At 33.3% G+C, this 130,594-nt stretch overlaps 9 protein-coding genes and 1 long non-coding RNA gene across 24 annotated transcripts; 4 read left to right on the forward strand and 6 right to left on the reverse strand.

Annotated features, from left to right (window-relative positions):
- The first annotated feature begins 18,326 nt into the window (after positions 1-18,326).
- Positions 18,327-25,277, forward strand: LOC7460580 (RNA polymerase II C-terminal domain phosphatase-like 3). The gene is made up of 12 exons (XM_024582909.2): positions 18,327-19,348; positions 19,478-19,616; positions 19,766-19,821; positions 19,914-19,974; positions 20,097-21,581; positions 21,995-22,582; positions 22,689-22,835; positions 22,918-23,186; positions 23,294-23,405; positions 23,483-23,740; positions 24,001-24,047; positions 24,151-25,277. The coding sequence occupies exons 1-12, from the start codon at positions 18,786-18,788 to the stop codon at positions 24,212-24,214; spliced, it is 3,789 nt and encodes a 1,262-aa protein (XP_024438677.1). The 5' UTR covers positions 18,327-18,785; the 3' UTR covers positions 24,215-25,277.
- A 4,432-nt stretch (positions 25,278-29,709) lies between these two features.
- Positions 29,710-38,220, forward strand: LOC7482816 (coiled-coil domain-containing protein SCD2). Its single transcript, XM_024598423.2, has 17 exons — positions 29,710-30,259; positions 30,647-30,828; positions 31,405-31,480; positions 31,630-31,671; positions 31,756-31,818; positions 32,445-32,494; positions 32,574-32,601; positions 32,883-32,954; positions 33,051-33,161; positions 33,236-33,296; positions 33,569-33,685; positions 33,843-33,964; positions 34,168-34,237; positions 34,359-34,400; positions 36,916-36,956; positions 37,467-37,593; positions 37,819-38,220. Exons 1-17 carry the CDS (start codon positions 29,870-29,872, stop codon positions 37,905-37,907), a joined length of 1,683 nt encoding a protein of 560 aa, XP_024454191.2. The 5' UTR covers positions 29,710-29,869; the 3' UTR covers positions 37,908-38,220.
- A 9,835-nt stretch (positions 38,221-48,055) lies between these two features.
- On the forward strand, positions 48,056-51,198 carry LOC7482817 (serine carboxypeptidase-like 45). Its single transcript, XM_002297836.4, has 10 exons — positions 48,056-48,366; positions 48,459-48,560; positions 48,672-48,767; positions 49,279-49,371; positions 49,474-49,553; positions 49,751-50,032; positions 50,136-50,260; positions 50,436-50,528; positions 50,642-50,759; positions 50,837-51,198. The coding sequence occupies exons 1-10, from the start codon at positions 48,117-48,119 to the stop codon at positions 50,984-50,986; spliced, it is 1,389 nt and encodes a 462-aa protein (XP_002297872.4). The 5' UTR covers positions 48,056-48,116; the 3' UTR covers positions 50,987-51,198.
- A 5,891-nt stretch (positions 51,199-57,089) lies between these two features.
- Positions 57,090-62,018, reverse strand: LOC7482818 (protein NEOXANTHIN-DEFICIENT 1). Of its 11 annotated transcripts, none has more exons than XM_024593088.2 (11): positions 61,700-62,000; positions 61,067-61,187; positions 60,865-60,948; positions 60,701-60,764; positions 60,530-60,576; positions 59,945-59,999; positions 59,504-59,542; positions 58,887-59,055; positions 58,095-58,158; positions 57,950-57,961; positions 57,090-57,606 (listed from the first exon to the last, which is right to left on the reverse strand). In XM_024593088.2, exons 2-11 carry the CDS (start codon positions 61,129-61,131, stop codon positions 57,354-57,356), a joined length of 852 nt encoding a protein of 283 aa, XP_024448856.1. In that variant the 5' UTR covers positions 61,132-61,187; positions 61,700-62,000; the 3' UTR covers positions 57,090-57,353. The 11 variants fall into 11 exon arrangements, with proteins under 11 accessions (XP_024448856.1, XP_024448847.1, XP_024448844.1 ...); XM_024593079.2 differs by having other exon boundaries at positions 57,950-58,006; positions 61,100-61,187; positions 61,700-61,990; XM_024593076.2 differs by having other exon boundaries at positions 57,950-58,006; positions 61,067-61,204; positions 61,700-61,990.
- A 4,790-nt stretch (positions 62,019-66,808) lies between these two features.
- On the reverse strand, positions 66,809-69,673 carry LOC18094493 (pentatricopeptide repeat-containing protein At5g13270, chloroplastic). Its single transcript, XM_024593053.2, has one exon. The coding sequence runs from the start codon at positions 69,557-69,559 to the stop codon at positions 67,154-67,156; it is 2,406 nt and encodes an 801-aa protein (XP_024448821.1). The 5' UTR covers positions 69,560-69,673; the 3' UTR covers positions 66,809-67,153.
- A 5,994-nt stretch (positions 69,674-75,667) lies between these two features.
- Positions 75,668-81,208, reverse strand: LOC7491424 (auxin response factor 2). Of its 3 annotated transcripts, XM_024589402.2 has the most exons (16): positions 80,465-81,208; positions 80,245-80,357; positions 80,046-80,144; positions 79,892-79,948; positions 79,615-79,770; positions 79,445-79,529; positions 78,874-78,964; positions 78,520-78,684; positions 78,239-78,358; positions 78,023-78,098; positions 77,769-77,937; positions 77,570-77,683; positions 76,881-77,473; positions 76,576-76,766; positions 76,170-76,437; positions 75,668-75,987 (listed from the first exon to the last, which is right to left on the reverse strand). In XM_024589402.2, exons 1-15 carry the CDS (start codon positions 80,544-80,546, stop codon positions 76,266-76,268), a joined length of 2,283 nt encoding a protein of 760 aa, XP_024445170.2. In that variant the 5' UTR covers positions 80,547-81,208; the 3' UTR covers positions 75,668-75,987; positions 76,170-76,265. The 3 variants fall into 3 exon arrangements, with proteins under 3 accessions (XP_024445170.2, XP_024445165.2, XP_002299344.3); XM_024589397.2 differs by having other exon boundaries at positions 76,230-76,437; positions 76,881-77,683; positions 80,465-81,207; XM_002299308.4 differs by having other exon boundaries at positions 76,881-77,683; positions 80,465-81,206.
- An 8,255-nt stretch (positions 81,209-89,463) lies between these two features.
- On the forward strand, positions 89,464-91,549 carry LOC127905004 (uncharacterized). The gene is made up of 2 exons (XR_008058567.1): positions 89,464-89,740; positions 89,853-91,549. It is a non-coding gene; the product is annotated as an uncharacterized LOC127905004 (long non-coding RNA).
- A 3,808-nt stretch (positions 91,550-95,357) lies between these two features.
- Positions 95,358-99,926, reverse strand: LOC18094492 (disease resistance protein RUN1). The gene is given in 7 exon segments (XM_052446815.1): positions 95,358-95,812; positions 95,900-96,033; positions 96,160-97,066; positions 97,176-97,451; positions 97,561-98,659; positions 98,801-99,293; positions 99,806-99,926. Coding segments are annotated over 7 exon segments (3,351 nt in total). The 5' UTR covers positions 99,912-99,926; the 3' UTR covers positions 95,358-95,476.
- A 632-nt stretch (positions 99,927-100,558) lies between these two features.
- Positions 100,559-105,273, reverse strand: LOC7491429 (inactive leucine-rich repeat receptor-like protein kinase CORYNE). Of its 2 annotated transcripts, none has more exons than XM_024585776.2 (2): positions 103,653-105,273; positions 100,559-100,964 (listed from the first exon to the last, which is right to left on the reverse strand). In XM_024585776.2, the coding sequence occupies exons 1-2, from the start codon at positions 104,525-104,527 to the stop codon at positions 100,940-100,942; spliced, it is 900 nt and encodes a 299-aa protein (XP_024441544.2). In that variant the 5' UTR covers positions 104,528-105,273; the 3' UTR covers positions 100,559-100,939. The 2 variants fall into 2 exon arrangements, with proteins under 2 accessions (XP_024441544.2, XP_002299349.2); XM_002299313.4 differs by lacking the exon at positions 100,559-100,964 and adding an exon at positions 102,200-103,074 and having other exon boundaries at positions 103,653-105,263.
- A 6,677-nt stretch (positions 105,274-111,950) lies between these two features.
- Positions 111,951-122,437, reverse strand: LOC7491430 (ADP-ribosylation factor GTPase-activating protein AGD3). 2 transcript variants are annotated; one of them, XM_052452693.1, is made up of 19 exons: positions 121,836-122,437; positions 121,222-121,298; positions 120,218-120,318; positions 118,963-119,033; positions 118,349-118,405; positions 117,901-117,945; positions 117,066-117,131; positions 116,919-116,966; positions 116,689-116,784; positions 116,554-116,595; positions 115,409-115,624; positions 115,186-115,317; positions 114,864-115,088; positions 114,608-114,694; positions 114,207-114,536; positions 113,507-113,652; positions 113,306-113,399; positions 112,641-113,134; positions 111,951-112,451 (listed from the first exon to the last, which is right to left on the reverse strand). In XM_052452693.1, exons 1-19 carry the CDS (start codon positions 121,878-121,880, stop codon positions 112,337-112,339), a joined length of 2,487 nt encoding a protein of 828 aa, XP_052308653.1. In that variant the 5' UTR covers positions 121,881-122,437; the 3' UTR covers positions 111,951-112,336. The 2 variants fall into 2 exon arrangements, with proteins under 2 accessions (XP_052308653.1, XP_002299350.3); XM_002299314.4 differs by having other exon boundaries at positions 118,343-118,405.
- Positions 122,438-130,594: the final 8,157 nt, after the last annotated feature.

Genomic DNA, 130,594 nt, shown 5'->3' on the forward strand with positions numbered 1-130,594 from the left:
TTTTTACCTACAGAATTAGCGACAGATGATGGAATTACCGACGAATATTATTCCAATGGACGTATTCCGTCGGTGAATTAGTCGGTAAAATTTTCACCGACGGAATGGTAATCTCACCACGACGGAAAAATTTCGTCAATAAAACTGTTAAATGTTATAGTGTTTTTTAGGTTCTTTTTTTAACTATTTTTTTTTTAAATTTCATCCTTCAACATTGGGTTGAAAAATTTCGTCAATAAAACTGTTAAATGTTATAGTGTTTTTTAGGTTCTTTTTTTAACTATTTTTTTTTTAAATTTCATCCTTCAACATTGGGTTGATTGAAAATTAGACTTTATAATTTGTTTTGATTTGTTTTTTATGGGGCTATCATGGTCTCATAACCCGGGTCACGGATTTAACATGTTAACCTGAGTTGACTCAAGTCAATCTAATATGTTGTTATCTTAATATTATTAAAAAAAATATCACCTTAAAAAAGTTTTTTAAGTCAAACTATGTTTTTACATGTTATCTGAGATGCTTTTGGACCCGCAAAGTCAACCGGGTTATATCGAGTTAACTCCAACGCTATTTAAATTTTTTTTCACTAAAAAAACATTAGCAATATCTAAACTTTCTTTTTATATTCAAGAAATGTTTGACCCAACCCGAAGCATAGGGCGGGTCAATAATATAGTTATGTGCCGAATCTCATGGGATCAAATCTATAATTTGATTGAAGACTACGAAGTATATTAAGGAAGCTAATCACCAAGGCAGAGATGACCATTAAAAAAATTGATGGGTTATTGGATTGGTCGGCTAGATTTTCTTTGACCAATTTAGTCCCTTCATTTTGTTTCATAGAGTGGTGCTATGATTTTTGGAGTTGTTGGATCAACAAGGGTTTGTGTGCTGGTTCATTATGAGTTTCTTTGACCAATTTAGTCCCTTCATTTTTGGAGTTGTTGGATGATATGAGTTTTTAGGAATTTTTCGGGGATGAAGAGTGATGGGAGAAATTCTATACATAAAATAATAACTTGGTATATTTAGGGGGTGTTTGTGAGGGTGGTAATCATGGGTATATAAGGATGGACAAATATCTCCATTGGTATGAGGCCTTTTGGGTATAGCCCAAGAGCAAATCCATGAGGGCTTAGGCCCAAAGTGGACAATATCATACCAATGTGAAGATAGGTGGTGTCCATAATCCTTACAAGTGGTATCAGAGCCGTTATATTGGCCTGTGGAAAATACAAACAAAAGAGAAACATATTTTGTCTTGAATGATATCAGAGAGTGAAATGAGTTCAAACACAGAGTGAAACACAGAGTGAAACACAGAGTGAAAAGTGCGTATTTGAGTGACTTTAAATATTAAGTGATAAGTGAGTGTGTGAGAATAAACACTGAGTGATAAGTGAGTTTGTGAGAATCAGAAATGGCAGAATCCAGCAACTTTGCAGCTCCAAGCATTCCGAAATTTGATGGTGATTATGAGCATTGGAACATGCTCATGGAAAATCTCTTACGCTCCAAAGAGTATTGGAGTGTTATTGAGACCGGGTTCGTTGAACCTGCATTTGGCGAAGTTTTAAATAACGCACAGAAGAAAGCACTAGAGGAAACAAAGCTGAAAGACTTAAAGGTAAAGAATTACCTCTTTCAGTCCATTGATAAGTCCATTCTGAAGACAATTACTCAGAAGAACACAGCAAAGCAGCTATGGGACTCCATGAAGATCAAATATCAAGGCAACGCAAGGGTCAAGCGAGCTCAACTTCAAATTTTTCGCAGAAATTTTGAAGTACTGGAAATGAAATCAGGGGAATCTGTCACACATTATTTTGGAAGAGTAATGCTAGTAGCAAATGACATGCGCAATTTGGGAGAAAACATACCAGATGAAAAGATTGTGGAGAAGATTCTGCGCACACTTACTGAGAAATACAACTACATCGTTTGTTCAATTGAGGAGTCAAAAGATATCAGCCATCTTTCAGTTGATGAATTGCAGAGTTCACTACTTGTTCATGAACAAAAGTTCAAACGAAATGACACTGATGATCATGCACTGAGAATCTATGATGATAGATTCAGTGGCAGAGGCCGTGGCAGAAACAATTATAGAGGAAGGGGCCGAGGTGGAAGAGGATCATCATTCAACAGAGACATGGTGGAATGTTTCAAGTGTCACAAACTTGGACACTTTCAGTATGAGTGTCCAACCATGAACAAAGCAGCACATTATGCAGAGCTAAACGAAGAGGATGAGATGTTACTAATGGCCTATGTCGAGTTACATAAAACAACTCGCAATGATGCATGGTTCCTGGATTCAGGATGTTCTAATCATATGTGCGGCTACAGAGGTATGTTCTCCTATTTGGATGACAATTTTACACATTCAGTCAAACTTGGAAATAATAGCAGAATGGATGTTATAGGCAAGGGTACAGTGAAGCTATTGCTAAATGGTATTAGACATATTGTCAATGATGTATACTATGTTCCTGAGCTTAAAAATAATCTTTTAAGCTTAGGTCAACTTCAAGAGAGGGGTTTAGCAATATTAATTAAAGATGGGGTTTGTAAAATTTACCATCCTGAGAAGGGCCTGATCATTCAAACTCAGATGAGTGCAAACAGGATGTTCATCCTTCTGGCACAACCACAAGATCCATTACCTGCACAGATTAAGAATCATCAGAATCAAGATCACTGTCTCAACACTACTGCCCAGAATCCATCATACCTTTGGCACAGACGATTTGGGCACTTAAGCTATAAAGGTTTACGAACTTTGCAGTGGAAAAAAATGGTGCATGGACTGCCCAAATTTTCTGCCCCAACCGTGACCTGCACCGATTGCCTCAATGGCAAGCAACACAGAGAGATTATGTCGAAAATCAGCAATTGGAGAGCAACTGTGCAATTACAACTCGTTCATGCTGATATCTGCGGTCCTATCAATCCTATGTCTAACAGTGGTAAAAGATATATTCTGTGTTTTATTGATGATTTCAGTCGCAAATCATGGGTGTTTCTTTTGACAGCAAAATCAGAGGCATTTAATTATTTCAAGCAGTTCAAAATTATGGTTGAAAAAGAAATTTCGAAATGTATTAAATGCCTAAGAACTGACAGGGGAGGGGAGTCGAGTGTATCGAGAAACGTACCAGTCATCTCAACATTCCAAATTCCTATGTTTCTAGCCAGCAGCCTATTCCGGTCAGCTTTAATCCAACGGCTGATTTTTGGGCAAGAAGAAACCGAGAGGGAGATCTGCTGACATGTGGCAGAAGAGAGAGGGTCCCCCCAAATTGGATGCAAGATTATGTTACTGGAGAAGAATTATCTGATCCTGAGTCGAATATGGCATTTATTATGTCATCTGATCCATTTTATTTTGAAGATGCTGTGAAGATTACTCACTGGAGACTTGCTATGGATAGTGAAATAAATGCTATTGAGAAAAATAATACATGGACGCTCACCGAGTTGCCGGAGGGAGCTAAAAAAATTGGGGTTAAGTGGGTCTACAAAACAAAATATAACGAGCATGGAGATGTTGACAAATACAAGGCGAGGCTAGTTGCGAAGGGGTACTCACAACAACACGGCATTGACTACACAGAAGTTTTTGCACCAGTAGCAAGAATGGACACAGTACGGATGATTATTGCTTTAGCGGCTCAGAAAAACTGGACTATTTACCAGTTGGATGTCAAATCAGCGTTCTTGCATGGAGAGTTGCAGGAAGATGTTTATGTTTCCCAACCAAAAGGGTATGAAAAGAAGGGAAGAGAACATCAGGTTTACAAGCTACACAAAGCGTTATACGGGCTAAAACAAGCTCCACGAGCCTGGTTCAGCCGTATCGAAACTCATTTCATCAATGAAGGATTTTTCAGGTGTGAAAGTGAGCAGACGTTATTTACCAAGAGAAGTAGGGAAGGAAAGATCATCATTGTAAGTGTGTACGTTGATGATTTAATTTTTACTGGAGATGATGCAAATATGCTATTTGATTTTAAAAAATCCATGATGAGAGAATTTGACATGTCCGACTTGGGGAAGATGAGGTATTTTCTTGGAATTGAAGTATTACAGAATTCAGGCGGCATCTACATATGTCAAAAGAAATATGCACTAGAAGTGTTGAAGAGGTTTGGTATGATGGAGTGCAACGCAGTGAAAAATCCAATAGTTCCCGGATGCAAAGTCAACAAAGATGAAGATGGAGTTAAAGTAGATGAAACATATTATAAGCAGTTAGTGGGCAGCCTAATGTATCTCACAGCAACAAGACCAGACATGATGTTTGTGACTTGTCTCATCAGCAGATATATGGCTAAACCTACGGAACTTCATCTACAAATAGCAAAAAGGGCACTTAGATATCTGAGAGGGACGGTAAATTTTGGAATTCAGTACAAGAAAGGGGGAAGTAATGAGCTACTCGCATTTACGGATAGTGATTATGCCGGAGATATGGAGGACAGAAAAAGTACAAGTGGATATGTTTTTGTGCTAAGCTCAGGAGCAGTCTCATGGAGTTCGAAGAAACAACCAATAGTGACCCTTTCAACAACTGAAGCAGAATTTATAGCAGCTGCGATGTGTGTATGTCAAGCTCTTTGGATAAAAAGAGTCTTGAAGGAATTAGGATATTCCAATGAATATTGCATACAAGTGAAATGTGACAACAACTCAACTATTAAATTGTCTAAAAATCCGGTGATGCACGGACGCAGTCAGCATATTGATGTGAGATATCATTTTCTGAGAAATCTCACTAAAGAAGGTACAATTGCATTAGTTCATTGTGGGAGTCAGGATCAGGTGGCAGATTTAATGACCAAGCCTTTAAAGCTTGATGCATTTCTGAAACTAAGAACACTGTTGGGAGTTCAAGAAATCATTGATGTAAACTAACTGCATACTGCAGTAAGTTTAAGGGAAGGAATGAAGGGGTTTATTTTAGCATTTGAATAAGTCCATTGAAGTCCCTGGTCTTCAGGAAGACATTCATGGTCAAGCACTAGTTAAGGATTTCAGTTATTTATTTTTAGCTAATGTACATGCCACGTTACTATAAACGTGTGCTATTTCCAGTTGATTTGTTATCCATGTAAGGCTATTTATTAGCCACTTTCATTCAATAATAATTCATTCATTCGATTCAAAAAATTCATGGGTATATAAGGATGGACAAATATCTCCATTGGTGAAGAGGAGTTGACCTAGAAAGAGCAAAAACTCTCAAGTCAGGTAGTGCTCTCCGGATGCTTCATGGACGTGTTCTGACCCCAACACGGTGAAGTAGAGAATGAAGAATCCTGGTTGGTAGAGAGTGGACGGATGAATGATCGGTTTGAGGGGAGGCTCGGTGGTCCTTTGTTCGAGGGGAGGATTGTTGGGTATACGACCAAAGTCCCACATTGGCTAGAAATGGGGAGGATCATGGGTATATAAGGATGGACAAATATCTCCATTGGTATGAGGCCTTTTGGGTATAGCCCAAGAGCAAATCCATGAGGGCTTAGGCCCAAAGTGGACAATATCATACCAATGTGAAGATAGGTGGTGTCCATAATCCTTACAGGTAATTGTTGTTTTTTAAAGTATTTTTTTATTAGAAATATGTTAAAATAATATTTTTTATTTTTAAAAAAATATTTTTAATATTAACACATCAAAATTATTTAAAAACATTAAAAAATTAAAAAAATTTATAAAGTACTTTTAAAATACAAAAATATCAAACCTAAGCTGTAACTACAGTTTCCGCAATATAAAACTTATTTTATTTATTACAGTCAAAAGCCATTGGCCCCACGCATTTTCATAGGATCCTAGAAGGGCCCATTAGAAACGTAAATAACGCCTTCAAGAACGTAGGAAGGACGCCTGGAGCTAGCAGGACGTCAGCATCCTGGGCAAAAATAACGCTGGACGCCAAAAGACTAGTGTATGAAATCGCTTTTTGTCTGTCTCTCCAGCAATTGATAATCCCAATTCTAATCGCTTTTTGTCTGTCTCTCCAGCAAGCTTCCTACATGCTTCGTATGAAATCTAGCTGGAATATTTGTACTGTATGCTTACGTGTCCAACGTGATTTGCCTGTGATAGAAGCTGGCTCCTATGATTAACTGCTTTGGAAAATTGGAGCGTGCAACAGAATTATCAAGCTACGGTAGTAAGCTTTTGACAAGAATGATACAGCTACCCTGGCATCATCTGGATTATTCCAAAAGATGGGAAAAAGCGCCATTTTAGTGTCTTTGAATATTTGCGTGATTCCAAAATGAATCCAGCCCAGGAGAGTCTTTGAATAAAAAGGACGAATTCTATGGCTCTTGTAAAGATTTCTTCTGCTTAAATCATAAAAATTTCTAATATAGCTCAATGCTAGAGAAAAAAAATATATACATATATATCGTGTGTATGCAGGCAGCTCAATGTGAGGGGGGGAAAAGAATGCTAGATATATAGTTGGTGGTTTTTCATTCTTCTATTTGAAAAAATAAGAAAAAATTGAAATTTTCATTTTTAACGTTAGTTGTTATCAAACGCAATTTATTATATACATTTCGATAGGAGGTTAATCATGTTTTTCGTGAAGGTAATGTTTTGAGTAGGTTAATCGTTTTTTTTTATTTTGAAAGTAATACATGTATGAATTTGTTGACTAAAAAGGGAAGCTTCTTCGATTCTTTTTTTTTCTTTTTAAGAGTTAGTTACGATCTAGAACCCGTTTGGTATTGTGATAATAGTTGTTTTTTAGAGTATTTTTTATTTAGAAATACATCAAAAAAATATTTTATTATTATTTTTTAAAATTTATTTTTTATATCAGCGTATCAAAACGATATGAAAAAACAAAACAAAAATAATTTTAAGCAAAGAAAAAATAAATAAATAATTTTAAATTTTTCAAAAACACAAAAACAAAAAAGATACAAAATTTATCTTACCTTAAGTAATTACTCTTAAAATAGGCTGCCCAATCTATTTTCTTTTTCCCCCCCTACTCCATGTAATTTGATGTAATTTGTACATATATAAATACCCATAAATCACCATGTAAAAGATTGAATTCATTCTCATACCAAAAAAAACATTTTCTTTTCTTTTATTTCATGTATTTATCATCTTCATTTATTATCTCTGTAATATACAACAAACAATCTTTTAAAGATATATATATCAAATGATCATTTTATACTGCAAGGGCTACCAACCAAAATCTTCTTCCAAACAATTAGCTATTACTAGATTGGTTCCACACTATGTCATGGGCTAATCAAAGTTCTCTTAACATACAAAAAGGATGTTAATACAATATCAATATTTTAAAAAAAATAAAAAAGATCTGAAATTCAGGTTACTCACTTGATTGGATTACATAAACTCAATTAAATTAATAATATAATTAAAAAAAAGCATTGAAAAAAATAAAGTAGAAAAAATGGCAATTATTAAATATAAAAATAAATTGGCAACATCATACCCACAATAAAAGAAAGAATTCTTTTTTTTCTTATGATTTGACTCTAGTCTATTTTTAGATTTTTATTTTTTAAAAAAATATTTCTTTTCAATTTAATTCTTTGACATGAGGTTATTAGGCCTTCAACTTCGTGGCTTTTGTCGCTTTTCTTTATGTGGAATTAACCCAGGTTAAGTCTGGTTTTTTTTAATCGATTTTTGTTTAGTTGCACATTTTATTATTTAGTTTACGTGAGAATTGACCTTTATTTTTTTTATTCAATTTTTTTTGTAAAGGGCTATTTTGATCTCATAATCGAGTCCTGGATTTAGCATGTTAACTCAAGTCAAGTCATTTTATCTTTTTTAAAAATTAATTTTTTTTTAATTTTTTCTTGGGCATTTGATTTATTGATAATTGAACTTTATGTTTTTTTTTCTTTTTATGAGATTATCTCATTCTCATTAATTTTTATTTTTTTATCAAATAAGATTATGTATTGAGACCTTTTAAGAACTTTTATTTTTTTCAATTAATTATTTTTGTTTTTCTTATTATTATTAGATTTTTTAATAATTATATTATTAAATCAACTGACCTTATTAAAACCATTTGAATTATTGATCCATGTCCCAAAAATTATTAAAAATATTATCATTGCACGAGCTTTTTTTATGTAAAAAAAAATAACCTAATCCGCGGCATAATACGAGTAACCTATATACTATATTGCTATACATGGGTGTAGGGTTTCACCAGAATGGCATTTCATTCCCTAATTAAAACATCAAAATACGAGTAACCCAACAACAGTAGTCACCAGCTCATCTAAGAAGCTTTCTTTTTAACATTTCATTCCCTAATTAAAACATCAAGAATTCATCTAACTCTGTAGCTCAAGGATGGTTTTTCTGGGCTTTGCTGAAATACTACTTTCGGCTTCAAACTTCCATTTCTTAGGATACATTCGATCCAATGCATAATTCTTATTCAACCTTGTCCAACCCATTTAACTTGTGATATTTTCCCATCAATCCATAAATTTATATTGATTTGATAAGTATAAAAATTATTAAATAATTCTTTGACGAGTGCCGGTTCTGCTTAATTTTGTAATACCTTGTCTTTAAGGGGAAAATAAAAAAAGCCTATCTTCTCATGTCATCTACTTCATTTTAAAAAAAAATCTTCTTATTTCTCATGATAAAAATATTTTGAATAAGAACATGAAATAGACAAACATAATTAAGTTATGGATGAATTTAAAAATATAAAGATTAAATATATACTTTTCAAAACTACAAGGATTGATTAGTTAGTTTTATTAAACTATAACTAGTTTATTATTAACTATAATTGTTAATAATACTTTATTCTTGAGATAATCTTATTATTTTCATAGAGAAATTGATCATTTTTTATAAAAAAAATTCTGAGTGAAAATTTCTTCCAATATAATATAAAAATCTTTGAGTTATTAGGATTGATTCTTGGACTCTCAAGTCTCTTTCTCGAGATCTAAGTGCTTTGATCAGGTCTCGTCCCTAGCATTCCATATGCCTTCAAATCAATTCATGGCCAATTATCAGACGTTTCATATTCAGTCCTGGACGACATAAAAAGCGCTCTCGAACCAGTTCTTGTGCAGCTTAAAACTGGTCATGGATAAAATTCTGAGCACTCGGACAAGGTCTTATCTTGAAGCCCAGGCATCTCGAACCACGTCCTAGCCTGGATCTCAAATGTCTTGAACCAAGTCTTGACCCATACCCTTAGCATGATTCACACCTATTTTTAACCTATTTTTTTATTCTTGAACTCAACCTCGCTCTCAAAATATAGTGATATTGTAAAAAACGAGTTTCAAAAACATTTTTTGAAAGCTTTATTTTTTTTCAAAAAAAGAAAAGAAATAAACAGGTTTTATATCTTGTTTTCAAAATTTTGAAAAAAAATACACCAAATTATCCCTTAATAAATCATTATATAGTATAAAACTTATCACCCTTGCTTTTAGTTTTGTGGGATTGGTTTTTTGTAACAGTCTTTCTCGTAAAAAAGATAGAAATTTTTTTTTGAAAAAACTTAAAAAACAAAACAAGAAAAATTAATTGAGATCTTACCGTGGCCATATTAAAGAAAACCACAGCATTCGATTTCAATATGTCTATTTCGGGTCCTATAAAAAAAAAAATAACAAGAAGAAGAAGAAGAAGAAAAGAGAAGGGTTTTATCTCGAGAGAGAAGGAGAAACCAAATTATAATATTGAATGTGACAAAACTTAAATAACAAAGATTGAAAGCTGATTATTTAAAGCATACGGTTTCTTTCAATCATTTTATTAAGAAATCATTTGGACCGTGTTTTTAAAAAAATTAATTTTTTTTTATTGAAATTTAATATAGTTTGTATGTTTTGCATTGTTTTGATGTGCTAATGTCAAAAATAATTTTTTAAAAATAAAAAAAAATCATTTGCAAGCATTTCAGCATAAAAAATTATTTAAAAATCAAGCATTACAACACTCCAAACATACTTTAAGAGAGACGATAATGTTCAATTCGAAGAGAATATTCATTTCATTTTTCAAAATTCAGAGTAGTTTGGGACTTTGTGTCCGTTTGTCTTTGTCTTTGTTTTTGTCTTTGAAGAATGTGTTCTATCCCAACCATACCTTTAAACCTAGATATTAGGGTTATCTTCAAAAAATCTTAAACAAGAGACTGGTTCGGATTGAGTTTATAATTTAACTTAATAAAGCATTGATTTTGTTAAATCTACTTGAACCGGTTAATTAAGATTTTAATATTCTGATTGATTTGTCCAAACTTAAATCATGTCAAAACAATTAAACAAAAATACAGCAATCATATTTTAATAAAAATTATTAAACTAAATTGATCTAATAACTCATAAATTCACCACGTAATTCAATATCTATATGAGAAGTTCCATGTTAATTCTAAGGATACCGGGGATTTTTCCAAGAAGAGGTCCCAAAATATATATAAACAAGAGAGGTCGGACAGATCGAAAATAAGAGGGATCAAAAATTAGAAAATCGAAAGGAGGGATTTAGTTTTCTATTGTTCTTGTTCTTTGAAGAATGTGTGATTTTACCAATTAACCTTAAATGCACCCAAGAAAAATTTAATCCATGTACTTATTTTTGCCTTCATGATCTGTTGTCAAAACCTAATCACCACATTCAATATTCCTTGATTCACATTAACTTATTATTATCGAATACCTCTTGAAAATTCTCTGCAATGACAGTTGCAGTGGCATGGAGGACCCCTTTATGTTTTCTCCCTCCTCTCCTATTGAAATGTTTTCCCGACTTGGCATTGCAGCAACTCTACTGTAGCAGTTGCATCAATTATTGAACAAGCGTAGTTACATAAAGAAGAGGGTCATCTTCCAGTAGTTAATTCTACTTCAGAAAAAGAAAAAAAAATGAGTTTTGAACTAAATAGTCTTTTTTTTTCTGTTTAAATGTTGGGTTATCTTTAATTTTCTGAATTTAAAGTAGGGAAATGGTGAAAGAAAAGTATTAAATGAATAATATAAATCATATCTTAGAATTTCATCTAAAGTTTAAGTTATTGGGTTAATTTTATTCTTTGATATGATATCAGAACTTTAATGATCAAGTAATCATAAGTTTGAATCTTACTATCCTTATTTATTTAGATAAAAATCAAATACAAAGTAGTGAATTTATACAAGTTTCAAGTTTAAAGAGTTTTAAAAAATAATATAAATTATATCTTAAAATTTTATCTAAAATATTAAACTGACTTGGTTGTTTTACCTTAAGGAAAGAACTTGGAATCAGTAATTCAATGCTATCGAAACCTACAAGAGTGGTCCTGCTCAAGAAGAAAGGTTGGATTGCGTATGTGTGCTATTATTGATGTTGTTGCGGTTTTTGTTTGAAATGCGTGCCTTGTATTGTTTGATATGAAAATGATCCTTGCTGCTTGCTTGGTGTGGGATATGAGGTCTCCCCTGTTGGGGGTCGTGTAAGGGATCTTATCTTAAAGAGAATCCAGAAAGGCTTTGATGTTATAATTTCAGCTGAACTTAAGCAGGTTGTCTCTATTTTTTTTTTTTCCAGCGTTTGTATTAGCTAGACAATTGGTTTTGTTGGAAATTGGAAAGGCATGGTAATAGTTTTGAAACCTGGTCTGGCCCGGCGGGTCGACCTGAGATCTAAAGAATCCAAGACTGGAATCGGGTCGGGTTGAAAAAAATAGGGAAAGGAAAAACCCGGTGTGACCCGGTGACCCGGTCAAAAACCCGGTTGCAACCCGTTGACTTTTTTTTATTATTAAAACGACGTCGTTTTAATTTAAAAAAAAAATTAACCTGAGCAACCCGGTTAAAACCTAGAATTCTAGTCTTAAACCGGGCCGGTCACTGAACCGCATCTGAAAACTATGCACGATATAGTTACCCAATTACATGGTACTTTTTGGTGAGCGACACAAAGCTTTGAGGGCAGGAATGAATTTTTTGAAGTGTTTTTGAGATAAATATCAAGTTCGTTGTCCGAGGAGTAGGATGATGCTGGCGAAGATAAAAATTATGCTTTTTTCATCCTACTGTACAAGTAAAATTGTCTTCCACTTCTTAATTATTTAAGTGGTAATCCAGTGATAAAAATTTAGAATTAAAAGATTTGTTTAGTATTATGTTCGAATCATATGGTTGCTTATATGATGGCCACTGGAGACTTGCATAGTCGTTAACTTCAGGGCCTGTGAGATTAGTTGAGGTACGCGCAAGCTGACCCGAACACCAATGTTAAACTAAAAAAAAATTGTCTCCCACTTCTTGCCCTGGTCTCACACGCTAACTTGTAGAACTTCATATTGCCTCCAATCTCCATTAATCTCAAATAAATTGATATGCTATTGTGCAGGACTGTTGCTCCATTACATCAGAGAAATTGCGTAGGAAACTTCTTGCTTTGGTTGTGTAGTGTGGTGGCCTGTTGTGCTGGACTGTTCCTCTAGAACAATGGAAGAAAATTATGTCTCCCGACCCTTTAGAAAATGGAGCAGGATTCTGGACTTCCCATTGAGGTTACATCTCATGATTTCATCCAAACTAGTCTGTGTCTGACCCCAAGATCCTGTTTGGAAACGTAGTATAAATTACAATTCTTTAAATTTTAAATATTTTTTTAAAATAAAATTTTTTATATTTATTTTTAATTGTTTTGATGTATTGATATTAAAAATTATTTATAAAAAATAAAAAAAATAATATATTTTTAAATAAAAAATACTTTGAATGAGTATTGATACTACAAATTTAAATATACTATAGAACAATTTTCTTTGTGGGGGACTTTAATTGGATATCTAGTTTTGCTCTCGATCCATAATCCACGAAAGGTTGACAATGAAGATAACGGATAACAAATAAAGTCTAATACTAGTTGGGACATCGGATCCCATTCTTGAAAACTATTTGATGAAGAACAAGAACATCTCATGTCTTACTTTTATCAAATATACTGTTTATTTGTTGAAAAGTAAATTTTTTTAAAAAATAAATTCTTGAAAAGTAAATTATTTTCCGATAATTGGTAGTGTAATAGAAAATAAATTGGAAAATATTTTCCAGTGTTTGGTTATGTTATGAAAAATAAGCTGAAAAATAACTTATTAATGTTTTATTTTTCTCAAGTTTATTAAAATAATGAGGAACAAATCTTACAAATTAAAAAGTTGAATGAGAATGAAATTGAAAAAAAATATAATTTCATAAATTATCTCAAATAAAATAAATAATGATCAAAATAATAGAGATCAAATTTAAAAAATAAAAAAATTGAAAGATGAAGAAATTAAAATAATAATAATTAACATTTCATAAATTATTTCAAATAAAATAAGTAACAATCAAAAGAATGAGGACCAAATTTGATAGATAAAAGATTTCAATTAAAAAAGATAAGGAAAAGACAAATAACAATTATAAAAATGAGAACCAAAGTTAATATAAAAATTAAATTCTAAGAGATGAAATTGAAAAAAAAAATATTCAAAACAAAATATATATAGCAATCAAAAGTTTGAGGATCAAATTTGATATAATCAGCAAATAATATGACATTTCTAAATTTTTCACAACTTTCGGAAAGTGTTTTCCGCCCAAAATAAAAGAAAAACACTTTTCTGGAAATCAAACCAAATTTTTATTTAACTGGAAAGTGTTTTCCATTTACCAGAAAATATTTTTTGTTGATTAATTTTTCTAATAACAAACAAATACAGAAAAATTTAAAAAATAGTTTTTTCACTTTCCAAAAAAACAAATGCAACCAGGATAACTTCTCAATATCTTTTTTTTCTTGTGTGGTCAGATAGAAAGTGTTCACTTAACATACATGTCAGTGTGTTTCTTTTTGGTTAGTGTTGTGCATCGTATAACATTTATATTTGGTACACAAAACTCCATCGATTATTAAAATGAAAAGCTAAAATATATGAGAAAAATCATTCTATATATATCTTTGTTTATTGTTTATTATAGATTGTAGTAATAAAATAATGATTTTGCCCTTTTTATTCTTCTTTTATATTTGATGTTTTTTTTATGATTTTTTTTCTTTAGCTAGTTTTTTAATTTGATATTTTTTTTAATTTTATCATTTAACATTAAATTAAGTGGCAATTAAGATTTTTAATTAAACCCGTGTTTTCAATTTCATGGGATGCAAATATAGAATATTAATTTAGATTTAAAAGATTCATCTGGATCAATTAGTATGGGATTAAATAGTTAATTTACCCTTTATTCTTTTTTTTCCCACAATGGCTTTCATATTCTTCATTTTTCAATGATTATGGATTGATTGTTTTTTAATTGATCAAGTTGTTGTTGTTTTTTTTTTATTTTTATTTTTTGCAAAGTTAGGTAGCTATAATACTTATAAATGCAACACAACACTTACCTTGGGTCCAAGTTTTTTTTATAAAAAAATCACTTTAAAAGCTTAACTTCAGGGGCTTCATCATCATTTCATAAGCAATTTGATATTTTACTTAATGTCAATAATAATGAAAAAGCTATTTTATTTGTTTTTTTTTCTGATTTCATCTATTAATGTTTAATTGGTTTGGAGATAGACTTTGTAAATGATTTTTTTTTGTTTTTTTAGGGTTATTACAGTCTTGAACAAATATTTATTTTATGATTGATGCTCGATTTTGCGTGCATTTAATTTTTATCATATAATTAAGTTAATTTTTTAAAAAATTATTAAACCTGGTTAAATTCATGAACCGAGTCATGTGACCGGAGTCATTCAATATATTATCGTCTCAATACTTTTTAAAAAATCTTCTTGTTTTTTTTATAAGTTAATCCATGCTTTTATCGATCATTTAAATTTCCTCTGAATCTATTAAATTAACTAATTCACATTGAGTTAGCTCTTATATGATTTGGTTGAAACCAAAGAGTTTCAAGATTAACCTATTTGCTCAAGTTTAATAGCGTTGCCAAAGAATCTCCATGCTCTTAGTGTTCTTTTTTACGTTTTAAAAAAATTGATCCAGTCCATGATAGAGCATCGGTCAATAAACTAGTTATTAAGTAAAACACTAAAAGTGTGGAGGATTCACGGTACATGATTGAATTGTGATCTCCTCACGAAATATTTTTTTTATCCCTTTTTTTTATTTAGCCTTTATATGACCAAATTGTAGGTTTTTATCTGGAGAATGTGAGATTGAAAGGCATAAGACTGAGTAAAAAACGTGAAGGAGATGAGTGATTTTTTAAAGCTTTGATGAAAAATATCCATTTTGCCCTAGAAAAACAAAACCAAATAAACATATTATTGGGGGTAATTCAACGCCAAATTTAAAAGAGGCAATTATATCATTTTGCTATTATAATGCACAATAAAATTATCATTCTTCCTTTAAGGTTCAAAAATTTTTACATCTTACAGGAGCTTTTTCATATTTTTTTGTTTTCTAAGAAAAACCAAATTGACTTTCATGCCTCTAAAAGTAAAATTTGCTATAGCATTCATTTCAGGGGATATTTTTGTATTTGCACTTGGTTTTTTTTTTTTTTTGCTATTATCAAGTTGAATTAGGGACAATTTTATAATTTAATATATACAAATATTATTAAAAAAAAAAGTTGTTAATGCATGCGTTACACGTGTCAGTATGTTGATGGCGTGTGCGGGCCTTTTCGATGACCAAACGACACCTTCCACAATGACATCAAGACCATCTCAGCGTCACCTCTGTGGTGAGGCGACACATGTGGCCAACTGTCATTCAATTTGGCATTGATAACTTTGTTTTTCATTCTTTTCTCTCTTCTCCTTGATTTACCCGCATATCCCTTCAAATTTTCAAAGTAATCCTTCAATTTATTATTCCTTCAGATTTGGTAATTGTTTTTTTATCACTGTTTTTTTTATTTGGAATAATTTATAAAATTAATTTGTTTTCAATTTCATTCCCTTTATTTTTTTCATCTTTCAAATTTGGTCTCTATTATTTTGATTGCTATTTATTTGTTTGAGATATTTTTAAAAATTGATTGTTTTACAATTCCATCCTTCATAGGCCTTTCCCTATCAAATTTGATTCTTATTCTTTTGATTTTTCTTTTTTTCACTTCAGTAAATTTTTAAAATTGATTTTTTTTATTTCATCCTTCAACATTAAATTAGTTTGGAATTGAATTTATTAATTGAGCCTGAATCTAGGATTTCACGAGTTGCTAGTTTTAGAGATTAACCCAAGTCTAGAAGGTTTGTCCGGGTTGCTTTGTTTTTTTTTTTAAGCTCATATTTTTTCAATTTTAAATTTCATCATTTATTCAACTAGAGATTGGGCTATGTTATTTTTGTTTATTTTATTTCTGTATTTCACTAATTTTGAAAATGACCCGGATTATCTTATTTTTAAAAAAAATTATTTTGATAAATTTTTTAAATTGATTTTTTTATTTCATCATTCAACATTAAATTGATTTTTAAATTTTTTTTTTAGTTTTTTTCATTCAACATTGGGTTGTTTTATTGTTGAGCTTCACAGTTTTATACAATTCACTTTTGTTGATGACTTTTTTTTTTTTACATTTTATTGGCAAGGATAATCATTTGATTAAATAAAAAACTTATTCTAAAAATATGATTTCATATAGCCTATATTATAAGATCAAATATCTTAATCTTAACTATCTCTTGATCAAATATTAATTTAATTAATTAGATATGCGTATTTGATTAAGTATTTTGATTTATGATTGTGAATTTTTTTTATATCCAAAAAGAATTGAGAAAAGCCTGTATATTCATTTTTTTTCATAAAAAATAACTAAACTCACAGTAAAGCACAAGTTAAATAGCAACTTCAAGAAAATAAAATAGGATTAACATTAACTTTTCATTTATTATTCATCGGGACTCATTTTATTATTCATTTATTGTTCATGACTTGTTTTATTAATCATTACATCTTCATGTATTTTATAGATTTGAAGTTTTTTTTATCATATTTTAAAATTTGATTGGATTCCACTCTAATGATTTATAGTAAAAAAAAATAATTAAAACAAAAAGAACTAAACTGAAACATGTGTGAAAACACATAGTCAATTTCATTATTCATTATGACTCAAATTACTATTCATTTATTGTTCATAACTTTGTTTTTATCTTGGTCATCAAATTTTTTTCTATTCGCATTAGTTTTAGCTATGTTTGGACCTAGCAAGTCCAGATACGTGTTATTGTTTTTTAGTTGAACCTGATTTTTTTTTATATTTTATATTTTTATTTTTTAAAAGAACTGTAAAAATAGGTTAACATGATGTTTCAATTATCATTTAATTTTATCATGGTTCTCTAACAATATTATAGCTTTTGTTACCAAAATAAAAACAAAATGCATGAATTAGAAAAGACATTTCACAGAACAAATACATTTTTTTCTAATAGTATTTTATATAAATATTTTTTTTTATATTCATCTAATTAAATAAAATATGAATTCTATAAAACAAAATTATTAAATTTAACGGACGCACTCGTCAGTATGCACTCATCAATTCAGTTGAATCATGGTAGGTCAGCTCCTACGTTGAAGGGTTTGAAACTTGGCATAATCCAATAACATGGTTGACGTGTCACCATTTTAACCCACCAGCCTTGAACAAGTCTTTCGTGACAGTGCGCAGGCAACAGCGCAGCAATTTTAAATTTTTGCAACTTCAGATTTCTTATCAACGTAGACATTGAATATTCCTTACTTTCACCGTTTTACTTCTTTAACAAGAATGGGTTTTAAGTAAGTCCATGCATGCTCCTCATGATTAAAATTAAACTCCATCCCCCAACTATTTCTATCGCTTGTTTATTTTGTATTTTAAAAATATTTTTTTATTTTAAATTATTATTATTATTATTATTATTATTAGATATTTTCAGATGTCAAAAATAAATTTTAAAAAATAAAAAAAATAATATTTTAATATTTCTTTAAATAAAAAACAATTCTCATTATACTATTCTTTGGATGTAACCATTCATTACGCTATAATTTTCTTACTTTATGCATAAGTAACTACAATTTCATTCCTTGACTAACTCCATCGCTTTAATTTGGTCCTTTCATCCCATCATATTAATAGTTTGGATACAGAAAACTCATGAAAGTCTTCTATAAGGAAAAATAAAATAAAATAAAATAAAATAAAAATTTGTGGAACGAGGACTTATTTGTACTTAACACTGGTAGCGCTGCTTTTCGGCTTTTCCAGATCGATGACGTGCAGGGTTCAGATTTAAAAGCCATGGCTCTCGATAAGTTGATAGATTCGCATTGCATCAACCCTCTCATCTTGCAACTTCCTCCCATCGTCGTACCCCCCCTCTAATCGAAGTCGCAATCTCTCTCTACATCTCGTCCATTCTCTCTCTCCAAAAAAAAGAAAAAAAGAAATCGTAACTTCACGATCTCATTTTCTATCTACAACAACAAACAGATCTGAGATCAAAGATTCAAGGATTTTGAAGGTCAATTTTTTAACTGAAATTTGCAAATATTCAGATCTTGAAAAAAGAGAAAGCAAAACAACAACAAAATAAAAAACCTAAATCGAACCAATCCGTTTGCTTTTGCACTCTAGATTCTTTGAAATTTGTTGATTCTTTCTTCAAATCTTGTTTCTTGATCGTGGATTGGGTTTTACTACATGTTTTGATCCAGTTAAGGTTAACTATATTAAAAAGAAGGAAACCCTAGATAGATAGCGATGGGTAAAAATGAGACCGCCGGCGGCGGCCGCAGTAGTGGAATAGAAGACGTTGAGGAGGGGGAAATATCGGATACAGCATCAGTGGAAGAGATCAGTGAAGAGGATTTTAATAAGCAAGAAGTTGTTATAGTGAAAGAAACACCATCTTCAAACAACAGCTCACAGAAAGTTTGGACGGTGAGGGATCTGTACAAGTATCAAGTAGGAGGTGGATATATGTCTGGCTTGTATAATCTTGCCTGGGCACGAGCTGTTCAAAATAAGCCATTAAATGAGCTGTTTGTTGAGGTTGAACTGGATGATAGTTCCAAGAAATCTTCTATAAATAGTAGCGAAGAAGATAAGAGAACTGTCGTGATCGATGATAGTGGTGATGAGATGGATGTTGTTAAAGTTATTGATATTGAGAAAGAGGAGGGGGAGTTGGAGGAAGGTGAGATTGATTTGGATTCGGAGCCGGTGGTGGTGCAGAGTGAGGGAATGGTGAGTGTTGATGTCGAAAACAGGGTGAAGTCTATTCGTAAAGATTTGGAGAGTGTTAGTGTGATTGAAACTGAGAAGTAAGTGTGTTTTTGTTGCTGAAAGTTTGTGAATTTTGTAGAAATGAAGATTTCGAAATATTTGGTGAAGGTATTGGGATAATGATTATTATGATTGGATTAATTGTTTTGTTGGTTTATTTTTTGTAGGTCATTTGAGGCAGTTTGTTTGAAACTGCATAAAGTATTGGAGAGTTTGAAGGAATTGGTGGGGGGAAATGATAATAGTTTTCCCTCAAAAGATGGTCTTGTTCAATTGCTTTTTATGGCAATTAGAGTAGTTAATTCGGTGAGGCACTTAAAGAATACTTTTTTTACTCAATTTCATTCTTCAAAGAGTATTTATCGATAAAAGTTCTGGTCTAAAGCAGTTCTATTTAATGTTCTGTTGTAATGCTGCTGGAAACTTTGTGGAGACTGAATCGTTGCTCATTGCAGGTTTTTTGCTCGATGAATAAAAAATTAAAGGAGCAGAATAAGGGCGTTTTCTCAAGGTTTGGATTTTGTCATGTTCGTTATTTTGTTTCATTAGATTTTTCATACTCAAATTGTTTAGGTATCTCATCATTGCATCTTCTGGTTACAGGTTTTTTTCCCTTCTAAATAGCCACTATCCTCCTTTTTTCTCTCCTGGGCAGAACAAAGAGGTGTGTGGTTTGTAACTTCGACTTTAGAATTCATAGTCTATATTTTCCTTGAATGTGGCTTGCTGTTAATTATTGGTGCTGTTTTTTCTCCGAGGCAACTAAAAAATGTGTCTGTTTCACAGATAGAGCTCATGGTTTCCTCAACGGGTTCTAATTATATTTTATCTAGTTCAAGAACTGGTGAAGATAGAGAAACACAGGTTTCTGGTGAAGTGAATGAGAATCATAACGATTCTTTAGCGAAAACTGCAGGTTATGATTTGACAACTATGAGTGAAAAGTTACCTGCTGCTGAAACTTTTGTTCAGAATAAGCCAAACAAGTCAATAGAAGCTCCTAAACCACCAGGTGTACCTAGTTTTAAGAGTAGGGGAGTTTTGCTTCCTTTGCTTGACCTCAAAAAATATCATGATGAAGACAGTCTTCCTTCACCAACACAGGAAACGACACCGTTCCCTGTTCAAAGACTATTGGCTATTGGGGATGGAATGGTTAGTTCTGGATTGCCTGTGCCTAAGGTGACACCTGTTGCTGAAGAGCCTAGAATGCATCCCTATGAAACTGATGCACTCAAAGCTGTTTCCAGCTATCAACAAAAATTCAATCGTAATTCGTTTTTCACAAATGAACTTCCAAGCCCAACACCTTCGGAAGAATCAGGCAATGGGGATGGTGATACTGCTGGGGAAGTTTCTAGTTCATCAACTGTTGTTAACTACAGAACTGTAAATCCACCTGTTTCAGACCAAAAAAATGCTCCTCCTTCACCACCACCACTACCACCTCCTCCTCCCCACCCTGACAGTTCTAATATTCGTGGAGTTGTACCCACTAGGAATTCTGCACCAGTTAGTTCTGGGCCTAGTTCAACCATCAAAGCATCTGCAAAGAGCAGGGACCCTAGGCTTCGATATGTTAATATTGATGCCTGTGCTTTGGACCACAACCAGCGAGCCTTGCCCATGGTTAATAACCTACCTAGAGTGGAACCTGCTGGAGCAATAGTGGGTTCGAAGAAACATAAGATAGAGGAGGATGTTCTGGATGATCCCTCATTGAAAAGGCAAAGAAATTCGTTTGATAATTATGGTGCTGTAAGGGATATTGAAAGTATGACCGGAACTGGTGGTTGGTTAGAGGACACTGATATGGCTGAACCTCAAACCGTGAACAAAAATCAGTGGGCAGAGAATGTAGAACCTGGTCAAAGAATAAATAATGGATTTGTATGTCCTAGTTCCGGTAATGTTAAGTCCAATGTGAATGGTAGTGGAAATGCGCAGTCCCCATTTATGGGAATCAGCAACATTACTGGAAGTGAACAGGCACAAGTTACAAGTACTGCTACAACGTCCCTTCCTGATTTATTGAAAGACATCGCTGTGAATCCAACAATGTTGATAAATATACTTAAAATGGGACAGCAACAGAGATTAGCATTAGATGGACAGCAGACACTTTCTGATCCTGCAAAAAGTACATCACATCCTCCAATTTCCAACACAGTACTGGGAGCAATTCCTACAGTGAATGTTGCTTCCTCACAGCCCTCTGGGATTTTCCCAAGACCTGCAGGAACTCCAGTTCCTTCTCAAATAGCCACATCAGTAAGTACTAATTGTCTGTAATTTTTTAGCATCCTGAAATGACAATTATTGTTCGTAAGAATGTGCTTATTAGGAATGAAGTTTAGTTGAGTTGAAGCACATGTATCTTTGGAGAATTATATGCGCCTAGTGCCTATGCAGTTGGATTTGTTTGATCTTGAAATTAATGGTTTTTGTAGTTTTATATTATATTGTGTATTTGTTTGGTGCTGGAACATTATCATCGCAAGTACAAAAATTTTGTTAAATTTTAAGGTTAGCCTTGGTTGCTTTTCTTTCTCTGGGATAATGCAATAAGTAAATAAAATAGAACCTTATGTGATTAGTGTTAAACAGTTAAAAAAGATTTCCAAAATATCTCTTTCTCAGTATGTTGAAGGCTTCTTAATTATATATGGACTTGGACCCTGCAGGATGAGTCAGGAAAAATTCGAATGAAACCACGAGATCCTCGTCGTTTTCTCCATAATAATTCACTCCAGAGGGCTGGGAGCATGGGATCTGAACAATTCAAAACAACAACCCTCACACCCACCACCCAGGGGACTAAAGATGATCAAAATGTGCAAAAACAAGAGGGGTTAGCGGAATTGAAGCCAACTGTGCCACCTGATATTTCCTTTCCGTTTACAAAGAGCTTGGAAAATATTGCTGATATTTTATCTGTTTCTCAAGCATCGACAACTCCACCTTTCATTTCTCAGAATGTTGCATCCCAACCTATGCAAACTAAGTCGGAGAGAGTGGATGGCAAAACTGGAATTTCAATTTCTGACCAGAAAACTGGACCTGCTTCATCTCCTGAAGTTGTTGCAGCAAGTTCTCATTCACAGAACACGTGGAAAGATGTTGAGCATCTTTTTGAAGGCTATGATGACCAGCAAAAAGCTGCTATACAGAGAGAGAGGGCAAGAAGGTTGGAAGAACAGAAGAAAATGTTTGCTGCACGCAAGCTCTGCCTTGTCTTGGATCTTGATCATACTCTTCTCAATTCAGCCAAGGCAATTCTCTCTTCTTCTTGTATAAATATGGCCTTTTTCCCTATCTGGGATAACAGTTGACAATCAAGTTCTTTCATATTAATTCAGCAATTCCTCACCTTTTCAGTTTGTTGAAGTAGACCCAGTGCATGATGAGATTTTGAGAAAGAAAGAAGAACAAGATCGTGAAAAGCCATACAGACATATCTTTCGCATTCCTCATATGGGGATGTGGACGAAACTGCGGCCTGGGATCTGGAATTTTTTAGAAAAGGTAATTTTAGTCAGGTTTTGAATTGATTTAGTGCTTGAGTTGTATTTTAGGCAACTAATGCAATTTTTTTTCCTGCAATTAGGCTAGTAAACTGTTTGAACTGCATCTATACACAATGGGAAACAAGTTATATGCTACAGAGATGGCAAAAGTGCTTGATCCAAAAGGGGTTTTGTTTGCTGGACGAGTTATCTCCAGAGGTGATGATGGAGATCCTTTTGATGGTGATGAGAGGGTTCCCAAGAGCAAGGATCTTGAAGGGGTGTTAGGTATGGAGTCAGGTGTTGTTATCATAGACGATTCAGTGAGAGTCTGGCCCCATAACAAATTGAACTTGATAGTTGTAGAAAGGCAAGTATTTTGTGTCCCATTGTAGACCATCATTTCTATGAAGGCATTTATTTCTATTGGTTACATCATCTTTTCTCCCTTTACCCATTAACCAATCTGTGTTGCAGGTATATTTATTTCCCTTGTAGTAGACGTCAGTTTGGGCTTCCTGGTCCTTCTCTTTTGGAGATCGACCATGATGAGAGACCAGAAGATGGAACTTTGGCATGCTCTTTTGCGGTGAGGCAAAACTCGAACTATCCCTGAGATTCTTGTAAACTTTCAATCCCTTGATCATCTGTTTTTGTTTGAAATAGGTTATTGAGAAAATACATCAGAACTTTTTTACCCATCGTTCACTAGATGAAGCAGATGTTAGGAATATCCTTGCCTCAGAGCAGAGGAAGATTTTAGGTGGCTGTCGCATACTATTTAGTAGGGTGTTCCCGGTTGGTGAAGTCAACCCCCACCTTCATCCATTGTGGCAGATGGCAGAACAGTTTGGTGCTGTCTGCACCAACCAGATAGACGAACAGGTTACTCATGTTGTTGCCAATTCCCTTGGGACAGATAAGGTAATGTAACTGAGATGTCGCACCACTTTTCAGCAAAGATTGAATTCCAAATCAGAATTTTATTTTTATCTGGTTTAAAAATTTTGAGGAATGCAAGGCTACTGCAGACCCTTAAAAAAAATCAAACGAAAATAGAATGGGTGATTTAAACCAGAACAGACCTGTGCGTTGTTTCTCCTTCACGTGTAAAATGACACTTGAAAAGGCAAAATTTTTAGCTGTGTTTTAAATCGAGGCATGATTTCAATTGTTTTGAACAGGTAAATTGGGCTCTTTCCACGGGAAGAATTGTTGTCCATCCTGGCTGGTGAGAGTTCTGTAATTTTTATTTCGTTATGCTGTTTTGCACTGTTTTTCGTGTTTGACTAATGCCTTCTCTTTTTCACCCTCAACGCTCTTAATGTTAACAGGGTGGAAGCATCGGCTTTGCTTTATCGAAGAGCAAATGAGCAAGATTTTTCCATTAAACCATAACAATCACCAACCTAACCCCATCTAGTAAAAACTAAGACCTGATAAACATGAAATCAAGATTTCTATTAAAGAGAAGTATTGCCGGTTTGTGATGGAGAAGTTTCACTCTAGACCGGAGACTGCTTGACATAGTTTTGACTTCTGGGGCATGCTAACCACCCGTTTTGTTGCTAATAACCTGAAGAGTTCAAATGGGAAATGACCGAGGGTCGTCGACCTTCATGAACTGTGGTGGCGGGTTGGTGGCGTGGAACGTAGTCTACCCTTGGGGCCAAGCCACGAAAATTGGTTTAGCAAGTGCTTCCCCGTTTAAAAAGTCTCTTGGGTAACATGGACGATCATCGAATATAAGGTCAGGAGAGCCAAAATCTAAAATTAACATAGAAATTGACAGCTAAAGAGTGATTAACCTGAGCAACTCTTCAGACATGCTATTGGAAGAAATCATTGACAGCTAAAAGGGGGAAGAGGGGGAACTGGAGCTGTAAGGGGTTAAACGATAAATGAGGTGGTGGAAACGCATGCTGCTAGTGCTATGTTTGTTTAGAAAGGAGATGTGTTTTTTTTAGAGTTGCTGATACGAAATTCCAAGTGGGCAGTAGTTTCAGTGCCATTTAGCACATATGGCTCGTAAATCTTCCACATTTGGAGTTGGCAAGATATGTGCGGTGCCGATGCTTGCCTTGCGGAAGTAGCCTCTACACCTTTCCCTTGTTGTTTCTTTGATTGCTTTCCAAATGCCTACTTGATGTAACTCGAGGTGAAAAAAAAGGGAGTGGTAGCCCAATGTATTGTTGAAGTGCAAACGGCTGATAGTAATTAAGAGCATAACAATTTAAAGTAGAAGGGTTGTGTAAAAGACAAGGATGGTGTAAAAACGTGAAAGAGAACACCCCAGTCTATGCTACTGGGATTGTTAAAGCTAGGAAGGAGTGCAGACCTCGTGGCTGCAACAATTCCACGCAATCTTACCTGGAGTTGCTATAAATAAGATGGTAACCAAAACTGGTGGTCAGACTTAAAGAGGACCACAAGAACTAAGAACCAAAGGACGTTTCCTCTCTGGGCTGCTGTTACTGGTGGTGATGTTATCCCTCACGCATTCACGTGCTACATTTTCCCTTGCTGCCTCTGATGGTGGACATGTTTTAGAGCAAACTGCCCGCAGTTGTTCGTTGTCAGGAGAATGCACTCCTTTCTCCTTCGAGGCATGCTATCTGGTTGCATAAAAACTTTCTCATCATGGCAAATTGGCAATCGCTTTCGCATTATCACTCACAAATTGCAAGTTTAAAAACGGACAGGCTGTCAAACCATTAAGCAGGAATGGCAAAACTTGTGAATACTAAGAATTTTGTGTCACAATAACGATATGAATGCTCCAAGGTATCATAACTTGCATGCCGCCCTCCTCACGAGCTGCCGGACATCTTACATGATGATAACTCGAACTTGACTTGAAAATAAATAAATAAATAAATCTACGGGAAATGTGGATTAGACGACATGGTTGAATTGAAAACATAAAATATTAATAATAATGCTACCAGCACACTCGAACTAATTTATCTGAGGACTTGCATGGTGTGACATTCCTTTAATATATATATATATTACTATTATCTATGAGAATTGTGACATTTGTTATTAAGTAGATGGCATAAAGTTGTTTCTAATATCTTTAGTAATACTCAGAAGTTGAACTCAGTTTTTAGATGACTAAAAAATTAAATCTAAATGATGAAAAATTTTCTTCGTTTTAGTCTGTCTTATTGGATAGAAATATGACCATCAATCACAATGTGCCCAAAAATATTTGCTTATACAATAGGTAAAAGGAACTAAAGGAGAAGAGTTTCTTTTTCTCTATTTCCACCCTCCAATGGACCAACTCATTGGATCAAATTCAGTGGTTCCTTTTCTCTATTTTCTTTTGAATTGAAAATTTGGACCACTCGAAATTGTTAGTTAATATCAGCAAAAAAAAAAAAAAAAAAGAAGGGAAAAAAGAAATTTAATTAAAAAAAAGCAACGGAAAAAAGAGAGTAAATCCAAGTTAACTTACTAATTATGCAACCATGGACACACATGATCGAGATAACCTAATAGAAAAAAATAAAAAAAAATATAAAGATCAATTTCTAATAAATCAAATGTTGAAAGATAAAATTAAAATAAATAAATTTTAAAAAATAACAAAAAAAAGTTAAACAACGTTAATTTTTTAAACCGGTGACTCTGGTCATGAACTCAGGAACAACCTTATAAAAAACAAACCGTGAAAAATAACAAAGCAAAACTCTTAAAAATTTAATAGAAAATAAGAAAACATTAGCTTGAAGAAAGAGAAAAAAACTAATCAAGCTCGTGAAATCCTAGGCCCAGATTCAATCAAGAAACTTAATTTTCAATCAATTTAATTTTAAAGGATGAAATCGTGAAAAAAAATATCAATATAAAAAACTTGCAAGAGCAAAAAAGATAACAATAAAAAAAATAAAGATCAAATTTGATAGAAAGAAAACTCAAGGAGGATGAAATTAAAAAAAAATCTAAAAAATGATCCAAAAGAAAACAAATAGCAATAAAAAGAATAGGGACTAAGTTTGAAAGATTAAAAAATGGTAGGTGAGTGAAATTAAAAAATATCTGTAATTTCATGGATCATTCAAAATTATAAAAAAAATAGAAATCAAAAGCACATAGACCAAATGTGAAGGAAAAACTAATTGCAGAGGTTAGTTTAAAATTCTAAGGAACTGGCGTTGAAGTCGGGGAAGAAAGAGAAATAAAAAAAAGGGCTTTTAGGCCCAAACCAGAGGTGTATTTGTCGTACACTCTGCCCTATCAAGAAGGGAGCACGAGACCTTTCAAATATAGTTGTAAAAGGTGGTGTTTGGTGGTCAGAAGGCCTTGCACGTGCCACCTAAAGAACACGAGGGTCGTCCAGTTGCTAGTGCAAAATATTTATTATGTAATTAATTACAATAATGCCCTTGAATAATCTTCATATTAACAATAAAATCAATGTAAAAGGACAAAAAACCCTTATGAGAGAATTATGTTGAATTTGTCTTTAAGGACAACATAGTAATTAACTATTACAAAAAAAAGACCATAACACCCTTGATTGAAAAACATTATATTTTTTTATTTTAGGGTTAAATCAATAATTTTATTATGCAAAAAATGAAATTATTAATATAACCTTGTACAAATTATTAAAAATAATTATATCACTAATAAAAATAACATCTTACCCCAATACATAGTTTATAGATTATTTGAGGTGGGTAAAATAATGATTTGTTACTATATCTGGAGTTCAAGTTGAAATTTAGGGTGGGGGGGGGGGGGTGTTACCAAATCTACCATTCTGCTTGGTTTTGTCTTACATCCCAAGCTTTCATTCATGATTCTTGTATAAATGTTATAGCTGTAAATAACCTGTTACAATTACATATTTATGGCTATTAATTATGCTTTTCTTTATGTCAAATATTATATCTGTTGTTTTCTCTCTCCTTTTCTTGAATTACTAGAAATACTTCACTTCTTTGCCAAGCAGAGATTGAAACTATTCCACCTCTGTTCTTAATGATCCCATCTTGCTGCAAATTATATCCCTCAAAGCATAAAAACATTGATATAGCTAGGAGATACATTACTTGTCTCTCTAATGCTGTCTTTATGACTTCATCATCGACTTGGAGACATTTATAGCGCAAAAGGCTAATGAAATATGAAATTTGTAACAAAACGCAGATTTGGATAACAAGACTAAAATGTCCTAAATATCATACAAGATGATGGAGATTCATTTGCCGAGAGAGCTGAGATGTTTTATAAGAGAAGACCAGAGGTTATGAACCCGGTGCATGACTTGCACAAATCCTACCGTTCTTTAGCTGAAAGTATGACCAACTTAGATATGAAAGCATTCATGTTTCCCATTCGAGATCATCATCCTCTTCGTCATTAAACTCCTCCAAACAAGTCCAGCTCTTCCAGGCCTGTAACGAAGGTAATGTTGGGAACACCAAATTGGAAGCACCAACTTCCCGCCCCGATTCATTTGCAGAAGAAAAATATAGTTTTGGACAGGAAAATGAGTCAATGTCAAGTGAACAATACAAGATCCTGAAGATCAATGGAGATGTTGATGGAAACGTTAACGAAAGTGGGCTGTAAAGATCATTAATGGTATTGGATTGAATGGAAACATTGATGGTAGTGATCACAAAATGGAAAGCCTCGAAAAGGAGAAATTGCGAGATGCATTAAGGCTACAGGTCTCGGAACTAATTACTGGGGATAGTTTGCAGCAGCAGAGTGAGCTAATAAAGAGAAATGACGAGAAGAGAGAAGTGATCAAACATCTTAGTGCCCAAATCAACAGGCTAATGGAAGAGAATAGGATCCTGAAGAGTTATCTTCCTAGCTACGAGGTGGATATGAGGCTGAACACCAAATCTCATGTATCAAAGCTGAAGAGGCTCCATTGCATTGGCAAGTTCAAGGGTTAATTGGCATTTCCCACAAGTTTTGGTTGATAACGTAATGCAATCAAAGAACAAGAAGGCTATCAGTCAAAAAATGCCACCAGTTCCTTTGGTTTTTTCGAACTGGTAGCCCTTTTGTTCTTTCATTGCACTGCATTCCATTCCATCCCATCATTTAAATCAACGCCAAACTTGATCTTAATCTTGCCTCTTGTTTTCCTATTTCGTTGTAAGGAGATGCGCGCGGCTTTCCATTGGTATTCGTTGGTTTCCATTTTTCATAGAATAATAACAGTTATTGTATACAAGAATGAATGTACTTGTAATTTCTTAATAATTATTTCCTGGCATTGGATTTTTTGGTTCAAGCAATGGATTTTATTTGACTATATCATAGTTTTCTCTCCCGAATTACTTCACCAATTTTAAGCAGGCTTTAATTCATTGGTTCTTGTGCAGAGACGGAAAAAAAAACGACCATTATTTGAAAAGAAAAGAAAAAAACAGCAAGCATACAATTACACGTACATGAATGTTAAATGTCCTCTCGAAAAGAGAAAAAAACAAAGTGTAAGGCCCATTTTTTTTTTTTTTTTTTTTTTTTAATATTTAATGAAATAAACCTATGAGGTAAGGTCCATTTTTTCCTCTTTAATGAAATAGACGTTTCTTCAATGCTTACAAAATCATCGGGGTATTGCAAAGTACAGGCATTTTTAAATCATCAACATTTAATCTTCAAAAAAAAGAAAAAAAAAACAATTTGAAAACAGCCTCTGGCATAATCCTAAAGGCATGAAATCACTACAGATCTTTCCAACAAATCACGGCAGCCAAGCTTCATTTCTTTTTGTCTTCGTAACCCACAAAATAACACCTTTTTTTTTACTAATAAAAAATAATGAAATAATAAAACAGTTGTCGATAACGGCTACAAATAACCCCGTCCCGTTTCCGTCCACGGTCCCCCCATCACATAGGACAACAGTTGAGACAAAGCCAGCATTTCTCCCCTTTTCCTCTCCACCAACATTGCACTGCATTTCTCCACAAAAGATCTAGGCAGGCAGACCGGCCTTAAAAAAGTTCAAAATTTTTGAAAATAAGATCCTTTTGTTTTACCCTACTCTGACTTCTATTTCTTTGTTTATTTATGGACTGGCAAAGAACTGAAAGTCCGCTCTACACGCGCCAAGGGACCAGCGACCCCGCCTCTTCTCCGACAGCGGCTACGGTGCAAAATGCGCGTCACGGTCACCATGCGCGATCCTCTTCCGCCTCTGGATTATCCACCATCAAGCGAAACCAGAATGTGGCGGCTAAAGCGGCGGCTCAGCGGCTGGCGCAGGTCATGGCCTCTCAAACTGCTGATGACGACGGCGACGACGAAAATGACGGCGATGATCTAGGGTTTCGTTACAGTGCGCCTCCGCCTCTGTCTTTTTCGAGGAATGTTAATAGTAACAATACAAATGTTACCACTACTAGTAAAGCTTCGTCCACTGCTGCGTCTTCAAGGATCAATAGATCTCCTTCACCTGCGGTAACTTCTTTTCTTAACTGTTTTTTGGGTGAGATTTTTCACTGGAATGAAAATGTGCTTCAATTTGATTGAGATAAATTAAGAAAATGATTGGTTGGTTTTAAATGATTGAAGGAGTGATTTTATTGCTTACTGTTAAGTAGTAAATGTAGCATTTAACGGCGGGAGTTAAGACGCGAATCGTGGATGTTAGATTTATATTAATTTCATCTTTCTATAATTAGAGTCCTTTAACTAGGAAATTAAACTGAGACTTTATTTATTTCTTTTATTTTTTTAAATTATGATAATTTCTAATACAAGAATGCATGATGTGTAAAAATTAACTGGATTGTATGGCAATAGAATATGCTAATTGGATTTTTTTTTGGGGGAGTCTGCGTTTAGTTAGCTAGGAATTTTGAAGAGCCTGCATCAGGTGGATCAACATCAGCTGGAAGGCCAGCAATGTCTCTTAGAACGGCAGCAGCAGCAGCAGCAGCAGTGCCACAGAGCAAAGGATCATTGAGGACTGCGGTTTCTTTACCGCCAATGGATCCTCCGAGAAATGGACATAGAGATGGTAAAAGGTAGAATGAATAACCTGCATTAGAGAAATAGAACATTCACATGTAGTCTGCTGTAACTGTGGATGTTCAATTCTATTGGAATTCATTTCTTTTTGTCTTATTTTATTGGAAAGAAAAAAAGAAATATGGATTTCCTAGTATCTATATCAACTTTGTGATACTGGTCATTTTTTTTCACTTATTAGAATGCGATGGCATGAAAGTTAATGTAACATGTTTTTTGGCTTAAGGTAGAAGGTTGAAGGTCTTTTCTTAATGCAGTCTAGTCAAGCAGCATGTGATTGATGTGACATGGTTTGCCTTGCATAACCCGGTAAAGGAATACCTTGCCCTTGAGGTGTAGCTAAGAAATTTGCCTAGCCTTGGTTAGGCCAAACTTTGAAGAGGGATAGCAAACAAAATGACACATTAATTTTTACAACCAAGTTCCATCTAGCTCGAGTAATGTCTCCTTGGTACTGCAACATGCATCCCCTATCAAGGCCAATGTTTAGATAAACTGATCTTTGACTGTTCAATTAAGGATGCATGGTTTATGATATGACAATTTGGAGATGTGAATTGTCATAATTGCAGATTCTTGTCAGATGCTGTTCAATTTAACTCAAAAGATACGGGAGATCAACGTGAAGCTTCTGCACTCCGTGATGAAGTATGTTTATTTAACCAGATTCTTGCCATTTGCATTTTTCTTCTTTATGTACAACAATCAATAAGTATTCTCTTAAAGACATTATATGGATTTTATTTTATTTTTTTACGATAACGAAGACCCCATGATGAGATTAATTCTTTTGGCAGCTTGATATGCTACAAGAAGAGAATGAAAACATCTTTGAGAAGGTACAATTATTTTTATTTTTTTTCCTTTCCAAACAAGTATATGTAGCATCACATGGTACAATGAAACCTGTGTTTATTGTACAGCTCCGGCTTGAGGAAGAGAGATGCGAGGAAGCAGAGGCCAGAGTCAAGGAGCTTGAGAAACAGGTGCTACTTTGTTTCCATATTGTTAGGCTATGTTTTAGAGCCTCAGCACACTGGCTTCTTTTTGTTTGACTTTCCATAAAGCTTAAGGGTGTTTAATTAACCAATTTAGGGTGCACTTGTTACAAGTTTTAAAGATGGAAATATACTGTTTCGTGAATAACTACAAGAGTTTTCCAAACATGTGCATTAAGGGCACACATGGAAGGTTTTAAATTTAATTCCTGGTAAAAATGTTGATAAACAATGCGTTGATGTTGATTATGGGAGCTTGTCATTACAGAGAAAAAATGAGCTATAACTCTAAGCTTGAGGAAGCAAGGAAAAAAAAAATAGAAGGCAACTTTAACTCCCTTTGCAACCAATTCATCACTTCCTTTTCAAACAAGTTTAAATAACCCACCACCAATAAAGATTACCCTTTTTTTACCCATATAGAACCCACCCTTGAAGTAGCTCTCCTCATTCATACAGAACAGTATTTTTCTTCCTAAACCTTGCTCTTCATTCAACATTTGGATTTTTCAGGTGCTGCTTTGAATTTGAAAGCCTCACAGGTACCCCTTTTCATTCCCCCCACGTCCAGTGTCATTAACATGTACACTTTGCTGCTTGTTCTGGGTTCACAGGTTGCTGCTTTTGGAGAAGGAGTATCTTTAGAAGCTAAATTGCTTAGCAGGTCAGTTGCTCTAACAACTTAGGTGGTTCTTTATCTTTGTGAATATTCATGCAATGACATCATCTGCTGCCATCTGCAGAAAGGAAGCTGCTTTGCGGCAGAGAGAGGTAATGGGGATGGGTTCTTATGCCAGGCTTTTCAATTTAGATCATTGTGTCTCATTTAACTTACTGAGTTGGACAAACTAAGACACTTATTTAGGCCATCAAATGACTGTAACTCCTATGTTTAGACTGTTCATTATTATATTTGAATTGTAGTAGTGAGGGCTTTTGTGTCCTTTTTGTTTGAGGATCATGATGGTTTTCTTTCTGTAATTAGCTTCAACAATGTAAAAAATAACCCAAGGATCATACTCGCTTTCTCTAAATGTTGTTTTGTTCTTCAGGCTGCACTAAAGGATGCAAAACAAAATAATATGGTGGACAAGGAAATTGCATCTATTCGGTCTGAAGTAGAGGTAAGTATGCCATCAAGTGGTCTTCTAAAGCCTTCCACAATATTTTCCTGGTGTTTCTAGCTTCCTAACCTATCTTATATTTCTTGCTTAATTCAGAATGCAAAAGATGAGGCAGCAGCAGTTATGCGACAGCTGCAGGGAGCTGAATCTGAAGTGAAGGCCCTTCGATCAATGACACAAAGAATGATATTGACTCAGAAAGAAATGGTTCGTAGTATAATAGATTCAAGTGGCTCCTTAGTAATTGCTTAGAAACTATTAATTGTGTATCTGCATTTCAGGAAGAGGTTGTTCTTAAGAGGTGTTGGCTTGCTCGATACTGGGGCTTAGCTGCAAAATATGGTAATCTACTGGTCAATGTTTTCTTTTTTTGATGTAGCACTGGAAATGTCTTAGTTTCTAAATTTCCTTTTTCTTTCCCGCGTGAATTATGAGGCAAATATCTGTAGGCTAATGAACTTTCTCCTCACAGTTTTCTGATGTACTATGACTTATTTTAATATACTTTGGAAAAACTATGTGCATGATGTCATTGTGAGATCCTTTTGAGATTGACAATGTGCAGTTTGTCGATCACATCTAACTAATACACGCAATTCTTCTCATATTTATAGGTATCTGTGCGGATGTTGCTGTGTCAAAGCATGAATACTGGTCATCCTTAGCACCTCTTCCATTTGAGGTGGTTGTTTCCGCTGGACAAAAGGCTAAGGAGGAATGTTGGGAAAAAGGCTAGCACTTGCTATTTGGCTTTTGAATTTACTATTGCCTTAAAACTGGTTATATTTGTGGTTACAGTTTTTTTAACCTGTCCAGTGTGTTGGTTTGAACTGCTCTATTGTTTGTATCACTCTTGTTTCAGGATCTAATACTGGTAACTTTGAGTAGGTGATGAGGACAGTGAGAAGAGAAGTACCCTTGCACAAGACTTGAGCGATCTAACTGGTGAAGGAAATATCGAGAGTATGCTCTCAGTTGAAATGGGTTTGAAGGAGCTTGCTTCCTTGAAGGTTTTGTGTCATTCATCACTTGTCTTTAAACCATATGGTTCCATCTTGTGTTTAATTTTGAGTTTCAATGCAATGCGAAATAAGCTTTGTTTTTCTTTCTGCCCCCTTGTCTCTATATTTAACTCTTATCTTTGCATGATTTAGAGTTTCTGGTTTACAAAGTATGACTGTGTTCTGATATTATATATCGCACTCCTTTCAAGGTTGAGGATGCCATTGTGCTTGCACTGGCCCAACAGCGGCGAGCAAACTCTCTTCGACTCTCCATCTCAGGTATGATCTGGCTTGTTGACATGCTGCTGCAGCTGGCTGTGATTGTTTGATTCTATTCTTTCTCATATCATTGTTTATGCTATTGTATCTTTTGCTGACATGCCTTTTCTGTTGCTTTCAGATGTCAAATCGCCTGGTGATCCAAAGTATACGGAAGCATTTGGTGAGTCACTATATATGGCCGAACAAATTTTCTTATAATGTAAAAAAAGGGATAGATTAAAAAAAATCAAGTCATAGGTCATTAGTTAAATTGGCAATTTAAATATTTACGGAAAAAAACAACAATAAATAAACTGACAAAAAAAAAAAACAACGAAAAAAAAAGAACCACACCTGAACCTCTTCGGATTATCAAATAATTCAATGCTAACCTAACTGAAGGAAAAAAAAAGAGGGGGGGGTCAAACTTCAAAAAAAAAAAACAGAGAACATCAACTTAAAAAAAGGAGGGGAAAACCAAATAAACCTACCTAGTCTAATCTAAAAAACTTGTAACTTGTTAAATCATGGACCTGAGTTCAATCAAGAAGTTTAAATGTCATCCAATTTATTTTTGAAGGATGAAATTGTCGAAAAAACTATTAATAAAAAAAAACTTGTAAAAGAAAAGGAATAGCAAAAAAAATGGGGCTAAAATCTGACACGAAAAAACTCAATGGGTATGAAATCTCAAAAAAAAAGTACCGCCAACAAAAAACAAATTGCAATTAAAAGAATTAGGACCAAACTTGAAAGATTAAAAAATCATAGGAGGTGAAATTGAAAATCATTTGTAATATAATAGATTATTTATAGATTAAAAAATAGTAGGGGTGAAATAAAAAAAAAAATATTAAGGGCTAACCCAATAGAATCAAACAAAAAACAAATAAGAAAAAAAAGTTCAAAAAATGATAAAAAAAAATAAGATAACATCAATTTAGAAAAAAAGGAAAAAAAACAGGGCAAATTTCTTAAACCTGATCTAATATCTAAAAGCCGTATCCCTTTAAAAAAATAAAAAATAATCCCAAATAAAATAAATATCAATTAAAAGAATAAGGATCAAATTTTAAAGATTCAAAAAATCAAAGGGGTGAAATTTAAGAACATCTGTAAAAGCGAAGCAAACCCGAACAAACATTTTAAATATAGCCAAATCTCAAAAAGCTCACAACCTATGAAACCCTGAATCCGAGTCTTATTAAGAAGTTTATTATAAGCCAATTTAAAAATATAAATTTTAAAAACTTGTCAAAGCAAAACAAAAAAACAAAAAAAGCCTTGAGCGAACCCAACAGCCAGCCCGGATCAACAAATCAAACACATGCCTAGGACATGAAATTGGGATGACCCTATAAATAGAAAAGCGAAAAAAATATCACAAAAAAAAATATTCGAAAAAAATGCTTTAAAAAAAGACAGAAATGGACTCGAGCTAATCCTTTAGATCTATTACCCGGATCATGAGATCAAGGTGACCCCATTAAAGACAAACCCTAAAAAACAAAGAAGTAAGATTCTTAATCAAACAAATATTGAAATTAAATGTTTAGGGATGAAATTGTAAAAAATAAGTCCATTAAGAAAATGATTAAGAAAAATAGCATTTAAAATAATTAGGATCAAATTTGACATAAAAATTAAATGAAAGTAAATTCCCAGGGGTGGAATAAAAAACAAATCAATCAAGAAAATGATTCAAAACAAAACAAATAGCAATTAAAAGAATGAGGATCAAATTGAAAACAAATCCAAAAAAATTAAATGACCAGGGATGAAATTGAAAATAAAATCAAATAAGAAATAATCAATGTAAATAAAACAATTGCAAATAAGAGGAGGGATTGAATCACAAGAACAAATAAATTGAAGGGCTAGTATGATTTTTTGCATGGTCAACATGCAATTTGAGGAAGAAAGAGAATGAAAAGAAAGAAAAGAAAAGCAATTTCGGGTCAAACCACTGTACTCGCACCACCTAGAGAGGAAGAGGACGCTGAGATGAATGAAATGATGCAGTGGAATCACAGTTACAACCACCAGAGCTAGTCGCACATGCCGCCAAAAGGCGGCAGAGCGGTTGACATGTGTGAGGCACACATCAACAACATTTTTGTTTTTTTTTATTTATACAAAACTGAAAATGCTCTTAGGACTAAACAATAATAACAAACAAACTATGATGAAATTACAACCAAGCCCCTGAAACCAAGGCTAAAAAATTCGAATGGTAAGGGTAAAATAATAATTATATTGTTCTATCAAATATGAAAATATAAAAGTGTCTGTGTAAAAAGCATTGAATTATTTTATTCAAGGGTTACATTAGTAATTTTACTATGCATTAAAAAAAACACTTACCGAAATAATCTCGCACAATCCTCAAAAGACATTTTATGTTATGGTGAAAGGATCGCCTTACCCCCGAAGCAAAGGCAAAAGATAAAATGATTAATGGGTAAAATAGTAATTATACTATTGTAAGGAATAGTATTTTGTTTTGGGGCACTCTCCATGATGATTAGTTTTGTGGATAATATTTAGGCCACTTTATACATTTGCCTTATAATTTACTTGGCTGAAATAAGTAGGACCACTGCTATCATTCTCACTTAAAGTTGATGAGCATTGCCTATCATATGCTGTTGTGATCACAGTTGTTTATAAGTAAAATCCATCTTTTTTCTTTGCAGAATTGAGTCCGGAGGAGTCTGAAGATGTTCTTTTCAAGGAGGTCTGGCTTAATTTATTATTTAACCACTGCTGTATCTAATTTATTTTCTAGAATTGTATAATCTTTATTTGGTGGATGAACCTGCATGGTGAAATATGCAAGTTTCCAATTTTTCTGCAAATGTTTTTCGTTTCTGGATGTAAGATTAAGCATTTTGGCGGATTGCTGTTGTCACTGGCCTATTTTATATAAACAGTGTTATATTATAGACTTTGGTATGTGTTTGAAAATCTCAATTGATGATCAACATTCTTCAAGTGAACTGATCACTTTCAGACTTGTAGAGAGAATTGAATGGTATCCGTGTGCCTTATTGAAATCTTAATAATTAAGCAAGGGAATTTCCTTATTCTTTCATATTTGTACCGTTTTCCTTTCCTGTGAAAAATACCACCTGTGAATAGCCCATAATATCTAGTCATTGACAGGTTAAAAAATTAGTAGTTTCTGCTCTGTAATCTTTATGTTGTGCTGATTTTGATTAAGTTGAAACATATTTAACTTGTGTAGGCGTGGCTTACATATTTTTGGAGAAGAGCCAAAGCCCATGGTATAGAGGAGGACACTGCAAAAGAACGATTTCAATTTTGGATTAGCTGCAGTGCGCACTCACCAAGTTCACATGATGCTGTTGATGGTAAGCTTCCCTCGTCCTTGATAATTTGTTGCTCGCATGTAGTTGATACACAGTTCTATAATAAGCATAGAGAGAAGATTGTATAACTGTGACACTGTTACTGGAGTCACTACTCGCTAGAAGCCATTGTAAAAATACCCACTGCCAAATCCTTTCAATTGTCCATATCATTGCGTTGGTACCTTGATCTCATGAATGATCACTTATTTTGAGTATTCATCTCAGTTGAGCAAGGCCTGATGGAGCTCAGGAAGTTGGGAATAGAGCATCGATTGTGGGAAGCATCTCGCAAAGAAATCGATCAGGACTCATAACACAAATCTTATGGGCAACTTGGGGGCTCTGGTTGACGATGGTTGTTCCAGGAAATCTCACGCTATCAAGTTTCTTCTTGATTCATTTTACTGAATTCTTCTTCTATTTGTTGGAGAATTTACCTATGTTGCTTGGCACTGGTCCGCACCAGTCATATGATATATAAAGTAGGCTCATCTCTTTAGATACATGTTATATATACACATGCATCTACATATAGGTATGTTAATTACATGAAGTTAAATACAGTCTAGGTCAAATTGTAGCAAGCTTGCAATGGAAGGAAATAGCTAAGTTGGTTTTGATTTCTCATTTTCTAAGAACAAGAGTAATAGCTAAGTTAGCAATGCTTGGACGAATGCTTGTCTGCGGTGGATCTCGAAAAGTTTTGCTGGATTCTGGCGCAAAAGCCGACCATTTAAGAGACAAAAGTTGTAATTTCCGAGGAAATTTGAGGAGGAGGAGATAAACTAGGATGAAGCTACGCTGTTTAAGTGTGCGTTTGGAAATGCAGGTTTTCAAAAATAGTTAATTTTTTTTGTTAAAATTAATTTTTTTATATATATGTTTTGGATTGTTTTAATATGTTGATTTTAAAAATAATTTTTTTTAAAAAAAAAAAATTATTTTAATGTATTTTAAAATAAAAAATACTTAAAAAAAAAAAAAAACTGGAATTATAATCTCAAACAGGCATATCCAAAAGTTTATCATGGGGTTTTTAATGGGCGGTTGAGGTGCTGTTTATGTCCAAAGAGACCTGTCTATAGTTCGAAGTTTAAGATGAGTGGGTTGGGATTCAACTTCTTAAAAGTTTGAGGGGTTATTTGTTTTGTTTTATTTGAAAAAGAAAAAAAAACTGGTGTTATGTTCCTGTCAAAATTTGATGCTAACTTCAAGAATATTATGCTTTGAATGTTTGTTTTTACATTTTAAAAGTATTTTAAAAAAATTAATTTTTTTTATTTTAAATTAATAATTTTATAGTATTTTTATATTATTTTAATGTGTTAATATTAAAAATAATTTTTAAAAATAAAAAAAATAATATTTTAATATAATTTCAAGGAAAAAACAATACTCTAGAACAAGCTAGCAAAACTGATCCGACGCCTAGGTGATGAATCACTGATGTACGGGCATTGCTACGTGATAAAATTGTCGTGACTCTTCGAGTTGTAGAAACCAGAACTACAATGTGAAGTTGAGAGGTGGGTTTTACTTGATATCGTTTGTTTCCGTGTTTAATTATATTTTTAAATATTTTTAGTATTTTTAAATTATTTTGATATACTAATATTAAAAATAAAATTTTAAAAATAAAAAAATATTATTTTAATATATTTTTAAATAAAAAATACTTTAAAAATAATTTTTATCACAATTTCAAGCATTTTAATAAAAAAAACTAAAAGTTATAGAGAAAACATTTTTTCTTCGTACACAAACATTGTAGATTGAATTAGTTTTTTTTTTAAATAATTACAAAAACCTATTTTTAGTTCGATCTAAATTTCATTTTTTTTCTTCAACTTCTATAAATTTACATTTTCTATAATATAGTTCACATGTTCAATAATAATTTACATCCTCAATGTTGTATTTTGTTTGAATTTTTTGTTTGATTTATGATGTAAAGTGTAATTTATAAAAGTATGGAGAGAAAGTGAAATTTATTAGACTATAAATATGGTTTTTGTAAATATATCTCTTTTTTTTTCATTTTAATCCTTTTTTTTTATATCTCTTTTTTTTTTCATTACCATCCTTCCAAATTTAATTTATTTAGGTTTTGAATTGATGATTTATTTTGATTATGTCATTAAATTGATGTTCAATTTGGCAAAATCAAAATCATTTTTTTTAATTAAACATATTTAAAACTTTGAGGACCAGAATTAATACTTTAACATTAAGTTGATTGGAAATTAGATTTCATGATTTGTTTTGATTTACTTACTATAGTATTATCTCAGTCTTATGACACAGGTCACGAGTTTAACAGGTTAATTCAGGTTGATTTAGAATTTTTTTTTTATTTTTTTTTCAATTTCACCCTTAAACAAGAGGTTGATTTGAAATTGAGTTTCATAATATTGTTTTTTGATCCATTAAATCAATTAGATCGCTTCTGTTTAATAACACAAAATAAATACATAAAATTTACTAAAAAAACACATTAAAACGCCTAAATATTTTTTTTACATTAATATTTTTTAATACGGCCCCATTATAGCCCGGCAATGATCTTGTCCTCTCCCTAATTTAAAGACTAGTTTGGTACCGTTGTTGTTTTATACTGTTGCTTTGTTTGGTTTTTAAAATTCGCTGGCTATGTGAACTTTTATCATCGTTATTTTTTATGACTCAAGTTGTTCATTCTTTTACGGCTCTTCTTCATTTTCCTTTTTTATTTGTTTTTCTCAAAAATTTAAATTAAAATAAAATAAAAAATGATACCAAACGGGTTGAGCGTTGTTCGGTTGTGTTGGTTAATGGACACCTTACAAATTAATAAGAAGTTATATATATTTTTTTTAATTACGATCACGTATTCAGTTTTTATTTTTTAATCTAGTATTTCAACTTCTTTTTTATTTTTATTTTTTTAGATTCAAACCCAATTTTACTTATATACACATATGCAATGTTCTATTTATATATAATATAAACATTGTTAAAAGCCTTCTTCAGATTATGTTTAAAATACAAACAATGAGAACAAAGCTTGCCAAAATTTAATAATTTCTTTTACTCTCTTTTAGATTCTTATCTTTGAGCGGATTCTTTAATTACATTTAATTTTCAACTGGAACATCCCATCATTATTCCTGATTTCATATAATGAAAAATTGGATTTCTTATTTTTACTATAATTTGACCTCAATTTTAAAATTTCAGGATATATTTTGAGCCAAATTTAGATATTGATTTAAGTAAATCATGTTTGGACTCAAACCTTTTCAGAATCCGCCCCAGAGTTTAATCGATTTATGGCTCTGCTCCTACCTTGTTATATAATAGGTTTTAAACCTGTTGATTTAGATAAGAACAGAGAAGAGTTAAAAAAGAAGAAGATCAATTTCAACGCCCAGAGCTCCAGATGTTTCAACTATGAATGTTTGTATATTAATATTGACGATTTGAGTAAAAAAAAAACTTATACTAAATATGGGCTTTTCCATGTCTATTTAATGAGCCTGAAAAAAAAGTTTTTGTCGGGCTTGGGCTGATAAATTGCAGTCTATGTGAAATAAATGATCATTTGATGCTTAAATTAGCAATGTGCAAGAGGAAAATAATATTTCGAAGGAGAACAAAAATGTAAAAGAACGTGTATATGTGTGTGTATTTGTTGTATTGTCCCATTTTCTCATATCTAATGTAGTTTTTGGTATTTATATATCTCACATCACCTGTAATTTCGATGTAAATTATAGGATCATAGACCTGCATGTAGAAGTAATTAAGAAGAATATTTGATTTATTGATAAAGAATGCACAATTAACCTGATAGAATGAGTTATTTATATAAACACCTATCTTGTTAACATGTGAGGCAGAGTTTTATCAGGAGGCATCATAGTGACACTTTAGAGAGTTCAAGTAGGTGTCGTATTGGTAAGTCGTAAAATAAAAATTTAAATTTATGTCAACATTGATAAATTATGAAATAGATAGAAAAAAAATCTAAGACGATGGCAATACATTGGGAAATGTTTAATAGGAGATTTGCTTTACATGAAAAGGGTTCGTGGCCTTTTCTTTTTCTTCTTCTCCTTCATTTTTCTAAGTGGGTTTGGTTGGGTCTTTTTTTTTTTCCTCTTTCATTTCATTTCTTTTCTTCTCGTCTCCTTATGGGGCTTAGTTGGGGCCAAAATATGGATTTAATTGAAGAGTTATTATGAAATTAGAGATTAAAATGAAAAAATGATAGAAATTAAGTATGACGCATGTTTAGTCTAACCTTGTTTCGTAGGCATATGAGCCTTGTTGTATCGCTTCTTGGATGTTTTTCTCAGTGTCATTGGTTTGTCTCAACAAGAGTAATCCCCACATATATGACGCGTCATTTAAAACATCCCGGTATGGCTTCGATTTTTCTTTCCTTCATTTCCTTGTTTCCCCCGTCTTCTTCTCTTTCCTCTTGTCTTATGCTCAATTGAGCTTTGTTGCTAGACTCAGTTGGGTCATTTGTCCTTTTTGGGCCCGATTGGGCCCTATTCCCTTTCCCTTTCTCCCCACCCCTTCTCTCATTTCTTCTTCCTAAGCCTTCTTTTTTTTCTCTCTTCTTTTTTTCGCTTCTCCCGTTCTTTTCTCTTCTCGTTTTTTTTATAAGCTCAGTTGGGTTCTCTTTTTTCTCTCTTCCCTTCTCCTTTCTAAAAACCCGATTGGGCTTCTCTTTTCTTTTTCTTCTCTTTTTTCCTTCACCCGTTCTTTTCTCTTCTCCTTTCTTTTATAAGCCCAGTTGGGATTTCTCTTTATTCTAGCCTAAATATGAAATAAAATATAAACACGGATTAAAACCCAAAAAGCAATTTTTAAGTGGAGCCGCTTTACACGCCTCGGAGCTGTAAATGCAAATAAGACAGCCACTTTGATACAGCCACAACGGCTGGGATTTGTCTCTTCTCGTGTGTAACGTTGTAAAATGGCAGTTTGGAAGGCTTGGAATCGTTTGGAATTGGATAATAGTCCTTTTCTTGATCTTTCAGTATCTATATTTCTCTATGTAGGTCTCCCTTGCACTCCTATGGCACTTAGCACGCGCTGCAGGTCCTGTGCTCTGCCCCTATAGCTAAAATATAAAATATGTTCACACCATACCCTACCTTGTTCTAAAAAGCGCATGGGCAAATTGATGTTTCAATTTGTGCCACAGATGGTCATGTGCACTTAAATATAATAGTAGCATTACCTTCTTGGTGGACACACCAGGCAGAGAAAAACAAGCTCTTTTGGATAAAAGTTGAGCATGGGGAAAGAAGGGAGAGACACTAAAAATTCTGAAAGGTGATTTTGACCTAGTCACCACTTATCTACCATTTTTTTTCTTTCCACTTGGTGACATGGCCCCAACAATATGGCTTTAGAAAACTAATCCCTTCTGTTCCCATTAAAATCTTTCTCCATTGGCTAGACTATACCGACTAAATGTTTTGATGTGAAGCAAATCACCTAGAAAGAAGGAAGGAACATGTTTTTCCTCGTAATTATTAGAGCGAAATGATTATAAGAGATAATGTTCTAAATTCACTTTAACATTGTGAGAGTTTGTATGGGAGTTAGTTCAGAGTTTAATTCCAAGAGACGAATGAGGTCTGTGTACTGCGTGTTATACTTTTTCTTTCAAGGGTTTTGCCTTTTGTCTGCATGAATGGTTGCTCCCGGCCATGGTGAAAGATTGTCATATATATAAAAGCATGCGTAGCATGGATGAAAGCGTTTTCTCCAACATGCTCAAGTGTAAATCATCCCCCTCTTGACCTCATCATCACCTCAGATAGAAAGAGACGTACATTCGAATTCCACACAGTTGTTTTTTCCTCTCTCTTTTCAAGTTATTTATTATTAAAGTTCTAACCTACTGTTTATAGTTCACACTAGTTAGTTGACTTTTGCCTTTAGCACGGCGTGGATCGAAATATATTATTACAGTAGAAGCAAACCTTATTATTTGCATTACCCTCGCCGGATTTAATTTTGAAGAGTTTTTAGCCTCAACAACTACCGCAAATTTAAGAAAGTACTCCGAGATTTGATTGAAGGTACAAATTTTAGACTTCTCAAACTTTTAGGAGAACAAATCTTTCTTCACTGTAAGAAAATAAATTATTTCTCACTCACAACCACGCTGAAAATTATGGAATATTAATTACAAACTTTAGTTACGTTGATTTTGGCTCACTCCCGAAACTTTATAACTTTTAGGTTTAACTGCCTTCTGGAGGAATTTGTAGACTTGACTTCTTGCATTGTCCCTTCGAAAAGCAAGGGCATGTGTTTTCCATTAGTGGTCTTGATAGAAAAGAGTAGGAAAAGCAATGGACTATCAGCCAAAATTATGATCCGAAGATTGAAGTGCCGATCCTTGTTCCAGTACCACTACCTGCCTGTATGAGGGGAAAAAAACACAGGAAAGGAGGCTTATTATTAATTAAGAAAGCAACCTAGCTTTTTCTCCATGTGATATTAAAATAAGAACATCTAAAGAGCATTGAACAATGGAAATTAAAAAAATGGAAAAAACAAATAAAAGTGAAACCTTGCTTATATTACAAGACTCACAAAAGCTTACATGAGCATCCGCAGCACATTTCCCAACCATGCCGGCCACAACCACTTCTCGGTTCTCCTTTTATTTCTCTCATTTTCCTTTTAGAAAGTTACCAACTGCCACTAACAAGAAGTTAGCAGGAGCAAGGTCACCTACACCCTTTAAGAGGAAATGGGCAGAATTTATGTGCCATATACAGAAGAAAGAACAAATCTTTTTTTAGAAAAGAGAAAAAAACAAGTGAGGATGATAAGTGTTGGTTAAAAGCCTATTTGATTATTTTGAAAGCATTACAGGGATCAATAATCTCAAGAGACTAAGTTGTAATTAATTATTTTCAATTCAATTTGTTCATATGACTGCCATTTGTTCACATTCGGAGGTCAAATTAAGTACGAGAAACAAATTATCAACATCTACCATTCTACATACATTTTCTACCAAAAAGAAAAACCTGAACGCATTCATAACCAGACATAGCTGTATTGACTCTAATGAGGAATAAAAAAATATAGCGGGTAGAAAAGAAACAGAGGTTTGTCATGATGCTGCTATCTGCTAGCAATCTACGGCACCTCCACTTTCCCTCACTGGGGGAGCAGTGCTTTGTGTTTCAATGGCCCGTGTATAGGTCCCATTGACACCAGAGCCAGAGATATTGAGAGAGGACTGGTGAATGCATTCAGTTGATTGAGTACCAAGAAAAGACTCTTTTACTTCCACAGTGATCAGACAAAATGAAAGGCTTTTAAGACAGGTCAAACAAAGCAAATCACCTCCAAAAGATTCTTCATTACTGTATGGAAATATATGGAGTTAAGAATATCATTGCAATATTTATTAGCACTGCGTCTGAGGATAGCTTCAATCAAGCAAAGCAAAGTAGTGTTAGTCCAGTACCAAATATGGCACACTGCTAATGCGGTCTAACTTTCGTTGGATTTTTATGTTCATTGTGTCTCCAAAAGAGCTTCAGATTCACCAGAAGTATCGGGGAAATATAAAATAAAGATTTGCGATTGTACTTTGTTACATATGATGCAGATTGCAGGCTCAATGACTAAAGCAATTTTATCTGGGAAAACGAAACTCACGAATAATGATTATGTCCATCTCTGTTTTTGAAATTTTAATCCATTTTCTTGAGAAACCAAAAAATGGTTCTGATCTGAGGAGAGAAAAAGAAAAAAGAAAAAGAAAGAGAGAAAACAAGCTCCTTCATGCGGAAGCATACTGTATATATGGTGCCAAGGCAGATGCTGTCTTAGTACTAGGTGTTTTTTTTTTTTGCTCATTTCATTTCTTGGTTTAATTAAAGAAAAAACTAAAATACATCAGTTTTTACTGTGAATTGCGTTGTATATTGTTGCAGTGTTTATAATGTTTTTGTTTTCAAGAAAAATAGCCGATCAAAGGAAGACCGGGGTAAATGGTATTTTCACATGATTTAATTGGTTTTATCAAATTTCGTGGGGATAAATCGGTCTTCTTGTATTTTTAACATAAAAAAATAATCTAATTACAAGTTAAAAGATTTAAACTGGAGTGCCGAGGTTTTTTAGTCTTTTTTATTTCTTGATTGAATAATAAAATGATTTAAAAGAAAAATAAAAAATATATATCAAGAGGAATGTTATTTTGTTATGGTTTTTTTAGTTATAATCAATTTTAATAGAAAGCAATTCAGTCTTTTAACAAATACAAATATAATTAAAATTTAAAAAAGGCATGCGTAACACGTGTCAGCGAATGAGAGGTGCTCATGCTCCTTGGAAGATGTGTGCGGCACCTCCCAGTGATCAAACACTGCTTTTAGTGATGACGTTAAAAGCATCACACTGTCTTTTTCATGGTGATTAGGCACGTGTGCATTGAAGATGTTGAAAGCATCACGCCGTCTTTTTCACGGTGATTAAGCACATGTTCACTGAAGAGTAGAGATTGGGTTCCGATGATTTTTTATTATTTTTCTCTTTCTCTTTTCTCTCTCCTCACCTTAAATTCCACACTAATCCTTGTTAAAAACAAATGTATCTTGTAAATTTGTATTAACATCAATTTTAGTCTTTATTCTTTTTGTTGTTGTTTATTTTGCTTTTAAGGCCTTTTGAAGTTGATTTGTCCCTCAACATTTTATTTTAATTAATTCTTATATTCAATTTGGTCCTTAATATTTTGATTGCTATTCTTTTGTTTTTAATCCCTTTATTGATTTTATTTTTCAATTTCATCCCTCTTTATTTTTTCATTTAATCTTTCTATCCAATTTAGTCCTCATTCTTTTGATTGCTATTTGGTTTAGTTTTTTTTTTTTTTTTTTTACTTTTGGATGATTAAGAATTTTGTCGTGATTTTTTGTGTTTTTTTTTAGGGGTAATCTTAATCTCATAACCCATATCACAGATTTCGAATATTATTAGCCCAGTTTTAGTTTGGTCTTTTATGTTAGATCATTTTTTAAATTGATTTTTTTTTTAATTTTATTCTTTGACATTAGGTTATTGTGCCATGAGTTTCGTGATTTTTTTTTATTTTTTATTTTTGTGAGGTTATCCTAGGTCATGGATGAGTAAACCCGGCTTTACTTGTTTTTTTTTTAATTGATTTTTTTTTCAGTTTATTCTTTTATCATTTAGCTTGCTTGAAAGTCAACCTCTATTATTTTATTCAATTTCTTTTGCGCAGGCTTATACCGGTCTCAAAATCAGACTATAAATTTGACGTGCTGACTCGAGTCATATTTTTTTGTCTTTTAAATTTTTTTTTCCAATTCATCCTTTAATGTTTAATTTGCTGATAATTGAGTTTTGAATTTTTTTAATTTTCTCTTTATGTTGTTACCTCGTTCCATTCAATTTTTACTTTGTTATGAAATAAAATTATTTAGATTTTTTAAAAATATTTAAATGGTATCTTTTCATAATATTGACAAGGGTTTATTATTTTTTATTAGTTATTATTATTATTTTTAATTATATTATTAAATTAACCAAGATTAATGAACTATAAAAATATAGACATCATTTTTTTTTCTCCTTTAAACATCCTATAATTATTTGAATTTTGTTTTTATATTAAAAAATATTAATCCAGTCCACAGTGGAATGCATATAGAACGCATACCACCTTCCCCTTTCTAGTATACACTAAAAACAAACACAGTGGGGTGGCTTTAACTTCTGTCATCAAATTCAGGCCTTTAAAGCACATTCTCTGTCTTTTCATTTTCACTTGACGTCGCACTTCATTTGCCGACCGAGAATCCAAGTCAGCACACATCTCACACACACTACATCTGTTTATGCTCCAAATCTCTCCTCTCATAGGGACAAAATTTAACGAGTACATTTTATAATAAAAAATGAAAAAGAAACCAACAAAAAACACAGGCTCCTTTTCTTCGAGTGATTTTGAACATTAGGGTTCGTAAAATAAAATAAAATAAAATATTTAAAAAAATAATCACAAATAATATTTATGACTTACAAATAACATGTGTCACTATCTATTAGAGCCCTCAAAGGTGACATGTGGTTTGGTTTGCTTGTTTTTGGGCAGCTCATGTTATTTATTTCAGTTATATTGATGAATTTTTCGATGTTGGTATGTGGTTGAAATTTTTTTTCATGATATTTGTTGCGTTGTTATTATAGCTTCAGTGTGTTTGCAAGACCTCTTGCTTTTTTTTTTAATTGTAATTTATGAAAGTTTATATTATAATTTTAGAGACTTAAAATATGTTATTTTTAAAAATATTTTCCCTTTTTTTAATGTGCTAAATTAAAAGAACTAGCTTTTCTTCTCCCTCTCGGTCTTTATATAACGCCTCCCCACTGAGCAACATCTCGATAACCCCCCCCCCCCCCCCCCCCCCCTCTCTAATCTTTTTACACACTCTCCCTCTAGGTTCTCTCCAATCAAGTGTGAAGCCATGCCTTATCTGTCAAAAGAAATAATGGCATTGCCTCTAGGTTTACTTGTTTGCTTTATCATAGGAGTAGAGTGTAGTCTTTCCCAGTTAGACAGAATTACTCAGTTACCTGGTCAACCTCCAGTCTGGTTCCAGCAGTATTCAGGTTATGTGACCGTTGATGACAAAAACCAGAAAGCTCTCTTTTACTACTTTGCTGAAGCTGAAATAGACTGTGCTTCTAAGCCTCTTGTTCTCTGGCTAAATGGAGGTCCTAATCCTATACCATCCTACTAATGCTACGCAAAAGATAGATTTTTCTGTCGGGATTTGATTCTCATTTTGTTTCACTGTTGTTTGCAGGGCCAGGTTGCTCTTCTTTGGGAGTTGGGGCATTTTCTGAGAATGGACCTTTTAGACCTGGTGGGGAGGGATTGGTCAAGAACCAATATAGCTGGAATAGAGGTAAATTAAGTGCTCATGTTTATATTACTGTGTGATCCCGGTTTTGTTCTTTGCGTTAAAAAACAATCCACAAAGTGCTGAATTTTAGCTAAATGATCACTTGCTTCGCAGAAGCTAATATGTTGTATTTGGAGACACCAATTGGGGTTGGGTTCTCTTACTCCACCAACACCTCTTCATATGAAGGTGTCGATGACAAGATCACTGGTATGTTTCCACCAAGTTCTTTCAGAGTTTAACAAGTTTAATTGGCTTTTCAAGTCCAAAATGTTGATATTCCTTTCTCATTTTCACGTTGAAATCTTGCTGAAGTAAAGGGAAATAAAGACTGTTTATTCAAAATTTAGAATTACACAAGAAACAGAATTTCTGTACCGAAGATTCAAAGTCAACCTCTTTTCCTTTTGTTTAACCTTTTCTTTCTGTTGTTTTCTCAATTTATTTATTTCTCTGAGTTTTCTTTTCTTTTCTCTCTTTTTTTTTTATCAGTTTTTTTGAATCATATGAGTTCTTTGTAGACAGACGATCGAAAGAAAGAATATTATTGTTATTTCATAATGCCATAGGACTGATAATTTCCTTTTCACTTTACAGATATGCATCGTCAGTACATACTGTGCTTGTTTTCTAGTCGTTTAGATTCTGAGCTGACAAAAGGTCACCTTTACAGACATTTTACCTCTCATTTTGAAGCTGTTTTTGTTTTTGTTATCTATAGCTAGGGACAATCTGGTGTTCTTGCAAAGATGGTTTGTCAAATTCCCACAATACAGAAGCAGAAGTTTGTTCATTACAGGAGAAAGCTATGCTGGTATTGTTTTCATGCTCAAAGCAAACTTTTTTTTCTTCTCTGTCAAAACAGTTTATAAATAAATGAGGATTAATTTAATGCTTCAATTCTGTTCATAATTAGGTCACTATGTGCCCCAGCTGGCAGAACTCATGCTTCAATTCAACAAAAAAGAGAAGTTGTTCAATTTGAAAGGAATTGCTGTGAGTATTAATAAGCAAAAAAAAAAAAAAAATCTCCCTCCATTCTCTGCCAGTAATTCTGTCAAGTTATTCTTTTTTTCAATTGTACTTGTTTTACCAAACCTATTTTACTATTCACAAGGTTTTTTTTTGTTTTTCCTTTTGAGAATTCCATTGTTCTTTTTTATTTTCAATTAATCTTAACCTATAAATTGCAGCTAGGGAATCCAGTTTTAGAGTATTCCACAGACTTCAATTCGAGGGCTGAGTTCTTCTGGTCTCATGGATTGATATCAGATACAACATACAAAATGTTCACTTCAGTCTGTAACTACTCGCGATATGTAAGCGAATACTACAGAGGTTCAGTTTCTCCTCTATGCTCAAGAGTGATGAGTCAAGTGACTAGAGAAACCAGTAGATTTGTTGACAAGTATGATGTTACCCTTGATGTCTGTATATCGTCAGTTCTCTCACAGTCAAAAGTCCTTACTCCCCAGGTAAGCACATTCCATTATTTGTCAACTGCAAAAATTGTTTGAGTTTGGCTTTTCATTGGTGCAGCGAGTCACTAACAGTTGATTTGTTAATTCTGGTCAACAGCAAGTTGGTGACAATGTAGATGTATGTGTGGAAGATGAAACAGTTAATTATCTCAACAGGCCAGATGTGCAGATGGCTCTCCATGCACGTCTTGTTGGAGTCCGTCGATGGGCTGTTTGCAGCAAGTATTTCTCTATCACCAAAATGAGATTTATTAAGCTGTGCTAATGTTAGAGTAGTAAACAAGACACTTCCTGTCTTAGAATTTATCCCACAGAAAAATCAATGACATAACAGAAGCATTTCTCATTTACTTTTTTAGGGTATTTGATAATTTTTCTCTCAATGTTTCAATCTCAGCATTCTTGATTATGAGCTGCTTGACTTGGAGATACCAACAATCACTATTGTGGGCAGACTCATTAAGGCAGGAATCCCAGTCTTGGTTTACAGGTAAGTTACCTCTTACCTTGTCAGTCTGCTATATTCTCCTTGTGAAGTTGGAAAAACGGAATTTTATCAAGGTTGATCATAAAAGTCACAAGACATTTGTGTTTAAAATGCAGTGGAGACCAAGATTCTGTCATTCCACTTACTGGAAGCCGAATATTAGTTCACAGACTGTCTGAGGAATTGGGACTAAAAACCACCGTGCCTTACAGAGTTTGGTTCGAGGGGCAGCAGGTAACTCTCACATTTGAAGATTACAATTTATGAATTTTTTTAACAGGACAGAACTTGATTGGTTTTTTTACCTTCAGGTTGGTGGGTGGACTCAAGTTTATGGTAATATCCTATCCTTTGCCACCATTAGAGGAGCATCCCATGAAGCTCCATTTTCGCAGCCTGAAAGATCGCTTGTGCTGTTCAAGGCATTCCTGGGAGGCCAGCCTCTACCAGAAGCATTCTGATCAGGAGATCACTTCATTACAGAAAATACAGATTCAATTGTAACTTGTAAGTAGAGTTGGATTGCTATTGGAAAAGGCAGTTCTCAAGTACCCGAGAATGAAAATTGCATCGGATTGTTTGTTTCTTTGATTTGTCCATGCTTTTGGAATGTAGAATTTTTTTTTGTAAAGAACTCGAGTACAGAAAGAACCTGCCTATTTTTTGTTTTGAACTTGACTCGGTTAGCTTGACAATCCAAAAAAAAGATCAAACGAAGTCATCCAGAAACAATGATTTACTTGCACATTAAAATGCCTCCCAACAGCATGAATATCTACAGAATTCACATAGAACTGCATGATACAAGTAGAACACAATCCTCAGATCAGGACCATATATAATATAGTCCGAAATGTTGACGATTGAGGCTGTTTGTTATTTTATTCAACATGACAAAAAAAATATCTGTAGTTCTTTAACTGGAAATAGTCATGCATGGTCAAGAAACACTAAGAGATTCTAAAAAGGGAACCTTTAGATTGCTGGGAAACTACAACAGGGGCGTCGAGCTGCATTTTCATACAACTTCAGTGCAAAGCTAGCAAGGGTTTTGATAACATCAGAGAAGCGATCAGGTTCCGTCTTTTATATAGAGTTTCTGCAGAAACAGAGTCGATCGCTTCTCCTGCTTAACGATTTAGTGCTGGAAAAGGTCCTGATACTTTTGCTGGTTTAACAGCTCGTATCCTATTACCGCAATTTATCCAGCAAGCATTTCAATACTCAATCAGTCATTATACTCTTAAATTCTCTACTCAAGTGAAATATCAAAATATGTATTGTTAAGGAAATAATTATTTCCTAATTAATTAATAAAAGGATAAAATTAATGAATTAAACAACTCACGACAATCAATAAATTATTTTAATAATCTAATCAAATGGGAAAATTAAATATTTTTCTATATCTATATAAGTTATATGTAATTTATCAAATTATCAATGACATTATATTTTATTTTAAATTTTTACATGATATTAGATTGGATTCATCAGACTTTGATTTTATTTTAAATTCATTGTTTTTGTCTAATGAGTGAACAATTTTATGTTACGTCATTCATCTTACCACTTTAAAATACTTTATATTTTAGTCTTTTTCATTGTTTACCTAATATTTAATTCAATGTCTATTTTAATAATACAACTTATGATTTATTGATTCATTTTCCTTTAAACCTTAATTGTTCAAAATAGTTTGAATTCTCTCACATTATTATGAAAACCAACATTGTGACATTCCTTTTCTATCTGGAGTATTTACTCCTTCTTTGTTGTTAAATTCAAGTATCAATACTTAAAAGTATGACTAAGAGTTAGATTCATGATGCATGATTGTTTTCTCGTGATGTTTTTATAGATGCAACCATGCAACAAATATTAAGAAGCTTAAATGTTATTATTTTTATGAAACATTTATTTTCACTATAATTTTTTTAAAAAATATATTAAGAAATGATGATATTCACACACGCACACTTTGGTGCTTGGAAAATGTTGGCTTGATTAATTAGAGATCAAGATGAGGTCATGGGTCCACAATCCATATTAACCTATAATAAAGTCATGTGTGAGTGCAGTGATTTGGAGCTAAGCATGGTAGCATTTAAAGAACTCAAATTAGACACTCTGGAAATGACCCGATCAGGACCTATATAGTATTTAGAGAACTACATAAGCTTATTTTTGTTGAATTTCTCTACCATAGCATGACACACACACATATATATATACACACACACATTCATACTTTGGTGCTTGGAAAATGTTGCCTTGATTAGAGATCAAGATGAGGTCATGGGTCCACAATCCATATTAACCTATAATAAAATCATGTGTGAGTGCAATGATTTGGAGCTAAGCATGGGAGCATCCAAAGAACTCAAATTGAACACTTTGGGAATGACCCGATCAGGACCTATATGGTGTTTAGAGAACTACATATTCTTATTTTTGTTGAATTTCTCTGTCGTAACATGTATGTCATACGACATGTGCTAATGGGACCAAAAAAAGAAGTGAGTGAATGGAACCCTGCTTCCTCACCATGCGAGTCCTTGAGAACAATATTTTTAAGGTTTATTTTCAACTAGTGCCTTTAGCTACTTCTTGTTATATCATGAAAGTGAAGGATTGATGTTTGCTACTTTAGCATGTTATCTATGACCTATATGGTGTTTAGAGAACTACATATTCTTATTTTTGTTGAATTTCTTTGTCGTAACATGTATGTCATACGACATGTGCTAATGGAACCAAACAAAGAAGTGAGTGAATGGAACCCTGCTTCCTCACCATGCGAGTCCTTGAGAACAATATTTTTAAGGCTTATTTTCAACTAGTGCCTTTAGCTACTTCTTGTTATATCATGAAAGTGAAGGATTGATGTTTGCTACTTTAACATGTTATCTATGATCATGGTTGATTCAACCTTGCAGGACATTGCTAGAAAACAGTTTATACTTAACTTGATGATATGAGTGAAAATTAAGACTTTTGAATTACATTAAGGTACTATGTTTCATTGTCGACAAATTTTGTTGCTACTAGGTTTGCAGCATAATTACAAGTATAGTGTTAATAGCATGCGAATGAGGTTAGTGAAGCTCTTGTTAAGGGATTTGAGTTAGTAACTTATGTAATTTATTCTAGGCACTACGAGTCACTATATTTTTTAGGTAGATGTCTGTACATTGACTATAACAAGTTACTAGTGTAGAGCTTTCAAAATTATAAAAGATTTGGCGGTCACACTTTTTATTTATTTGTATGAACAATGTTGATAATAAGACGAAATGAGGCGTAAGTTGTGAAATGTCGTCCAAACAATGTGTGAGTGGAAGATATTGGACTTTTTAGATCTATTTTATATTTGAGCATTCATGACTGGGCCAAACCCAAATTGAATGAAAAGGAAAAGAAAACGGATAATTATATTATACAATTTGACATAATAAGGAGATATTTTATATACTAGAGAGAGAGAACCTTTTTACTATCCTTATTTAGTAATGAGAGTTAATTCTCTTAGTAATAACAATTAAAAACTGAAAAAATATTTCTTTTTTGAATTTATGAGTTTTTGAACTCGGATAATAAGTTGAGGGGTTCAAGGTGAGAAAAGATTTGTTGTTACACAAAACACCTCCATCAATATTGATATTGAAGGATTATTGAAGAGTGAAAATTATTCTAACTTGTGTTGTTGTAAGAAAAACCTCAAAATAAACATGTATTTTTAGTAATTTTAGTTATTTCATTATTTTCTTTTTATGTCAAGAAATCTTGAAAATTATATAAAAATTACATAGTTAGGATCTGAAATTGGACCAATAATTAGGCATCGCATGAAAAAATAAGATTTTGAAATTTTTGGGCCATAATTAAAGGGTTAATTGAATGAGAATTTGAAGAAAAAGGGTTAATTTGAATTAATTTGACTAAAATTCAAATAAAATAAGATTTAAGGATGAGTTTGGAACAAATAGCCAAGTTAGAAAATTAAATAAAGGCTTAACTGAAAAACAAAATTGAAATTAGGAGTCAATTGACTTAAAAATAGAAAATTGAAGAACCAGGGACTGAAATGGAAGCCTTGAAGAAATCAGAAGGCCTAAGGTAACTCGGTCAGGGGCGAAATTGAAAGAAATTAAGGAAAGAAGACAAAAATTGAACAATAATAAGAAATTGAAAGACCAGGGACCAAGGAGCAAAATGAGTTGAAATGGAGGGACTATGATGAAATTTGATCTAATTGAATTGAAAGAGGCCTAATTCTGTTGGAGGAGCAAAAACAACGTTGTTTCACTTTAAATGAAACGGTGTGTTTTACTTAAAGGGGGAAGAACATGCTGATGAAGATAGGAAGGAAACAACGATGTTCTATTCATGGCATTTGCAGATTTCTGGGCAGAAAATGAAGGAAGAAACAGTTGATCCTCGTGCGACATTGGAGCCTAGTTTTGATCCCGACTGATTCTCTTGGTGGCACAAAAACAAGAGAAACATGTTCTCTGATATGTTGGCTACAATCACGATACAAGAAATCAGGCTTTGACTCTTAGAATCCATTACAGATTTCATGCCAAACATGCTCACTTAATCAGCCTCTCTCCAAGACTAGCAGCTATTCTTTCCATTTTGATGCAAGATTGAACTTTCAAAATTTGATCCTATCTCCACAAATATAACAAGGAACGTGTTCTCTGATATGTTATCTATAATCACGATACAAGAAATCATGCTTTAACTCTCAAAATCCACTACAGATTTTGTGCCCAACATGCTCACTCAATCAGCCTCCCTTCAATACCAGCAACCAACCTTCCCATTTTGATGCAAGATTTAGATTTCAAAATCTAATCCTCTCTCCATGAGTCAAAGAAATAGCAATCAATGGCTAATAACTAGGTTGATTCCAAGATTATCTACAAAGATTGGATGTTAATAAAAACAGTGATCCATTTCCTTTCCAAGAAAGATTGAGCTTATCTATAAAAGGATAGCAACAAGCCAAACCAGGGAGTGGACAAGGTCAAGAGAAAAAAAGAGTGAGCAAGAAACAAAAGTAGTTTGATAGTATCAATAAGCACAAAGGTAGTTGCATAGCTTGTTCCTATAAGTCCAGTTCAAAGTTCACTCTAAAAGGATTAGTCTTACAAAACCAGGCTCAACTATTTTTGTATGATGATATTGTTCTTTATAATAAACCTTCATATAAAGGATATTTGATTCATAAGTTCTTTTCTTTTCTTGATCTTGATGTATGAATATGTGAGATTTTATACTTGATTTCATTAATCAGGATCGCTGTAATCCGAAAACAATCTTCTATATACTGTTAAGGAAACTTAGTAATATGCAGGGTTAGCTTGTAAGAAACTGCAGTTTTAAGGGAAGAAAAAAATAAAAAAAATAAAAGAACAATTTGAATTCGAGTTACTAGAAAGTGGGTCAACAATCTCTTCCTTTAAATATTCATGTTCTTCCCATTTTGCGGCGCTAGGAAAAATAGAAAGTTATGAAAAAGAAATAAACAAGAACGGAATGGATGCTGGGCAAATTCTCAGAAATTAATTAGTTTTATCTTCAGAAATGAATATGGGCTACTACACTAATTTTATTGGACTAGGCTTATAAGGATATCTAATTGGGCTTGTTGAGCCCGTTTATTTTACGGGTTGTTTTGTATTCCGATTCTAGGCCTTTGTGTGTAAAGTGGGCTGACTTTTTCTTCTTCTTTTGGTATGGGCTTCTAGTTGTGCGCTCACAAATACTTTATATGAACTTGCATGGGCCAATGGATTGATTTGTTTCATTTAAATTAGTGTGGATTTTGACTAAGTAGTAGATTAATCTCTGTGTGTGTGTGTGTGTATTATTTTTTAAAATTTTCTTGTTTGTTTTATTAAATTTTTTTTTATGGAATCATTTTGCTAATTTTTTTACCTTAATTTACCTTTTTTTTATTATTTTGATAAATCTTTTATTTTAGGACCGATATCAAAAGTTTTCTTTTTGCCTTTTTTTAGAATTGATTCTACATTTTAATAATCAAATCAAGTATCTCTTGTTTTTAGAATCGATGTAAAAACTATTCTATATAATAATAAATAAACAAACTAAAAAAATATTAGGATAATTAATGACAATTAAAAAATAATAATTTAAAGGTAACACCATTCTTTTCTTAAATATAATTAACTCTTTACCTGAATTTCTAGAATTAATGTTAATTTTTAGAATCTTTAATTTTTTCTAATTATTAGATAATAACTCTAATTTTTTTAAGATATATTTTTTTAGCCCAGCTGAGATGTTTATTGAAATACAACATGTATAATTTTGTTGACATGTAAAGCAATTTAATTTCAACATGGATGAATTTTTGTTTTAGTTTAAAAGATAGGTCCAATCAACTTTGCTTTGCTTATGCTATCAATATATATTGTTCTTCACTTGTGAAATATTTCCCAATCACGCATGTCGCACCTAATCCTATCTCTGCCAGACTGTAAATGATAAAAAAAACAAAAAAAAGTTCAAAAATGAAAAAAACAAAAATCGAGGTGAAGCACCTTGGGTTATACCCCATGTCTTTAGTATTAGGTAATAATTTCTGGAAAAAACAATCATGAACTTGCTTGGCCTGTTAAGAAAACATCCTAGCTCTGCCAGACTGCCTCTGTTTACAGTAATTACAATTTGCAACTAACATTATTACTCATTTACAAATAATAATAATAATAATGTAAGAATCAATACAGAATTGGTATTGATTGCATTAATGGATTTTTCGAACGAAAATAATGCCCTTAATCTGCGACTCTAGTTAAACCTGCTTTTAGAATGCTGGGAAACTACAACTGGTGCTTCAACCTGCATTTTCAAACAACTGAGCTCCAGAGCTAGTATTGGTTTTGATAGCATTACAGATATGCTCAAGTTCTGTCCCTCATCCAGGAGTTCTCTACTACTGGGTTCCACAGTTTTCAATTTAAGCTGGCTCTGTGACTCTTCAGTGTCGTGCTTTGGTGGTGAAGATGGCCCTGACACTTTTGCTGCCTGCACTGCTCGTACTCTACCAGCAAAATCGTTAAATCAAAATGTGTCAGATTCGAAATCAATCGCTGATGTTGTCCTCTACAAATTTTTGCTATGAATTTATTTCAGAAGTGAAGTGATCGTTTTATATACACTCATAGGAGCTGAATGTATGTGACGGTATGCTCTGGAGTTCTCCAGTCCTTGAGAAAAAACATGAGTGCATTACTTTTAGGATGATCAGAGCAACTGGAATCCAACAGAATTGGGTTACAGGCATGATTTTGTTCTTACTGGATAAGGACCTGCTAAGGTACTTTCTGTGCTCTCTCCAAAATAAATCCAAGAAGTTAAACAATTGCAAGAGTAGGAAGGTATACCTGCATTCAATACTGCAAGTATATTTCAAAAGATTGGGGTTATACTCTGTACGTCCGCTGCAATTTCACAACATATAGAGAATATAAGATGCCGTACGCATAATGCATGGTGATTGTTTAAACACCAATTCAGATGAAAATTTACCTAAAACTTGGTAGTGACATTTTGATTGCTGGCCCCTTCCATTTGTCAAATTTTACCCCAGGAACTATCATCAAGAAGTCCATAACCAGGCATTAGATTAATCAGAAACATGATAACAAAACTTAAATATAAGAAAACCAAAAAAGGAAAATGGGATATCAGTTATGCGAAGACAGTGAATTCCCTTTCCTCTCATATTTAGTCAAGCTCTGGGAGCAAGTAAGCTTCCAAGAGGACCTACAAGCTCTTATACGTAGTACACCACTGCCAACAAAAGGAAAGTAAGCTTCCTCTCATATTTTTTTCTTAATTTCCTAGGTGCCAGGAGGAACTCAAAGACTTGTGAGGAGAATAATGTTACCGGACAAGAAGTGGTTAATTTCCTAGTTGAATCATTGTCTAACCTTGAGGCTTCTATAACCCTGGCCCATTTTCCTGAATATGAGCAGAAGCTAGCTATGGGAAGGATCAAACTAACAAGTTAGCAAGAAAGACTGAACAGAACAAACCAGCCTATGACAAGAGTGCTTCACTCAGACGAAGCCTCCAAGCTCACTTGTATGATACATCCATGCAGAACACACAACCGAGAGAAATTCTTAATGCTACTGCAAAGATCAAGCAAGTACTCAACTTGACGAGAAAAATTGAATCAGTTTTGAAAAACTCATGACAATGACAAGATCTTTGCGCAAAGAGGGTTGTTTACTGAAAAACAACTAACTTGTACTAACAACAGCTAATTATAATGTTTGTCGTAGCTAGAAACAATTATTAGTGTAACATACTCACCAGAAGTTGTAAGTTTGATGTTGCAGATATCAGTTGCGGAAGGACCATTAGTTTCAGTTACTAGAACATCCATGCAATCCTTCGTACTCGAACTTGCAGTGCCCAAACCAATCATGTCTAGAAAGCCATTAAATTTGCTCTTTCTTCGCCTAGGAATTGCTGTGATTTTCTGTTTCAAAAGAGCACGTTATAAAACATAAAACAAGCTTCACATTTGCTGAAACATTGATGTAAGCTTCTCATGGAATTTGCAATACCATGCGTTCTTGCATCAGTTTGATTAAGTGAAGGTATAACCATAACCCATCATAGAAGATAATTTATGGAACAACTGAATGCTTTCCTAAATTGGGGGTAGCACAATCCTAAGCAATATAATCAAAGAGGGGGCTATTTTAAGTATAATTCACTGTCATAAACTAGCATATACACCGGATGATTAGTACAGAGCAATCAAATGATCAAAATTTTGAATTTTCTGCACACCGAGGAAGGATTTTTTAAAAATGAAATAAAATTCACTAGATCAAGGACCAATTTTTTCCTAATTTTCTTTATTTTTTACACTGAAATTGGAAGTTTAATTGCTCAAGATATGTGCACAGAACAAAAATCACCTTGGAAAACTTGGCAACTTGACTAGGAAGCCCCACATCCTGCAAGAGAACGTGAAAGAAAGATCAGAAATATGTAAAAAATTCCTTTCAATTGCCTCCAGTTCAGGGGCACAAAAGCATCATAATCATGCATAATGTCCCAATGTCAACTCGTCAGAGCTGAATCAGTTATAGCTTCGGGGAGTATGCAAGCCACTAAGTTTTATCTAGGACGTGTTCTACAAAAACAAAGAGAAAGAAAGAACAATTTGCATCTGGATGTGTATCCTGTATATAATTTTGGTTCGTTTGGCTTCAAAAATCTGTGTCAATATCTCACTCTAGTAATAGAGGCCAGTATCCTTTTCAAACTACTCAAACCATAAGGCAACACCTTGATGGAACTCATTTATATTAAATGTTAAAATTCAGAACTGCACAAAAAATTTGTTGACCTCCCACCTTTCGTCCATGATCACAAGCATCGCCACTGTTGACAAGCACCCTGGCTGCCCATCTGTCGAAACAAGAAAGAAAAGGTCTGCTAAAAGGATTCAAATTGCGTTGATAGCTTCCAAGATATAAAGACTTCAGACTATACTAGAAAAGTGGGGGGGAAAGCAAACTGCTAACATCTTGAATAGTCTTTAGGCTCACTGTGTCGAAAGCCAGGTGGTTCAGTTCAGGTTGAAAAACATGTCTCTGCTTTTGTTATATTAGATTGCTACTGAACATCAAAGCACAGCAACCTGACCGGTTGCTTAGGCCACTTGAAGAAAAAATATAAAACAATTGTGATGCCTTTAGTTGATTCCTCTAATAATATTGTTAATGCACTAGAAGGGAAATGCATGTTTCAAAGTTGACTGGCCCAATATAGCTTAAAAAGTTGATATGATTGCCTCTATGGAATTGAGATGGAAAGACCCAAATCAAGTTTCATCAGCTCTGGGACTTGCTACTTTTTTTCTAGTAAAAAAGATTCCCTGTCCACAATCATTTACAATTCATCATTATAAACAAGAATAGATAGGTCGTTAAACTTACGCACAAGATGTTGGGGGGTTCCACACAATTCCCGCAATCACCACAAGCTGCAGAAAAGGGAAAAAAGGGAAAAGAAAAGGGAAAATTTTCTGTCATTTCTGATAGTGCACAACGAATCAACTACATGCCTACTTCTTTTCTTTTTTAGCTCATTAAGTCATGCCATAGAACCTCATCAAAAACCCCAGCTGGACTGTCTTCATAGCTAGCTAGAAAAAAACCTCCAAGGGTGTATCTGCAGTGCAGAAATGTGAGTTAACAGTAAAAATTGGAATCCTGAACCCCACCCCTGTCCCTTCAAAGTTCAAACAACAGTTGCAAAAAATAAACATTACCCAAATGCTTCAACTAATCTGAACTCTTTCGGAATGGATGCTCGAGCAATTTTGGATTTAACAAGGTGAAGTTGGTACAAGGCTCTGAAATGGAAATCATATCATCAAACAACATTCATGAATGGGAATGATGTTAATCATAACAGTCATCATCACAGAAAAGACCAAACAAACACTAAATTAAGACTTGTAGTATCCTTGCCTGCCTTTAAATATCCAAGGAGGCTTGCCATACCCTAAGGAACATTTTGTTTGTGCAGCTGCCATGACTTCAGATACGCTCGAAGCAACCAAGATTTGGAGATGCCAATGATCGAATTGAACTGCACGAAAAATATGGCTAAGGAAATTCTTTTATTTGATTGAAATGAAATTCTAAAAACCATAAAAAAAAAAAATCTGAGCTAAAATAGGACTGCATTGCCCTGAGCGTCATGTACAGTATACAATTATAGAAGATAAATCTTTACATACATGGCAGGCACAGACATGTAAACTGTCCAAATGTTAAACAGAGAACGTACTTATTTCCTTAGTCAACTCGAAGAAATTAAATTCAAGTTCTGGTCAATTAAAGATACTTGGCTTTAAATAGACCTCAATGAGCGTACTCAAGCAGCTAAATCTTTCCACCTTGTTTAAACGGCCTTTGTTTTTCATAATCCTCCATATTTTATGACAATTCACGAAATTAATTCAAAAACATTAGCAATTCAGTAAACGAACATGCAGAGATACTGCATGTAACTAAAAAAGCTGAAATCATATAAACAAAATTACATACTAAAAAAAGAAAGTGAAGAGACTGAAGAAACACAGAATAAGTAAAACCCACCTTCCCTTAATTACTTGATGAGGTGTGGAGTGAAGAAAACAGAGACACGGGGAGAGTCCAGCTTAGAGGTAGGGATTTCAGTGCAGTTTGTGTGTGAGAGTGTGAGTCTCACAGACTTTAAGGAGAGAAAGAGAGGGTATGAGGTAAGCAATCAGCAGTAGCAGAAGAAGTGGATCGGATCTTATCCATTCATTAATAATGAGCATTTTTTGGCGCCAACAGAGTTTAACCAACTCCATGGCCTGTCGCTGTTTTAACTCAAACCACTTGTAATGCTGGTTTGCTTCTTTTCTTGATCCAATAACTCTGTTTCTCTCTTTGCTTACACGGTATAGTGACGCAACCACGTGGGTTCATGTCTCACCATTTCCTTCTTTGTAACTAAATTAGGTTAATGATAATGCTATGATGCGAGTTGGATAAAAATAAAAATTGGACATCAAAAAAATTCATATGACAAAAAAAAAAAAAAAAACACTCCAAGTATCTAGGGATAAAGGCAACTTGAACATGTAATATCATAGTTTGGATTTAAAAAATAATAATTAAGATGATATTAAAAAAAAAAATTAAGATGATAATATATTTGATTAACCCCGATTAATCCAGGTTAATCTGTAAACTTGTGAACTGGATCAATTAATTATGATAACAAATCAATCATAAATGAACCAAATCAAAATATATTATAAAATCCAATTCAAAATAAATCAAATATTTTAAAAAAATAAATTCAATATGGCATCTTGTTTTCAAAAATATTAAAATTGTAACATCGGATTGACTCAGGCTTCACAGCTTAACCCACCAAACCTCTAACTCTATCATGAACTCCATTGAGTTTAATAATTTAATTATTTTAAACTATATTTTAATTGATTATATAATAACAAAAAAAAAGTTAAATAATGAAATTGAAAGGAAAAAATTGAATAACAAAAAAAAAGTCTAGGCACGCGGGCTGGCTTAGGTTTTCTAGAACGCCTAGGTTCGTGCATCATGGCCTTTTTTTTTTTTTTCAAGGTGTAGATGACTTGTTATCCAATTAAGATAGACGAAACATCATTTATTATGGCTATGGTTTTTTTGGCCAGAAAATTTGATTTTTCACTTGTTGAGACATAGAAATACCTAATGAATACTCGTACAACATATAAAAATCAATTTAACTACCCAAGAAACACAAAAAAAAAGTTCCAAAAGACAAAATCAAATAAAGAAATTTTTTTTCTCTTCCACTTGATTTGTTTTTTTAAGTAATATAAAAGTTTAAAACAACTACCATTCAACTTTTCTCATTAAATAAAACTCATTAACACAAAAAAAATTTACAAGTTTCATCACTAAAAAGTGAAGAAACAAACATTTCTCTCTCTCTCTTTGCTATTTTCCAACGAGTTTATCTATCATATTTCTAATTCATGATCTAAAAGTACATAAAATAATTTTTAAGTTCACAACAAAAATTATTGTTAATTTTGAATGAGCTATATATCTTCTTCATGCTTTACTTTCTAGTCTTTTATCTTTTAATTTGGTATTTTATCCATAATTTCAAGTAAGATTTTATTTAATTAGGTTAGAGGAGTTAAATTGAAAAGGAAAAAAAATAAAATAAAAATAAAATAGTTGGTTTGGACAGTGAAACCGACTCATCTCTTTTAATTGTTTTGTTAATCACAGCTATGTAACATTTTGAAGCTTTACGAATTGTTGGACGTAAATATACATACTCGATAAAATACTTTTATTTTTCAATTAAGCCAGCCATTTCTTAATCAATTAATATTATATTTTTTTAATTAAAATAAATCAAACTATATTTGAATGTACAACTTTATAATAGCCTGTTTCTAGAAAAAAAAAACATTTAATATTGTCCGTACTTTATTAAAAAAAAAGTTAAAAAGCATGATGAGAGTTTCAACATAACTCTACACATAGTTTATTATGAATTGCTATAATAAAATTAGTTTTTTACTTTTGAGTGGAAAAAACTTAAGCCTTGAAACTAAAGGTTTATTGGTCTTTTTTATTAGCTCATTAATCATTAAAAAATTGTTTAGAGATGTATATATCTTTTCTATTTTTTTTAATAGTAAAATACTTTCACTTACAAAGTCAACAAAATTTATAACCAGGATTTTCTTGATTTTTTATAAACTTCTTGACAGTAAAAATATTTTTTTACCCATGTGATAAAAAATTTGTTGAACCGCTAGGCAAGGGTGTTTATGTTTTTTCCATTATTCATATATGATGAAAACATGCTTTTAACCTTAGAAAAGACAATTAAATAAGTTTTGTCTAGGAAGGTATTTTGGTATTTTTCACATGGGTATTTTTATAATTAAAAGGTTCAGGAGAGTGTTTTAGTATTTTTCACATTTTCTTTTTATTTTTTTAATTTCAGTCCTTATTCTTTTAATTTTTTATTTTGTTTTTATTTTTTTATAGAAGTATTTTTTTTCAATTTAGTTCTTTAATTACAATTTCTCATATGTTTTTTTCATTGCAGTTCTTATTTTTTTAATTTTTAATTTTTAATTTTATTCATTTTATATATTTTTTATTAAATAATAAATAATAGTTATACAGTGAATATTCAAAATTGAATTGCATTTAAAAAAATTCATGATAGATAATATAAATAATATATAGATATCAAAAAATCACTAGTGAATTGCTACTATACCAAAACGCCAATATTTCACCTACCAACCTCAAATTACTGAGGTTTCGTCATGGTTGTACTTGCCCCGTGCGCGCACTAATTCTGCTATTATTCTATTAAGTTTAGTATTATTGTCCTGAAATAAAATTATTTCGAAGGATTAATCCATTGTGTTTCACTCAACCAAACATTCTATGTTGCAAAGCAATCTTTACTCGGAAACTGTCAATTAAAATATTTTAATTACATGTTAATTTTGCAAATGCATCATTTTTTATATGAATGAGCTACTTATGACCCGATTGGGATAAATTTAATTTTTCTATGTTGCAAAAGTTGGTAAAAAATTCTCAATGATTTTTTCTTCGAATTTCTATTTTATAATTTAGCAATAAACGCAATTATAAATGCAGAAAACGTTACTACCACCATACATGTGAGATTAAAATGTGTATTTGGTATCATGATGTAAAATATATTTTTTTTAATATATTAAAATATTTTTTTTCATAAAAACTTCAAAATTATCAGAAAATACTAGAAAACACTCATTTAATATTTTTTTCATGTCAAATATGTTTCTGAAACGCATCCAAATATAATTTCAAACGTAAAAATAAACGAATTTTGAAATGATAAAAGTTATGTCTTTTAGATAGATGATCTAATTGCTTTGTTAGCATTGCGGTTTAGACAATTTTCAATATACTCTTTTTTGAAAGATTGAAAATTAATATATTTTTCTGGTTTTTTACATTATTTTAACCTATTCAACAATAACAATATCATTAAAAATTATTCAAAAGCATCAATTTCAACTCAAATGCAATTTAATTTAAAACTCGTCTAAACCACAATACTAAATATATATTTAGAGAGGAGGAATAAATAACTATATCTCTTACCACTTTTTACCCAATTTGATTAAATAACTAATCAAGTTGCAAAAGCAACCGTGAGGAAGTTTCCTATCAACAGCATCACAAGGTGGCATGGAACCCAAAAGAGCATAATCACGCATGAGATAATCTTCTATTTGGGTGCTTGTGGAGGCCTGATGTCCCCACATTGCTAAATAATATGCGTGTTAAGTGTTATTTCTAAAGGTTAGCACACCTTAATAAAATCATCATGGGGTTGTTAAGCGTGAGCCCCTTTCCTGAGAGAGAAAATCTTTCAGATTTGCAGCTTTACCTGCATTAGATACCCTCAAACGTGGCAGCTCACAAAGCCTCGCCTTTAGGCTTTAGACATTCGTACTTTAACCCCACCATGTAATAATACTAGAATAGTACTCTTAGGAAAATTCCTATCATCATTTGCAAGCTGATGACCTTGTATAAACTATTGTCATGCCATGATTGGTTAATCATGCACTTGCAAGAAATAATTTAGTTTAGATAATTGGTAACCAATAAATAAATTGGATTTTTTTTTTGAAAAATAATATACTTGGGTAAATTTTTTTAAAAGAATGACATGAGTTGAAAAAGTATTTGTAAAATAACACAGTTTGAACATAACCGTGTTTGTAAATATAAATTCTATACACAATCGTTATTCCCATTGAATATTAATTCTAAAGATCTAATAGCCAAAAGATAAAATTCAAGATCAAATGATTAAGAAAGTGAGATGACAAGAAAAAGAAATGAGAAAGAAAAAATAGGTTACCAAGGATACACTAAGGATCTGTTTTTGACATATTTGATATCATTAGAAAAACTTCTATAAGAGAATTCTAACTATACCTTAAAAAATCATTAAATAAGATCGTAATTAACCCTAAATTAATCCCAAATAAAATCGCTAACCAATTACGACATCGTTTGATAATCTTTCAAGGTTTGATTAGAATCGTCTCGTCGATATCTTTCTAACAGTATTGAGTATGTCGAAAACAGAGCCTACATATATCTCAGATGACTTTTTTTTCTTCTCTCTTTCTCTATTATGCCACACCAGCTTCTCTATTGTGTCATTGAATCTTAAATTTCATCTCTTGGCCATTAAATCTTAATAAAATTTTAGGTGTTTTTGTACATATTAATTAATTTAAAAGAGATATAAATTTTAAAACAACTCCAATGCTATTTTTCTATCATGCGTTATTTTTTAAAATTTTTATTAAGCTGTGATAAAATTACAAAAGACACTATAAAAAAAATTAATAGATTGAGTTATTAAAAGTAGCGCAACTGAGCGTGTTTGACAGTGTGGTTGCGGGTGCTTTTCAAATAACTTTTCGTGCCAAAATGCATGCCAATGATGTTTTTTCATTTTTTAAAAATCATTTTTGACATCAGCACATCAAAACGATCCAAAACATACAAACCATATTAAATTTTAACAAAAAAAAAAAAATTTCAAATTTTTTTGGAACGCAGCCGCGTTCCAAACGATCCCTAAATTTGTATTAGTTGCGCTAGTTACAGTGGCGTAATTGCTCAAACTTTGTTATTTCTCTTTTTAATTATGCTAGTTTGCACACAAAAATAAAAAAGAAAAAACTCGGACCGCTGCTTTTTTAAAAAAACTCCAATATTCACGTGGTAAAAGATCTTGTCAACCATGTCACGCGTGCATCCATGTCAACAGTAGAGAGAATACAACTCTGTCCCACTTACAAAGTCTCCATGACATTATACTGTCAGATATTCAGTTTCCATGATCCATATTGTTCTCGGGGCTATTGTTAGGAACTGTTACCAGTCAGGCTTGATTTATGAGACCATTGAATCTGTTGTGATGCAATGCTGTGTAGGGTCACGGCTCACGGGTCACCAATAGTCATTGCAAGAGCATTCCCCTAACTTGAAGTGATGGAATCTGAAAGAATCTCTAACAACGATTTCACGTCCAGTGATCAAGGATACCTGTTTGCCAAAATCATGGCAGTCCTTGCAAGCCCTGAGGTTCTTGAAAACAACAACAGGAGCACTACTTGGTGTAGATATGAGCCCAAATGCCAATGCAAGTCTCTCACTATGGACAAGAAGCTGTTCTTTCCTCTCTGGCAAACTATTTGATACATCTTCTTCTGTTAAAAGGCCAGTTTCTTCTTTTATAACAGAATCATTCAATGCTTCCAACTTTGAATAGATCTCTTCGGTCTGAGGGTGGTGCTTATCACCTACTATAAACCGGTGCACTTTACCCTTGACAGTAATCCAGCTGCAGCTAAGCTCCTTCCTCAAATTTCTTTCTGCCATCATCTTTCTAACATTAGCTGCTTCTTTCCATTTCCCAAATGAAGCATACAGATTAAACATGAGAATATAACCTGCAGTATCCTCTGGGTCCAGCTGAAAGAGGTTTTCAGCTGCAAGTTCCCCAATCTCAAGATTCCTATAGGTCCAGCACCCACCCAGCAAACATTTCCAACTCATTGCATCTGGTGAAAATGGCATACTCCTTATTAGTTCAAGTGCTTCCTGCAGAAAACCAGCTCGGGAATATATATCAACCATACAATCATAATGATCAATAGTTGTGGCAACCCCATAATTGCTACTCATCGACTCCAAATACTGTCTGCCCTCTATGACCAAACCCGAATGACTACAAGCAGTTAAAACTGCAATAAATGTAACTGCATTTGGTCTCACACCACAATCCTGCATCCTTCTGAAAAGCTTTAGAGCTTCAGGAGCATTACCCTGATAAGCATAACCAGCAATTATAGCAGTCCAAGCCACTGCATCAGGGTCATCTATTGATTCAAAGACTCGAGTGGCATAATCTAATCTGCCACATCTTGAATACATGGTAATCATTGCACTCTCTCCATGTTGATATGCAACCAGACTGCTTTTTATTGCATCTGCATGAGCTTGGGCACCACTGTTGAAATCTGCAAGTGCAGAGCATGCTTGGAAAATGCTTGTATATGTGAACGAATTTATATCCACACTTCTGGTCCTCAATGATTCAAAAGTTTTGAGAGCTTCCTCAAATTCACCCATTTGGCAATAACCTGTTATCAAAGCACTCCAAGAAACATCATTTGGTTCACTGATCCATTCAAATGCTTTAGTCGCAGATTCCAAATTTGAACATTTAACATAAAAGTCCACAAGCGGAGTTCCCACAGAAACTTCAGATTCCAACCCAAGTTTAACAATATGACCATGAATTTGCCTCCCAAAATTCAACTCCTCTAAACCAGCACATGCTTTGAGAACAATTGAGAATACATACTCATCCAATTCAACACCTTCATTGACCATCTTGGCAAACAAAGCCAAAGCATCCATTTGCCTCTCAGCTTGAGTGTACCCCACCATTATTCCAGTCCAAGCTACTGCATTCTTTTCACTCATTTTCTCAAAAACAAGCTCGGCTCCCTCTAACCAACCACATTTCACGTACATATTGCTGATTGCTGTGTTAACTGAAGCATTACTGCCTAACCCACTTCTTATGGCATGAGAATGTATCTGTTTACCAATCTCTAAACCGGAAGGATTTAACAAGGACCGTAGAAACCCAATATAAGTGGACCCATTCGGTTTAGTTTCCAATTCAAGCATATTCGAAAACATGCAAAAACCTTTATCAAAAACACCATTTTCTGCATAAGCTGATATAATTGTATTCCAAGAAACCAAATTCCTTTCACGCATTTCATCAAACACCTTACGAGCATCAGCTAAACTTCCACACTCGCAATACATCTTAAGCACTGAATTCTCAAGAAACTCAGGTGGGTTTTTCACTGTTCTTTGCATTTGTTCATGAAACAATCTCCCATCCAATAAAGATTTAATCTTTCCACACGCTTCAAACAAGCATTTATAAGAACGAGGGCTAACAGAAATACCAGCGTCCTCCATTTGTTTGAGAAATTCACGAGCTTCCTTGAGCTTCCCTTGTTTAGATAGAGAAATCAAGTGGATACTCTCAATTTGGGCTTTGTTAATATTTTCTTGGGTTTGGAGTGAAGAAGGAGTTGATTTTAATGAGACCCATGAAGGTATTTGAGAAAAGTTTGCTGCAGCTTTTATGGATTGTGGAATCTTGTCATGAGCTATTATTACTGGCGATGGATTGAGAGATGACACAGCAAAACAGTAGTGGGCATTCATTGAAGACAGGGAATTTGCAGGAATTTCGAATTTTTTTACAATATAATTATGCGACGAACTCTTGTTCAGTGCTAAGAGCCAGGCAGGTTGTCTTTGCATGTAAGCAAACAACACATCCTCTTCCCCTTCTCTTCCTCTGCAGAAGATGTGTTAGACGGAGTAAAACAGAACGGCTATAGCTTGTGGCTGCGCAAGTGCACTAACAATGCAATGAACGACAAAGTTGCTCACGCGCTGATTTTCTTTTTAAACGCTGAATTTTGTAATCACTGTTTATTTTTTTAAAATTAATATTTTGGAATGCTTTTGATTGTTTTTTATGTGTAAATATAAAAAATAAATTTTATAAAATAAAAAATAAATTTTATTTTGATACATTAAAAAAACTTTAAAATACAACCACTATTATAATACTAAACACTATAGTATTATAGCTTGATACTCATATGTCATATTTTATTTTTATATTTTTAAAATAAAAATTTTAAAAGTAAAATCTGTCATCACTATATCCTATGCAATGCTATTAAAACTATGAGTAAAATTATAAAATTGTATAATTTTACGAATCAATATATGTTTAAAGTATCAATTCAATGTAAAAATTCAAAAACTATTAAAATTAAATTAAAATTGTTTTGACTAGGTAAAATTGGATAAAATCATGATTTTATTTCTGTTTTTACATTTTCAATTGAAATATAAAAATCCTCACCAAACTCATACTCCATCTCTCCACATCATCAATATATAAAATTAAATAAAAATAAAAATAGTACTTATTTATTGAAGCAATTTATAAAATGATCAAGCGTTGTTGTTGTTGAGGATTAATAATTTGTCCTTAAAACTTTATTGCTCTTCATTTGGTATAATAAGACTTTTTTTAATAAGTCTCCCAAGATTTTAACACCATCACTTTTTTTAGGTGGTCCAACGAACCAATGAAATATTATTCAATGATTCCTCTACAATGATTGAACTCAAGCTCAAGATTAGGATATATTTTGAGAGGAAAAAGAAAGGTTTAAAACTAGAAAACAATGATAGAAAATAAGGTGAAGAAGATCGTCAAATTTTGTATGAACAATACAAAATTAATCAACCCCAAAACACTCCTTTTCAACCCCTTTTTAAAGAGAATTTTAAGAACTAAAGGTTGATGAATTTTCCCCGCTAACAACTTTGATTACCCACAATCAACTAGAATTAAACATGAACATTTTTTATTTATTTAAATCATATGACTTTTGAGCTAAAAAATCTATTCATGTAACCTTGCAAGAGTACTGGAAAAAATGATCAGATTCTAACATTCATGGACTAGACAAAACAGTAGGCTAGGCTAGAAGAAATAATTCTTCACAAATCAAGCATTTAGTTAGCAAAAATAATCTTTTGTGGCAAAAAAATATATTTTACAATGAACCCAAAACCAAACCCAACTTGGAACCTTGTCCGGATAGGTCGGTCCGTGTGTAATAAGACTTTTTTCAATAAAAAATCAAAGATTCCAACAACAACACTTTATTTAGGTGCACTTCTAAACAAAGTCCAATAAACCAATAAAATATTACTCAATGATTCCTTATTAAGGACTGAACCCAAGCTTTGGATTATGATATATTTTGAAAGGAAAAAAAGGTATAAAACTAGAAAACAATGCTGGAAAATAAGGTGAAGAAGAGTGCCAAACTCTGTCAAAACAATACAGAATTAACCAACCACAAAACACTCTTATTCGGCCATTTTTAAAGAGAATTTTAGGAACCAAAGGTTGATTGACTTCACTCTTAACAATTTTGATTACCCACAATAAACCAGAAATGATTTTTTTTTATTTAAATCATGTGACTTTTAAGCTGAAAAATCTGTTTATGTAACCATGAAAGAGTTGTGGAAAAACTAATTAGATTCTTATATTCATAGACTGGATAAAACAGTGGGCCAGGCTAGAAGAAATAATTCTACCAGCACAGTCCAAGATTCCAACAATACCACCGTGTTTAGATGCACTCTTAAATAAGATCTAATGAACTAATAAAATATTACCCAATGATTCCTTTACAAGGACTGAACCCAAGTTCTAGATTAAGATATATTTTGAGAGGAAAAATAAAGGTTTAAAACCAGAAAACAGTGTTGGAAAATAAGGTGAAGAAGAGTGTCAAATTCTGTCAAAACAATACAAAATTAATCAACCCCAAAACACTTTTCCTCAACCCCTTTTTAAAGAGAATTTTAGGAACCAAAGGTTAATGGATTTCCCCTGCTAACAACTTTGATTACCCATAATAAACCAGAATTAAACATGAATATATTTTTTTTATTTAAATCATGTGACTTTTGAGCTGAAAAATTTATTCATGTAACCTTGAAAGAGTTGTGAAAAAACTGGTCAGATTCTAACATTCATGGATTGGACAAAACAGTGCACTGTGCTAGAAGAAATAATTCTTCATAGACCAAGAATTTTAGTTAGCAAAAAATAATTTTTTGTGGCCCAAAAAAATATTTTACAATGAACCCAAAACCATACCCGACTTGGAGCCCTGTCAAGATAGGCCATTGTGTGTGCAATAAGACTTTCTTCAATAAGTCACCCAAGATTTTAACAACACCACTTTATTTAGATGCAATCTTAAAAAAAGATTCAACAAACCAATGAAATATTATTCAATGATTCCTCTACAATGATTGAACTCAAGCTTTAGATTAAGATATATTTTGAGAGGAAAATAAAGATTTAAAACCAGAAAACAATGATGGAAAATAAGGTAAAGAATAACATCTAATTCTGTCTAAACAATACAAAATTAATCAACCCCAAAACACTCTTTTTCAACCCTTTTTTAAAGAGAATTTTAGGAACCAAAGGTTGATAAATTTCCCCCGCTAACAACTTTGATTACCCACAATAAATTAGAATTAAACAGTAATATTTTATTTATTTAAATTATGTGATTTTTAAGCTGAAAAATATGTTCATGTAACCTTGAAAGAGTTGTGGAAAAACTAATTAGATTCTAACATTCATGGACTGGACAAAAAATGGGCTGGGCTAGAAGAAATGATTCTTTCATCCCAAGATTCCAACAATACCACCGTGTTTAGGTGCACTCCTAAACAAGATCCAATGAACCAATAAAATATTACCTGATGATTCCTTTACAAGCTCTGAACCCAAGTTCTAGATTAGGATATATTTTGAGAGGGAAAATAAAGGTTTAAAACTAGAAAACAATGCTGGAAATAAGGTGAAGAAGAGTGCCAAATTCTGTCAAAATAATACAGAGTTAATCAACCCCAAAACACTCTTCTTTAGCCTTTTTTAAAGAGAATTTTAGAAACCAAAGGTTGATGGATTTCCTCCATTAACAACTTTGATTACCCACAATAAACTAGAATTAAACATGAATATTTTTTTATTTAAATTATGTGACTTTTGAGCTGAAAAATTTATTCATGTAACCTTGAAAGAGTAGTTGAAAACTTGATCAGATTCTAACATTTATATTTATGGACCGGAAAAAACAATGGGCCAAGTTAGAAGAAATAATTCTTCATAGACCAAGCATTTTAGTTAGCAAAAAATAATCTTTTGTGGCCCAAAAAAATATTTTACAATGAACTCAAAACCTGACTTGGAGCCTTGTCAAGATAGGTTGGTGCGCGTGTAATAAGACTTTCTTCAATAAGTCACCTAAAATTCCAACAACACCACTTTGTTTAGGTGCACTCCCAAAAAGGTCCAACGAACCAATGAAATATTACTCAATGATTCCTCTGTAAGGACTGAATTCGAGCTCTAGATTATGATATATTTTGAGAGGAAAAAAAGGTTTAAAACTAGAAAACAATGCTGGAAAATAAGATGAAGAAGAGTGTCAAATTCTGTCAAAACAATATAGAATTAACCAACCCCAAAATACTCTTCTTTAGCCCTTTTTTAAAGAGAATTTTAGGAACCAAAGGTTGATCGATTTCTCTCATTAACAACTTTGATTACCCACAATAAACCATAATTAAACATGAATATTTTTTTTATTTAAATCATATGACTTTTGAGCTCAAAAATTTGTTCATGTAAACTCAAAAAAGTTTTGAAAAAACTTATTAGATTCTAACTTTCTTGGACTGGACAAAATAGTGGACTGGGTTGGAAGAAATAATTCTTCATGGAGCAAGCATTTTAGTTGGCAAAAAATAATCTTTTATGATCCAAAAAAATATTTTACAATGAGCTCAAACTCAAGCTCGAAACTCGGTCAAATTTGGCCTACACATGTGGTTTTAAGTTCAATGCTAACTTTTTTTAGGATCTCTTCCATTTAAAAGCTTGGATGTTGTTTAGACTCAATTTTAACCTTACAACTTCCTACTTTATAAACACCAAAATAGTGTTTTTTCTTTCCCCGGTGATATAGAAACTTTTAAAGAGTTTTCGGTTTCATTCAAACATGTCAACCAAGGATTAAAATTAATTGATATTAATTTATTATTTATTTATAATTTTTTAAATTTTATTAATGTTTCATATTAAAAGTTTATGTTAAAGATTAAATTCAAATAAAGTTAAGTAGATATTAATTTTAATAACACATTAACCACGTTATTAAACAAACCTAATTCTTTCTCTAACACGGGACAGAATCTCTTGCCCCTTGCACTTCTTTCTTCCTCCCAAGAAAAAGTATATTTATCTTTTCAATCTTGCTGACTGCTTTGGCACAGAAACCATATCAGAATTGTCTTATGTGAGCATGAACTTGGCAATGTAGTGGAAGAGCTTGAAAAAGTTGCCGTTGTTAATCTCAAGCTTGTCCGCTAGCTAGGAGTTTACCAAATCTATGGCAGAAAGAAAGTCAACAACATGTTCTGTCATACATACATATATAAAGATGGAGAGTTTTAACCCTTGCCCTTGATACTAAACGGTGTTCTTTTATACAAAGAGAGATTCCAAATGTTGCTTTTATGAGTCGCTAGGATTATATGGTTCAAGTCCTTTTGCATAATAAATCTTCTTTTTTTCGTGGACACGTCATGTTATTTGCTTCTTATGGCATGTTTTTCTTGTTCTAAGAACAAATGCAGTCGATATGCAGATGATCACACAATGGGCATCCAAGGTCTTTCAACTGAACACTTTGTTCAGCATTTATGCGTCGAACTCTGCTTGTAAAAAATATTTTCTTGGTATTGTCAGTTGAAGATCTCTTTGATAGTAAATGATAGTGAAGCTGAAAGTTGTGTGAAGGCCTTTCAACAATCCCTTTTTTAGAGCGGTGATCTGCTGGAGTTAATACCAGACTGCAGGTTTTGGTAATGGCTCTCCTTCACCATTGCAAGTATAAAGTCGATGATTTCTTGAATTAGTTAGCTTCTATAAAAATGATTATGTATCTTCTTGGCTGTTTTGATTATGTTTTGAGGTGCAATAATTTGAGAACGTTGATTGAATTCTGTAGAAATTAATTTCTTCCCTGCACTCAGATCCAGTTATTCGTGCACGCTCCCCCAATTTATTTGAAGTATTAAATTTCTAGAGTTAAGTTCTCGTTTGTGTAAAGATTTAAAGAGAGAGAACGAACTTCCTCTTTCAGAGACAAGTAATATCGCCTATCAGTTAAACGATGCTTTGGCTATATCTAATTCCTTCCCTTTACGTTTTGGCATGGTGCCAACTTAACGATCACCCCAATAAAATGTCCTCTTTTTTAATGACTGAAGCGGGCCGTCCATTTTGGTGGCAATTACATTTTTGTGAGAAAAATTGATGGGAGCTATTTGCTTTCTCGATAGTCAAGCAACCGCTAACTTTCCTTGGAAACATAAATTAAGCCCGAGGGAGTAGGGACATCATTGCAACAAACCATCATATGCGATCTCAAACCATGTAATTAGTTTTTTTTTTGTTTTTTTATCCGAGAAATCAATTTGAACACTGGTTTTATTATTATTAGCTTAGAATGCTTAGGGGACACGGTCTTTTTTGCGCTACTGAGTTTACAGAAATACTGGATTTATATATATATAAGGCCCAACCCTTGTTGCATGAAGCAACGAATGGAGCCAGTAGTAGGTACGAGATGGGCATAAATGGTTAGCAAGTAGAGAGAATATAAAGTGGTAAAAAAAAGTGATAGGGTTACTTACCATGATATGTGTACGATCAAAGATTTTGTGAGTTGCAGACGAGCTGTCTCTAGCAATTTTCTTTTCACGGGCATAAATAACAGAGGAAGAGTCGAGTGGAACTGGAAAGTGGTCCCTGGTCTGCCCGTGTGTCTAAGCATTCTAAGCTAATAAAAACAACTGATGCTATTTTTCCAATCCTCCCAAGAGTAAGTAAAAAATAAACATTAGAAGGTTACATATGCTGTATGACAAAAACTCTTATCTACCAAACAAGCCACGCTGCATAAGATGAAAAAGCTTAGAAGAGGACATCACAACTGCCTCAACATTGTCATCTTGGCCACAATGCAACAACTTCGTTTGTGTCACCTTTTCAGCCTCCTGACCTGAACAAAGTGAAGGGAAATAAATAGATTGAAAAAAAGTGGAAAACTCATTTGGCGAAAAAAACGCAAACAGAATTAACAGATTAAACCTATATGAAAATAAAAATTATTTTGGCTTGAATGGCTCAACAAGATTTTAGTCACTGATTAGCCTTTAAAAATAAAAATGACATTCCCTGCACCTAGCTTTCTGATGTTTCTCAAACTATGGCCTGGGCGTCCACGTAGATGAATCTCTTAACCTTACTGTCAGTCGTGTAGCACAAGCCTGAAAACTCCTAGGGACTCACAGCTGGAAGATGCTTTGAAGTTCCATCCCCCATCAAATCAACCATTTGGTCTGCACTTTGTGAATTTCCCTCGGCTTCTAGATTCAGGGATCGCGGCTCCATCCTGTTTATCTCCTCTCTAGTGAAGACAAAGATCCTGCGCACCATACTACAGAATTCCCTACATCATACAAAAACAGCAACTTGATTCGAGTTCCAAAAATCTTGTAGGCTACAGAATATGATCGTAGGATTAACACGTGAAGTAATTTGCTGATCAATTTGTGTTAAAAAAAAGGACCCGAGTTTGAGTTCTTACTGCCAGGGATCATCTCCTACAAGCATCATATCACCCTCATCATCAGTAAAAACAATCAACCAATCTTTGTTAGGGGCAACTAATTCACCATGAAATTCAAAAATCTGATCCAGTTCTGCTGTCAATTCATTATAACCATTAAACTTTGCCAGGTCCAGAGACCTCCCCACAGCAGTCCCCTGCTTGTAAACCTAAACCAGTGAAGGCCACATATACAAATTGCAAGTTCATATCCAAAATAAAAAAGAACCGAAATAAAATCTCAATAAAAGGAATCTTAGTTGAGCATTCAAATAGGTAACAACCTTTACACATCTTCTGGTTGAATCACCCTCGGGCATGCCCTGGACATCTTTAGAATGAAGAGCAGAAGCTTGAAAAATGTTCCCTTGTTCCTCAGGTCTAACATGCTTTGAATGCTTTGCTTGCTCCAAAAATCCTTCAGAACCCAACAATTTCAGGTGATCTGATGCAACATTGATTTGCTGCTGTTGTTTCTCTGTGGAGTGCCTGTGTATAATGGCTGGTTCTGCAGCCATAGGATTCCCAAAAAGGGAGAAGCCGAAAAGTTTGCAATTACCATCTTTAGATGTTTCCTTGTTACGTTGTTGAAAAGGAAGATGCTGTGGTTTAGATCCCGAAGGATGAGAAGAATTATCAGCATATGGCAAAGGTGAAAACCAGCTTCCACGCTGCTGTTGTATGTCTTTATCTTTTGCCACATGAACTTCCATCCTAGATGCCATCATGTTAAATGGGTGGCCTAAATACATCAAGGGAGCTGAATGGCAGTTGAACATGCCTGTTTCATTAAGTTTACTGGGTCGATCAACGTCATCAGAGTTCAGCTCAAAGAAGGGGCGAGTTGATTCATAGGATTCATGCAGGGTTCCAGGTCCTGTTGTTAGGTTCATGAGTTTTGCTCCATGCATTACTTGAGGAATCTTGTCATCTGGTCCAAGTTTTCTATTATCAAAAGCAGTCTGATCCTTACCTTGAAATAGAGCCTGTGCAGGATTGTGCTTACTATCTGAGTAATTCTTCCCAGCATGTGTGTTTCTCAAGGTCAAGATTTCTTTATGTTGCAGGTGTCTTGAAGGCTCATTATCTAGTTGACATTAGCATAACCAGAGCATATTCATAACCGCACAATGACAAATGAAGTGTACAGACTTGTAGTTTGCTATTTATACCTTTCTTTGTAGGAGCAGAGGAATCTGCAGATGATGTTGCCATGTTTGAACGATGCCTTTTCGATTGGCACCCCGGAACGGGATCCAGAGAAGGAGCCAAAGCACGTTCTATTTTCCAAGGAGAAACCCTGTCTGGACGGTGAACAGGAGAAGTTTCATCCCAGCGAACCTAAAGCGAGTGTGAGGAGGTTTTAGCAGATGCAAAGCAAAAGAAAAAAAATCCACATTCCAGTAAGTTATAGATATGCCGCCACCTTGAGGCATCTCCACTTTGAGCGAGGCCACTTCTTTGGATCTGCCTCTTCTACTCCAATTACAGTGCCAGAGAACCTGGCCACAGATGATGAGACAAATATTAACACAGCCCCATCCCCCTTCAACAACTATACATCTTTTCACCTTTCCTTTTTTCTGGTTATGTCCAAGTTCAAATCAATTAAAAAATGGGATGGTTTCAAGGAAAAACATACCTTTGTTCTGGGGCCTCTTCAGCTTCGAATTTCATTTTGAACCTCATCCCTATAGCATAGTTTATCTTGACAGACTCCCTATATTTATCAATTGGAATAATAAACTCGGCAGGACTAGTCCTGAAACACATCAAACACACAAAAATACAATACGGAGTCAGAAAACCATAGACAAGGGATGAGTGAAATGCATACTACAAACCATGCATATCATCCAGAGCAATCACTTAGTTTCAAAATATGTAACAATCTCGCCAGTGTCTACAGAACAAACCACAAACCTTGGTTTATAATAAACAGTGAACATTGATCCTGTCGAAACAGCATGCCACACAGTTGCAAGGATGCCAATATGCATGCTGTGACTAGACATTACAGAAGATGGGACATTGCTTGGCTGACTCAGAGCACGTCTTACCCCTACACGAAGCTCTTCAGTTTCACCCCTGAAAATAAAAATCCAGAAGTCAATCATGCTTTGTTGATTCACCATAGAATCAGCTCTGACAGGTAAACCTACTACATAGTTTCAAAAAAGTGCCATGATTAATCCTGGGTTGCAATGAGGTACAAAAAGTACTCGAGGCAAGCTAGAGGTAGCAATCTTCAAAGAGACTAAAAATGAAGATGCAAACCTAAGAAAAATAAAAGCATCTCCCGCCACAAGCTTTTTGGCACTGACAAAGAGACTCCAACCACTTTGAAGAAGGTGCCTTCTTGGTTGACCTGCAATTTGGAATTCACAATAACACATTACAACACAGCTATGTCAGATAACAACACCTTCAAATTGGCAACTATAGCATGTATATTACCAATAAATAGGTAATATCTTATCCAATAAATCACGATCTACATAAAACTGAGACAATCAACTGGATAACTTGATGCAAGATCAAAGTGAGAGGCTCATTCATGAAACATAAAGAAGAATGGACAATTGATTAATTTTAGTGGAGCAGAGCAAGGCCAAACTGTTAACTGTTAGCTACCTGGACATCCAATCACCAATCCAAGATTTTGAAAACTTGCACAAAAGGGAAAAATCAATCCTTAAACTGATGGTACTCACACACATGAAAATAAAGCAAAGAGACTTCAACATGCACAACAAAGGTTGCATAACTAGAGAAATAGGTTATATTACATGATCTGTATAAGCACAGAATACACTCAGAGAATCCATTCCAACCTGATAACAATTACCTCGAAATATGTGGCGGAAACGCCACTCATTTCCATGCAAATCTTTGGCTACCAGCTCCTGTGCTGGAGGTTGTAGGGACATGTCCTGTTAGAGAAAAAATAAAGCCATTAATAACATGAACATAAAGGAAATAAAACATCTGAGAATGGAGAAGGAAAAAAAAACAGACCAAAGGAGGTAGACATTCATCAGCATGCCGTCTCAACACTGAAAATCCACCATGTGTGCTCGTATCTGATGCTGTAAGCATCTTACAAAAGGAATGCACCCGAGGACGTGCAGGCGGAGGCGGCAAATCCTCCTTCTCCACCAAGTCCACATCTTGCTGGCAAGTTTCCATAATTTTACCAGCATTTAATTATTTTCAGTTATGAGGTGTTCTTTAAAATTAGCATTCAAAAAAATTATATATAAAAAAATCTGAATTATATAAGAATAAATCATACTTCAGCTACAGGAAGCAGAATGACTTGAGCAAACACTTCATCTGTATCCAGCTCAGCCTGGAATTAAAAAACATGAGCATAGAATCCTAACTCAATGAACCCTTGATTCTACAGATTACACGACAGAGCAAACCCTTAATTCAATATTAATTACCTTCAATTGAACATTAACCACACGACAGAGGATTTTAGGAGGAAGATTATAAGCCGGCATTTGCTGATCATCAGCAACCTGATTCGTCGATGCTTCAACCTGGATTAGTATATCACACAAATTTCAAATTCGAAAAAAAAAATGACAAACAAGGATGAGAGAGTGAAATGACAGAAGAAGGAAGCAGATGAAAGCGAACCTGTTCAATATGACCTTGAGGAAAGTAGTAAACAAGCTCTCCTTGGCGAGGCACTGTCACTAACGGACCTGCACATGCGTGCCACAGTTCCTTGTACAGTGCATCCTCTGATCCTACTCATGCCAAAATAAAAATCACATAACGTAATCATGATGATTTACTAAAACCTAACAAAATCAAAAGAAAACGAAAGGAAATCATTGAAAATCATCATAGGTACCTTCACCGGCCACCGGAAAACTCGAACTCCCTCTCGCAATTCCATTACGTTTATTATCCACAGAATAACTTCCGTTAATCATTATTATAATCCAAAACTAATAAGAGTACTCAATTAAACGACTGTTTATGAACTAGAAACTGATTAAATGATTAATTATTACAGGGAATGATTTTCTACAGAAAGTGAAACGTCAGCAATCGAAATGATCTTCTGCTTCTCTTGAAGCAATAACAAGAGTAGAGCAACGACTTCAAAGATCTGTTTGGCTTCATACGGAGAAGAAAAATAGTAGAAATAATCTGATCTAATAATGAGACTGTCCTTTCTTTGCTTCTCTGCTTCGCTTTCTCTCTCTTCAGCAACCGTCTCAGCAATAGTCGCTGCCATTAGGCCCATTACCACTCGTACACTGTTTCTGTCTCCCCCCCCCCCCCCCCTCTCTCTCTCTCCTCACAAATGGCACTACATTTTTATTTTATTTAAAAAAAAAATTGAAATTTCTCACTCTGTGTGTGTGCCTGCAGCGAAGTCAGATTCTGCAATTACTTCAAAGCTAGTGGAATTATTGTCCGTTTCTAGGCTACCGGTACCTCCGGTTACTGTGCCCTTCTTCACTGTTTTGTCCTCTGCTTAACCGGCAAACGGAGACATTTTCTTTTTATTCACTGGGGAAGCCACGGTTTTCGTTAACGGGGTTGTGTATTACGTTTTAGTGGCCATATTTGATTGGTTGACATAGGGACCGCGTTTGTCCTTGGAAACGAAAAGCTGTTCTGATTTTGGGAAGAGATTTTTTGTCTCGTTATTAACAGGCAGATGATCAGATTTAAATGAGGGATAATGTTAATGTCACCGTGCAGTGAATCACCAGTCAACGATGAAAATAACAGCCGTGGACAGATGTGGTTCACCAGGAAAAATCAAAGGTTGTAAATTACATTGCTGTAAAATGAAAGGACACGTGTCAGTGAGATGAGAAAGACATTACCTGTGGTGGTAGAGATGGTACAAATGTGGAAAATGCAAGAGCAGAACTCGCGCGTATTGGATGATCAATCATCAACTTCCAGGTCTTGCAGATGCAAGCAACCAATGTTCTGTTATTAACAGGTTTTAAAAAAAAAGAGTCAAATAACACGTGTGAAAAAGATTTTAAAAATAACACCGGTATCAAAAACCACATGTGAAAACTACGGTTTATTTTTTGTTTTTGTTTTTCTAAATTCTTTTTTTTTCAATTTTTTCTTTTAAAACCAGTAATTTTGCAACAAAAGGCTATAATTTTGCAACATCTAACATTGAAGAATAAAAAAAATTAAGAATCCAAAAAAATAAATAAATTGCAGCTAGAAAGTGTCGTTTTTCAAACAATCGCATGTGCTATTTTTCAAAAATAAAATCACATATACTGTTTTTTTTTAAAATGTTTATAAGAGGATCTTTAATGAGAGTTATTTAAAAAAGTCAAATTGATAATATGGTTTTTTAAATAATATAAATATAACATTTTTTACTTCATTGAAAAAAAACTATTTAGAAATATCAATTATATTTTAATATATTTGATTTTAATATAACTATTTATTAATAGTAACTAATTAATACAACTCTAATTAAAACTTTTTTTTACATAAAAATATATGAAATAAACTTTTAACTTTTTTGACTAACATGTAGGAATAGCTCTCCAACTATGTTAGTTTGAAAAATTATCATGTTACTTAGAGCTATGGTACACGCATTCATGTAATACATCATAGCTATAACCTTTCTTTTCCTTGCTACAGCAAGAGGCTTCTTGACATCACAAACATGAGAGAGTGGAAGGAATTCATTAATAAAGCCAATGGTGCAGATCACCTACTATTTTTCTGAGTATTTTGGTGAAATAACACATTTAAAGAGAATTATAAATTACAATCTGTAAAAATATAATTAGAAATTTAACACAATTGAGAGAGCTATAAATAGCATTTATGACTCAATTGTCGTAAATACTATCTACGACTCGTGTTTTGTAGATAGTATTTGCACCTTTTCTAATAAAGGTGTCCAAAGACAGTCTATTTTGTCATCAACTCCTTACAAAAAAAAAAAACAGCAAGTCATACAATAAAAAGTAACGAGTTCTCAACTATTAAAACACAATTCATATAAGTAACACATAATATAATTAGTTATAAATAACAAATGTATACTGACAATGAAGACAACATAATATTTTATTAAAAAAATAAACCAACTATATATCTATTCACAATTATCATAACTAATAATAATATGTAATTATATCTAATAATCTCCCCAACTTATCCAACTCAAGGTCGGTTTGTAATATCCATGTAGGTTTGAAATGGACCGATATCATCCCAGCTTATGGATAGACCTAGGTCACTCGTAGATAGACTTGGGATGCTCATGGACAGGTCAATATCCCCAACACTCCTACGATAAGCGATATCATCTTCCGTTAATTTTGCTTCAAGACGCTCAACCTTCCCAACCTATTGAATTCCTCTATGACATAAATTGAATGTGGTGTTGGCCACAACATGTCTCATCGACACCTTTGCAAGTAGCAGTTGTTGCTTTCCGAAGTTCTCATACTAAATAACTAATCTATAAACACATTAAAAACCAATTAGTAGTCAGCATCCATAATAAAATTATTCTGACATTTAATAAATATAAAACAATATTGCATATCAATCGATTCTGTTTCAGATACCGGGGGGCATAGTGCTTCAGTTTGCATGGACATCTCGGGAAACACAATCAGGTCGGTGTAATGAAACATGTAATATGCAGATACCATGTTATATAGGTATTTATATCAATCATAGGTTGTCACTCCTTAAAAACACGATACATCTTAACATCCTAGAGATCAAGGTAAGATGCATGAATTACCAATCAATTTCTCATGCGTTTACCCTGATAACTGATATTATGCAGCTCCTCTCTAGTATCAACATAATTTAGTATATGTTAAGATAGTCCAAATTATCGCATTACTTGATTTGAACAATGCATCTCAATAATGTCGAAGTAGTACAGAGGGACTTGTGTTAATCAAATGTGTGGCCATCAACAACAAAATGAACATTGATTATTCAACAAAATAACTAAACCATCAACTAAAAATATATTTAATTAACATAATCCATAACTTAACCTAAATTAATACTAACATTCCAAACACTTAATTTTGTTAATTTACAAATAAACAACAACCTAAAATAATTGATAATTAAACAAAATAACATAATCATATCTAATTAACAACTTCAATTACATCTAATTAACCTAATTTCTAATTCAAAACCCTCACATTCAATAAAATTAAATTAACACTAATTAAATATAAATTACATTAAATTAATTGAAGGGCAGTGTTTAATATACCTCTAAAAGAAAAATGTGGGTGGTAAGGGTGAATAGTGGTGGCTGTTTTAGTTGAAAAATTCAACATTCGCTATTGGTAGAGAGAGAAAGTGTAGTTGCCACTAGTAGAGCTAGAGAGAGAGAGGAGTGTTTTTGGGCTTCTAGGGAGTGTTTTTGGTGATAAAGATAGAGAGATAGGGTGGGGGTGGGCTTCGAAACAAGTCTCAAGTAGCATTCGCGTGGGGTTCGAAATAAGTTTCAGGTAGTATTTGCGACACGCAAGTTGCATATGACATATACGATTCATTAAAGTGTTCTAATTTTTCAATTATTTTTTAACCATGTTACTTTATTATTATTTTTACTGTGTCAAAAAAGAACTCCCATTTTCTTATATTATTATATATTGCATATACAAAACAACGATTGTATCTGGGAGGCTGTGGCAATCACAAAAACTTGCTTATCTTAGGAATATGAGACCATAAAGAACTATGTTGCGCTTGAAAATGAGTATTGATTCCTGTAGAAGATTAATTCGTTCGAGCGATGATATAAACTTTTGCGCGATTATCTTTCTTGTACTCCACTAGTTGGACTACGAGTCACATTTTAACTGAGAATGGTGTGCATCTATAATATTGTGTGACCATAAAAAAAATCTGCTTCTCGTAAAATATATTATGAAACCATGAAGAACTATATATTGTCAGAATTATTCTTACTAAAATATTAAGTGAAGTACCATAATATAATTGAATGAAAAAGATTTGGAGATTATAAAAAATTCCATACTTCACACCAATTTTTTATACCACTAGTTATGTGACGCGTGCTCCGCCGCAGGTCGGATATTTTTATTTACTATAAAAAATATAAATATAGGTTATTTCAACGTCTTTATGTGGTTTTAAAAATTTAAGTTCAAATAAAAAATTTATACATACATGCAATCAAATAAATCAAGAACTATATATGCGAATAAATAAATAAAAAGTCATTAACGATACTTAAAAACAAAACTTGAAAAATCAAGAGACAAATATAGATCAAAATATTTAATCTCGAAAAATAAGATATTTACTCGGTTGTGTTTGTTAAATTTTCTTATTGATTTTTTTATTCAGGTAAACGATAATAGAAATATAGACACAAATTATATTGATTGAATAAAATAAAATGGGAAAATAACACCATGCAAAGTTGCACATATTAGAAATATTATCTGAAAATATTTTATTATTTTAAAAAATAAAATTATTCATACAAAAGAAAAAAACAAATATAGATAAATCAGAAAAACTCTTCAAATTTAAATACATAACTAAAAAAATAATTGTCATTTAAAAAATGCTCTCCAAATAAAATGAAAGAGAGAAGGTGTACTAATTTAAATTAAAATTAAAAAAATTGAGAGAAAAAACCATAACAAATCATTAATTTTAAAAAAAAATTAGAAAAAAAAATACAAAAATCAAGCGATGTTGGGTCTGGCAAGCTAGGCTAACCTGCCTAATCCATTTTGTTGGGGCCCACGCGCGGGATTGCCCTGGTAGGACCACGCGACTAGGCTTTGATTATTTTTTTGCAACTATTTTTTTGAAAAAAAATCAGACGACACGTCGTTTAATTTGCCTAAATTTTAGTCACTATGGTGACCGGAAAATCAATGCTTAATTATTTTTTTTACCCAAAACTTATTTTTCAACCCATATTTGACTTAAAGCACCTATAAAACATTATAGGAACCATGATAAACCTATTTATGGGATCAAAAAACCGCCTCAAAAACCCAAATCAACTCAAAATAAAAAGTCAACCCAAACTTAGATTTGTTTTTTTAAAATGAACTTTAAAGGTAAAAAAACACCTAATATGAACCATTTTTTTATCAAATGAAACTATTTGACATAAATATCATCTGTTTTGGTGATTTAAATCGATGTTAAAGATACTTTTCTCTACCTTCCACTGAAATCTGACAACCTTTTTCTCTTCTCTCTCAACTAGGGATTAAAAATAACAAAAAAAAATTTATATCAAAATTGAATTGAAAATTGATTAAGGTACTGAAATTATAAAATTTAAGGATCAAAGGGCACCTTTTGATAAATTTATGTCACGCCATCCATGTTTAATGTCTTTTTATATGTTGGTCCCTTTTTTTTTAATTTCACCATTTTACAAGAAATTAAAAGTAATTGATCTTTAATTAGAACTAAATTGATGGGAAAAAAAGTTTGGAGAAAAAAAAATTACACTGCCCTGATTGTTTTTTTGAAACTGCCTTGTTTGTTTTTGTGTTTCAAAAGTACTTTTGAAAAAAATTAAAAATTTTTATTTTTTTCTTAGTTTCAAATTAATATTTTTTTGATGTTTTTAAATTATTTTAATATATTAATATCAAAAATAATTTTTATAAAATAAAAATATATTATTTTAATACAGAGTGAAAAACTTCAATTTATTACTTTTCTCTTTCTTTATTTTCCTCGTCAGATACGCGATGCCTGCGAGGCCATAGACAAAGTTCATTGAACTGGCCAGGGAAAAGCTTTGCAGAAATTTAATCCGTCCACTTGGTTTGTCTTCTAGCAGCAGTGTTGGGTCAAATCAACCCAACGAGGAATCTGGCTTAAGAAGAAAAAATAAACACGGAGAGAAAGAACCCTGGTTGTAGTGACCATTCTTTGTTGAATCATAGGAGTCAAGCACCGATAATCAAGCTAACCTACTGGTCATATACTGCTAAAATATGCCAAATTTATATTTCGAGACAAACGATTAAGCTTTACTATTTGGATATGAACAAAATAGTCAAATTGCTTTATATACTCTTATCAAAAGATACATAGTTGCGTCCACAGATACATAGATAGTTGCCGAGTAGCAGTTGAAGTATGATCCATCCATGTGTTCAAGAGTCATCTTCTCAATTGACGAGGAAAGCATCGACTACTTCTACCTTTAGGCAATAATCTCGCTTCTTCGCTCTATTTTTTCTTTTCTTCTCTTTACTCTTACTGGAAAGACTCGGGTTAATTTTACAGAGTAAGAATATTCAACATTTTGTCAACTTGTCCACAGATAACTGAAAAGAGCTGTGGAATTTGTTACGTGCAAGCCCTTCAGGATGAACTTACATCATTGACTCTCACTCTGGATCTTACTAAAGCTTAGTAGCTCTTTTCAATCATCAGCACAAATACCACGTCGGGGACAGAAGGTACTAGTGTGCACAGTACAGTTGACATATATAGAGGTTTTATGCTCGTATAGATATGGCACTCCATACTGGGACACTATAAGATAGTCGACCTAAGAATTTTTTACATGGCGTAAATAACTGGCACTGGCCCAATTTGCTGGTGGTTGAACTCGTTTCAGATGGGTTTTCCCACAACGTTAAAGCAAGAAAAATTGAGTTTCAAGTTATAGGTTTATTTTGTTTTTTTTAAATTATCAGTTCGAGTGTAATAAATTTTAGTTTTATTAGAATTTATATGATTGTTAATTTTAAAATTTAAAAAATTTAATCAAAATACAAGTAAATGAGTTCAAACAATCACATTTAAAAAAAAAAAAAAAAGAGAGAGAAAACCCACACGTACATGCCATGGTCCTTTGTATTCGCGGAGAGCGGCTGAAACTTGATGGTTGGTGCGTGGTTGAGATATAAGCCTCAACAATATTCAGACGTATGGAATTTTTTATAATGGCAAAGATCTTTTTAAATAAATAAATTATATATCAATAAAATTAAATTGATTTTATGTTTATTTTTCTTGTCTCGTGTTGTTATGTATTTTTATAATACTATTTGGTCTCGACGTTTTCAATTATTTATATGAAGTCCGCATGTGTAGACTGCGGCTTCAAAAGATAAGATCAAAAATCAGTGTGGTACAACATGCTGTACAATTATTATTTTTATTTAGATATTGCCCAATTAATAATTAGTACCATTTCTCCCTGTCTTGATTTTTGTATGGCATATAGCAAAATTCTCTATTCAAGGACATTTTGATACCGTTAAGAAGTTGTTTTTCTATCCTTCTGTGTTTAGCAGATTGATCAGACGCCTTTGCTCGCAACTGATTATTCAAACTCCATTAAATTGTGGCCTTTTTGCCCTGCGATGCAATATATATTCCTCAAATTGAACGTAATATTGCATGTTGCTATATATATGTTTTTTTTTTTAAAACAAAATATTGAATATAGAATGTAACATGTCGGTCAACGCTGTCCTGCAACTTCATAGATTCCGTTAGAGGAAAAAGCCAATTGGCTGTTAGTTCAAATCATATAGAAAAAAATAAGAAACAAACAACTGTGCAAGAGAGATCATACTATTTGCTTTGAGATTAATTGAGTTGGACTTCCGGTTATTTTTTATTTAAAATAAATTAAAATAATATTTTTAATTTTTAATATTAATATATTAAAACGATGTAAAAATATAAAAATAAATATGTTTTTAATTTTAACAAACCTCCGGCGTGGAAAGCAGAACATATTGGCATATTTGGTACGTTAGATAAACGACGGTGATCCTATGCTCCTAGCTTAGGATCTCTTTGATTAAAAGTCGAAAATGTGTACTCGGAGAGAAAGTTGAAAATGCGTATGATTAACACTCTTATTGTCTTGCAATGAAATCATTATACGACTGAACATGATGTTTTTTTTACCAATCAATGTTTCAATTGTTTTTTAATCTTGATCTATTAATCAATAAAATTTAGTAAAAATATACTAGCATACAACATTATGTTTGCCGTAACTTTGACTTTAATGGGACATATAATTGATTAAGAAAAAATAATAAAAGGAGGATCACAACAAACTATATACCACCCAACCATCGGGTCTCCATCTAATATTATAGTAAATTTAAAAGAGAGCCTCGATTTTAATTTTATTATCTTCAATTTCAATTCTATGATACCAATTTTTTTTTAGATTAACGTGAATATCCGGACCAGTTTGCATGTACCTCGATTAATTTTACAGGCTCTGAAGTTAACGATAATGTAAGTCTTCAGTGGCACTAAGATTTATAAGACTCGAACTAATAATTTTTAGAAAACAAATCTAAAAATTAAGCAATTAAGCTTTACCGTATAGAATTTTTATGAGACCAAATTGATTGCTTAGGTAGGTAGGCCAAAGCCACTGCACAAATAAAAAATTTTAAAATCCTTACTAATTAATGCGAGCGAGAAACTAAAACAACTTTCATGTATTTACATTCAGGTGTGTTTTTTGAACAGTAATTATTTTTAATTAATTATGTTAAAACAGAAAAGAAAAGCTATGGTTAGGTTGAGAGTAAAGAGGTGATATTATAATGAAGAAGTGAAATACAATCATTAAATTTAAATGATTTTTATTAAGTTTTACATTTGGAATTAAATAAAAATGAATCGCTAAAGAAGCAAAATAATAACTTAGAAAGTATTAAAAATCATGATGTATAGCACATATTTTAATGTGTTTTAACAAAAGTTTTGTTTGAGTCATTCTACTTTATTTAAGAAAAAACCAGATTGATTAAATTTATTTATCGTCATGGGCTTGGAAGATTTTCGATTATCGGGCTTTAAAAGGCTTCCCATATCTTCACCTAGCTAAATTCTAGTAGCTTTGAAAATTTAGCAGGCAGTTATTGGTGGAGCTGGCATTCTTCTTTACGAGCCAAATGCACCAGTCCCAGTCCCACCCATTCGTGCTTCTCTCCGGCCCTCCTTCCTGGTAATCTCTCATCATACCCCAATTTCTGCAGCGGGAAAAGGTCCTTACCTCATTAGAAGCTGAGGATGATCGCAAGTGGTCTTCCTATGCAACCGTAGCATGATAGAAAGCAACCCTCCTCTTCTCTCTCAGGTAAAAACTTGATATTCTCTCCTTCGTAGGAAAAGAAATATTACTGTTTCTTTGTTTTCCGGGGTGCTATTAGAAGCTGAGGATGATCGCAAAGTACTCATTAGTTCATTAGTGTCTAAGGGGATCATTGAGGATGAGGAGATGGACAATGATGTTGTTGTTAATGCTAGTGGGGAGACATTATTCTCCGCTAAATGATGTTATATGATTTCCACAACATTACAGGTACGCTTTCAACCCGTTCTTTTGGATTCTGTGACTTCTAGTCCCAATTCCCGTAAAAGATGTGTTAATATGTGTTTACATCCGTTTATCTTGTACCTAGCTTGTTTTTGCAAATTGAAATGTTGATTTCAGCATTTGATGGTTCTAAATACTTGAACAGAAGCTTGCCTTTTCTTTTGCAATTAGTCATGGTTATTCCCGCAACTAAAGTTTCCAGGGAGATTTTCAGTATTTCCATTTTGGTTGTTTCATCTTCCAGCGTTGTTGTTAACCTCGATCAGTTGTGCATCTAGTTTCATTACTACATCTTAAAGGTTGAATATGAACTTCGTTAGTGCAAGCCGGAATCTCACTCTTTTGTTGTGGCTTGGCTTGTTAAATGCTTCACATAGTTTCAATATCAGTTGCATTTGCAAATAACCTGAACTTGAAATGATCCTTTTTCTCAATGTTAACAGCAAGCTAGCTAAGCCGGAATTTGTTCTAATAGAAAGTACCCCTTCCTAATCATTTCCAGCCCTGCGCATTTACAGTGCACTATTATATTTGATAGTATAGAAAGCTTACTTCACATAAGTTTTTTATTCAAGAACTTAATGTACACTACCGAGAGAACCATGCTACCCGAGTGAAAGAAAAGGAAGTCAAGAACGTAAAGGTGACACATTCCATTCTTTTTCCTTGTTTTTCTAGGTAAGATGTTACTGCTAAACTCATCCCTGATATCCAGGGTCACAGAACTCTCCTCCGAGATCATCACAAGCCTCGTCTAGGAATACCCTGTAATGAAACGAAAGAATCCTTGTTAAAACCTCAGATATTTTGTTCAATTCTTGTCATTGCAAATCTTTAAACTTGTAAAACTAAAGATGGGGTCCTGAGATCTTACGTCTTGGCACTGTTGTACTCTAAATATTCTCTATCAATCTGCTCTGAAGTGCTGGGAGTGGTACTTCTGGCATCTGGTTTGAGCTTCACTTCAGGATACATCTCAACATTACAAGCTTCTCCTCCTATTGTCTCACAAGCCTCAGCTGGAAAAACACTGGACAAAACATGTAATGAAAGTATATTGTTAACCGTAACTTTTAATGTTGAAGATAGGAAACTGAGGGTGATGGAGAGCAGAATTTACGAGGTAAAGGAGCTGTAATCAACTGTTGAAGTGTCGTTAGTCACTGGAGCACTTGCTTTGATCGGGGAACATTTGGAGGTCTGTAACCTTGGGACGACCCTCCTTGCCGAAGCTAAACTTTTGTTAGGTGTTACAAGAGGGAGAATTGATGGTGTAAGAAATATGGCTGCCTGCATTTTCAATGAATAGTGTGGGATCGGAGCTTGAAGCCACTGAGAGGAGAGGGATCTGTATTTCTAATGTGCTAGTTGGATAATGACCATGGACAACGGATAAGGTAGCCAAGATTATTTTTTTGGAATGGATAAGGTTTGATTTTTATTTGACTGAAAAATGTGGTGGTAAAGGTTTTAATTTTTAGAGGGCTTGGCATTTTCAGCCTCGAGTATCTTGCTCATTTAATATTTCAAATGATGACAAAAGATCAATGGAAATATTCATTAGTGTGATGTTTGGTAGTTATTTTTAAAAATGTTTTTTTTTTAAAAAAAAATTATTTTTAATATAAATTCTTCAAAACAATTTAAAATTTTAAAAAATACTATTTAAAATGAAATCCAAAATGAGCCGGGCCCAAAATCTTAAACCCACCGATTATACCATGGATTTTGATTTCAGATTTTTTTAGTTTCTATGTAATATTCTGAAAATCGCAAAAGCAAATTTGGTATAGTTGATCCAGTGGCGGAGCGAAATTTAACAGGTTTTTTTTTTTTATTAAGGTTCTAGAGAAAGGTTAGATAAATAAAAGAAATTATGGGTTAATTAATTTCTTTCAGGAAAAAAATTCATTAAAAATAAATATAAGAAGTATTTTTGAGAATAAATGTGAGTATCAATACTTAATATACAGAAACTATAATGAGAAATATTAAACTATGAAAACATCTTTACTATATTTTCTTTTTTATTACTCCTCTTAATTAAGTACATTGGATTGTATCCAACGCATTAATTTTGTAATTAATATCATTTTTGAAAAAGAGTTTAAATACTTGACTTAGAGTGCAATTGACATGTGAAAAATAATTTTTGGCTTTGAGTAATAGTTCAAGAGTTATTTTTTATAAATATTTTATTACAAAAATTAGTTAAAGTTAGAGATATGTGTGGTATAAATGATTTAAAATAATATTTTGAAGGAAGAAAAATGGTATAAGTTAGAATCCATATATTAAAATTTAAAAATTTTAACTTTTAATTAAAATAAAATTTTGGATACAAGCATTATTAGGCTTGTGTGCTAGTCAGTATATCGAAGAGTACGAAATGGGGAATTACTAATCAATCTGCAGAAACAGTTGCTGAGCGATCGATTGATAATCTCTTACATTTGTGTAATCTATTGTCAAATTCACAATGATCAGATGAGCAGTAAGTTCCAATTTTAAATTTTTCTGACAGAAACAAAACTTAAAGAGCCAGCTGCTGGTTCTTCACATCAATTCATGTTTCTCTAATCGGGTTCCTTGCCTGAGCTATCTATATCTTGATTCACACTGTATCAAGTCATCTGCTTCTTGAGCTTGATTGCCATTTTATTAGCTTTTTGAGTGGGTATGCGTACCGATTATGCACGTGGATTGGAAAAAAATTCCCTAATCTTCAGATATTCATAGTGCATTTCTTGAGACAAATGATTAACAACTGCCAGCTTATTAGGGCTCTTCATATCAAAATATGAACTTAAACTTTGTTTTATTTGCCAGAGATGGTACCAGTACTATAATTCAGAAATAACACGAGAAAAGTCAGCTCACTTGATGACGCAGCTGGGCTAAACATGGTAGAGTTCTATCCAGATCATGTGTTTCCTCCTCCAAACCTATGATCCAAGATGATAACCGAATGGGAGAAATTATACGCAAAAGCATTTGCAACATCAGCTGTGTGTAAAGTCCTCATAAGCATAAATTTCAGGGTTGGAAGCAGTGAACAACCAAGCCAATCTGCATATGCTAGGACGACTGGAAGAGAGAGTGGTGTTCATAGTTTATCTGCACTTAATCTAAACCATTAGATTTGCAACTTGCAAGTTAGTATTTCAGTTGGTCTATGGCTGTCAGATCTGCAGAATCGTATCGGTAAAAATCAACATTGCCTCCACCTAGTGAAGGTGGTTGTGAAATGTCAGGTTCATAGCTCAGTATTTGCACACAACCAAGTGAGTCACTCCAGATATTCTACGTGAAAGCAATGAAGGAATTTCAGATGAATAGATATTTGTAATTTCTGGATTCTGGCCTCATTTGATTATAACAATGGCAATTCTTCCACGAAGGATTTCCATTTAACCACGAAGGGACTTTTTTCTTCCATGCACCATTTCTCTTCCACAATCTAGATTCTTGTGTGCTGGAAGCAGAAAGAGGAAGCATGTGATTCTTGTTGATCGAGATTATGAACAAATTGAGCAAAGAAGGATAACGTAGATGAAAAGAAACAAGCTGAAGGATGCATTTTATTAACCGGATAACTCCTTTTAAATAGAATTTTAGTTTAACAGAAAATCAACAAAATATGCTAATTGCTAATTACATGGCATGAACAACTTCTTCCTAATAACAAGTCAATAAAATAAAACAGCATCTTATTTTTAAAGACTTGATCTTCATTCATACGTAGAAATCTTCTAGCCGACCTACTCCTTAGCAACACTTCAGGTCATGCACAACTTTTTTAGGCATTCTGTCAACAATTCTGTAGAGTCATTATGCAGACCTTGACCCAAAGTTCATCCGAATTATTCAGGAATACCAATTTAATTAATCAAGCATGGCTGAATTATTAAATCCTGCCTGATGAATACCCTGACCACCACAGTTTCTTGTAGAAGACACTCACCTGGTTAACAAGATGGAGATCCCTGCTATTAGACCTTGAAGCCCATAAGCATTGCCTGGCAAGTTGGTCAATCTTGTCACGCAACCAACATGAAATTCACACCCAATCAATGTTCTTGCCCCCAAACTTGTGATATTGGACTTCCACGCTGCCAATCTACGGTAGATTTTCTCGATAATAGCAGAGTAAATTGACACAAGTTGGCTCTGATCTTTTATGAGCAGAACACCCAAATACTTGCTCATATTTCTAAGGCGAAAGGAATGCCAAGAATCGCTGTGATCCGGTTCTTGAAAGAGACATGAACTGAAGAGTTTATATAAGCTTTAGAATTGTATCCAATTTCCCTATATAAGATTCTAGATTGATCAGGTAGAACTTGATTATATAATACAGCTGCCAGTAATTTGTCCAGTCTATGCTAAACATGCAAATAAAGATTGTCATCGTCTTTTTTTTTTCTTGTTCTTATACTAAAGTTATCTCGAAGCAGATTTTTCATATTTGCAAGAACCCATAGACCCGTGTGTGACTGGAAAGCAGAACTTTGAAGAAGTGCTATTTTCTAGCTGGACTGCCTATAATGCGCTAACTAGGAATGCAGCAGATATGAATCATTTATGCTAGATTTAGGCAAGAATCACTCTCCTGCAATCATGCCAGCACAGTACATAATCTCCAGACAAACTCCATCTCCTAAAGAATCACTCACTCTCCTATAATCATGCCTGCACGGTACACAATCTCCAGCTGATCAAGAATCACTCTCCTGCAGAGCCGGCCAGAGCATATGGGAAACCTGGGCAATGGCACAAAGCTCCCGCCTAACAAAAAGACCCCAAGAATAAGTATAGCATATTTGTCAAATATGCTTTATGAAATGAAAATTGCCTCTATTTAACAAAAAGCCTCAAATACAAAATGAAGTTTGCTTAAGGACTCACTTGTCAGACATACATAAAAAATAATAAAAAATATTTTTTATATATTTTTAAATGTTTCATTTATAATTTTGCTCAAGCCGGCTCTGCTCTCCTGCACAATCTTAGCTGCTAGACAGAAGCTTTCTATGCATACCGCTCCTTCTATTGTATAAATATCTGAAATAAAGCAATACAAATAACCCTAAAACTCATTCAACCGCTAGTCTCCTTAAGATTCAATGGTGTTAAGCCTTGTGCTATATTCAGAACAGCAAGTCTTAGTTATGGCCATTGCATTCACTATCTGTTCTGGAATCAAGATTGTCCATAAATATTGGAAGACTTAGAGGACTCATGGAATTTTGTGACTAGTCAACACTTGAATTCATGCCCAAAGTCATCCTTCGATTCAACAATCGAGGCTAATTTTAGACCAGAAGAACACCGGTACTACAGAATTGAACCACGGAGTTATGATAGTAGGGATCAATTGGCATTTAACAAGGAAGATTATATAACTCAAAATAAAAAAATGCTTTATTTATTTATTTTATACAAGAAGCCAATCATATCAAACCTAAGAGAGCACAAGGCATGGATTTTTCAAAACTAAGTGAAGTCAGGTGAGAATTTTCGCACCAAGACCATTCTCGATAGGGGGAACTCCGTAAGTAGATAATTTTTCCACTGCTCGATTGTTGAAGATGATATTGAACCGTAAAAGGAATGATATGGTGCAGATATCACCCTATCTCTTCCAACTTCTAACTCTTCAAATGAGGGCATCTCTGCGATCACATGAACCCCACATTCTTTCACTGCATTATATGTGTTGGTCAATTTCACAGAGAGTTCAAATTCCTCATCTCCGCCATGTTCTTCCATTTCCATCTCACTTATACTTACGTATCTTATCCAACCTCCACGACGCACAAAGCTTGCCAGCTCTAAGGATTTAAACAATTGAATACCGTTGCTTTTATTTTTATAGTAAGCTCACCATCCATGATACTGACATTTTCTAAAGAAAACCAAAGAACCAAGCCCTGGAAAACTGGAGGGACATGAAATGATAATGAAGATCCTTCTCCATGGAAGCTCAACCAACTTGGCATCGTACCACCATCGAAGTGAATCTGATACCCGTAACCACCATTGCGCAATGCCTGTAGATAAATTGATTTTAAAGAATGCTGAAATTTTAGACACTACGCGCGCGCACGTATGTATGTGTCAGTGTTTATGTGTGTGCAAGATAGACGAAGACAGTACCTCAACAAAACTCTTCTTACTGCTATTTGACAAGTCGCAGCAGCCACTAGAGAAGATAACCCAACCATGGTTACTTAGACCTTCCATGCCCTGAATCTCTATTAAGTTTCCGCACCCTTCTAGAGACAGAATTGGATTTGTTTTTGACTGGATTGGCAGACATACTCTTTTCATTGACCTACAAGAATCTGCATACAATTTCTCTAAACTTGAGGGAAGCTCTGAAATTGATACAAGATTGCTGCAATTCTGAACTCTCAAATGCTGCAGCTTAGTAAGGACGCTGATGCCAGAAGGCAGACTGAGGAATTTGTTTCCCGATAGATTCAATTCTTGGAGAGAGGACAAACCTCCAAAATAGACACAATTAGTTGCGCTTTCAGACAAACCATAATTAGCAAGTTTAAGACGTTTCACTGATCTCCAATCAATGAAAGAAGTTGGCAAGAAAGGTTGCACTCTTAAAACACTTGCTGAAATCCATGTTGAAATTGGTGAAGGACAAGATGTAGATGATAGTGAGTCCTGATTGAAATTGGATACACGCAATGACAACTTCCTCACATGCTTTAAATGTCCAATTGAAGAGAGAAATTGCTCATTCTGAATTTCATCGGCTAGAAGCTCAGTTAAGGATTCAATATCACCCATCCGCTCCGGTAATTTATCAAGTTGTGAACACCCCGAAATATTCAAACTTTCAAGAGACTTTACATCACAAATGCTTTCGGGAAGAATCTTTATCCTCCAACATCCTTTCAGATTCAATAAAACAAGGCTCTTTAAATGTCCAACAGATTGATGCACCTCAACTAAACTCGAGCAACCTTCAAGCATTAGTTTTTCTAGGCTTGAGCTGTGTAAGTTCGGTGTTTTAATAAGATGTTTTGAATGACTGAGATTAAGAATTTTCAACTTGTTGAGAATCTGTCAGGTCAGTGAGAAAAATAATAAGAAGACTAATCATAAAAATGGCAACTTGAAAATATAAATTGTATCAAGGATAAATTTTGGAGGATTGTAGCATGTTTCGCACCTTTTTCTCCTTCCATAATTCTTTAATGTTATTATACTGCATATCAAGAACAACTAAGTTGTCCAACATCAAATCGGATGGAAAAGATTTCAAAGGGCATTCGAGCCAACAAATCCATATCAACTCTTCAGAAAGCAGTTTGAAAGGTCCAGTGAGATGTACTCCATTGATTTGGAGTAACTTCAAGAATCTCATCTTTGTAAATGATCCTGTGCTAAGTGATTTATCTTCTGATGCTCTGGCATCCAATGCTAGACCCTCTACCACTTCCGTTCCCTAAAACACCAACAAAATTCAATAGAACTTCCAAGTGATTGTATGCAAGAAGTTGAAAATAAAGATAAACTTGCATGATTTTGCTTTTGTGTAAGCATTTAGTTATTACCATATGCTTGTTGAGTACATTCCATGCATCCTCACGTTGCCAAATTCGGCTGCGTTTTCCAGGGTGGCCAGGTGACTCTTTATGAATGATGTCCCTTCCCATGTCTCGTAATAGATCATGCATGCTTATCTTTCCAAAAGCATCAACTTTAATCAGAGACCTTTCACTCAGAGTTCCCAAATCATCTTCTGGATTGTAACCACAACGGGCTTCTAGTACTTTTGCTACATATTCTTTATTTCTACCAATAAAAAAGCATGCAATATCAAGAAATGTATTTTGGAGTTGATGGTCATCCAGTGAATCAAAACTTATTCTAAGTTTTTTCTGAATTTCACGGTTTGGAATTTTTCTCAATTTGTCAATTAGACATTTCCATCTAGCTCTGTTTTTCCCGGGCAAACAAGAACCTAAAACCTCAAGGGCTAAAGGAAGTCCTCCACAGTAATCAACCACATCATTCGAAAGCTCAACATAATCTTTTGCTGGCTTGGTGTCCCCAAAGGCATGCCAACTGAAAAGTTGAAGGGACTCATCTCGTTTCAATTCCTCAACCCGATATGTTCGATCCACTTTAAGAAGCAAGTGTTCATCTTTAGTCGTGATTATTACTCTACTTCCGGGACCAAACCAACTTCGCTCTCCCATCAAAGCATTTAGTTGGTTCTGATGAGCCACATCATCAACAACAACAAGAACTCTTTTGTGACAAATTCGTTCTTTGATCAGAACCATTCCTCTAACAACATTACTGATGTTAACAGTATTTTGTTTTAAAATATCATGAAGAAGTTGTTCTTGTAAAAGAACCAGACCATTAGATTGTTCTGATGTTTCATTGATATTCGAAAGGAAACAACTTCCTTCGAATCTATAGCAGAATTGGTTAAATACAACTTTTGCTATACTTGTCTTTCCTATTCCTGGCATCCCATGTATGCCCACAATGCGAACCTCATCTGTTGCAGTACTTAGGAAGTCACTAATAGCAAGGACAAGGGGATCAATTCCTACTAGGTGAGTGGCAACATTTATGTACTTGGGATCCAATTTATTCAACACATCCTTGACAATCTCTTGGATCAATTTTGATTCGTGCCTGTCCATAGACAAAAGCAAGTCATTAATAGAGAGGCAATTAAACCTCCTAAGAAAATATTTTATTGTTTCATATGGTAAAATTTAATGTATGATTACTCCGTAAATGTGTGCAGGTGAATCTTGGAGAGAAAAGGCATACCCATTTTCCATATCATTGAGATTCCATCCAGATAGGTTTCCAGCCTCCTCAAGAGCTTTTCTCCACTCCTTCACCTTCTCTGTAAAAGCCTCTTCATGTCTATGAAATGCTTTTGCAAAACTGCCTGTCTGTTTTCTCACTTCTGAAGGATCAATGTCATAGAATATAGGAAGAACAATCTAATCAGTTTTTCTATTTTTGCTCTCAAGAATCTCTACAAGTTCATTAAGACACCATCTAGAAGAAGCATATCCTTTTGAGAAGACCACTACAGATATCTTTGATTCTTGAATTGCCTTGTGAAGATGTTTGGAGATTTCTTCTCCTCTAGGAATTTCATTCTGATCTCGAAAAGTGTGGATTCCTGCTTGGACAAAGGCAGTATATAGATGATCTGTAAAAGTCTTGCGATTATCTTCTCCTCTAAAACTCAGAAATACATCGTAGGCCCCTTTTGGTCTAGAGCCAGAAGACTCTGGCTCTGTCATGGCAGCTGCAGATATTAAGGCACAATTAATTAGCAGTGATCTACTAATAAAATGGATGGAAGGAACTTAACTGAATGATGCAAACATAAAAGCTTTGGCAATCAGTAGCATCAATCGCAAAGGTTGCCTACCTCTATAAGGTGCTTGTGAGTTGATCGGATTCCACCAACTTGGTGACTGTAATGATCAAATTAGCAGCAGTCGGAAAGGTTAGCTGAAGATAAATTACTGAGGGCTGAAGGTTAGTGGAGGCAATACTCCAAAAAAGTAAGGAAGCATCTGTTATCCAATCGGATATTGTTCAGAGAAAGAAAATGCTTTCTTGCAAATTATAAAAAAAAAAAAAAAGTGATAATTATCAAAGATAGAGTTCCTTTAGCCGCGTGTTGATCAATATTGAGTGGTAACGATTGATGATTGAGTACAGTTACTGCTTGAGCATCTAACAGTTATCTTGGGGACTGTAGCAGTGTCGAACGTTGAAAACAAAATAAAATGTGTGGTGTATTTTATCAACCGTGTTGTTCTGGCAGCATCAACATCAAATAGCATGATTTTCCACACGGCAAACTACTAAGACCCTGGCTCTCACATTCCACTTCCATGCAATTGGCTGCGTCCATCTCTCAGACGTGATGTTTGGTCTGCGGGTCTAATCCCATACTGTCAAAAATCAAATGGTATTAAATTTCCACGAACCTTTTTTCAAAGCCCTGGGTTCTTTTCTTCCAAAGAAGACATTGACTAGGTGACGATCCACATATAAATAAAAAAATATTTAGTATTTGGTATAATAATTAATTAATATGATAATGTTTTTGAAGTTTTTTTTTCTTAATCCGAAGGATTTCATGTTTATAATAGAAATTTTAAATACATGCAAAAACAGTTTTAATTAAAGGATTCAAAGACTTTCCGATGATAAATTTAGTATTTTTATGAAAAATATATTAAATAAATAAAAAAAATCTTTAAAATCAAGAATAAAAATATTTATTTTTGAATTTTAAGTTTATTAAAATTCTGAAATCTAAATATTTTTATCTTAAAATATATATCAAATTATTTTAATAATTTTTTCATAAATATATATCCTTAACAACATTTCTTACAAAGTTACTATTCTTGATCATGACATGTAACAAATTAAATTGTTTCATCGAAACTTTTGGAAACTATATTATTTTGCTAGTATTTAAGGGGGGAAAAGCAGTGCTAATTTTTTTATAAAAAAAAAATCTCCCCGAACGCACTGAAGTCTGAAGTGACTTTGGATCAATTACTGCTACGAGTCTGAATTCTCCTTTCAAAAACCAAAATCCCTACACATCACAACCGATAAGAGGGTAAAGGAAAGAGAGTTGCTAGAAGCCTAGAGCCTGGCCTAGCTTGAAAACGACGAGAGCGAAATTGTATGTTTTCTTCACAAGTACTCGTGAGGATCGAGTAAGGAGGAGTACATGCCAGCAAAATGGGTGCTCGTTCCAATTTTAAAAGGATCGAACATGAACGTTTGGTAATTACAGCTGTAAGGAGCGATTGACACTTGACAGTATATTATTACTCCCCAGCTTTTATTTTATTTTCAACTCAGCTTTTTGGAGCATGCTCCTCCTGCTTTTGGTCTCGGATGCATGGCCTCTTAGATCTCTCAATACTCCTTCCCATCTCCTCCCCTGCCAACACGACATTTGCAGGCCACACAGGTGGAGTTAATGATTCCAGGCTATTCAGCAAAATTAATACTAGAATATATTCCCAGCAAAGCTTTATGGATAATAACAGGACATGTATGAACGGTCGGCGTCGAGAAGATGTTGATGTAATTTATAAAAAAATAAAAAAATAAAAAATATATATTTTACATTAGAAAGAAACATTTTCTTCTAGTATTTATAAATATAAATTTTTACTATGTAGTAAATTAAGTTAGGATAGAAAATTAATACTAGAATATATTCCCAGCAAAGCTTTATGGATAATAACAGGACATGTATGAACGGTCGGCGTAGAGAAGATGTTGATGTAATTTATAAATAAATAAAAAAATAAAAAATATCTATTTTACATTAGAAAGAAACATTTTCTTCTAATATTTATAAATATAAATTTTTATTATGTAGTAAATTAAGTTAGGACAGAAGAACTTTTTTGTTTGGCTTCCTAATATTATTATATGAATATTTATAATATTAAAAGATGCCATTTGAAATTTAAAACTTAATATGTCAGTGAAATTAATTCATCCTTAAATTAATTTTCATAATTAATTTTGATATTTATAACTGTTGAGATAAAAATAAATGACAGCTATTCAGTTTAATTTAAAATATAACTATTTTATCAACAGTTATACTGTTTCATCGTTATGTTTCAAGTTTATAAAAACTTGTTACTGTACAGAAAGCAAAAACACAATAAATACATATATTCTTTTCTTAATCTTATCTTCTCATTCTTTTAGAGGTTTAGAGAACTTAATGGTATTCTGAAATTATTGTCTCTATATAAAATAAATAAACATTTTAAAAAAAAATGTTTTTACATCTCTAAACCAACTCCATATTTTTTTTCATCCTAAATATTTATGTCAGAAGAAACTCCTGTTGTTTAGGAAATCAAAAGGCAAAGAAACGTTGTCACTCTTGAGCCACAAAGCAGAAAAGCAAGCATGAACTGCTCTCCATTCAACTTCAATGGGGGGAAATACAACTTGGTTGGTTCTAACAGTGTTAAAATGGTCGTCCCAAAATCACCCCTTGAAACAAGTTCAACAGGAAAGACGATATCGCCAAGCATCGACACATTGCATAAGCGATAAAATCAACAAACATCATCCCGCCCTTGTTCTAATTCGAAGCAATAAAGTTTAAGGTTCATGAGCATTAACTCGTTGACTATATAGACAATATTCAACAAAGATCAGACCACAATTGGATCTAATTTGATGCAATAAAGTTTAAAGGTTCATGACATTTGCTTTAGATTTGACATCACCTTTGCTAGACAAAGTAGATAAAAAAGAGAACAGCAGGATTTTTATCAAGGTGAAAGGACGTGCAATTTCAAAAAAGTTATGTTCAAACAAAGACAGCCGACACCACCCCACCATCATTAGAAGAGGAACACAATAATGCAAGATTGTGTCCCACGTAGTCATTTGATGATTAAGTTTTTTTCTCTAGAATTAGCAATCTCCCTGGCTACCAATCTTCAGTTACAGCGTCAATTAGGTATACAACACTGTAAACTACTGCTATATGACGATGAGGAAAGCTTCCAAATTCAAGAATTGGTGGAAACCCAAAAAAAAAGGCGACAACCATAGGGCTCCACACGGACCACATCTCGACCTCTTACCAATCTGAGAAAAGAGTAAGCTCCACATGGATTGCAAACCAAAGCCCTCAAGATAAAATTCCATTTTCACAAAATCAGCAGGCTTGTGATTTTAGCAATTTTACTTGCATTTCCTTTTAAAAACTATGCAGTTGAGATAGCATGGGGACAAGCTCATCACTTGAAGGCCTATCTGCAGGCATATCTGATAGACAAACAACAGCAATTCTCACTGCCATGAGCATCTCATCTTCCTCAACTTCTTCCCCAAGAATACTCTTATCAAGCGCTTCCCTTGCCTCCCCTGCTTGCTGCAAATGCCGAAGCCAGGGACCCAAACTACCCCCACTAGCAGTTTCCCTAAAGAATGGATCGGTAGGGTCCCTCCCAGTTAACAAAACGCCCAATATCATCCCAAAGCTGAAAACATCACTTTTATCCGTATACCTATTAAAGTTGGAAGTATCGATCCATCTTCGTTATAACCACATCACAAAGTTCTAATTTAAAACAAGCATGCATCAAAAATAAAAGAAGAAAGCAACTATACATATCATAAACAAATTAAAGCTAAAGAACATGGCTAAGCAAAGATTCTAAAACACCAACCAGTTAGCATCAGGAAATCCCAATAAAAGCAGAACAGGTGGGGAACGGTAGACCTCTTAAAGAGCTTTAGCTACTTCTAAAGGTGCTTAGCTAACCCATTTGCTTCCCATTCGTTTATTGGCCAGATTAACTTCCACTTTAGTCAGATTACTCACCTTGTTTACCATCAAATAAAACAGCTGAAACTTCGAAGATACGAAAGAGAACCATGAAAAATGTTAAAAATCAATACAATTAGTTATCAGATTAGGAAGTTACCAAAAGAAACGCAATAATCAGAAACCATTAAGATGCAGAGACCAAGGCAGTTATGAAGATGGCGCGAACATGTATGATGTATCCCAATTACAAGTCATTGAATCGTATCATAATTGCCGCAAAATAGAAATGCAGCAAAAAAAAAGAATTTCGTGTACCTGCAATTTTGGAAACACTCGGGAGCGCTATATCCAGATGTAGCTCTATCCAGATTAGGCGTAAGCTTAGCCAGTCCAAAATCAGCCAACCTTGGTTCAAACTCAGCATCCAAAATCACATTCCTAGGCTTCAAATTATAATGCAAAATCTGAGGGACACAATCAAAATGAAGATACCTAAGCCCTTTGATAACCCCAACGGCAATCCGAAGTCGAACTTCCCACCCGAGCTGCAACTCATTCTCTCTCACTCTGTTCATTGCATCTTCAAGACTCCCAGTTGGCACACAATCATAAACCAAAGAGAACCTATCTGGTTCGCGAACATAAGCCCTTAAACTCATCAGATTCCGATGTCTCAAACTAGCTAGCATTTCCAGCTCCTGCTGTATCCTTCTCTTTACTGACTTGCTCTGCCTCTCCGGGGAGCCAATCTCAAATGGCTCAAACCTCTTGACAGCAATGGTTAGCCCATTGTCCAGTACAGTCCTGTAATACTTTCCATTGGAGCTTGAACCTAGCAACTGATTCTCATTTTCAAGAGCTGATTGAAGACTTTTAGGAGTGATTTTTGGAGAAAATATAACCGGGCCTTTGAGAATTGGAGTTCTCTTCATGTACCGGACCAGGAAACGGACTACAAAAGCAAAAACAACGGCTCCTGTCAATCCAGTCAAGACTCCTAAAAAGATGCTTACAAGTATTCTTTTGAGTCCATTCTTGGAATGGGTTGGTGTAGAAGGAAATGGAGGTGTGACTTTACTACTTTCTTGGCATTGTACAGTTGTGTAGTATAAGCAAAGAATGAACAGAAAAAGCAGTGAAGATGTGTCTTTGTTGTTGCTAATTTGAGTACTGTATCTTCTTTTCCCCATTAGGACCTAAAAAGCCTCCAAACCTCCCACGAGACCCTATAAATGATACCACAAGCTCAACAAAATCTCCACAGCACACGCCTTCGAAACTCTTTATAACTCAAGATTTTAGCTCAAACCCAAGAATCATTATTATAAAGCTTCAGTCTTTAGCATTCTCTAGGACATAAACACTAACAAGCTTGAAAAGGAGAACCCCCAGAGTTTCAAAAGGACCAGTTCCCTGCACCAAATTTGATTAGAGAACTTTTTTAAGTGCTGGAAACGATGGAATACTATGAGATGAAAATCAAATCTCGACTCAAAATCTTCACCAGAAAGAAACGAAGAATCATAACGTCAATTATTCCTATTTTTTCAGTGAATTTCATTCTAAAAATAGTGCACATCGGTTACTAGCCTCAAAACACACCACATTTCACCAAAGAAAAGGCCTTCAACGAACCCCAGAACACAAAAACATCAGAAATGATAGAATCTTCGCCTCTTTGTAATAGAGGAGGGACAGATCGTCTTCTCTGACTACCTCGAGAACAAGTTTTTTTACAAAAAAAAAAATATATACCCTCAACAATGTGTGTACTGATAAACTACCTTACAAGTAGCAGGTGGAGAAACAAAAGAGAGCTAAGCGACTACTAACTAATACTGTCTCACAAAAAAAACAAAAAAAGGCCCACTCTGTGTGTGTGTGTGTGTGGGGGTGTCTATCTCTCTATTTACTTTCTTACAAATGAGAGGGGGGGTATCTCTCTATCTTTCATTTGTTTCTCTTTCTCAGGAGGACAAAACTTCCCTTCCCGCCTTTCAGAAGACCAGACAGAGTGGGGTCCATTGCCACGTAAGTAGATGCATACTCGTGTCCCTGTCACGAGGCCGAAAGCGAAACATCGAACTCTGTGTTTGAGTGTGAGAGCCAGAGCCAGAGCCAGAGCCAGAGCCACAGCGTAAAAGAGGAGTTAATTTGGTGATGAGATCTGGACCGTTGATTTGGGGTGGACGAAACACCACGAGAAATTGTGATTGCGGGGGGGGGGGGGGGTTGATTATTAAACAATGCTGTCGTGGGGATTAGTAATGTCTGAGCATAATTTGCTTTTCCCTGTTGTTGTTTCTTAATTTTATTTTTCTTTTTTGGCATAATTATTGCCTAGGTGAGTGATGCTACATGAAATTCTATGTTCGTAAATCATTAATGCTTCGTTTTATAAAGAATTTATTGATTGATTTTGGTCAAATCAGAGATCTCAGTGCAAAACCCAATTCAAATTACGTTAGCAAAATCACCTTTTGCATCCTTTTATTTGTAGCAAATGGTCATTTTATCCGTGTTAAACTTTAGCACCAAAATTGTTAAGAAGTCAGTTAACTTTTACGGGCGTCTGTCTTTCCAAAGACAAAACCGATGCAGACATGTTTTAAAATATACTAATTATATTTGAATGGTTTTTGAATTTGACCTAACATCAACTTGTTGTGAGAGCAAAAGTTATAATGCAACACTCTTACCTTATGCATATAAAAAAAAAATGAATAATATAAAATTACAATGAAATTAGTCAATTTTTCAAAGAGTATACAAATTCAATTAAAAATATAATATGAGAATCACTCAATTATAAAATAAAAATATCGATTTCTTTATTAAAAATAGTTTTTTTAAAAAAATATCTTTATACAAGAGTATTTATCCTATAAAAAATCTTAAGTCTAATAGAATATTTCTAATGAATATGAATAAACTTAATAAATAATAATAATCCAATGAACTCAAATTTAAATAAAGATCTTAATATCTCTAAAATACATAATAATAACTAAAAGATAAATAAAATAATAGTTCAACTAATTTAAATAAGACTAAAGTTGTTTTTATAAACTGCTGGTAAAATCAAAGCCCAGATTCAAACCCATATATCACTAGAAATATATGAATGTCTAATTTTTAATGGAATTGAAATCGCATTAAAATTTCTTTTGTAGCTTCAATTATGACTCAAATAGTAGCAATATGTTAAGATTGATATATTTGAATCTTTTTATTCCAATATTTTTATAATGTCTAAATGTTCACCTATAAGCCCTTCTTGAACATAATTAAATTAATCTTCTTGAATATAATTAAATTAATCAAGGCTTGTACTTCATTATTTAATATCTTCTTAAAGTTCATCTTATCATGTGTTTAGAATTTGGAGTTGAATGATTCTAAAGTGAAGAAATAGAAAGATTTGATTGATGCCTTTCTCAAACAATATGGGTTCAAATTAGAAGTAACTATAAACAAGATTGGCCTTCAAATAATAATATAAAAATAAATAAACAATGAGTTAACTATAGAATATGTTCTAAGGTTATGTGAAGTGATAACTTTAACCTCCCTTCTTTTTCTATCCAAAAAGAAGCTTACATTCATATTTAATGGCATTTTAAAGGTTACATATTATGAGTGCTTGATTGAGAACTCTGTAACTAATTTTATGGATGTCGCGTACACAACAGAAAAAGTTAAGCAAGGCTTAAAATTAAAAAAGATCAAAGATCCAACAATAAAATTTGGTGCAATATTGAAAGATGAATTAAAAAAATAACTTTTAAGTTGTAAATCCTGACCTTCAAGATGATCACTCTATAAACCCATCATATTTGATTACAAAATAATCCTGTTTATTTTCATTTATTTATGAGGATTTTGAAAGATGAATCCTTTTATTTTCATTTGTGAGGATCCCAAGATGATCCCTGGTATTTTTTTTTGAAAGGGATATTTTTATTTGTGAGGATCCCTTTCAAAAAAAAAATACAAAGCTTTCTTTTCATGTGATATCTCTTTCAATTCTTTAAAAACTTATCATATAAAATCAAAGAAAAAATGAATTTTTCTATGTCTTGTAAGTATTATAAAGAGGAGACGGGACGATTGTTATAACCAGGGATGGAGCCAAAAAACCTTTTTAGAAGAGGCCAAGGTTAGGAAAATTCTTTTAGAGGGGCCAAATCTTAAATTTTACTAGTTTTGGCTCTAAAATTTTAAGTTGTTTAGAGGAAAGCCAGGAGATTTTTTTTAATAGGAGCTCAAGCCCTGCCAGCCTCCTAGCTCTCCCCCTGGTCATAATCCATTTTTAACTCTTTATTTTTTAAAAATATATTTGAAAAAAAAAATTTAATTAAAAAGTGAAATGGTGATCAAGAAAAAAGAAAGAACAAGATAAATGTGAGAGGTTAAGTTCATCTCTAAAACAACTTAAGGATAAAGAAGAGATGAGATGAGGAGATTGAAATATAAAATACAAGAAAAAATAAGGTAAAGATAGAACAAAGAATTTGGGATTCTCTAGTTAGTAGAGAATGGATTATAAATAGGCCAGAGAATCTTGGATTAAAAAATAAAGAAAAATCAGATAAAAAAATTAGATGAGTCTGGGAGAAATTTCACAAGAGAAAAACAAAGAGACATAGAAAAAACTAGGGGGAGAAATTAAAAAAAAAAAACCAGGAGGAGAAAAATCAAGAGAAAAAAAAAAAAGGAAGGAAAACATTTCTGTAAAAAAAAACAGAGAGAACCAAATTATTTTCTGCAAAAGAATCTCGCCCAAATTCAGTTGCCATCCTTTTACCAGCCCTGAAATCTGAGGAAAGCAGCGGCGAAGTAATCAACGTCAATCCAGACACCTCCACATCAGTTGATCCTCCTTGCCCATCGACAAAACATGGCACAGACAAGCTTTAGCGCCGATTAAACTAGTAAAGAGAGAGGAAGAATGACCAAAGCTTTTTGAGTCTATGTCTTCTATTTTAGACGATGTTGAATAGCACCGTTAGTGCAGAAAGGTGGAAGAATTTTTTTTGCAAATATTTGTTTAGAATTTTTTTTATATGCTAGATACATTACCCCATCGTAGCAAGTGAATTCGAGCCAGGTAACAATGATTCTAAAAAGGCTCATTATGTGCGAGTATAGCTTTCAGTAGAGGTGATTATTTTTTGTTCGATTTGATTTTTATAAAAAAAATAATCAAACTAAAATTTGTTTTAAAAATCAAAACTGGTTCAAATTGACCGGTTTTGATTCGATTTTTTTGGACAAAAACCGGTTCAAACCGGTTTGGCTTGGTTTTTTAATTTGGCTCGGTTTTTTTCTGGTTTGGCTTGGTTTTTTTTAGTTTGGGTTCGGTTCGATTTTTTCGATTTCAGACTTATAAAACCAAAACCGAACCGGTTGGTTTTTTTAAAATTTTAATCGGTTTTTTTTTACGGCTTGATTTTTTCAATTTTCTCGGTTTAATCAGTATTTTGATTTTTTTACTCACCCATAACCTCCAGGCTTTTTTTGGTGTAATTAAATAATTGAGCACTATCATCCTTTTAGATTCAATTCTTTAATGTTAAAAGTGAGAATTTGAACCTTGTTGAGATGCATAAGTTCCAAATCATTGTCTTGTCTTATATTTATTGATCATTTATCTTCAAAAAAAGATACATTAGTTTAGGTAAATATTTAGTGAGAGCATAATAGGTATTTTTTATAAAACAAACAAACAAACAACAATACAATTGACCTTAGGTAGAATGTGTAGAGTAATTATCACATTTTCTATTATATAATTAGCCCTTTTACCTAAAATTCTAAAAACCAATTAGAGTTTTAGGTTACCATAAAATTAGATGACAACTTTTATTTTTTATTTTACCCTTACTTCTTCAAGATATCCTAAGTGATAAAAGGCATCGACCATTTCTATAGGAATTCATAGTGTTATTTTAATTTTTAATATTTTTCTTTTGGTTTTTGATATTTTTTTTCCTCCTCGATTAAATCTTTTTGTTGCCAGATCAAATCTTTATTTTTTTTTACAAACACAAATGGTCGCTCTGAATTTCATGCAAAAAATTCATTTTAGACCCCGTATTTTTTTTTGACTACCTTTTCAATCCCTTTAGTTTCTATAATTTTATTTTTGATCTATAACTTCATTATATTTTATTTTTGTCCTCTGATTTGAGAGAGGAGAGAGAAAATTGCTAAAAAACAGGTAAAAAAATAAAAAGTTGTTAATTGAACCTTTTTTTTACCATAAAAAACATGAACCCTGGTATCAATAAGTTTCATTTTAATAGAGGAGTTTTATTGAGGTGTTGTTTGATCCTTATCTTGCTAGAAAAAAAAAATATTATGGTTGAGAAATATATTTTTTGGTTTAATTTTGTATTTTAAAACCGATTTAGAAAAAAATTTACTTGATAAATTGATTTATTGAGAAGTTAAAGATATTTATTAAGTGTTTTGAGATCAAAATAACTTGAAAGTGGATTTTTATCTCAAACTAATCAAACCTTAATTTTTCAGCTGCCTTTTAGGTGGCTAGAATTTGAGGAATCAAATGAAGTATCATCAGCTATGTTTTTTAAATAGAGACATTAATAAAAAGAGTCAACCACATGGGTTTGACCTGTTGTATTTTTTTATTTATTAGATTTACATTTAAATGCACTAAAAAAACCTTGATATGATATTTCAATTATTATTGTATTTTTTTTCATGGTTCTCTTATAATGTTTTAGGTTTTTATGAGGATGTTCGCAATTTGTTTTCAATTATTACATATCTAATATGAAAAAAAAACAAGTTTATAAATATTCAGTTTGTTTTTTTTTAATTTCTAGTGGATTTTTGACATAATTTCATCATGTTTATTTTTGTTTTATATAGAATACTTGGGGTTTGTTTTAATTTTTTTTGTTCTGGTTTGTTTTAAATCATGACGGATTTTTTTAAAGAAAAACAGTGATTGCAATCAAATAACATATTTTTGATAAAACAATCAAGAGAGATGTGTTAATAAATGAATGAGGTTTAGATTGGAGGGATTCATTTTTTATACTATTTCAAATGAGTTAAATTACAAAAAAAAAAACCCCTTTATTTTTATTTTCACAACTTTTTATTAAAAAACATGGCAAAGCAAATAAAGCAAATTAATAAGATAACAGGGTTTTAATAGAAGAATTTTTTTATATATCCTTATCACAAATCATCTCTGGTTTTTTTTTTTTTTTTTGTAGTCTTATTGCTTCCGAGTAAGAACCAATGAAAAAATGTGTTATTTTATGAGAAACTATATTGATAAGAAAAGCATGAATTATGCAAGAAAATTACTTTTTTCATTGGAGTTGAAATTATTGTTTTTCTGAAGAAAAAAACAATTTTATTATTGTATATATCCTAACATGTATATTTTTCTAGATTAACATTTATTAACACATAATTCTCTAGCAACTTTTCAGCACAATAAAGATTTTTCTTTGACGGTTAAGAACACGTTGCTAACGTTTATATCTTTTTATAGCATTGTAAGAAAAATTGAAAAAAAGATTGACCCGTTGGTATCGCTAGCAAGCTGACAAAGGCCAAAATTGAGATGAAAAGGCACAAAAGGAGACATCAGCAAGTTATGTCATGTACTTGATCTGGAAGCAGTTGATCAATGGATTAAATTATGACAGTAATGATAATGAAATGCAGAAGTACAAATAGTGAAGAAAAAATTAACAAAAAGGTATTAAATGAAATGCAGTCAATTTAATGTAGCATTTCTGTAGTTTCTTAGTTGCTAGTATTAGACCATACTCTTTGGAGGTTTCTCTGTTGCATACTGAACAAAATCCAGGGAACTGTCTTTGAAGGGTCTAATATTTTTACTACAAATCTTGAGCTCGGGGGTGATTAGAAATGTAATAGAAATATTTTTTAAAAATATTTTTTTATTTATAAATGTATTAAAATAATATAATTTTATTTTTAAATTTTATTTTTAATATCTACATATTAAAATGATGCAAAAATACTAAAAAAAATAATTCAAAGCAAAAGCAATTCAAATCTTAATGAAAAGCAGGTTTAATCTCAATACCAAATATTCTTTAAGCGTGTTTAAGAATATAGTAATAATTACTTTCAAAATATTTTTATTTTAAAAATACATCAAAATAATTTTTTTAAATTTATTTTTAATATAACAATATAAAAATACTAATAAAAAATTTAAAGTAAAAATAAATTTAAAATTTTTTTAATAAAAAAAAATTAAAATAAAAACAGATAGAAACTCATCTACTAGTGAAGGTAAACATTCTAATCAAACAAACTGCTAGGACACTAGTAAATGGCTATTTTGACCCAACTGGTCTATGTACGTGGGTTGCCTGGAATCTGGAGACGTGACAGGGCAACACGTGCTTTGAGGGAAGCTTTTGAGGAAACTGATTTCCTTTCCTCTTCTTTGGTTGACTGCATGCATCAGTTGTTATTTAATTCTACGAAGAAGACATCGGAGGAAAGAAAGAAAGCTTCACTGAATTCTTTCATATTTTTTTACCTTATACGGTTTTTTTTTTTTTTTGTGGCGCAAACTTGCAATCAGAGTTGTAGCCACAAGAAAGCTCTCACTAGAATAAACCAATGTACAAATACACAGTGGCCTGACCTAAACCCTCTCAACTCCACCACAAAAGTAACAAAACAAGCTGATTAAACAAAACACATTACAGAACCTTTCCTTCTTCACCAGGGGGGCATTACCAATACAAGCTTGAGCAGCTAATTTTGCAGAGATGCCCCTGGGGCAGGCATGCCAACCTACCACTCTACTCTATTTCAAACACTGCTTACATCTTCAATGGAGAACCAGCTCTTAGACTTGCAAAATACACTTACCAAAAAAGCATAATATCAAAGCCAATTTATGTTCAATTCTCCAGCTTCATTGTAATCACCAATTAAATATTAAATATATTACTATTTCGAGCATGTCAGCCATTAGAGTCTGATAATAGAGCAAGGACCTCACTCTCATCAAATTTGGACTCTACCGCAAGCTCAAGTGGGGTTTTATCTTTGCCATTGACAGCACGTGGATCTGCTCCCCTGCAAATGCATTAGGACCATTTAATAGAGCATTTCATGGATGTTAATATCTTTTGTTTTGCTTGAGGGGGGCATATGAGGAGGGGGGGATGGACGGAGCCATGAGGATATTAATGACGATAAACAGGAAACCGTGTGCACAGCACATGCCTAATGTAATCATGACCATCGTGAATCAGTAAAATTCACCTTGTGAGGAGCATTTTTGCAAGTCCAGCTCTGCCTCTAAGAATACAACGGTGGAGTGGCGTCTGACCTCCCGAATCAGTTGAATTTATATTTGCACCATACTGTAAGAGAAGTTCTAGCATGCCAATGTCAGCAGTTTCACAAGCGATGTGAAGCAAGGTACACCCATCTACATCCTCCAAGGTCTGGCCTTCAGTTGTACCTGGAAAGTTTAAAGAGATGGTCGAAGACCTATCCACCGAATTCCCTGTTGAGTAGCTAGAGCAGCAATCGTCAGGGTTGGCCAGCTCTTGCAATAGCATTGTTTTAGCAAGTGTCAGGGAAGAGCTACAAGATGCTTGCTCATACACAGCACTGACATCTGCTTCGTGATTAACAATAAGCCAGTATACAGCCTTCTTGTCATTAGCACGAACAGCTTCCCAGATTTGTTGTGCCACTGACCGAGTATTTTGGTGGTCTCTTGGCTTGCGAACAAATGCCTTTTCTGCATACTGTCATCCAACGGAAACAAAGATTTCATCTCCAACATGTCCACGTCAGTTTAAAAAATCAAGCAAATATCTCCATAATAATAAAGAGAAAAAAACCATGAGCAATTGTCTGCAACTAAACAAAAAGAGATTCTAAGAGTGAAAAATAAGGACAGAGTTTATTAGTTCAACCTTTGCATGGATAAACTTCTCCTTTATTGATATAGAGTCAGCAGGATTGGGTTTGCTGATGAAAAGCAGCTGTGGTTTATCCGACTTGAATGAGCTTCATCAGCAGAACATTCATGAATATTAGCAACATCTAATAAAACTAAATATGTATAGCTTGAGATAAAAAGGAATATTTAATTCGATCAAGATTAGGTCATTTACCCTGAGGGGATGAGTTCAGCCTGCAAGGCACTTCTTGACTGCAATAATTCCTCCCAGACTGAGTTAGCAAAGGCATTTCCGAGAGACTGGAACAAACTTATGACCGAAGGCTCCCACACCTTGACATCAAGTGTAAGTGACCTTACCTGCAATTACATTCAACAGAAGATTAAGAGTCTGACAGATAAACAGGCAGTACTAATATCACTACTAGGTCTGGGATTTAATAATGGACATAACCAGAACACCTCCAAGAACAGTATCGTCCATAACAATTAACATATACCCAAACATAAAGCAGCTTTGCCAATTTATTTCCAGACAAAGAAAAAGGAGATAGATGCTTAGGCCCAGCATAATAGGACAATCTTCTGGTGGTTGATAAAAAGAAAAGTGAAAAACAGTAGCACTTAAGAAGTTGATCAAGTTATGCTAAAACCTGTCCACCTAGCAAATATCCTTCAGGCTCCTGAGTGTGGTTTGAATGAAAGGAACCAAGCGCAAACTGCCTATTTTATTTAATGATTATTCTAACTGCTCAAAGTAGATTTCATAGATACTGGTCTACATTGCTGTCCAATAGATGTTTGATACCACCCATATTCTTGCAACATTAACAGCATAATATATATTAAGAAATATGGTTCAAAAAGCAACGCTGTGAAAACATCAAATAATTAAAACTTGGAAACAATTTTACCTTTGATATATGCACACCAAGATTACGGTGAACACCAGAACATTCAATGCAAACAAGAACTCCAAGATTTAAAGATGCCCAATCTGGTTCAGGGGCACCACAATCAGCACATTTATCATTTCCACAAACTCTTTGCAACACATCAATCGGCTTCTCTGCACTGGCTCGCTGCTGTTGTGAACTTCTCAATGCTCGTTCATGTAAAGCAGCAAGGCTCCTCTCAGATGTATATTCATCGACAGCAGAAGGATCAAAATCAGTACTTTCAAATGAACTACTCTCACTGGCAGACCGATGATGACCGCTTCCCAGGGGACTAGCCGAGAGACACTGAAATTTAACAAAACTACACATAAAAAATTCTATGATAATTAAATGTCAATAATGCTCAGAATAATTACCCTCTCAGGTGCTTGAGAGCTAAGTAGTGAAGCAATAACCCCAGTTATCTTTTCAATCCAATCCATTTGATCCAGTGCACTCTCTGCCTGCACTGACAAGCATAAATAAGCATTGTTAAGAATCTATTGCAGAAAAGAACCCTCAATTACACGTCATCTTATCCATCCCCGCCAGAAATCAACGATGGAGATTGTATTTCAAATGCGAGGTAGCTTTTACAGAAGTCGCAGATACAAGATACATTCCACATCATACCTGCAATGTGTAGTTCTTTGTTGGTGAAATGATCCTGAAGCAAAATCGCAGATCTGACTGATCAGCATCAACTTTGATTGTTGATGTAAGAAGGTTCACGGTGTGATGTGCGACAGACTTTTCATCATGCACTCCACCATGATAGTGAGAAGAAAGCCACCGACCCAACAATCCAGATCCAAGCTCAGAGCTATTCCTTTGACCAGAAAGTTGACCCCCAGAACCCTAAAAGAACATATCAAGCATGATGATAAAAACCCAAAGTATCAAGAACAGAATGAACTTCAAGCACTCTGCATTATTTTTCACATAAATTACTCACAGAAGGTTTGCTGCACTGTTTGCGATAGTAATAAAGCATTCCTCGGTTATCGAGAACAAAAAATCTTCTTTTCCAGTCACCTCTCAAGCTAGAGGATCGTTTTGACAGATAACCTTGTCTAATAGTTTGAACCTGAAAGTTTGCTTATTGTTTTAGAAGATTTGCATGGGAAAAAATTGGTCCGTAAAAGAAGTTCCCTCACAGGCATAGGAACTCTAAATACCTTCCCCTTTGCAGCAGATTGCATAACAGCCTCTATCATTTTGTGTGAACTTCTACCAATGGCTTGTATACCATCTCCATTTGGAGATCCATTAGAACCATTGGAAGACCATCTACTCTCACGATCAATCTGCCTCTTGTACTCTTGCATCCTCTCATTGAGAGCTGCCTGCTCATAGTTAGACCTTTCTCTTGATTGTTGAGCATAAGTCAAAACCTACAAAACAAGAAGTGGTGTTGTGTTTCCATAAGTCAAATATGCAAAAGCCTTAATACCATTCCTTTTGTTTTGTATTAATATTTATCCAAATATTTATGATTGGCCTCATAATTTTCTGTTCTTTTTTCTTCTTTTTTTTACCACTGTACTTGTCATGTGGCCATGTTTAATCCAGACCTTATAGCTAGACATACAATACTAATGACACATAGTAACTTCAGAAACGTTAGAAATTAATCAAATCAATTAATACCCATCAAACAAATTTAAGCACATAAATGCAAGTTGAATACTTGGATATTGGCTAGGCATTGAGACAACCAACACTGCTGAAGTTTTGCCTCTGTACACATCCTCGTACTTGTTAATCTACTAACATTTACTTATATTGAACAGAGCCTCTTGCTGTGGGGGGTTTCCACACTAACCTTCCTCACCATTCCAACATTCCAAAAGCTCTAATTTCCATACGAGCACAAGATTTTCGAGCTTCTAGGTTTGTCAGAGCTCATATTATTGTTGGTTGCTCCTGAGAAATGCCATCCACGGTGCTATGGTATTTAGGCCACTTTGCTGGACTGTTCATCCACAGGCCCACCCTATGGGATGCAAAGGGGAGGCCAATTGTTGACCAAGAAACTCTGATACATCTCCTTTCATTACCCTCCCTCATCAGTCCTTGCTTAAAAGGCTTAGTCACTTGATGGCTAAAATCCAATGGAGCACTTTTGAATTACATACCTAAATCCCCTTCTACTCTTTTTTTGGTTTCTCTCAAATTATAGGAAATGTATGAACAAAACACAGTTTTCCTTAGCAAAATAATCAGATTTTATGTATTTTGAATATAATGACACAATTATTGGAAGAGTTTGCACTGTAATCCATAAAAATACATAATAATAATAATAATAATAATAATAAACCTGATGAATGTATGGCTCCATTTGATGCAAAAGCTCATAGCCCTACAAGCAACGAAGGTTTCTCTTGAGCATATGTAAGTATGATAGAAATTAAAGCATGTTCACAAAGTACAGAAGTGCCACCATGTGTCCTACCTGTTTGAAGTAACGTAGATGAGCATCCATTGTCCCACTGACTGCTTCCAAAAATTCGAACCTCTTTTTTGCTTCAACATTAGAAATAGCAGTTACCTGGATGGAGTGAACAGATTATAAAACCCAAGTTCTTGAAATATCAAAGACTAAATGCTAATATTAACTATACTATTTTAAAAGAAAAGAGAGAGAGAGAGAGAGATGCAGTGCCTAGTTTGGATTTTACTTACTAAATTAAAGCGAGCTTGCTCAAATGCAGCCCTTGCATTATGAAGCTCCTGGTATATATCAAAACTCGATTAGAAATATAAAATGGAGGATGTTCAAGATATCAGAACCGTAGATAAGAACTGCAGATGTATCAAAGTTCATAGTACCTCCTCTAAAAGAGTAGCTATATCAGACCTCGTGCCTTTCCTCAGTGACAGAAACTTCTCACGAGCCTGTCGCATGCATGAACATCAACCATAAACAAAAAAAATTTTGCAAAAATTAAAATGTGGAACTTTCAAGACACCATCAAGCTACATTCTATATATTCCCCCTATTATCAATGGACTCTCATTTTTAAACAACTCAACAATTGCCAAACTCTAGTTATAGTGCATCTGCAAGTCATTAGAAGTTGCATGCTATAAATTAATGCAACATCCATCCTATTGTGGATACTGCATAACTCAATTTCCAATTCCACAGCACAAGGTCCTATATGTGACATGCCAAACCAAGTAGAGCTTCGGAACTACAAAGTCCAATTATCTTTGGATAATTAAAACCTCATCCTCCAAAGGGACACAAGGAAATATATACAATATACATTTCAATTTTTTTATGCGTGATGCAGAAGGTTTCATCTCAATTCCATTTGACATATTAAAATTTGTCAGCCTAAAGTTGTTCAATTCACTTGCATTCTGTGCTTGACTTCAATTACCTTTGAAGGTAATAAAGAAGAAAGGATATTGTTCTAGCTAGGGATAATACTAAAATTAACTGCAGCATAATTGGAATAGCTATGATTTCCTTAGACTTAACAAAGACCATTATAGGTTCATCCCAACGTTTCTGACATGTAGTCTACTTCAAAATTAATAATACTAGAAATCTAGAACAACTATTATTCTGTCAAATGCTAAAAGTTCATTCAATCATGCAAGAAATGGCTTCCACCAGAATGGAAAATTATTAAGAATCTTAAAATGAGGGAAGTACCTGGTCGTAAAGAAGGCTAGCCTTGTCAAAACGCTTCCTTGCTTCCTGAATCAAGAGAAGATTTTTAAAGTAGCAGTTAAAAAAACATTAATGAATTAGAGAACATTGAAGTGTAAAGACACATAAAATGACCATCTAGGAAGATCTTCAGACCAGAATTATGAAAACAAATTTGCAATTCTTGCAACAGGGAAACCATAAACCTCCTTAGGGATCTCACACTAATCAATATTAAAAGAAAAAAGTTGGAGAGAGAAGAGCAGAAAGTTGATGGATACTAATAAATCTATCCTATCTGGTACAGTATTTATATTACAAAATAAGGAAGAAACAAATCATGTCACATCTTTGCAAATTTATATTTTGCATGAGTTGCATGACATTCATTGACATTTGACCATCATAAGTCAGACAAGAAATGCCATTTGGCAAAATTCTGTACCTTCACCTCATGCAAATCAATGTTGACATATTGTAGTAATCTGTCATTCAGCATGTGCTCAACCTGAAAAGAAAAGGGAACGTTGCTTAGGTCACACCAGAGAACAAAACATTATTTTTCTAAATAAAAGCAAGAAAATGATCCTGTTCTCCAAATAAGCTCAATAAATGTCAACTATCATTATCAAAACTCTGTTTTCTATGCAGCATGGGTTCAAATACTCTATTCGAGCACAAGATCATTAGATGTCTATGCTTTGTCTGGCTTATTATCTAAGACTTACATTAGCGTGAAGTTTCCTACGAGATTTTATCCTCAAGAATAATTTCTATGAATGATCTTATTGTACTACACTATTTGAAATGTTATGTAAAAAGATGTCATTTTTCAAGGGCTCAATTGGGTTGTAACGGAAAAGAAGTGGGACCTGTAAGCAATAGTCTTGCCTTTGACAACAAACTTCTGCATATGAACATAAGTGCAGGAGTTGGAGCACAAGTGCCACAATTTTTTAAGTTCAATCAACTCAGCTTAAGCAATAACAATAAGAACAAAATCACTTCCAAATGTTGGGGTGTTAATGTGTGTCAAGCATTCAAAGCAATAAATCAAAAAATTACCTGGGATCGGAGAACTTCCTTGTATGTCCCAATTTCTCTCAAGGCTATGGTGAATTTGGTCATAACAGGGCCTGCATTAGCAAACAGATGTTCAATCAATAATCTCAATAAACAGACTTAAAATTCCAATACTATACACATTGAATTAACTAATATCTTTAATTTCATATAATGTTGAATTCAACTACCAAGATTAACCACAGACAATTTATACATGAGATTTTTTAGAAAAATAAATATTTTTCTATTATTTATTATGATGTTTTTCTAGTTTTTTCTCATTGGAAGAGAATATTTTTCCTAGTTTATTTTTTCCTATTCAGTATTATTATTGGGGTTCCCTAGTTTTCTTTATAAAGAGTTGTAATAGCCTTTTGGCAGGTAGAAACAGATGATTAAAAATTGAATATTTTGGTTGTCTCCCGTACTTATGGTGTTTTGGTATTTTAAAGTTTTGACTTCTAACAAACCTCTTATCCTTCGCTCCTGTCTGTCAATTGGTATCAGAGTCCAACGATCCTTAATGGTTATTTTGCTTTGTGTGTGGGAGGGGATGAGGATGTTCCCTCAAGGAAAAAAATTCAGAAACTAGTAAGTTGTTTTCGTCTAAGTCAGTTGTTGTCATTCGAAATCCTAATGGTGGAGCCAACGATAAGACAACCTGCACAAAGGTGTTGTGCTAGAGACATATGATGGGGTAGCCTAACACCCTATGCACAAAAGGATATTCTTGATGAAAGACAATTTTTAACCTCAAGGACAAGTTCCTTCCAAGCCTAGGAGACTGATATATAAGTATTTTTAGGAAAATAGATTTTTCTATTATTTATTATGATGCTTTTCTAAAAAATATTTCTTATTTGAAGGGAATTTTTTTCCTAGTTTATTTTTTTCCTATTCAGTATTATAATATTATTAATGTTTTCTAGTTTTTTCTATATAAAATGTTGCAATAGCCTTTTAGCAAGTGGAGACGTAGATGAAAAAAATTTGAATATTTTGGTTGTCTCCCTATACTTTGTAATGTTCTTGGTTTGTGAGAGTTTTGACTTGTAACAAACCCTTATCCTCCACTCCCGTCTGCATCACCAATTTCAACATCCTACAAATTGAAATGGTACTGCATTTGATAGGTAACGAAAATCAAGCAACTAAGAAGAAACAATTTTGGTGCTTACAACTCTCCAATGACAACAGAAAATAATTTTAATCCTCGTCTAAGACAACTTATAAACATAATTTCCAATAAAATTACCTCCAAAAGCCAAACTAATAGGATCATTATGCCCTCCACCAAAAGTTTCTAAAGCACTGGCAAAACCAATGTCCCCATCATATGCCTCTCCAAGCCCTTCACTGCAAGTGAGTAAAAAAATGGCACAAAGGTAAATTCTTCACAAACTCAATGCCCATGACATAGCTAAGCCAGAGAAAGAAAAACAATGCAACTGCATATAATGCCAAACAGATGGGTGTTTTAACTAACCAGAATATTGAGCAAACTTAACCATCTTAAAAAATATACATTGATGTAACAGTTGTTTATCTTTAAGTCAGGAGTCCTTTTGAGAAATTTCAGTATTTAGGATACTATGAAGTATGAGAAAAGAAACTCAGTTTCAGGCTTCACCTATGAATTTGCATTTTTAATTTAGGGAATCATATCATGCACTTCTGTCTATATCTAAATAATTGGGTTATAAAGCAAGAAAATCACGTTCTTAAATCCTGAGCCCTGTAATGCACAGCTCCTTCTATCCCAGTCCACATGCAATAGTGCAACTAAAACTGAAAGAGTAGGGGGTAGTGTGCAAATACTCAAGTGATTGTCAACAGCTACTAGCTTATTACAGTGTCAACAGTTCTACAAATTAACATGCATGAGACAAAAACAGCAGGCCTGCATTTACAGAGAGAAATTCAAGCTTGCTGGCAGATAATTAACTATCAAATTTTGTCTAAAAGAATGACAAGATTTCTTTTCATTATAATATCATCATACGAGGAAATTCAAGCAAAAAACACAAAAAAAAGAATGACAAGCCAAGATGAACTATAAAAGGCTTTCCATGTTTTTCCAAATTGTATCTTTCACTGATTGGCAACAACAAAACAGTAATATACAAGGCTACAAGGAAATTCTAACCACGTCCTGGTGGAATAGAAAACTTCAATTCCCTAAAGATTTAGAATACTACGACTAGAAGCTTTTCTCTATATAATGTCAACCAAAGTAAAAACCAATACATAGATACATACGTATATTTTCTACATCCTTTGTAGAACTTTAAACTTCTCTCCCTCAATGATTCGGCATCTTCTTCCAGTGATTGCATCTGTTCCACAAAAGAAATGATCAAGAGCCCATTAAACTATGGAACAGGCAAATTGTTACGAATAAATTTGATCAGGAAAAAATAAATATTTCAGAGTGAGAAAAAAAAAAGTTAAGTATAGACGGGAGACATGTGATAGTAGCGATTGAAAGGCTGAACTATTAATGCAGATCTAATTTCTCCTAAAAAATTGACAAATTACCAAAACATTTCAAGTACAAACCTCACATGATCATATCCATTCCACAAGTAAAATTTCCTTTTCTAAAACAACAACAAATAATCAATCCGCTTTCATTTAACTCCAAATTCCTTACATAGATAACCCAGTCATTAACAAAACAAATAAATTAAACGTTCTGATTTATTTCCTAAACAGAATATTAAAGCAACGGAAAGAAATCAAAGAAAAGAAGAAATAACGTCACTAGTGCATGTAGCTGGAAATTTTATTTCCTCACCTCTCAACAATCAATGAACAAAGCTTCAATTCCTTACAAAACCAAGCAGAGACAGAGAGAAGGCAAGAGTACTGACCTGCTTGCGAAACATAGGAGAGTCATCGAGCTTTGTGAAATGCATCTTTGAAACCTTGATTCTTCGAGATTAACTCTAATTACCATTCCAACAAATGCTCGATCGAACCAAATATCATCACAGCTGAACTGAGATATTGCCTTCTTTCACTCCGATCCCAATCACCACTTCGTGAGATAAAAAATACTAATCAACCACTTTTGAGAGCTGTTATTTTCATATAAGATTTTTATTTATATATGGGTTTGTATATTCTAGTTGTTTTTAAGAACCCTAGGAGAGTGAACAAAAAAGGAAGAAAGAAACCCTAGAAGAGGCAAGAAAACATGAGATGGGTGCGTGTTTAAGGAAGTCTTGGAAATTGAGTGGATCGATTAAGCCACTTCATTCATTCATTAAAACCTGGAATTGTCGAACGGACAGACACACACAATCAACAGCGCAAAAGCATAGATAAAAGAGTTTTAACACACCGAGAGAGACAGGGAGACAGAGAGAGAGACTTTCTTCTTCTTCTTTTTATTTATTTTTGTTTTCGGTTTCTTTTTATTTTTCTTTTGGCCAAATTGGGACTTTGCTTTTCAGTTTTGCGAGCCAAATTTAGTGGAAAGATGGCGATTTTAGCAGAGTTCGAGGATTGATAAATCCCACTAAACAACGTCGTTTCAATCTTCAAATCCAACGGTGTCGTTTAATAGCTACCATTCCATTTGATTATTAGAGTAATCAGGAACGGTCTGAGAGCTACTGACAGTGGTCACCTTTACACGGTAAGAAATGAACAAGGAAGCCCAGTTCCACCAACGCTCTTACAGGAGCGTGTGTGTTTGTCAACGGAGTGAAGGAGCGAGCAACTAGCACGCGGGTAAGTTCGAGTGGCGGCTTTGCGCGTGGGTTTAAGGGTATAGAATCTGAGAGACGCTTCTGTCAGTCCCACTAAGCACTGGAAGTAGCGGGCCCCAGACAAAAATTTCTCTCTTCTCTATTACCATGCTCGAGACACAAGGAAAATGGTAGTCGCCACAACCCCTGTAAAGGAAAAGGAAAAGAAAAGCAGAAAAATATTTATTGCAGCACTTAAAAATATCTGACAGCGATATCACTTGCACCTTGCTCCATCCTCTATCTTAAAAATGGAGAAAAATCCTTCAAGTGGGACTGCTGGGACCAGTATACGACTGCTCAGTACACACGCCCACTTGATGCAACATGTGTGTTTTCAGTGCTCCACTTGATGCAGCATGTGTGTTTTCAGTTGCTTGTGTAGTACTTTTTGTTTTGAATTTTTTTTTATTTAAAAATATATTAAAAAAAATTTAAAAAAAATATTTATTTTTAATATAATCACATTAAAATAATCTAAAAATATAAAAAAATAATTTCAAACAAGAAAATTCAATTTTAAAAAAAAACATAGTGTGACCATGTAAATAAACACACCCTTTGTCGATCCTAAAAATCTACACAAAATTGTGCTAGTATTTATTCTTAATGGTTAAACTAGTTTAGTCTATACTAGTTAAATGGCTCGCGCTAAGCTATGACCTGGTCAATTTTTTTCTAACATAAAAAATATATATTTAAATCACTCTAGTATTTTTAAAGTAGCAAGAAAAATTTAAGACTAGGGTTATTGATTTGACCAGTTCAATAACTCGATTATTTTAATAATATGATTTAAAAAAAACATCAATAATAAACAAAACGAACAAAAAAATCAGCAATAACTAAAGATAAAAAATAAGTTGTCAATATTATACCCAAAAGGAAAAGCAAAAAAAAGTCTGAAGAAGACTTACCATCACTCCACTATGGACACCGCTCCATTATCAGACAGAGCTAACATAGACGACTCTAGTGTCATTGCGAAAGGTTGCACGATGATAATGAAAAAGGTTGCATGCATTATCAAAGTAGCGACTCGGAAAGCAAACCAAACAAAATACCATAAAGTGAGAAATTAATGTCTATATTTAATCAAGTAATTTAATTTAACTCAAAAATAAAAATTCTTTTAAAAAAACTAAATTTAATAAAGACAAAAAAAAAACACAAGATAACTCATGTTATTTTTTAAATTACTAAAAAATCTCATAGAAAGCGAATAAAAAAAACAGAGCCCAATTTCCAATTAAATAAATATTGAAGGATGAAGCTTCAAAAAAAAATCAAACAAACTCGGGCAAACCTTGTAAACCTAAGTTAATCTCTTAAACTCGTATTCTATTAAATCTTACACCCAGGCTCAATAAAAAAAACTCATCACCCAACCAATTCAATGTTGAAGAATAAAACCATAAAAAACATCATTTAAAGAAAATCAAGGAAAATGGCAAAAAAAAAAAGAATCAAATTTGATAGGAAAAATAACTAAAGTTGGATGAAATTGTTAAAAAAACTCAATTTTAAAAAACATCTCAATTACAAATAAATAGCAATTAAAACAATGAGGACCACATTTGATAGGTGAAAACATTAAAGGGGTGAAATTGAAAAAAAAACATAGTTTCTTAAATTATTCCAAATAAAAAAAATAATGATCAAAAGAACATGAACCAAATCTAAAGAAAAAAATAAATTGAAGAGCTGCTTTGAAAATATTAAGGGACGGGGTGGAAATCGAGGAGATAGGAAAAAAAGATCGTCGGTGCTAAGCCAAACAATTGTCAACCACACACATTGTCCAAACATAGAGAAGTCTCTAAGACAATTCAAACGCCATCTTAAAAGTCAGTGTTTAGCCAGCGGACGATCCTGGATGTGTTGTCCAAAACACACGACACTATTCATGTGCTAATTCATGCAACGCCTGCATCAACTTTTTTTTTTCTTAATAATGTTTATATTTGTTAAATTACCATATTGCTCTTAAAAGCCGAATACAACAATGAAACCATAATGAAAACATAAAAATACCCTTGGGCACCAGCTTTTTTTGTTTTAGGGGTGATTTTATCATTTTAATGTTCAAAAAAATAAAAGGAGGAAAAAAACCTTTTTTTGAAAGTTTAATATTTTTTTGTTTTTAAAGGTATTAACATCATTTTACTATGTAAAGGATATTGAAAAGACAAAAAAATAAAATAGACAAAAGCTACATTTTTTTTAATATATTTTTTGCTTTTAAAGGTAATAATCATTATGCTAAAAAATTATGTACAAGTCAATTTGTCTCAAAACAATTAGTTAATGCTCAATGGATCCCTTAGAAAAGATAATTTACCTTACAACAAGCTTTGTTAGTTTTTTTAAGAAAGGTAAAATCATAAAAACAATATTTCAATCTATAGTGTTGCTCCTATGCCTTTTAGGTTTTTTTTAATGTTGTTATTCTCGAGAAGAAGAAAAAACATGCATCCCCTTGTATAAATCAACATTTATCAATTAATTATTTGTGAAAGAAGTCAAATAATTGTACCAAAAGCACTTTGTTTAAAAGAGAATAAGGTGAAGATAATAAAACCACGAGAAATGAGAAAAATAAGTGATGATTTTCTAAAATCTGATATACCCAGAAATGAAGGTTTTTTTAGTGTTGAGATAAAGGGTGATCATATGTTCACATTATTGTTCCCTTCTTCAGAGTTTAAGAAGCTGATGATTGGTTATAGAAGATTCAACACTTACAAAACATTCCTTTTTGGTAAGATTTAGGGATCCTTCGATGACAAAGTCAATGATTTTTAATAAAAAAATTACAATAATGAGAGAATGAGCTTTAAATTCTCGAGAACAAAAGCGTTAACTATTAAAAATGTATGATAAATGCTCTTTAAAAATAAAAGTACAAATAGAGAATAAGAAAAGTGTGAACCCTTTGCTTTTGAACTTTGTTATATTACTTTAATGAAAGAGTTGAAGTGTCATTTCTTCCTTATAACATTAATGAAAAATAAATATCTCTTACACAATATTAATGGGAGATAAATAACATTCACACAACATGAACGAGGGATAAATATATCTTACACAACATTAATGAGGGATATACATTCCTTACACAATATTAATATTGATGAAAATATGACAGACTCTTTAGATACTTTTATGCACTTAGAGGTATAGGGAGATGATCATTATTGATTCTCAACATTTCATGTTAAAAAACATGATAATAAATAAACAAACACACATGACCCAGCATTGAGTTTAAAAAATTATCAACTCCGTATGTATCGGGTTTGAAAGGATTCCAAACTCAAAGGTGATAGGCTTAGCACTTTGACAAACCCATTCGCACTCGGGTACAACGAGTGGCTGAACCTAATAATGTTGGGTCTGACATCTTGTCAAACTCACATGTACTCAGGCTCAGCACATAATTGAACCATAAGATATTGAGTCTAACATCTTGCTAGCCCCACAAGCATCTGAGTTTAATGCGTAGCTGAACCGAAAGAAATTGAATGTATTGTCAAATTCATATGCATTTGGGCTCAGCACGTGGCTGAACACAAGGATGTTGGGTTTGACATGTTTGACATCTTGTCAAACTCACACGCATTTTGGCTTAATAAGTAGTTGAACTCAAAGAGATTGAGTTTGACACATTGCAAGACCCGCATGTATTTGATCTTAGCGCGTAGCTGAATCTAAGAATATTGGATCTGAAAAAAATGTTAGGCCTATATAACCTGGGCTTGGCATCCTGTAAAGTCTAGATACGTTTAGTTGTTACCTTATTTCTGGCTTTTTTAATCATGAACTTTTAAGCAAACATATCCAAAGGTATTTTAATCCATCAATAAGAGATGATGTTTTGTCCCTCTTGTTTTAAAAGGGTTGAAATAGAGAGAATAAAAATAGTATTTGAAAACTATAAAGATTAGAGAGGAGAAAAATTAATTAGAATTAAATCATAAGGTTGTCTATGAAAAAATGAATAAGATGTAAATATAATGTCTAGTCTGAGAGTGCGGTAAATATTGTTTTTCAAAATATTTTCTTCTCAAAAATGTATTAAAATAATATTTTATTTATTTTTTTAAATTTATTTTTGACATCAACACATCAATACAATCAAAGAGCATTAAAAAATAATTTAAAACAAAATAAATTTAATTTTTTTTAAAAACACAATTAGACAAGACTCTCAAACACATTCTTAATGAAATAAGACTTTCAATGCACTTTCCTCCTTGTTTGAATATTTTCTCTTCACGTTTCCTTTTTTAAAGTGAAAGGTGTTATTCTAAACTCCTGGCATGGTGTACATTGTCGGGGCATTTGTAAGTGTTTCAAATTGTGGATCTTAATGATATATATATATATATATATATATTAATAATTTTAATGAATTGATATTAAAAATAATTTTTTAAAAATAAAAAATATATATTATTTTAAAATATAAAAAAAACCATTTTAAAAACAAATCATTATCTCCTTCTCAAACACCATATGCATCTACAATACCCACACCATCTTAAAAGGAATCTCATCATACGAGGCTAGAGATAAAGGAACCTCCATGAATAAGATCACAGAACATGGAATTTCCATCAACAAAGGACTCCGATGCAACTGCTCGAACTTAAGCCCCTTAACATTACGGACGAGGTATTTTACTGCTGAGAGCCCTTTAGCTTTTTCACCATATTTCCAGATACATGAAAATGGCGGGCCTAACAACAAAATTTTGGCGAGGTCTAATTTTTCCCAGTGAGGTTCAACAAATCAATGTCCCCTGGTGAAATTTTAACTGCAGATCAATGTATATTCTCCCCTTCTCTCCTGACTCTCCTTAAAATAAAAAAGAAATATCAGCTGTCGTTGGTGAAAGAATCATCGGCAACAACATCTTCACTTTTCTTCTGTTTTTTTCCCCTTCCATTTAACAAATCCTGATATAGTTTCTATATGATTCTAGATATGGTTTTGTTTCTTAATGTATTCCCTTGTATTAATGATATGGTTTTATCTCCTGCTCGATGGGTTAATAAAGAAAGGGGGGGAGGTTGGTAGGGTACAAAACTCATCTAGTCTTTTATCTTTTGAACAATAAAGTATGTCAATAATATGAACAATCATTTTATCAAAGAAGGGGAAAATATGCTGTCACAGTTCACACGGGGCCGGCCAGGGCAGCAATTTTCTTCGAGAAGGAAGAAAGGAGCACGAAAGAATAGAATTATAGACCGGCGACCAAAGATAGCTACAGGTTTCTTAGAGGCTGTGTAACATTGTGTTTCAACCTGTGTTTTTATACATTTTAAAAATATATTTGATTTAAAAAAATATTAAATTAATAATTTTTATATTTTAATATTAAAAAAGTTATTTTAATATATTTTTTTAAAATACTCTATTCTACAAACACATACCTCCACATTAAGATGAAAAGTGGCTGAAAAAAAGGGATTATAGAAAAACTTTGTGACGACAACAGCGGCCGGTGTTGTTTCTTTTTGACCACTTGCATTTCTTTTTCTTCTCCTTTTTCTACGCTCGTTCAAACAAATTTGCCAGGCGAAGCCTAGAAAACATGGTTGGCGCAATCTGCATCTTGTGTCGCGCTTTGTCACGGTATATGTCATCCTAGGGCGGGTGGCAAAGCTATATGCTGCAGCTTGATAGTTAATTTAGATAGGTCATAACATGGAAAAAAATAATCTCATAGCATTTTTAAATCTCACGGTCAAAACTTGTTACTCGAATCACAAATTATCATAATTTTATAATAAATAAATTATTGTAAAAATATAATATCATAAAAATAGTCAATGCGCTATTTAAATAAATGAATAACAAAGGGGGAATCTTGGCTAAACAAATACATTTTTTTCTCCTGAATTTAAATAATTTAAATTTTATTTTATTTGCTTTAAATTTCTATTCAAATAATCATATTGTTAATTAAAAAAGTCATAGTTTCGTCAAGATAAAAATAGTACATAGAAAGAAAAATTGATCAAGGAAATATATTATTTACTTGAGAATTTAAATCATTAAAATCCCCACACCTATTTATTAATGTTTAGTTGCTGCGGCACGGCACTAGAAAAAACAAAGCTATAATGTCTATTTTTATTACAAGCTGAGGTTCAAATTCTGTCAGAGGTGAGATGGGTACCCAGAAATTTAGAGGCCACGACAATAAACAACCGTTCAGTCTAGAATTTGTTGGGCCTATTGCGGGGAAGAAGAAGAGGACGACGACCAAGAAGAAGAAGAAGAAGGAAGACTATCCTTCATGAATATGGCTAGTTTGTTCAAGAGATTAGTAGTGGTGATGGTTAAAATATTTTGGTTTATAAATATATTAAAATAATATTTATTTATTTTTAAAAAATTATTTTTAATATTGATATATTAAAATGATTTAAAAACACAAAAAAAAATAATTTTTAACAAAAAAAAAATTAATCATTAAAAAAACACGGTGCAAAAACCACGTTCGAAACAAGCTTGAACCCTACATCCTCTAGAATTGGACCTATGGGCGATGCAACTTTCTCTGGGTCCAGTTTGGGTGCTAAGAATTTTGCAAGTGTTCATGCAATGCACCATATGGAACATCAATGGTGGTGACGTGAGAATACTTCTTTGCTGGGGCCATGATGGCCTGTTAGAAAAAGCCTAGAAGCATATGACTTTTAGAAGAATTTAGCCACCCTCGCCAAAACCAAAAACCACCCTAGAAGCTTTGCTAGTAGAGCTAGCTCTACTCATGCTCCGAGTTCCATGTCCAACTCTAATTATTTTTTTAATAGTACACATCATTTAAATTTGAATATATGAATTCAAATTTTAATCATGGAGCTGAATTTAAAAAATCCAAATCCCTTCAAATAGCATAGTGGATTCACACGATTCTTTAGGGGTTATTAAAAAAAAATAGAGTAATACTTTATTTTTATAAAGAATTCGAGTAAAAAAAACACTAGAATTTCATGTTCAAATACAACATTTCTCCATACAGAAAATTCAAATTTGTACTGAGTTTTTCAATACAATTTTTTCACTCTTTTTCAAAATAAAAAAAGTGAACAATACAATAATTTCTTTTATATACAAGTATTTTTAATAATGTAAAAGATTCAAATTTTTATTGTTTTATTTTTTCATATTTATTTTCTGTCATAAATTTAATTTTTATTATAAATCTAACATATATTTTTTTAGTTAACAATATAATTCTTTGATGATAAATTTTAATTAATATTCTACAATTAGATCATTACAAATACAAAATAATAAGACGATTATTATAAATTATGGTTTTGATGTTTTATAAAAAAAATAGCTATAATCTTGATATATTTTTTTATTTTTTATAGAAAAATGTTTTTATTTTTAAAACTTGGACATGTTTTTCAATCTTGATTGAAAAAACAACTAAAAAAGAAAAAAGAAAAAAGAGAATTGTTTTCAGTTAATTTACACACCCTTAAATTTTGGACAAGGGAGTTAAACTCATGTCCAATTAATTGGGCCAGAATCTCATGAATAACCAGAATATCCAAGCAAACGGCCCAAAATTCAAATAACCCCGCCCGTCCATGCCTGCATCATCAACTTGCTGCTGTCTTCCAAGCTTTTGCAATGCCATTTTTGTAATTAGTGGGAGAATGAATGGCCCTTATCTGGTTACTGGTAGCGGTTCTGGATCGAGAACTATGGCTTAGGAAAACTATGCTTTGGTAATAACTTCTGGATAACGGCAATCTCACTGACTTTTGTAAATTAGCCATTGACTTCATTGACAGTAGTGGATAAAACATCATTTGACTTCCGAACATCAGCAAAGGGCAAGAAAT

This window comes from Populus trichocarpa, chromosome 1 (assembly GCF_000002775.5).
Source record: "Populus trichocarpa isolate Nisqually-1 chromosome 1, P.trichocarpa_v4.1, whole genome shotgun sequence".
NCBI classification, from domain to species: domain Eukaryota; kingdom Viridiplantae; phylum Streptophyta; class Magnoliopsida; order Malpighiales; family Salicaceae; genus Populus; species Populus trichocarpa.

Excerpts from the sequence above, each read along its gene's own strand:
- LOC7460580 (XM_024582909.2), top strand. The coding sequence starts at position 18,786 with ATGGGTAAAAATGAGACCGCCGGCGGCGGCCGCAGTAGTGGAATAGAA. Across the intron at positions 19,617-19,765 it reads CAATTAGAGTAGTTAATTCG|GTTTTTTGCTCGATGAATAA; the intron begins GTGAGGCACTTA and ends TGCTCATTGCAG. Across the intron at positions 24,048-24,150 it reads ATTGTTGTCCATCCTGGCTG|GGTGGAAGCATCGGCTTTGC; the intron begins GTGAGAGTTCTG and ends TAATGTTAACAG.
- LOC7482816 (XM_024598423.2), top strand. The coding sequence starts at position 29,870 with ATGGACTGGCAAAGAACTGAAAGTCCGCTCTACACGCGCCAAGGGACC. Across the intron at positions 31,481-31,629 it reads CTTCTGCACTCCGTGATGAA|CTTGATATGCTACAAGAAGA; the intron begins GTATGTTTATTT and ends TTCTTTTGGCAG. Across the intron at positions 37,594-37,818 it reads TTCACATGATGCTGTTGATG|TTGAGCAAGGCCTGATGGAG; the intron begins GTAAGCTTCCCT and ends TATTCATCTCAG.
- LOC7482817 (XM_002297836.4), top strand. The coding sequence starts at position 48,117 with ATGCCTTATCTGTCAAAAGAAATAATGGCATTGCCTCTAGGTTTACTT. Across the intron at positions 48,561-48,671 it reads CCAATATAGCTGGAATAGAG|AAGCTAATATGTTGTATTTG; the intron begins GTAAATTAAGTG and ends CTTGCTTCGCAG. Across the intron at positions 50,529-50,641 it reads ATCCCAGTCTTGGTTTACAG|TGGAGACCAAGATTCTGTCA; the intron begins GTAAGTTACCTC and ends TTTAAAATGCAG.
- LOC7482818 (XM_024593076.2), bottom strand. The coding sequence starts at position 61,131 with ATGGCAGCTGCACAAACAAAATGTTCCTTAGGGTATGGCAAGCCTCCT. Across the intron at positions 60,765-60,864 it reads AGATTAGTTGAAGCATTTGG|ATACACCCTTGGAGGTTTTT; the intron begins GTAATGTTTATT and ends TCTGCACTGCAG. Across the intron at positions 58,159-58,886 it reads CATCAAACTTACAACTTCTG|TTCCTGGGGTAAAATTTGAC; the intron begins GTGAGTATGTTA and ends TCTTGATGATAG.
- LOC18094493 (XM_024593053.2), bottom strand. The coding sequence starts at position 69,559 with ATGCAAAGACAACCTGCCTGGCTCTTAGCACTGAACAAGAGTTCGTCG.
- LOC7491424 (XM_024589397.2), bottom strand. The coding sequence starts at position 80,546 with ATGATTAACGGAAGTTATTCTGTGGATAATAAACGTAATGGAATTGCG. Across the intron at positions 79,949-80,045 it reads TGGTTAATGTTCAATTGAAG|GCTGAGCTGGATACAGATGA; the intron begins GTAATTAATATT and ends TTTTAATTCCAG. Across the intron at positions 76,767-76,880 it reads CAACCAGAAGATGTGTAAAG|GTTTACAAGCAGGGGACTGC; the intron begins GTTGTTACCTAT and ends TCACTGGTTTAG.
- LOC7491429 (XM_002299313.4), bottom strand. The coding sequence starts at position 104,527 with ATGGGGAAAAGAAGATACAGTACTCAAATTAGCAACAACAAAGACACA. Across the intron at positions 103,075-103,652 it reads GAGTGTTTCCAAAATTGCAG|GTATACGGATAAAAGTGATG; the intron begins GTACACGAAATT and ends CAACTTTAATAG.
- LOC7491430 (XM_002299314.4), bottom strand. The coding sequence starts at position 121,880 with ATGCATTTCACAAAGCTCGATGACTCTCCTATGTTTCGCAAGCAG. Across the intron at positions 116,785-116,918 it reads AGCAAGCTCGCTTTAATTTA|GTAACTGCTATTTCTAATGT; the intron begins GTAAGTAAAATC and ends CACTCCATCCAG. Across the intron at positions 113,653-114,206 it reads TTGGTGTGCATATATCAAAG|GTAAGGTCACTTACACTTGA; the intron begins GTAAAATTGTTT and ends ATGTAATTGCAG.